At 45.4% G+C, this 144,179-nt stretch overlaps 5 protein-coding genes and 2 long non-coding RNA genes across 8 annotated transcripts in view; 5 read left to right on the top strand and 2 right to left on the bottom strand.

Moving 5' to 3' along the window:
* Nucleotides 1–5,605: 5,605 nt before the first annotated feature.
* LOC146041527 (uncharacterized) lies at nt 5,606–16,579 on the top strand. The gene is made up of 5 exons (XM_083161489.1): nt 5,606–5,782; nt 12,431–12,686; nt 13,918–13,996; nt 15,396–15,430; nt 15,900–16,579. The coding sequence occupies exons 1-5, from the start codon at nt 5,606–5,608 to the stop codon at nt 16,190–16,192; spliced, it is 840 nt and encodes a 279-aa protein (XP_083017615.1). The 3' UTR covers nt 16,193–16,579.
* Nucleotides 16,580–25,325: 8,746 nt separating this feature from the next.
* LOC146041526 (uncharacterized) lies at nt 25,326–32,193 on the top strand. The gene is made up of 5 exons (XM_083161488.1): nt 25,326–25,541; nt 28,075–28,327; nt 29,557–29,635; nt 31,059–31,093; nt 31,563–32,193. The coding sequence occupies exons 1-5, from the start codon at nt 25,326–25,328 to the stop codon at nt 31,853–31,855; spliced, it is 876 nt and encodes a 291-aa protein (XP_083017614.1). The 3' UTR covers nt 31,856–32,193.
* Nucleotides 32,194–34,568: 2,375 nt separating this feature from the next.
* On the bottom strand, nt 34,569–72,654 carry LOC146042428 (uncharacterized). The gene is made up of 3 exons (XR_014463871.1): nt 69,817–72,654; nt 51,448–51,558; nt 34,569–34,716 (listed from the first exon to the last, which is right to left on the bottom strand). It is a non-coding gene; the product is annotated as an uncharacterized LOC146042428 (long non-coding RNA).
* Nucleotides 72,655–72,865: 211 nt separating this feature from the next.
* Nucleotides 72,866–96,568, top strand: SCAF1 (SR-related CTD associated factor 1). Its single transcript, XM_083162412.1, has 11 exons — nt 72,866–73,118; nt 74,562–74,723; nt 75,663–75,717; nt 81,169–81,278; nt 81,771–81,904; nt 84,720–84,844; nt 85,862–89,425; nt 92,073–92,155; nt 92,918–93,196; nt 93,485–93,613; nt 95,912–96,568. Exons 2-11 carry the CDS (start codon nt 74,577–74,579, stop codon nt 96,095–96,097), a joined length of 4,812 nt encoding a protein of 1,603 aa, XP_083018538.1. The 5' UTR covers nt 72,866–73,118; nt 74,562–74,576; the 3' UTR covers nt 96,098–96,568.
* An 8,542-nt stretch (nt 96,569–105,110) lies between these two features.
* On the top strand, nt 105,111–131,208 carry LOC146042425 (interferon regulatory factor 3-like). Its single transcript, XM_083162411.1, has 10 exons — nt 105,111–105,248; nt 107,150–107,323; nt 113,919–114,099; nt 115,299–115,393; nt 115,516–115,576; nt 118,446–118,841; nt 120,867–120,950; nt 122,056–122,424; nt 124,670–124,788; nt 128,507–131,208. Exons 2-10 carry the CDS (start codon nt 107,159–107,161, stop codon nt 128,666–128,668), a joined length of 1,632 nt encoding a protein of 543 aa, XP_083018537.1. The 5' UTR covers nt 105,111–105,248; nt 107,150–107,158; the 3' UTR covers nt 128,669–131,208.
* Nucleotides 131,209–134,253: 3,045 nt separating this feature from the next.
* The window catches only part of IRF3 (interferon regulatory factor 3), a 34,823-nt gene continuing 24,897 nt past the window's right edge, over nt 134,254–144,179 (bottom strand). For both annotated transcript variants that reach the window (XM_083162409.1, XM_083162408.1), the window contains exons 8-10: nt 137,796–138,158; nt 135,923–136,041; nt 134,254–135,260 (exon numbers count right to left, since the gene is read on the bottom strand). In XM_083162409.1, the coding sequence (XP_083018535.1) occupies nt 135,081–135,260; nt 135,923–136,041; nt 137,796–138,158 (662 nt within the window). In that variant the 3' untranslated portion in view covers nt 134,254–135,080. The remainder of the gene's footprint in view (nt 135,261–135,922; nt 136,042–137,795; nt 138,159–144,179) is intronic.
* The window catches only part of LOC146042423 (uncharacterized), a 38,673-nt gene continuing 35,945 nt past the window's right edge, over nt 141,452–144,179 (top strand). Inside the window, exon 1 of the long non-coding RNA XR_014463870.1 lies at nt 141,452–141,612. This is a non-coding gene — a long non-coding RNA (uncharacterized LOC146042423). The remainder of the gene's footprint in view (nt 141,613–144,179) is intronic.

The following is a 144,179-nucleotide window of genomic DNA, read 5'->3' as shown; positions in this document are numbered from 1 at the left end:
ATACACTCCACGCAGACACCAATGTGCCAGCTTTCGGGTACTTTAATTCCCCTTCTTTAGGCAGCATACAAGAAACAAATACCATTGACACTAACAAAGTGCTCACCTTAAGTACCATACATGTGAGGCGGGCGTGCAGCTCGGAGCAGGCTCAACATCCGGACGCTGAACCGCAGAGAACTTCCAGAGTTACCCGTCAGTTACTTCCAGGCTTATACTGCCATAAAAGAACACATAAAAAAAAGACTAAAAGAACTATGATACAGATATGTACATAAATAACATCCATTATAAATATGCGGGATATATAATATTTGGTACTTATGTAATATCTGGGCTCCCGTTTTTCTTATGAGACCGCGTCCCCTCGCGGGGCTCGCTGCGCTCGCCACGCTTCGGGCACGGTGGCTCGCTGCGCTCGCCACACTATATAAAATCAACTCCATGCGTAGTTGGATAGTAGGGGTATGAAAAAATGGGGTTCATTTAACATGGGAGCCCAGATAATACATAAGTACCTAATATTTTGCATGTATTGCGGTGTCCTATATTATATAGCTATGAATGAAAGGGATGATCTCCATATTTCCATTTAGTTCCAACACATGCTACCCAGATCAATCTACATGTCAATATAACCACAATTATGAAGGAAATATATTTAAATTTAGGTGATCATTAAAGCTTTGTCCCCAGCCCACACACTGCTGCAGTGGCAGCTAGCTCTCGCCTTCCTCCACAGGCTCCAGGCTGCTCTGTCATTTATACATGACACTGCATATATACTGTAGCACAATGGGGCATTAAATGTGTATGTAACTACAGGGGGCATTAAGTATGTGGCACTACAGGGCCATTATATGTGTGGCACTATGGGGGCAGTATGATGTGTGGCACTATGGGGGCAGTATGTATGTGGCACTATTGGGGCATTGTGTGTGGCACTACAGGGGCATTATGCATGTGGCACTATGCGGGGCATAATGTATGTAGAACTAAGGGGGGCATTATATGTGGGTAACGAGCATGTAATCCCCCCCAGACAATGAGCATATATCCCCTTGCCCCTTGGGCAACAGGCATGTAGTTCCAATGGCAATGAGCATGCAACCCCCCCCCCAAGTGAAGGGGCATGTAACCCCCTGGCATGGAGCATGTAAACCCTGGCATCGAACATGTAACTCCTGACAACGAGCATGTAGGTAAGCGCACTTATATGGCATAATAAGTAATGGGCATTATGGTGTGTGGCATAATGTATAATGAGCAATATGGTGCATGGTATAATATGTAATGTATACACTTATACACCATATAAGTGTGGTGTAATGGGTAATTTGGTGTGTGGCATACTGTGTAATGGGCATTGCTGTGTGTGGAATAATGTGTAATGAGCATTACAGCATATGGTATAATGTGTAATAGGCAATTCGGTGTGGGCGTAATATGTCATGGGCATTATGGTGTGGGATGTAATAGGTAATTGGCATAACAGTGTGTGGCTTAATATGTAATTGGTATTATGGTACCTTTATGTGGCCTAATATGTAATTGGCATTATGGTGTGAAGCAAAATTGGCATAACAGTGTGAGTCGTAACATGTAATGGACATCACAGTGTGGGGCGCAACGTGTAATGGGTATTACAAAGTGTGGTATAATGTGTAAGGCATATGGTATACTATGTAATGGCTGTGTGATGTGCAATAGGTATTATGGTGTAAATTTTTGGCGCATGCCTTTGGCGCGCACTGTCGCTATTGTCAAGTCCTGGCATAATGTGTAATGGCATTATGGTGTGTGGCATTATATGTAATACTTTAAATTTTTGCAGCACTCCTTAGGTGCACACTGTCCCTGTTTATAGTATATGAGGGGGGGGGGATGATTCACTCTTAAGTGCATATACATAAATAAGTCACCTATTTATTTTGCATTTATGCCCATTAGGTCGTGATGGACACGCCCAGTAGGCGGCGATGGACACGCCCCTCCAATGGTGCACCCCCTAAAAAAATGGGCTGCGCACGCCTATGGAAGTATGGTGCATGGCCATCCTTTCTTTGAAGGCCCTGGCAGTCTTCCCTATTTAACATAACCCACATGGGCACTTCACCATATATACAACAAAGGAGCTATCACAGCCCAAAGGGTATCTAATTGGGAATCTTTCTCCTGTATAAGGATGAAAAAACCATCTGGATGTAATCATATGGCTACAGGTCGTACATCCCGTGCACTTATGCCACCCAGGACTCTTATGTTGTATCAATGGATCATATTGTGCTAGGGCAGTAATATCTGTTCGGACAAGCCAGTCCTTCAGATTCTTTCCCGTTTTATAGCTGGACATGATTTTAGTATGTTTAAATTTTGATAAATCCTTGTCTGTTGTAATCATACGCCAAAGGTGTTTCATTCGTTGTTGTATAATTTTATTGGCTACATTAAATTGTTGTACCCAATGGATAGTATTATCAGTGTTTTTTATTTACCAGAAGGCATTAAAGTTTGTTTCCTATCAATTTAATCTAATTTAGATCTAGCAGCTTTAAGAATCAGGGGTGAGTAACCACGTATCAGGAATTTTTCACACATTTCATCAAGAACTTGTTCAAGAACCACCGGGTTGCTAACAATTCTTTTAGCTCTAACAAAAACTGGGAATATGGCCGACTAGAGTACTGATTGGATGAAACTGTGTTGCGGTCAGATGGTTTTCTATCAATCTTAATTGTAACCACCATATTCATCAGCATCTGGTGTTGAAACTACAGCACTCACAGATGTCCTGCCGTTGCTGCTTGAGGAACCTGACCACCACATTGCAGCAGCAGTGCACAGTGTTCCTGTCTTTATGCTTAATGTGGTCATTTAAACATTGTGAATTTGGCTCATTCATCCTGGGGGTGGGCAAGAAAATGGAGGTGATAAAAGCCACTGACGCACTTCCCAAGGAAATAATGTTCAGGTGGTAGTAGGAGAAGTGGCCATACGTCACTATCAGCTGATAACTCAGAGCTCCTATGGTGTATCCCAGCAAGTTATATGTTCTACAAAAGATAAAGGCCTTGTCATGCTTGTCAGCTTTCGCCACATTGTATACATAAGAAAAGATGGCAACGTCACATGCAGTGACCATAGCTGAGGTAACCTGAAGGCACTGCATGGCCTGGAAACTGGACGCAAAGCACAGTAGTCCGTAGGTGATGACATGGCACAGGCCCTGATACATGATGACTGGTTTGTATCTGCAGAGGTCAATAAAGAGGAGAGCTGAAGAAGCAGCAGGCTGTATGTCCATATTTGGGGGAGCTGATCCTTGACCTCTTTCATACTAAAGTTCTTGATAGGCCCAGTCATGTACTCTGTGTAGAATGGTTTTACAGGTTTTTGTAAGTCCTGCGAGTGCCACCGTCTCCCCATCCTATTTGTTGTGTTAACCAGACACTGGAAGGTACCCCAGGCTCATACTGTTCTGTGTAACTTTTGGAGTGCCGATCTCTCCCTCGCTATATACAGTATATATATATGAAATAAGAACGCTGGTTGCTCTTGTATTTATTTATTATTTATTACCAGTTTCTTATATAGCGCACACAGATTCCGCAGCGCTTTACAGAGAATATTTTAACATTCACATCAGTCCCTGCCCCAGAGGAGCTTACAATCTATATTCCCTACCACATGTACACACGCACACAGACATTCTAGGGTTAATTTTGTTGGAAGTCAATTAACCTACCTGTATATTTTTGGATTGTGGGAGGAAACCGGAGTACCCGGAGGAAACCCACGCAAGCACGGGGAGACTATACAAACTCCACACAGTTAGAGCCATGGTGGGGATCAAACCCATGACCTCAGTGCTGTGAGGCAGTAATGCTAACCATTACACCATCCGTGCTGCCCTGTATGAATGGAATCTCTTCTAAACTTTTACTGTAAGTAAATTTAATCGGACAGTCCCACTCTTTAACTTCTGCAATGTGGTTACATAAGTCTGACGGGTCCCCCTTCCATATAATCAGTACATCATCGATGTATCGCTTGTAACAAAGGATCCTATCTCTCAGATCTCTGGTAAAGAATGCTTAATTTTCAATTTCGAACATATGTGTTGGCATAGGCCGGTGCCACGGGCGAACCCATCGCACAGCCACTGATGCTGCTTTGACACCGCAAAACTGGCTTTGACCAGGTATTTTAAAACGTTTCTAAAAACGGGTCTGCCAGCTAAAACCCCTTTCACACTGCATGTCTTTAAACAGTATTTCAGTGCAGTTTTTGTCCTTAAACGGTATTTCAATGCAGTTTTTGTTCCTTCACAACACTGAACCCGTTTTAACCCATAGAAAACAGTGGATGAAAAAAAAAAAACGGGTCTGAAATGGGTAGGACCCTGCTTTATTAACGTTTACAAATCAGACTGTACAAATTATCATTTTAAAACGGTAAAAAAACTGTAAAATAACGGGGTAAAAAGTGCGGTCTGAAAGGGGCATGAATTGCCTATAATAGGCACCATTGCAGTAAAAATAATTCTGTTTAAGGATCATGTTTAACAAAGCAGAAAACAAAGATACATTTGGACCTGTATATAAGGGGTTATCCTGTAAAAGTTTCTCCACTGCACATATACCACCGACATGAGGAATGCTAGAACACAAGCTAACAACGTAAAGTGTAAATAACCATCAATTGTTAGGTACATAACATAACCAAAATCATCAAGTATTAGTAGCAACTCAGTAGTGTCTTTCAAATAGGTAGGCCGATCCTGAACACACGGTTTAAGATAATCTAAAAATTCAGCTATGTTGGTAAATAGAGAACCCCACGCCAAAATGATTGGGTGTCCTGGGGGTGAAACCATATTTTTGTGAATTTTTGGAAGCTAACAGGAACGGCACCACAGGAAAATCAGCCATCAAATAATCACAGAGATCCTTGGAAATTAGCCCCTTATTCACAGAGTGTAATAATAAACCATCAAGTATTTTTTTATAATCATCAGTAGGATCACCCAACAATTTGTGATACACAGAATGGTCAGACAATTGTTTGGCTATCTCAGTGATGGCTAACCTTTTCGGCTTGGTGTGTCAAAAATCGTAAAAAAGTGTAGCCTTCCTTGAGTCGCCTGTCACTTCAAGAAATATCAATAATTTGGTGATATTTGCAGCCATTATACATATGCCACACACCGTGATGCCCATTATACATATGCCACATATTGTGATGCCCATTATACTTATGCCACACACCGTGATGCCCATTATACATATGCCACACACTGTGATGCCCATTATACATATGCCACACACCGTGATGCCCATTATACATATGCCACATATTGTGATGCCCATTATACTTATGCCACACACCGTGATGCCCATTATACATATGCCACACACCGTGATGCCCATTATACATATGCCACACACTGTGGCACACATTATAAAGATGAAAGTCAATGTGAAAGAGCAAGATATAATTTAGGAAGGCCGCACTAATACAGTGTCTATCAAAAGGCAGCTACCAGTGCCAATAGAAGCACTGAACAGTGTGGCGTTCTGAGCCTGCAAAGTTTTCAACAGAACCCATGTGTGGGAAAGGTGTCCCAGAAAGGGTAATCTGTGGGTCTCCTGGACAGAAACAGCAGGGTCTCACCTTTTCAAAATGGCTACTGCAGCAGCAGGACACCGGAGCCCAGTCCTCGCCCAAAGTTCCTCTGGTAGCCTCCATTGATCAGGTGCCAGGACTCAGCAGCAGGAGGCGGGTCAGTAGTCCCCAGCCGGCGCTTCTGCGGGCCCGACTACAGCAGCGGGGATCAACTATAAAGAGTGGGAGCTAGCTCTGCTCCCTCCAGCGGGCAGGCAACGCCCCCACTCTGTTCCCTTCCAGTTGGCAGCGCAGCTTGCGTGCTGGCTTAGCCGCTTCCCTTGCGCACTTCTGTGTTTTCACTCTCCACACACTGACTGGTTTAGACGTGTGTCTAAAGGTCGACCTGCATTTAGGTAGACATGCATTTAGGTCGACATGACTGAAGGTCGACATGACTTAGGTCGACAGGGTCATTAGGTCGACTTTTATAAGGTCGACATGGTCATTAGGTCGACATGGGGAAGGTTGACAGGCAAAAGGTCGACATGGGGTCATTTGACTGTTTTATGAGTCGACCTGTGCCGACAGGCGGTATTTCATGCCCTACCATCCACTAGGGCGTGGTGGGAGAATAAAATAGTGTGCACAGCGTCGCGAGGCACCGTGCCCGAAGCATGGCGAGCGGATGCGGTGCTATGTTGACTGTGTCGACGCTTGAACAAATGAAAAAAAAAATAATAATAATTGAACCTCCCCATGTCTACTTTTTTCAATGTCGACCTAATGACCCTGTCGACCTTATACCTGTCGACCTAATGACCATGTCGACATAACCCATGTCGACCTAATGACCCCGTCGACCTAACCCATGTCGACCTTCAGTTAGATCGACCTAAATGCAAGTCGACCTAATGGTGTAGACCTAATGCTTGTAGACCTAAATGCAGTCTGACGAATGATCCCATTCCGTTAGTAAATATCCCAAATAGAAATGATGAAGTAACATCACACAGACACATTATTTGTATTAATTCTCCATAACAGCCCAGCCAGGCCCAAGCTGTCATTATGACATCACAATAGAGCTAAGGCTGATGTGATGTCATAGGTTCCGAATGCCTCTTTAGAAAGGTAGTTTTGAAGGAGTAAGAAGCAAATTATTTCTGTGCTAGAAATTTTTTTCTGTGCTAGAAAATTAATTTGAAGCGTTTTCAATATCATTTCATGATATGGCATCGCCATTATATCCCGCAGTAGGTAAGTGGGCACAGCAGTTATTTCAATTATTTAGGCTTTACACGACAGAAATCATTTTATTTGCCAAATAGTGACTGACGCATTACACCACAGCTGATGTCAGGACACAAAGTCATATAATACACAATAACACGGATCACATAGCGCTACATCAGTCATAACTGGGCACACACTATGCGATATTACTAATCTATGTGCATTATAACTATATTATTAAAAATATTATCGTGCATATCATTAACAATGCACATTGCCATTGGTTCTCCCCTGTCATCAAATCTGACCTATATCATCAGTGACTGTGAGATAAATTTACTAAGATCTAATGGGTATGAATGCCCTCATTCGTACCCATTCTATATAAAATACGTCTGGGGCCCAATGCCCGGCTGATTTACATATGTATATTCGGCAAGGTCAGCCGAAATTGGCTGTTACGAATGCATACGCCATTGACAGAACACGGCCGTATGTGGCCATAGCGTTCTATGTGATCGGCAAATTTACAGTCATTCATACTGGTGAGTTTGGATACGAATTCACCAGTAAATACAAATGTTAAATAGACCAAGTTTTTGGTTGTATCTGGGTGAAGCCTGAACAGATCAGTCAGATCCGTGCAATGCTTCTCAGTGTAAAAAAATAGAATAAATCAGTGGTTCCCAAACTGTGTGCCGTGGCTCCCTGGGGTGCCTCGGGACAATTGCAGGGGTGCCCTCGGTTGGTGGTCCAGGACCAACTCAAATTATTAATGGTTTATTTTTTATGAGTAAAACCAGTGCTGGTGGCTGACAATCATAAAATGTGTACAAACAGAAGCAAATCCTGCCCTTTAACACATAACTGACCCTAAGAATCGCATATAAACCCAATCTAAGTAAAAAAAAAATTGGCCTAGGGGTGCCGTGAAAAAAATTCTGATACTCTAGGGTGCCGTGATTCAAAATAGATTGGGAACCCCTGGAATAAATCATTTAAAAAAAAACCATTGTGGCGTCCCCCCACCCGGCTATAACCAGCCACGGGGTGACCTCAGTGATTGCTACTACAACTACATCTGAATTAGCCCCAATGATTGTCCATCCAATCTGCTACTTAATAACACATTTGTAAAACTAGGACATTACTGTGCATCCTAATCTGCAGAGTACGAGCTCCTGTAGTAGACATCATATACATTAAGGGTGACACTGATAGTAAATATCCCAAATAGAAATAACAAAGTAACATCACACTGATACATTATTTGTATTGCTGCACAAATTCTCCATAACAGTCCCAGCCAGGCCCAAGCTGTCATTATGACACCACAATAGAGCTAAGGCTGATGTGATGTCATAGGTTCCGAATGCCTCTTTAGAAAGGTAGTTTTGAAGGAGTAAGAAGCAAATTATTTCTGTGCTAGAAATTTTTTTCTGTGCTAGAAAATTAATTTGAAGAGTTTTCAATATCATTTCATGATATGGCATCGCCATTATATCCCGCAGTAGGTAAGTGGGCACATCAGTTATTTCATTTATTTAGGCTTTACACGACAGAAATCATTTTATTTGCCAAATAGTGACTGACGCATTACACCACAGCTGATGTCAGGACACAAAGTCATATAATACACAATAACACAGATCACATAGCACTACATCAGTCATAACTGGGCACACACTATGCGATATTACTAATCTATGTGCATTATAACTATATTATTAAAATATTATCGTGCATATTAACAATGCACATTGCCATTGGTTCTCCCCTGTCATCAAATCTGACCTATATCATCAGTGACTGTGAGGTAAATTTACTAAGATCTAATGGGTATGAATGCCCTCATTTGTACCCATCTCTTATATATTTAGCCAGATCTGTCACTCAACCCCTGTGGAGAACGTTCCTGTGTAGAACAGTTTCACTTTCATGTGTCTAACGTTCCACCCCCTTGACATCACCTCCCCTCTGCCAGGACCCCCGCGACCCCCCTCCCGCGATTCGCGGGACCCTCCGCGACCCCCCCCTCCCGCGATTTGCGGGACCCCCCCGCGACCCCCCCTCCCGCGATTCGCGGGCCCCCCGCGACCCCCCCTTCCGCGAATCGCGGGACCCCCGCCCCCCCCCTCTCCCGCAAATCGCGGGCCCCCCGCGACCCCCCTCCCGCGATTCGCGGGACCCCCGCGACCCCCCCTCCCGCGATTCGCGGGACCCCCGCGACCCCCCCTCCCGCGATTTGCGGAACCCCCGTGACCCCCCCTCCCGCCATTCGCGGGACCCCGTACCCCCCCTCCCGCCATTCGCGGGACCCCCGCTTTCCACCCTCCCGCGAGTCGCGGGACCCCCACGACCCCCCCCTCCCGTGATTCGCGGGACCCCCGCGAACCCCCCCTCCCGCGATTCGCGGGACCCCCGCGACCCCCCTCCCGCGATTCGCGGGACCCCCGGTATCCGGACTATTGTTAGACAGCACTTACATCGACAGCCATTACATCGACACCATTAGTTCGACAGCTCAATAGGTCGACATGGTTTTAGGTCGACATACCATTAGGTCGACATGTCATTATGTCGACAGCTCATTAGGTCGACAGCTTATTAGGTCGACAGCTCATTAGGTCGACATGTTTTTAGGTCGACACTGCCATTAGGTCGACAGTGTCTATGTCGACAGTCAAAAGGTCGACATGGGTTTTTTCACTGTTTATTGAGCCGACATGTGCCGACAGGCGGTATTTCATGCCCTACTATCCACTAGGGCGTGGTGGGAGAATAAAATAGTGTGCGGAGCGCAGCGAGGCACCGTGCCCGAAGCATAGCGAGCGGCTGCGGTACACTTCAAACTGTGTCCATGTCGACTGTGTCGACATTTCGACCAAAAAAACAGTGAAAAAACCCATGTCGACCTTTTGACTGTCGACATAGACTCTGTCGACCTAATGGCAGTGTCGACCTAAAAACATGTCGACCTAATGAGCTGTCGACCTAATGAGCTGTCGACCTAATGAGCTGTCGACATAATGACATGTCGACCTAATGGTATGTCGACCTAAAACCATGTCGACCTATTGAGCTGTCGAACTAATGGTGTCGATGTAATGGCTGTCGATGTAAGTGCTGTCTAATATCCGTCCCAGACCCGACCACCCCCTCCCGCGATTCGCTGGACCTCCGCGACCACCCCCTCCCGCGAAACGCGGGACCCCCGCGACCCTCCCGCAAATCGCGGGACCCCAGCGACCCCTCCCTCCCGCGAGCCCCCTCCCGCGATTCGCAGGACCCCTGCATCCTCCCCTCCCGCGATTCGCGGGACCCCTGCGACCCCCCCTCCCGGCATTAAAAGGGCCCCCCGCGACCCCCCCTCCCGCGATTCACGGCACCCCCCCCCTACTGTGATTTGCGACCCCCCTCCCGCAATTCGCGCCGCCCCCTCCCGCGATTCACGAAACCCCCCGTAGCGCCCCCCTCCCGCGATTTGCAGGCCCCCTCGGCACCTCTCGCGATTTGCGACCGCCCCGTAATTCACACATTCGGGGACCCCCCCTCCCGCGATTCATGCCCCCCTCACGCAATTCACGGCACCCCCCATACCCCCCTTCCTGCGATTCGGAACCCCCCACGACCCCCCCTCCCGCGATTCATGCCCCCTCCCGCGATTCACGGACCCCCGCACCACCCCCCTGCGCCCACCCTCCCTTGATTCACGCCCCCCTCATGCAATTCACGGCAACCCCCCACACCCCCCTCCTGCGATTCGCAACCCCCCCACGACCCCCCCCTCCTGCGATTCATGACCCCTCCCGTGATTCACGGACCCCCGCACCACCCCCCCTTGACTCACGGCACCCCACGCGCCCCTCCCGCAATTCACGGACCTCCGCAACCCCCCCTCCCGCAATTCACTAACCCCGACAACCCCCCTCCCGCAATTTGCGGACCCCCCTTCCCACGATTCAAGCCCCCCCGCGCCCCCGCCCACAATTTGCGGACCCCCGCCCCCTCCCGCTAACCGCGGATCCCCACACACCACCCCCCCTCCCGCAATTTGCAGACCCCCTTCCGGCAATTCCACCCCCCCAGCGGACCACCGCGGCCCCCACTCCCGCATTTCACGTACCCCCGTGACAATGGGGGATCCTGTACCACCACAAGCAGGTACCGCCCCTAGGTGGGAAATCCGGCCCTGGCTGCCGCACTGCAGGTTTCCCCACTGCCCTCTGCACCAGCGCCACAACTTTTATCAATGTCTTGCCCACATACCACTATTATACAACCTCCTGCTCTCATGCACGCTCACTCCCTCCCAGTGGGAGGAGACGCTCACCCACTGCCGGGAGCTGCATACTGTCCCCCACCCTCCTCCAGTTCTAGGGATGCCCATCGACCATCAATGATTTTCAAATAATCGATGGTTTATGGCCGATGTTGAATACTTTTGCCATCAATGTGGGAGGACACTGCCCTGCCTCCTTGTTCTATATAAAATACGTCTGGGGCCCAATGCCCGGCTGATTTACATATGTATATAAGGCAAGGTCAGACGAATTTGGCTGTTACGAATGCATACGCCATTGACAGAACACGGCCGTATGTGGCCATAGCGTTCTATGTGATCGGCAAATTTACAGTCATTCATACTGGTGAGTTTGGATATGAATTCACCAGTAAATACGAATGTTAAATAGACCAAGTTGTTGGTGGTATCTGGCTGAAGCCTGCACAGATCAGTCAGATCCATGCAATGCTCCTCAGTGTAACAAAATAGAATAAATCAGTTAAAAAAAAAAACATTGTGGCGTCCCCCCACCCGGCTATAACCAGCCACGGGGTGACCTCAGTGATTGCTACTACAACTACATCTGAATTAGCCCCAATGATTGTCCATCCAATCTACTACTTAATAACACATTTGTAAAACTAGGACATTTCTGTGCATCCTAATCTGCAGAGTACGAGCCCCTGTAGTAGACATCATATAAATAAAGGGTGACACTGATAGTAAATATCCCAAATAAAAATAACAAAGTAACATCACAGTGATACATTATTTGTATTGCTGCACAAATTCTCCATTACAGTCCCAGCCAGGCCCAAGCTGTCATTATGACATCACAATAGAGCTAAGGCTGATGTGATGTCATAGGTTCCGAATGCCTCTTTAGAAAGGTAGTTTTGAAGGAGTAAGAAGCAAATTATTTCTGTGCTAGAAATTTTTTTCTGTGCTAGAGAATTAATTTGAAGCGTTTTCAATATCATTTCATGATATGGCATCGCCATTATATCCCGCAGTAGGTAAGTGGGCACATCAGTTATTTCATTTATTTAGGCTTTACACGACAGAAATCATTTTATTTGCCAAATAGTGACTGGCGCATTACACCACAGCTGATGTCAGGACACAAAGTCATATAATACACATAACACAGATCACATAGCGCTACATCAGTCATAACTGGGCACACACTATGCAATATTACTAATCTATGTGCATTATAACTATATTGTGATCGATTGATATTATCGTGCATATCATTAACAATGCACGTTCCCATTGGTTCTACCCTGTTGTCTGAACGCACAGTCAAATCTGACAATATCATCAGTGACTGTATATTCAGCTGGGAAGGGGGGGGGGGGGGGGGGGGGAGACAGCATCTCCTGGGATTTCTGTTTTCATGTCACTGCATATTTATATTTATCCGCTGACTCTGTTTGTCTTTCAGGTGCTGTAACATCAGGCCCCTCGGGAGTTACCCCCTCACTGGAGGAAGTCTGGTCCGCCCAGAATGTCATAGCCGAATTTGGCGAATCCACTGTACCACCGAATACTGCATATGGTGAGTATGACACGGCCATTCCCATGATTACAGTTCAGTTGCATGATATCACTAGTAGTTGATCTCAGGTTCCCCGGTTCACGGATCTGGTGACCAGGAACAGGTAGAAGCCTACACAGGGCCAGATGTATCAAGCTTCAAAAAGTGATAAAGTGGAGAGTGATAAACAACCAGCCAGTCAGCTCCTACTGTCATTTTTCAAACCCAGCCTGTGACATGGCAGAGAGGAGCTTATTCACTGGTTGTTTATCACTCTCCATTTTATCATTTTTGAAGCTTGATACATCTGGCCCATAGTGTGCGAGTCTATAGTGAGATGCATAGCGCAGCTTAGTCACAGAGTCCATGGCACTATAATGGGGCTGAGGTGTGAACACATCTATAGATGGCCCTGGCTTTCTAGTTTAGGCAATGCGTATAGAGACTTTGGGGTATATTCAATTAGTGTTGGATCCATTCCAACATTCTTTGGCAGAATGGATCCCACACTAGCAATTCAAGTCATTCACCTGCTTTTGTCAAAAACAGGGCCAAATCCCACAGGTTGGATTTGGCCCTGTTTCTGACAAAAGCAGGTGGATTGGCAGCTATTCTGCCAATTGAATTGGTTTCCGACAGTTCGGAGCATTCCAAGTCAGAACCTGACGTCTTTCCGACAAGAAGGCATTTCCCACAGGAATTGAATATACCCCTGTATATTTGCCCTGCTGACTAATTTTGCTATACACGTCTTCAGGGCCGGTGCAAGCCGTTTCAATGCCCCAGGTGACCCCCCCCCCAGCCCCCCTCCGCTCTGACCCGGTCTGGGGGGATGCGGCCACTGTCCACCTGCTGCACGGGGGGGGATGTGTCCACAGCCACCGCCTATCTGCTCCACGCCGCGGTAGGGAGGGATAGCGGCCGCCATCCACCAATGATTGCCGCTGATTGGGGGGGGGGGGGGGAGTAACACACACATGGGCAGGCTCCAGTCAGAGGGGGCGGAGGCATATGGCTCACTCACCTGAATAACTTGGCAGGTGCGTGCAGCTTTCCTCCTCCTGCTCTCCTCTGCGCTGGCGGGACCTTTCTGCAGCTCATTCCCGCCCTCCAGTGGCCGGCGCCCTAGGCAAATGCCCAAAGCTGCCTAGTGGTGGCGCCAGCCCTGCATGTCTTACACAATGAATTGCTATGTATAACATGGATGGAAATGACAGGCATTTATTGACCAAATGTGTTTTCTCTTTTATAGCTGACAGAATAATCTACACCGCTGTGTATGGAGGCTTTGCAGTTGCTATACTGATATTCGCAGTTTTCCTGTACTTATGGTAAGTTACTTCTACACATGATGTTACTGATTATATTCCCAGATGTTATTATTATATTATGTAATAGACACACATTGTGATTGGCAGGTCGGTGTATACAGTATGTGTATATGTCTACAGCCCTTTTCCAGGCTGGAGACATATACACTGTGTGCAATGTCTAGTGCCCATACTGAATCTCAAGGCCCCCATGCGATTTGGGCTTGATTTCACCTGATTCCGATGGATCGGGCTGTGAAATCGATGTATGACATTTGATCTGATGCGCAGTTCTGTGCACATCGGATCGGAGGTTGGAGGGGCTGCACATAAGATAAGATAAATCTCATGTGCAGCCATCAGCGGCACCCATGATGTCATATCCGGAGCCGGGGCGGGGGGATACTAGGAGTCGGGCGGGGGGACGCAGAGAGGCAGGTGAGGGTTTCCACGAGCTGGTGGGGATGCAGAGGGGGGCAGGGGGCACCGGGCGTAGTTAAGAAAAAAAACATACAAATATATGGTCAGCCACTGATTGGGTGAGAGCTCTCACCCAAACGGTGGCTTCCCATTCATTTGTATGGGTTTTGCAGCCAGGCTTCCGGCTCCCCCTGCCCGTCTCTCCGCGAACTCCCCCACCTGGCTCCCTCTGCCTGCAGCTCCCCGGGAGTTGCATGTGATAAATCAAATGCGATTTATCACATGCAAAACTTGGCACATCAAGTGCCTAATGGTATTTAAGCTCTCCCAGGGAGCTGCCAGGGAAACAGGTCCGATTTAGGTTGGCCTAATGTATGGGGGCCTTTAGGAATGGAACATTTTGGTTATATAAAAGTGACATTAGGGGGGTATGTGTTGACATATTAACCCTTTATGACCCATTGTATGTCTCTGATGTATCTCAGTGATGACAGTGGTCAAATAGACAAATGAGGCCCTAAGAACCCCCAAATATATATGGGTGGGTGGGTCTTTTTTGGCACATAAAGCATTGTAGCTCCTACACCAAAACATCAGCATTAATTCTAATACGATATTATGATAGAATCTGCCAGAAAATGTTCACAGGTTTTTTAAATGTACATTTAAATGGACATTGGGATTTGAATGGCAGCTGTCATCACAATACAGTATATGTAATACATTTACTAATCGTGTCCATTTAAATGGATAAGGGGTCATAAAGGATAAAGAGTAATGTTAGAATGCCAACTTATACCATAAGTCACTTGTCACTGTGTTGTGGTGATGGAGCGTGTGTGTGTGTGGGGGGTTCTACTTCTCCTTTATACAAGGGAGACAGCATGCTGATAAGTTTGGGTGGGATCTCTGGGATCTAGCATGAATATTGGACCTGAAGGGTCCGTTCCCAGGTACAGAGTTATGGTCTATAACTAAACAATTTTTCTTATTCTTGCAGCTACAGAAGATATAAGCAGAAGGGACAAGAGACAGGTAAGAATAACTATATACTGGTTCTACATAATTACACCACAGGACAGACTAAAGGCCCATACACACTGGGCGAATATGAGCTGAAAGCCACTGAAAACACCAAGTTTGAGCGGCTTTCAGCTCAAAGCCGCCCAGTGTATATGGCCCGCCGATGATCCCGCATCATCGCTGGGAAAGCCGCTCATCTGCTGGTGTTACCAGCAGATGAGCGTCTTTGAGAACGGCTTTGCATAGCGCTGACATTTCCCCCCAGCGATGATAGCAATCATCGCTTCACATTCACGCTAGGCATAATCGCCTGGTGAGTATGGACCTTGACAGGTCCAATTTTTACTATTGAGAGAAAACTTTTAGCTCCAGCGAAAATGGTGCAATCCCCATACATAACATGTCTATCCCTATGTAGTAAGTGTTACATATAAGACAATAATACTGAAATTACATCTACTTATTTATCTCATTCTCTTAGATGTCGAGAAAGCTGAGAGCTCTCTGAGCTCAACCGAATTAATCCCACCTGCATCACCGGTCATACCATACCATCAGTGTGATCACCCCCACCACCTTTATCCCACCCCTCAGCACCCCCACCACCTCATCGCTCAATTTGAGGTCAAAGTAAAATTCGATGAAGTCAACTCTGTGTACATCGACATCCCCAGCACCATAACCCCCCAATATCCTCCCACCCGCATGTCGATTACTGCTACCACCTCAACCGTCACTACGTCCTCCTGCAACCTTCTCCCACCAACAATATAAATCTGTCTCTTGTAAAGGGGAAGATTGGAAAAAATGCTATGGACAGACGGATCAAAGTTTGAGGTGTTTGGATCACCCAGAAGAACAGGTGTGAGACGCAGAACAAGTTAAAAGATGCTGGAAGATGCCTGACGCCATCTGTCAAGCATGGTGGAGGTAATGTGATGTTCTGGGGCTGCTTTGGTGCTGGAAACGTCAATCCAACTTGTGGGAGGTGCTTCAGGAAGCGTGGGGTGAAATTTCTTCAGACATATTAACTCAACAAATTAACAGCTAGAATGCCAAAGGTCTGCAATGCTGTAATTGCTGCAAAAGGAGCATTCTTTGACAAAAGCAAAGTCTGAAGAACAAAATTATTATTTGAAATAAAAAAAATCATTATTTCAAACCTTGGTAATGTCTTGACTATATGTTTTCTTCATTTTACAACTCATTTGATAAATATAAGTCAATTTTTTATGTAAAATATGAAATTGTCTGGGTGACCACAAAGCACTCACCCTTCCATAAACAGTCACTCCGGTGCCTTCTGGAAAAGTAAATGCAGCATGTGTGGAAAACAGCGGCACTCAGAGACTACAATAGAGTCAAAAGATGTATTTAGATGTATTTAGATGTAAGTGCATAATGCGTCCAAGTATCCTGGCGTTTTGGGGTTCACAGACCCTTTATTAAATTTTACCAATGTACCTTGATACCCACGAAACATTGAGATACTTGACCGTATTGTATTATGCACTTTATTTAAATATATATTTTGACTCTATTGTAGTCTCCGAGTGCACATGCTATATATACTGTGTGTATGTATATATGTGTATATATGTATATATATATATATATATATATAAATACTGTATATATCTAACAAATCAAATATTATTTGTCACATACAAGTCATACATAGTACAATATGTAGTGAAATGCTTATACAACTGTCCTATTTTACATTAGAATAAGTAGATCGGCTGAGGAAGAGTGTAGATAGAGAGATTGTGTGGGGTATATCTAGAAAGAAGGAAGGAAAGTCCCGGTATCAGGAGGTCTGGTTGAGGTCTCTAATGGCCTGCGGGAAGAAGCTCCTTCTCATTCGCTCTGTGTTTGCCTTCAATGAGCGGTAGCGTTTCCCTGATCGCAATAGGGAGAAGAGTCCATTGTTGGGATGGCTGAGGTCCTTCATTATCTTCCTGGCTTTGGTCCAGCATATATATTACCAATCCAGTAGGCGGCACCCATCAGTTTTGATAATATACACTCCACGCAGACACCAATGTGCCAGCTTTCGGGTACTTTAATTCCCCTTCTTTAGGCAGCATACAAGAAACAAATACCATTGACACGAACAAAGTGCTCACCTTAAGTACCATACATGTGAGGCGGGCGTGCAGCTCGGAGCAGGCTCAACATCTGGACGCTGAACCGCAGAGAACTTCTGGAGTTACCCGTCAGTTACTTCCAGGCTTATACTGCCATAAAAGAACACATAAAAAAAAGACTAAAAGAACTATGATACAGATATGTACATAAATAACATCCATTATAAATATGCGGGATATATAATATTTTGCATGTATTGCGGTGTCCTATATTATATAGCTATGAATGAAAGGGATGATCTCCATATTTCCATTTAGTTCCAACACATGCTACCCAGATCAATCTACATGTCAATATAACCACAATTATGAAGGAAATATATTTAAATTTAGGTGATCATTAAAGCCCTCTGGGTTTGACTGTATCTAAGGTAAAAATCCATTGGATTCAAGACGGAGGAGTTGCTTGTGTCTATCACCTCTTCTCTTACTAGCTGGCTGGTCAGATGGCTTTCCCTTTAATGCAGATCTAATGGAAGTACGCATAGGCGTGCGCACGGGTGGTGCCAGGGGTGCACAGGCACCTCCTAATGACCGGCACCCCCCCGCACGAACGCAGCACTGTCCTCCCCTGCCAGCAGCAGTGTGGAGCTGCCCGGCGGCTGCCTGTCGCCGGAAGCAGTTTCCGGCGCCAGGACCTGTATCTATGCGCTCCGGCCCCACAGCCAGCGGCTCCTTAAGCAGGGAGACGGGGTCACCTGCGGCAGCGCTCCTCACTACGAGTCCTCCTCCCCGCTTACTAACCAGGAGCACCATCTGACACGGGGGTCACCTGCAGGCTGCAGCAACGCTCCCTCCTCATCAGCCAAGTTCCTTCCCCCGGCGCCCCCTCCCCTCATCTGCCTGGCAGCAGCAGCTTTGTCCCCAGCCCACACACTGCTGCAGTGGCAGCTAGCTCTCGCCTTCCTCCACAGGCTCCAGGCTGCTCTGTCATTTATACATGACACTGCATATATACTGTAGCACAATGGGGCATTAAATGTGTATGTAACTACAGGGGGCATTAAGTATGTGGCACTACAGGGCCATTATATGTGTGGCACTATGGGGGCAGTATGATGTGTGGCACTATGGGGGCAGTATGTATGTGGCACTATTGGGGCATTGTGTGTGGCACTACAGGGGCATTATGCATGTGGCACTATGCGGGGCATAATGTATGTAGAACTAAGGGGGGCATTATATGTGGGTAACGAGCATGTAATCCCCCCCAGACAATGAGCATATATCCCCTTGCCCCTTGGGCAACAGGCATGTAGTTCCTATGGCAATGAGCATGCAACCCCCCCCCCCAAGTGAAGGGGCATGTAACCCCCTGGCATGGAGCATGTAAACCCTGGCATCGAACATGTAACTCCTGACAACGAGCATGTAGGTAAGCGCACTTATATGGCATAATAAGTAATGGGCATTATGGTGTGTGGCATAATGTATAATGAGCAATATGGTGCAAGGTATAATATGTAATGTATACACTTATACACCATATAAGTGTGGTGTAATGGGTAATTTGGTGTGTGGCATACTGTGTAATGGGCATTGCTGTGTGTGGAATAATGTGTAATGAGCATTACAGCATATGGTATAATGTGTAATAGGCAATTCGGTGTGGGCGTAATATGTCATGGGCATTATGGTGTGGGATGTAATAGGTAATTGGCATAACAGTGTGTGGCTTAATATGTAATTGGTATTATGGTACCTTTATGTGGCCTAATATGTAATTGGCATTATGGTGTGAAGCAAAATTGGCATAACAGTGTGAGTCGTAACATGTAATGGACATCACAGTGTGGGGCGCAACGTGTAATGGGTATTACAAAGTGTGGTATAATGTGTAAGGCATATGGTATACTATGTAATGGCTGTGTGATGTGCAATAGGTATTATGGTGTAAATTTTTGGCGCATGCCTTTGGCGCGCACTGTCGCTATTGTCAAGTCCTGGCATAATGTGTAATGGCATTATGGTGTGTGGCATTATATGTAATACTTTAAATTTTTGCAGCACTCCTTAGGTGCACACTGTCCCTGTTTATAGTATATGAGGGGGGGGATGATTCACTCTTAAGTGCATATACATAAATAAGTCACCTATTTATTTTGCATTTATGCCCATTAGGTCGTGATGGACACGCCCAGTAGGCGGCGATGGACACGCCCCTCCAATGGTGCACCCCCTAAAAAAATGGGCTTCGCACGCCTATGGAAGTATGGTGCATGGCCATCCTTTCTTTGAAGGCCCTGGCAGTCTTCCCTATTTACCATAACCCACATGGGCACTTCACCATATATACAACAAAGGAGCTATCACAGCCCAAAGGGTATCTAATTGGGAATCTTTCTCCTGTATAAGGATGAAAAAACCATCTGGATGTAATCATATGGCTACAGGTCGTACATCCCGTGCACTTATGCCACCCAGGACTCTTATGTTGTATCAATGGATCATATTGTGCTAGGGCAGTAATATCTGTTCGGACAAGCCAGTCCTTCAGATTCTTTCCCGTTTTATAGCTGGACATGATTTTAGTATGTTTAAATTTTGATAAATCCTTGTCTGTTGTAATCATACGCCAAAGGTGTTTCATTCGTTGTTGTATGATTTTATTGGCTACATTAAATTGTTGTACCCAATGGATAGTATTATCAGTGTTTTTTATTTACCAGAAGGCATTAAAGTTTGTTTCCTATCAATTTGATCTAATTTAGATCTAGCAGCTTTAAGAATCAGGGGTGAGTAACCACGTATCAGGAATTTTTCACACATTTCATCAAGAACTTGTTCAAGAACCACCGGGTTGCTAACAATTCTTTTAGCTCTAACAAAAACTGGGAATATGGCCGACTAGAGTACTGATTGGATGAAACTGTGTTGCGGTCAGATGGTTTTCTATCAATCTTAATTGTAACCACCATATTCATCAGCATCTGGTGTTGAAACTACAGCACTCACAGATGTCCTGCCGTTGCTGCTTGAGGAACCTGACCACCACATTGCAGCAGCAGTGCACAGTGTTCCTGTCTTTATGCTTAATGTGGTCATTTAAACATTGTGAATTTGGCTCATTCATCCTGGGGGTGGGCAAGAAAATGGAGGTGATAAAAGCCACTGACGCACTTCCCAAGGAAATAATGTTCAGGTGGTAGTAGGAGAAGTGGCCATACGTCACTATCAGCTGATAACTCAGAGCTCCTATGGTGTATCCCAGCAAGTTATATGTTCTACAAAAGATAAAGGCCTTGTCATGCTTGTCAGCTTTCGCCACATTGTATACATAAGAAAAGATGGCAACGTCACATGCAGTGACCATAGCTGAGGTAACCTGAAGGCACTGCATGGCCTGGAAACTGGACGCAAAGCACAGTAGTCCGTAGGTGATGACATGGCACAGGCCCTGATACATGATGACTGGTTTGTATCTGCAGAGGTCAATAAAGAGGAGAGCTGAGAGCTGGAGAAGCAGCAGGCTGTATGTCCATATTTGGGGGAGCTGATCCTTGACCTCTTTCATACTAAAGTTCTTGATAGGCCCAGTCATGTACTCTGTGTAGAATGGTTTTACAGGTTTTTGTAAGTCCTGCGAGTGCCACCGTCTCCCCATCCTATTTGTTGTGTTAACCAGACACTGGAAGGTACCCCAGGCTCATACTGTTCTGTGTAACTTTTGGAGTGCCGATCTCTCCCTCGCTATATACAGTATATATATATGAAATAAGAACGCTGGTTGCTCTTGTATTTATTTATTATTTATTACCAGTTTCTTATATAGCGCACACAGATTCCGCAGCGCTTTACAGAGAATATTTTAACATTCACATCAGTCCCTGCCCCAGAGGAGCTTACAATCTATATTCCCTACCACATGTACACACGCACACAGACATTCTAGGGTTAATTTTGTTGGAAGTCAATTAACCTACCTGTATATTTTTGGATTGTGGGAGGAAACCGGAGTACCCGGAGGAAACCCACGCAAGCACGGGGAGAAGATACAAACTCCACACAGTTAGAGCCATGGTGGGGATCAAACCCATGACCTCAGTGCTGTGAGGCAGTAATGCTAACCATTACACCATCCGTGCTGCCCTGTATGAATGGAATCTCTTCTAAACTTTTACTGTAAGTAAATTTAATCGGACAGTCCCACTCTTTAACTTCTGCAATGTGGTTACATAAGTCTGACGGGTCCCCCTTCCATATAATCAGTACATCATCGATGTATCGCTTGTAACAAAGGATCCTATCTCTCAGATCTCTGGTAAAGAATGCTTAATTTTCAATTTCGAACATATGTGTTGGCATAGGCCGGTGCCACGGGCGAACCCATCGCACAGCCACTGATGCTGCTTTGACACCGCAAAACTGGCTTTGACCAGGTATTTTAAAACGTTTCTAAAAACGGGTCTGCCAGCTAAAACCCCTTTCACACTGCATGTCTTTAAACAGTATTTCAGTGCAGTTTTTGTCCTTAAACGGTATTTCAATGCAGTTTTTGTTCCTTCACAACACTGAACCCGTTTTAACCCATAGAAAACAGTGGATGAAAAAAAAAAACGTGTCTGAAATGGGTAGGACCCTGCTTTATTAACGTTTACAAATCAGACTGTACAAATTATCATTTTAAAATGGTAAAAAAACTGTAAAATAACGGGGTAAAAAGTGCGGTCTGAAAGGGGCATGAATTGCCTATAATAGGCACCATTGCAGTAAAAATAATTCTGTTTAAGGATCATGTTTAACAAAGCAGAAAACAAAGATACATTTGGACCTGTATATAAGGGGTTATCCTGTAAAAGTTTCTCCACTGCACATATACCACCGACATGAGGAATGCTAGAACACAAGCTAACAACGTAAAGTGTAAATAACCATCAATTGTTAGGTACATAACAGGGCCGTAACTAGGGGGTGGCTGGGGGGTCACGCGCACCGGGCGCTGGAGGGGGGGGGGGGCGCTGTCAGGTCCGGGAGACAGCCAGCGGGGTTTCGGGGGCTGATGTAGCCCGAGTCCCCCTGCTGGCCCGCCGTATTGTAACTGTGTCTGTTAGCTAACCTGTCGCTTGCGAGCGACGGGTAGCTCGCCGGGTGCTCAGTGGCTCGGCGCTTACTTTACGGTAAAGTTTACCTCCTGCCGGGCTACCGCTGTGTAGCGGTTCCTCGCTTGGCTGCAGGAGGTCAAATAGTGACCTCCTGCCGCCAAGCGATGACGCGCTTCCCTACGGCAGAGAGGCAGGAGGTCACTATCTGACCTCCTGCCGCCAAATGAGGGAACAGCACACAGCACAGCAGCACTTGCCTTCCCATCCCCAGCGCTAGAAATCGCGCTTTATTCCTCCTCCTTCCCTCATGTCTCATGACATGCCGTCAACGCCGCTGCTCCTCCCAATCATCTCCCTGCATCTGGTAATCGATGTTTCATTTTTAAACTGTGTCTGACTCCAGCCTGCATACCTACTGATGTATAATGGATATCATGTGTGCACTGTGGCAAATGTTTAATGACTCATTAAAGTTTAATGAGTCATTAAACATGTCATATGCCACACACATGATGCCCATTATACATATGCCCCACACCTTGATGCTCATTAATAAGGAGCATCAAGGTGTGTGGCATATGTATAATGGGCATCATGTGTGTGACATATATGTTTAATGGAGCATCACGCTGTGGGGCATATGTATAATGGGCATCATGTGTGTGACAAGTTTAATGGAGCATCACGGTGTGTGTCATGTATAATGGGCATCACAGTGTGCGTCATATGTATAATGGGCATCACGGTGTGTGGCATATGTATAATGGAGCATCACGGTGTGTGTCATGTATAATGGGCATCACAGTGTGCGGCATATGTATAATGGGCATCACAGTGTGCGGCATATGTATAATGGGCATCACGGTGTGCGGCATATGTATAATGGGCATCACGGTGTGCGGCATATGTATAATGGAGCATCACGTTGTGGGGCATATGTACAATGGACATCATGTGTGTGGCATATGTATAATGAGCATCCAGGTGTGGGGCATATGTATAATGGAGCATCACGGTGCGGATCATATTTATAATGGGCATCACAGTATGCGGCATAGGTATATTGGGCATCACGGACTGCATTTTTGGGGTCATGTGTATCTGGCACTGCACTATTGTGGGCATATGTGTATCACACCTCCATTTTCCATGGCCGCACCCCATGTGGCTACAGCTCTTAGAGAGCTGACCATGCCCTCATAGCGGAAAAAATGGGGGATGTAGCCTCGCAGGAGTACCACGGTAGTAGGTGAACGCTCTAATTTTGGGCGCGTGCCTTCGGCACGCGCAGATGTCTCCTCTCCTCTGCCTCCTCTCCTCTGCCTCCAGTGCTGGGAGGTATGTTTGTAACATATTGGACATTGCAGTGTGTGGCACATTGTGTATCATTCAGGGACAGTGTTCTATCCAGTGGCAGCAGCAATTAACCATTGCTTATAATGTGTACTGGGGGGGCATTACGGTTTGTGGTGTAATGTGCTCTGGGCATTACGGTGTGTGCTGTAATGTGTACTGGGCATTACGGTGTGTGCTATAATGTGAATTGTTACCACTATGTGAACACACCACTTCTCTTCCCCCCCAAAAAAAAAACATGCCCTAAATTTTTAGCACTGTCCCTGTTTTCAGGTTCATATAGTTTCTAGAGGGATCATTTATAAATATATAATTCATTTCAGAATACAGTGTATATATAATATATGATATATTGTCTTGTTTGTTGGTTTAATATCACCCATCTGTTGTCTGTAAGCATATATATATGTATATATATATTATTTTTTTTTGGGGGGGGGGGGCGGGGGGGGGGGGCACTAAATGAATGTCTTGCCCCGGGCACCAGAAACCCTAGTTTCGGCCCTGTACATAACCAAAATCATCAAGTATTAGTAGCAACTCAGTAGTGTCTTTCAAATAGGTAGGCCGATCCTGAACACACGGTTTAAGATAATCTAAAAATTCAGCTATGTTGGTAAATAGAGAACCCCACGCCAAAATGATTGGGTGTCCTGGGGGTGAAACCATATTTTTGTGAATTTTTGGAAGCTAACAGGAACGGCACCACAGGAAAATCAGCCATCAAATAATCACAGAGATCCTTGGAAATTAGCCCCTTATTCACAGAGTGTAATAATAAACCATCAAGTATTTTTTTATAATCATCAGTAGGATCACCCAACAATTTGTGATACACAGAATGGTCAGACAATTGTTTGGCTATCTCAGTGATGGCTAACCTTTTCGGCTTGGTGTGTCAAAAATCGTAAAAAAGTGTAGCCTTCCTTGAGTCGCCTGTCACTTCAAGAAATATCAATAATTTGGTGATATTTGCAGCCATTATACATATGCCACACACCGTGATGCCCATTATACATATGCCACATATTGTGATGCCCATTATACTTATGCCACACACCGTGATGCCCATTATACATATGCCACACACTGTGATGCCCATTATACATATGCCACACACCGTGATGCCCATTATACATATGCCACATATTGTGATGCCCATTATACTTATGCCACACACCGTGATGCCCATTATACATATGCCACACACCGTGATGCCCATTATACATATGCCACACACTGTGGCACACATTATAAAGATGAAAGTCAATGTGAAAGAGCAAGATATAATTTAGGAAGGCCGCACTAATACAGTGTCTATCAAAAGGCAGCTACCAGTGCCAATAGAAGCACTGAATAATGTGGCATTCTGAGCCTGCAGAGTTTTCAACAGAGGCCATGTGTGGGAAAGGTGTCCCAGGAAGGGTAATCTGTGGGTCTCCTGGACAGAAACAGCAGGGTCTCACCTTTTCAAAATGGCTACTGCAGCAGCAGGACACCGGAGCCCAGTCCTCGCCCAAAGTTCCTCTGGTAGCCTCCATTGATCAGGTGCCAGGACTCAGCAGCAGGAGGCGGGTCAGTAGTCCCCAGCCGGCGCTTCCACAGGCCCGACTACAGCAGCGGGGATCAACTATAAAGAGTGGGAGCTAGCTCTGCTCCCTCCAGCGGGCAGGCAACGCCCCCACTCTGTTCCACTCTGTTCCCTTCCAGTTGGCAGCGCAGCTTGCGTGCTGGCTTAGCCGCTTCCCTTGCGCACTTCTGTGTTTTCACTCTCCACACACTGACTGGTTTAGACGTGTGTCTAAAGGTCGACCTGCATTTAGGTAGACATGCATTTAGGTCGACATGACTGAAGGTCGACATGACTTAGGTGGACAGGGTCATTAGGTCGACTTTTATAAGGTCGACATGGTCATTAGGTCGACATGGGGAAGGTTGACAGGCAAAAGGTCGACATGGGGTCATTTGACTGTTTTATGAGTCGACATGTGCCGACAGGCGGTATTTCATGCCCTACCATCCACTAGGGCGTGGTGGGAGAATAAAATAGTGTGCCGAGCGCAGTGTGGCACCGTGCCCGAAGCATGGCGAGCGGATGCGGTGCTATGTTGACTGTGTCGACGCTTGAACAAATGAAAAAAAAAATAATAATAATTGAACCTCCCCATGTCTACTTTTTTCAATGTCGACCTAATGACCCTGTCGACCTTATACCTGTCGACCTAATGACCCTGTCGACATAACCCATGTCGACCTAATGACCCCGTCGACCTAACCCATGTCGACCTTCAGTTAGATCGACCTAAATGCAAGTCGACCTAATGGTGAAGACCTAATGCTTGTAGACCTAAATGCAGTCTGACGAATGATCCCATTCCGTTAGTAAATATCCCAAATAGAAATTATGAAGTAACATCACACAGACACATTATTTGTATTAATTCTCCATAACAGCCCAGCAAGGCCCAAGCTGTCATTATGACATCACAATAGAGCTAAGGCTGATGTGATGTCATAGGTTCCGAATGCCTCTTTAGAAAGGTAGTTTTGAAGGAGTAAGAAGCAAATTATTTCTGTGCTAGAAAATTAATTTGAAGAGTTTTCAATATCATTTCATGATATGGCATCGCCATTATATCCCGCAGTAGGTAAGTGGGCACAGCAGTTATTTCATTTATTTAGGCTTTACACGACAGAAATCATTTTATTTGCCAAATAGTGACTGACGCATTACACCACAGCTGATATCAGGACACAAAGTCATATAATACACAATAACACGGATCACATAGCGCTACATCAGTCATAACTGGGCACACACTATGCGATATTACTAATCTATGTGCATTATAACTATATTATTAACAATATTATCGTGCATATCAACAATGCACGTTGCCATTGGTTCTCCCCTGTCATCAAATCTGACCTATATCATCAGTGACTGTGAGGTAAATTTAGTAAGATCTAATGGGTATGAATGCCCTCATTCGTACCCATTCGATATAAAATACGTCTGGGACCCAATGCCCGGCTGATTTACATATGTATATTCGGCAAGGTCAGACGAATTTGGCTGTTACGAATGCATACGCCATTGACAGAACACGGCCATATGTGGCCATAGCGTTCTATGTGATCGGCAAATTTACAGTCATTCATACTGGTGAGTTTGGATACGAATTCACCAGTAAATACGAATGTTAAATAGACCAAGTTGTTGGTGGTATCTGGCTGAAGCCTGCACAGATCAGTCAGATCCGTGCAATGCTCCTCAGTGTAACAAAATAGAATAAATCAGTTAAAAAAAAAACCATTGTGGCGTCCCCCCACCCGGCTATAACCAGCCACGGGGTGACCTCAGTGATTGCTACTACAACTACATCTGAATTAGCCCCAATGACTGTCCATCCAATCTGCTACTTAATAACACATTTGTAAAACTAGGACATTACTGTGCATCCTAATCTGCAGAGTACGAGCCCCTGTAGTAGACATCATATACATAAAGGGTGACACTGATAGTAAATATCCCAAATAAAAATAACAAAGTAACATCACACTGATACATTATTTGTATTGCTGCACAAATTCTCCATAACAGTCCCAGCCAGGCCCAAGCTGTCATTATGACATCACAATAGAGCTAAGGCTGATGTGATGTCATAGGTTCCGAATGCCTCTTTAGAAAGGTAGTTTTGAAGGAGTAAGAAGCAAATTATTTCTGTGCTAGAAATTTTTTTCTGTGCTAGAGAATTAATTTGAAGCGTTTTCAATATCATTTCATGATATGGCATTGCCATTATATCCCGCAGTAGGTAAGTGGGCACAGCAGTTATTTCATTTATTTAGGCTTTACACGACAGAAATCATTTTATTCGCCAAATAGTGACTGACGCATTACACCACAGCTGATATCAGGACACAAAGTCATATAATACACAATAACACAGATCACATAGCACTACATCAGTCATAACTGGGCACACACTATGCAATATTACTAATCTATGTGCATTATAACTATATTGTGATCAAATGATATTATCGTGCATATAATTAACAATGCACATTCCCATTGGTTCTACCCTGTTGTCTGAACGCACAGTCAAATCTGACAATATCATCAGTGACTGTATATTCAGCTGGGAAGGGGGGGGGGGGGGGGGGAGACAGCATCTCCTGGGATTTCTGTTTTCATGTCACTGCATATTTATATTTATCCGCTGACTCTGTTTGTCTTTCAGGTGCTGTAACATCAGGCCCCTCGGGAGTTACCCCCTCACTGGAGGAAGTCTGGTCCGCCCAGAATGTCATAGCCGAATTTGGCGAAGCGACTGTACCACCGAATACTGCATATGGTGAGTATGACCCGGCCATTCCCATGATTACAGTTCATTTGCATTATAACACTAGTAGTTGATCTCAGGTTCCCCGGTTCACGGATCTGGTGACCAGGAACAGGTAGAAGCCTACACAGGGCCAGATGTATCAAGCTTCAAAAAGTGATAAAGTGGAGAGTGATAAACAACCAGCCAGTCAGCTCCTACTGTCATTTTTCAAACCCAGCCTGTGACATGGCAGAGAGGAGCTTATTCACTGGTGGTTTATCCCTCTCCATTTTATCATTGTTGAAGCTTGATACATCTGGCCCATAGTGTGCGAGTCTATAGTGAGATGCATAGCGCAGCTTAGTCACAGAGTCCATGGCACTATAATGGGGCTGAGGTGTGAACACATCTATAGATGGCCCTGGCTTTCTAGTTTAGGCAATGCATATAGAGACTTTGGGGTATATTCAATTAGTGTTGGATCCATTCCAACATTCTTTGGCAGAATGGATCCCACACTAGCAATTCAAGTCATCCACCTGCTTTTGTCAGAAACAGGGCCAAATCCCACAGGTTGGATTTGGCCCTGTTTCTGACAAAAGCAGGTGGATTGGCAGCTATTCTGCCAATTGAATTGGTTTCCGACAGTTCGGAGCATTCCAAGTCAGAACCTGACGTCTTTCCGACAAGAAGGCATTTCCCACAGGAATTGAATATACCCCTGTATATTTGCCCTGCTGACTAATTTTGCTATACACGTCTTCAGGGCCGGTGCAAGCCGTTTCAATGCCCCAGGTGACCCCCCCCCCCAGCCCCCCTCCGCTCTGACCCGGTCTGGGGGGATGCGGCCACTGTCCACCTGCTGCACGGGGGGGGGATGTGTCCACAGCCACCGCCTATCTGCTCCACGCCGCGGTAGGGAGGGATAGCGGCCGCCATCCACCAATGATTGCCGCCGATTGGGGGGGGGGGAGTAACACACACATGGGCAGGCTCCAGTCAGAGGGGGCGGAGGCATATGGCTCACTCACCTGAATAACTTGGCAGGTGCGTGCAGCTTTCCTCCTCCTGCTCTCCTCTGCGCTGGCGGGACCTTTCTGCAGCTCATTCCCGCCCTCCAGTGGCCGGCGCCCTAGGCAAATGCTCAAAGCTGCCTAGTGGTGGCGCCAGCCCTGCATGTCTTACACAATGAATTGCTATGTATAACATGCATGGAAATGACAGGCATTTATTGACCAAATGTGTTTTCTCTTTCATAGCTGACAGAATAATCTACACCGCTGTGTATGGAGGCTTTGCAGTTGCTATACTGATATTCGCAGTTTTCCTGTACTTATGGTAAGTTACTTCTACACATGATGTTACTGATTATATTCCCAGATGTTATTATTATATTATGTAATAGACACACATTGTGATTGGCAGGTCGGTGTATACAGTATGTGTATATGTCTACAGCCCTTTTCCAGGCTGGAGACATATACACTGTGTGCAATGTCTAGTGCCCATACTGAATCTCAAGGCCCCCATGCGATTTGGGCTTGATTTCACCTGATTCCGATGGATCGGGCTGTGAAATCGATGTATGACATTTGATCTGATGCGCAGTTCCGTGCACATCGGATCGGAGGTTGGAGGGGCTGCACATAAGATAAGATAAATCTCATGTGCAGCCATCAGCGGCACCCATGATGTCATATCCGGAGCCGGGGCGGGGGGATACTAGGAGTCGGGCGGGGGGACGCAGAGAGGCAGGTGAGGGTTTCCACGAGCTGGTGGGGATGCAGAGGGGGGCAGGGGGCACCGGGCGTAGTTAAGAAAAAAAACATACAAATATATGGTCAGCCACTGATTGGGTGAGAGCTCTCACCCAAACGGTGGCTTCCCATTCATTTGTATGGGTTTTGCAGCCAGGCTTCCGGCTCCCCCTGCCCGTCTCTCCGCGAACTCCCCCACCTGGCTCCCTCTGCCTGCAGCTCCCCGGGAGTTGCATGTGATAAATCAAATGCGATTTATCACATGCAAAACTTGGCACATCAAGTGCCTAATGGTATTTAAGCTCTCCCAGGGAGCTGCCAGGGAAACAGGTCCGATTTAGGTTGGCCTAATGTATGGGGGCCTTTAGGAATGGAACATTTTGGTTATATAAAAGTGACATTAGGGGGGTATGTGTTGACATATTAACCCTTTATGACCCATTGTATGTCTCTGATGTATCTCAGTGATGACAGTGGTCAAATAGACAAATGAGGCCCTAAGAACCCCCAAATATATATGGGTGGGTGGGTCTTTTTTGGCACATAAAGCATTGTAGCTCCTACACCAAAACATCAGCATTAGTTCTAATACGATATTATGATAGAATCTGCCAGAAAATGTTCACAGGTTTTTTAAATGTACATTTAAATGGACATTGGGATTTGAATGGCAACTGTCATCACAATACAGTATATGTAATACATTTACTAATCGTGTCCATTTAAATGGATAAGGGGTCATAAAGGATAAAGAGTAATGTTAGAATGCCAACTTATACCATAAGTCACTTGTCACTGTGTTGTGGTGATGGAGCGTGTGTGTGTGTGTGTGTGTGTGTGTGTGTGTGTGTGTGGGGTTCTACTTCTCCTTTATACAAGGGAGACAGCATGCTGATAAGTTTGGGTGGGATCTCTGGGATCTAGCATGAATAATGGACCTGAAGGGTCCGTTCCCAGGTACAGAGTTATGGTCTATAACTAAACAATTTTTCTTATTCTTGCAGCTACAGAAGATATAAGCAGAAGGGACAAGAGACAGGTAAGAATAACTATATACTGGTTCTACATAATTACACCACAGGACAGACTAAAGGCCCATACACACTGGGCGAATATGAGCTGAAAGCCACTGAAAACACCAAGTTTGAGCGGCTTTCAGCTCAAAGCCGCCCAGTGTATATGGCCCGCCGATGATCCCGCATCATCGCTGGGAAAGCCGCTCATCTGCTGGTGTTACCAGCAGATGAGCGTCTTTGAGAACGGCTTTGCATAGCGCTGACATTTCCCCCCAGCGATGATAGCAATCATCGCTTCACATTCACGCTGGGCATAATCGCCTGGTGAGTATGGACCTTGACAGGTCCAATTTTTACTATTGAGAGAAAACTTTTAGCTCCAGCGAAAATGGTGCAATCCCCATACATAACATGTCTATCCCTATGTAGTAAGTGTTACATATAAGACAATAATACTGAAATTACATCTACTTATTTATCTCATTCTCTTAGATGTCGAGAAAGCTGAGAGCTCTCTGAGCTCAACCGAATTAATCCCACCTGCATCACCGGTCATACCATACCATCAGTGTGATCACCCCCACCACCTTTATCCCACCCCTCAGCACCCCCACCACCTCATCGCTCAATTTGAGGTCAAAGTAAAATTCGATGAAGTCAACTCTGTGTACATCGACATCCCCAGCACCATAACCCCCCAATATCCTCCCACCCGCATGTCGATTACTGCTACCACCTCAACCGTCACTACGTCCTCCTGCAACCTTCTCCCACCAACAATATAAATCTGTCTCTTGTAAAGGGGAAGATTGGAAAAAATGCTATGGACAGACGGATCAAAGTTTGAGGTGTTTGGATCACCCAGAAGAACAGGTGTGAGACGCAGAACAAGTTAAAAGATGCTGGAAGATGCCTGACGCCATCTGTCAAGCATGGTGGAGGTAATGTGATGTTCTGGGGCTGCTTTGGTGCTGGAAAAGTCAATCCAACTTGTGGGAGGTGCTTCAGGAAGCGTGGGGTGAAATTTCTTCAGACATATTAACTCAACAAATTAACAGCTAGAATGCCAAAGGTCTGCAATGCTGTAATTGCTGCAAAAGGAGCATTCTTTGACAAAAGCAAAGTCTGAAGAACAAAATTATTATTTGAAATAAAAAAAATCATTATTTCAAACCTTGGTAATGTCTTGACTATATGTTTTCTTCATTTTACAACTCATTTGATAAATATAAGTAAATTTTTTATGTAAAATATGAAATTGTCTGGGTGACCACAAAGCACTCACCCTTCCATAAACAGTCACTCCGGTGCCTTCTGGAAAAGTAAATGCAGCATGTGTAGAAAACAGCAGCACTCAGAGACTACAATAGTGTCAAAAGATGTATTTAGATGTATTTAGATGTAAGTGCATAATGCGTCCAAGCAGTGGCGGAACTACCGAGGGTGCAGGGGGTGCAGCTGCTATGGGGCCCGGCGGCTAGGGGGGGCCCCATGGAGAGCAAGCAATCCTCTGCACCCTCCGTAGTTTCAATATTTAGTTGGAGACTCAGAGAAGCCGCCGCGGCCACTGGCCGTCTGTGCTTCACCACGCCTCCGCCACTGCAGGGCAGGTAGGGGGTGGCACCATGTACAAGGAGCCGGGTGGGGGGGTGGTGCCATGAAGAAGGAGCCAGGCGGGCGGCGGCGCAATGCAGAAGGGGGTGGCGCCGTGATGAATAGTCGGGCGGGGAGTGTAGTGGCGTGCGGTGTAAGTCTAGCGGGAGGGGGGGCAGCCCCACACAGAAGGAGCCGTGCGTGGGGTGAGAGGTGGTGCACAGTGCGGAAGAAGACGGGGTGGGAGGTGGTGCCATGTGGGAGATGATGGGCGTGTAAAGAAGCAGGAGTGACACGCACGGAGCCTCCTGGTGCCCGCCCGCTTCCTGATTGACAGATGGGCCATCCACCCACGATGCCAGCTAAGTGCCTGCCTGCGACAGAAAGCATGAGAGAAGATGGTCCTGCTGGCTGCTGCTGGTGAGATGTACTACTGTACATAAGTGTCAAATGTTTTATTTAAAAAGTTTTTGTAAATGTGTTGAATCTGTCTTATTCAAATGTAATGTTTGCTGCGATGCGGCATGCTGCGCCGGGCTGTGACTATTCACAGGCGGTGATGGGTGATCGTTCCATTAGAAACGAATGGAGCGATCACCAGTTACAAATAGTCACAGGCAGTGTTCCCTCTAAGCTGTGCGCGCGTGCGCGCGCACACAACTCGACAAGCGTGCGCACAGACATTACAACAGAGCGCACAAAGCAGCAGTGGTCCGTTTTTGCAGTTGTGGACTCAATTAATGTGTGTTTCACCCATTAAATGCATTGTATGCTGTGTTTTGAATGTTCAAATGTTTAATATCATTTTGAAGTAAAGTTAACACAAATGCTGAACGTCATTTTCCAATTATATATAAGGGACGCACAAAAATTAAAATTTCCTTCCAAAGTTGCACAGCCAAAATCTTTTGCCGCACACAGCCTTCATAAAATTAGAGGGAACATTGGTCACAGGCCGGCGCAGCATGCCGCATCGCAGCAAACATTAACATGGCTACAGTACATTGTCCTGCAGACCACACAGAGGCTTGGGGGAGCCAGCAGGGTCTGCGGGAAGCGGCTTTGCTAGGATGATGTTGCGCCAGCTGCAGACACATGGGGCTCGCTGTGCCGTGAGACTCCGCCCGCCCCTCCTCCCATTTCTCTTTAAGTTCCAGCCCTGGTGTTCTGATATTGTGTAAGGGACACTACGGTGTGTTGTATGGGGCATTGCGGTGTGTCACATAATGTTCTAGGGGCATTACGGTGTGTCGCATAATTTGTAATGGGTGTGGTATGGGGTTCCGACAGTCGGGATCCTGACAGTCATTAGCCTGACGTCGGGATCCCGACTGCCCGGACTCAGACAGCATGGCGAGCGCAACAAAGCCCTTTGCGGGCTCGCTGCGCTTGCCACGCTGCGTCTATTCTCCCACGTCGGGTAAATGACTGTCAGGATCACGACTGTCGGGACCGCGTCCAGGACCCATGTGTAATGGGCATTGCCAGGGGGGGCCCCATTATAAATTTTGCTATGGGGCCCTTAAAGTTCTAGTTACGCCCCTGCGTCCAAGTATCCTGGCTTTTTGGGGTTCACAGACCCTTTATTAAATTTTACCAATGTACCTTGATAAAAGTCCCGGTATCAGGAGGTCTGGTTGAGGGCTCTAATGGCCTGCGGGAAGAAGCTCCTTCTCATTCGCTCTGTGTTTGCCTTCAATGAGCGGTAGCGTTTCCCTGATCGCAATAGGGAGAAAAGCCATTGTTGGGATGGCAGAGGTCCTTCATTATCTTCCTGGCTTTGGTCCAGCATATATATTACCAATCCAGTAGGTGGCACCCGTCGGTTTTGATAATATACACTCCACGCAGACACCAATGTGCCAGCTTTCGGGTACTTTAATTCCCCTTCTTTAGGCAGCATACAAGAAACAAATACCATTGACACTAACAAAGTGCTCACCTTAAGTACCATACATGTGAGGCGGGCGTGCAGCTCGGAGCAGGCTCAACATCCGGACGCTGAACCGCAGAGAACTTCCAGAGTTACCCGTCAGTTACTTCCAGGCTTATACTGCCATAAAAGAACACATAAAAAAAAGACTAAAAGAACTATGATACAGATATGTACATAAATAACATCCATTATAAATATGCGGGATATATAATATTTGGTACTTATGTAATATCTGGGCTCCCGTTTTTCTTATGAGACCGCGTCCCCTCGCGGGGCTCGCTGCGCTCGCCACGCTTCGGGCACGGTGGCTCGCTGCGCTCGCCACACTATATAAAATCAACTCCATGCGTAGTTGGATAGTAGGGGTATGAAAAAATGGGGTTCATTTAACATGGGAGCCCAGATAATACATAAGTACCTAATATTTTGCATGTATTGCGGTGTCCTATATTATATAGCTATGAATGAAAGGGATGATCTCCATATTTCCATTTAGTTCCAACACATGCTACCCAGATCAATCTACATGTCAATATAACCACAATTATGAAGGAAATATATTTAAATTTAGGTGATCATTAAAGCTTTGTCCCCAGCCCACACACTGCTGCAGTGGCAGCTAGCTCTCGCCTTCCTCCACAGGCTCCAGGCTGCTCTGTCATTTATACATGACACTGCATATATACTGTAGCACAATGGGGCATTAAATGTGTATGTAACTACAGGGGGCATTAAGTATGTGGCACTACAGGGCCATTATATGTGTGGCACTATGGGGGCAGTATGATGTGTGGCACTATGGGGGCAGTATGTATGTGGCACTATTGGGGCATTGTGTGTGGCACTACAGGGGCATTATGCATGTGGCACTATGCGGGGCATAATGTATGTAGAACTAAGGGGGGCATTATATGTGGGTAACGAGCATGTAATCCCCCCCAGACAATGAGCATATATCCCCTTGCCCCTTGGGCAACAGGCATGTAGTTCCAATGGCAATGAGCATGCAACCCCCCCCCCAAGTGAAGGGGCATGTAACCCCCTGGCATGGAGCATGTAAACCCTGGCATCGAACATGTAACTCCTGACAACGAGCATGTAGGTAAGCGCACTTATATGGCATAATAAGTAATGGGCATTATGGTGTGTGGCATAATGTATAATGAGCAATATGGTGCATGGTATAATATGTAATGTATACACTTATACACCATATAAGTGTGGTGTAATGGGTAATTTGGTGTGTGGCATACTGTGTAATGGGCATTGCTGTGTGTGGAATAATGTGTAATGAGCATTACAGCATATGGTATAATGTGTAATAGGCAATTCGGTGTGGGCGTAATATGTCATGGGCATTATGGTGTGGGATGTAATAGGTAATTGGCATAACAGTGTGTGGCTTAATATGTAATTGGTATTATGGTACCTTTATGTGGCCTAATATGTAATTGGCATTATGGTGTGAAGCAAAATTGGCATAACAGTGTGAGTCGTAACATGTAATGGACATCACAGTGTGGGGCGCAACGTGTAATGGGTATTACAAAGTGTGGTATAATGTGTAAGGCATATGGTATACTATGTAATGGCTGTGTGATGTGCAATAGGTATTATGGTGTAAATTTTTGGCGCATGCCTTTGGCGCGCACTGTCGCTATTGTCAAGTCCTGGCATAATGTGTAATGGCATTATGGTGTGTGGCATTATATGTAATACTTTAAATTTTTGCAGCACTCCTTAGGTGCACACTGTCCCTGTTTATAGTATATGAGGGGGGGGGGATGATTCACTCTTAAGTGCATATACATAAATAAGTCACCTATTTATTTTGCATTTATGCCCATTAGGTCGTGATGGACACGCCCAGTAGGCGGCGATGGACACGCCCCTCCAATGGTGCACCCCCTAAAAAAATGGGCTGCGCACGCCTATGGAAGTATGGTGCATGGCCATCCTTTCTTTGAAGGCCCTGGCAGTCTTCCCTATTTAACATAACCCACATGGGCACTTCACCATATATACAACAAAGGAGCTATCACAGCCCAAAGGGTATCTAATTGGGAATCTTTCTCCTGTATAAGGATGAAAAAACCATCTGGATGTAATCATATGGCTACAGGTCGTACATCCCGTGCACTTATGCCACCCAGGACTCTTATGTTGTATCAATGGATCATATTGTGCTAGGGCAGTAATATCTGTTCGGACAAGCCAGTCCTTCAGATTCTTTCCCGTTTTATAGCTGGACATGATTTTAGTATGTTTAAATTTTGATAAATCCTTGTCTGTTGTAATCATACGCCAAAGGTGTTTCATTCGTTGTTGTATAATTTTATTGGCTACATTAAATTGTTGTACCCAATGGATAGTATTATCAGTGTTTTTTATTTACCAGAAGGCATTAAAGTTTGTTTCCTATCAATTTAATCTAATTTAGATCTAGCAGCTTTAAGAATCAGGGGTGAGTAACCACGTATCAGGAATTTTTCACACATTTCATCAAGAACTTGTTCAAGAACCACCGGGTTGCTAACAATTCTTTTAGCTCTAACAAAAACTGGGAATATGGCCGACTAGAGTACTGATTGGATGAAACTGTGTTGCGGTCAGATGGTTTTCTATCAATCTTAATTGTAACCACCATATTCATCAGCATCTGGTGTTGAAACTACAGCACTCACAGATGTCCTGCCGTTGCTGCTTGAGGAACCTGACCACCACATTGCAGCAGCAGTGCACAGTGTTCCTGTCTTTATGCTTAATGTGGTCATTTAAACATTGTGAATTTGGCTCATTCATCCTGGGGGTGGGCAAGAAAATGGAGGTGATAAAAGCCACTGACGCACTTCCCAAGGAAATAATGTTCAGGTGGTAGTAGGAGAAGTGGCCATACGTCACTATCAGCTGATAACTCAGAGCTCCTATGGTGTATCCCAGCAAGTTATATGTTCTACAAAAGATAAAGGCCTTGTCATGCTTGTCAGCTTTCGCCACATTGTATACATAAGAAAAGATGGCAACGTCACATGCAGTGACCATAGCTGAGGTAACCTGAAGGCACTGCATGGCCTGGAAACTGGACGCAAAGCACAGTAGTCCGTAGGTGATGACATGGCACAGGCCCTGATACATGATGACTGGTTTGTATCTGCAGAGGTCAATAAAGAGGAGAGCTGAGAGCTGGAGAAGCAGCAGGCTGTATGTCCATATTTGGGGGAGCTGATCCTTGACCTCTTTCATACTAAAGTTCTTGATAGGCCCAGTCATGTACTCTGTGTAGAATGGTTTTACAGGTTTTTGTAAGTCCTGCGAGTGCCACCGTCTCCCCATCCTATTTGTTGTGTTAACCAGACACTGGAAGGTACCCCAGGCTCATACTGTTCTGTGTAACTTTTGGAGTGCCGATCTCTCCCTCGCTATATACAGTATATATATGAAATAAGAACGCTGGTTGCTCTTGTATTTATTTATTATTTATTACCAGTTTCTTATATAGCGCACACAGATTCCGCAGCGCTTTACAGAGAATATTTTAACATTCACATCAGTCCCTGCCCCAGAGGAGCTTACAATCTATATTCCCTACCACATGTACACACGCACACAGACATTCTAGGGTTAATTTTGTTGGAAGTCAATTAACCTACCTGTATATTTTTGGATTGTGGGAGGAAACCGGAGTACCCGGAGGAAACCCACGCAAGCACGGGGAGAATATACAAACTCCACACGGTTAGAGCCATGGTGGGGATCAAACCCATGACCTCAGTGCTGTGAGGCAGTAATGCTAACCATTACACCATCCGTGCTGCCCTGTATGAATGGAATCTCTTCTAAACTTTTACTGTAAGTAAATTTAATCGGACAGTCCCACTCTTTAACTTCTGCAATGTGGTTACATAAGTCTGACGGGTCCCCCTTCCATATAATCAGTACATCATCGATGTATCGCTTGTAACAAAGGATCCTATCTCTCAGATCTCTGGTAAAGAATGCTTAATTTTCAATTTCGAACATATGTGTTGGCATAGGAAGGTGCCACGGGCGAACCCATCGCACAGCCACTGATGCTGCTTTGACACCGCAAAACTGGCTTTGACCAGGTATTTTAAAACGTTTCTAAAAACGGGTCTGCCAGCTAAAACCCCTTTCACACTGCATGTCTTTAAACAGTATTTCAGTGCAGTTTTTGTCCTTAAACGGTATTTCAATGCAGTTTTTGTTCCTTCACAACACTGAACCCGTTTTAACCCATAGAAAACAGTGGATGAAAAAAAAAAAACGGGTCTGAAATGGGTAGGACCCTGCTTTATTAACGTTTACAAATCAGACTGTACAAATTATCATTTTAAAACGGTAAAAAAAACTGTAAAATAACGGGGTAAAAAGTGCGGTCTGAAAGGGGCATGAATTGCCTATAATAGGCACCATTGCAGTAAAAATAATTCTGTTTAAGGATCATGTTTAACAAAGCAGAAACAAAGATACATTTGGACCTGTATATAAGGGGTTATCCTGTAAAAGTTTCTCCACTGCACATATACCACCGACATGAGGAATGCTAGAACACAAGCTAACAACGTAAAGTGTAAATAACCATCAATTGTTAGGTACATAACAGGGCCGTAACTAGGGGGGGGGCTGGGGGGTCACGCGCACCGGGCGCTGGAGGGGGGGGGGGCGCTGTCAGGTCCGGGAGACAGCCAGCGGGGTTTCGGGGACTGATGTAGCCCGAGTCCCGCTGCTTGGCCCGCCGTATTGTAACTGTGTCTGTTAGCTAACCTGTCGCTTGCGAGCGACGGGTAGCTCGCCGGGTGCTCAGTGGCTCGGCGCTTTACCTCCTGCCGGGCTACCGCTGTGTAGCGGTTCCTCGCTTGGCGGCAGGAGGTCAAATAGTGACCTCCTGCCGCCAAGCGATGACGCGCTTCCCTACGGCAGAGAGGCAGGAGGTCACTATCTGACCTCCTGCCGCCAAATGAGGGAACAGCACACAGCACAGCATACCTCCCAACGTCACGATTCCGTCGGGACAGTCCCGATTTTCGGGTCCTGTCCCGACGTCCCACCCGCGGCAGGCATTGTCCCGCTGCGGGGGGTGGCAGTTGGGAGACCCCCCAATCTAGTAGAATAGACGCTGTGCGCATGCGCACAGCGTCTATTCTCGTATGAAAATGAGGTCGCGGCTAATTAGCATAAGCCGCGCCCTCATTTGCATACGTCCCGCCCCCTATTTCATCCGGACACAAGTTGGGAGGTATGGCACAGCAGCACTTGCCTTCCCATCCCCAGCGCTAGAAATCGCGCTTTATTCCTCCTCCTTCCCTCATGTCTCATGACATGCCGTCAACGCCGCTGCTCCTCCCAATCATCTCCCTGCATCTGATAATCGATGTTTCATTTTTAAACTGTGTCTGACTCCAGCCTGCATACCTACTGATGTATAATGGATATCATGTGTGCATTGTGGCAAATGTTTAATGACTCATTAAACATGTCATATGCCACACACATGATGCCCATTATACATATGCCCCACACCTTGATTCTCATTAATAAGGAGCATCAAGGTGTGTGGCATATGTATAATGGGCATCATGTGTGTGACATATATGTTTAATGGAGCATCACGCTGTGGGGCATATGTATAATGGGCATCATGTGTGTGACAAGTTTAATGGAGCATCACGGTGTGTGTCATGTATAATGGGCATCACAGTGTGCGTCATATGTATAATGGGCATCACGGCGTGTGGCATATGTATAATGGAGCATCACGGTGTGTGTCATGTATAATGGGCATCACAGTGTGCGGCATATGTATAATGGGCATCACAGTGTGCGGCATATGTATAATGGGCATCACGGTGTGCGGCATATGTATAATGGGCATCACGGTGTGCGGCATATGTATAATGGAGCATCACGTTGTGGGGCATATGTATAATGGACATCATGTGTGTGGCATATGTATAATGAGCATCCAGGTGTGGGGCATATGTATAATGGAGCATCACGGTGCGGATCATATTTATAATGGGCATCACAGTATGCGGCATAGGTATATTGGGCATCACGGACTGCATTTTTGGGGTCATGTATATCTGGCACTGCACTATTGTGGGCATATGTGTATCACACCTCCATTTTCCATGGCCGCACCCCATGTGGCTACAGCTCTTAGAGAGCTGACCATGCCCTCATAGCGGAAAAAATGGGGGATGTAGCCTCACAGGAGTACCACGGTAGTAGGTGAACGCTCTAATTTTGGGCGCGTACGTTCGGCACGCGCAGATGTCTCCTCTCCTCTGCCTCCTCTCCTCTGCCTCCAGTGCTGGGAGTTATGTTTGTAACATATTGGACATTGCAGTGTGTGGCACATTGTATATCATTCAGGGACAGTGTTCTATCCAGTGGCAGCAGCAATTAACCATTGCTTATAATGTGTACTGGGGGGGCATTACGGTTTGTGGTGTAATGTGCTCTGGGCATTACGGTGTGTGCTGTAATGTGTACTGGGCATTACGGTGTGTGCTATAATGTGAATTGATACCACTATGTGAACACACCACTTCTCCCCCCCCCCCCCCCCCCCCCCCCAAAAAAAAAACATGCCCTAAATTTTTAGCACTGTCCCTGTGTTCAGGTTCATATAGTTTCTAGAGGGATCATTTATAAATATATAATTCATTTCAGAATACAGTGTATATATAATATATGATATATTGTCTTGTTTGTTGGTTTAATATCACCCTTCTGTTGTCTGTAAGCATATATATATATATATATATATATATTATTATTTTTTTTTGGGGGGGGGGGGGGGGCACTAAATGAATGCCTTGCCCCGGGCACCAGAAACCCTAGTTTCGGCCCTGTACATAACCAAAATCATCAAGTATTAGTAGCAACTCAGTAGTGTCTTTCAAATAGGTAGGCCGATCCTGAACACACGGTTTAAGATAATCTAAAAATTCAGCTATGTTGGTAAATAGAGAACCCCACGCCAAAATGATTGGGTGTCCTGGGGGTGAAACCATATTTTTGTGAATTTTTGGAAGCTAATATCAATAATTTGGTGATATTTGCAGCCATTATACATATGCCACACACCGTGATGCCCATTATACATATGCCACATATTGTGATGCCCATTATACTTATGCCACACACCGTGATGCCCATTATACATATGCCACACACTGTGATGCCCATTATACATATGCCACACACCGTGATGCCCATTATACATATGCCACATATTGTGATGCCCATTATACTTATGCCACACACCGTGATGCCCATTATACATATGCCACACACCGTGATGCCCATTATACATATGCCACACACTGTGGCACACATTATAAAGATGAAAGTCAATGTGAAAGAGCAAGATATAATTTAGGAAGGCCGCACTAATACAGTGTCTATCAAAAGGCAGCTACCAGTGCCAATAGAAGCACTGAACAGTGTGGCGTTCTGAGCCTGCAAAGTTTTCAACAGAACCCATGTGTGGGAAAGGTGTCCCAGAAAGGGTAATCTGTGGGTCTCCTGGACAGAAACAGCAGGGTCTCACCTTTTCAAAATGGCTACTGCAGCAGCAGGACACCGGAGCCCAGTCCTCGCCCAAAGTTCCTCTGGTAGCCTCCATTGATCAGGTGCCAGGACTCAGCAGCAGGAGGCGGGTCAGTAGTCCCCAGCCGGCGCTTCTGCGGGCCCGACTACAGCAGCGGGGATCAACTATAAAGAGTGGGAGCTAGCTCTGCTCCCTCCAGCGGGCAGGCAACGCCCCCACTCTGTTCCACTCTGTTCCCTTCCAGTTGGCAGCGCAGCTTGCGTGCTGGCTTAGCGCTTCCCTTGCGCACTTCTGTGTTTTCACTCTCCACACACTGACTGGTTTAGACGTGTGTCTAAAGGTCGACCTGCATTTAGGTAGACATGCATTTAGGTCGACATGACTGAAGGTCGACATGACTTAGGTCGACAGGGTCATTAGGTTGACTTTTATAAGGTCGACATGGTCATTAGGTCGACATGGGGAAGGTTGACAGGCAAAATGTCGACATGGGGTCATTTGACTGTTTTATGAGTCGACATGTGCCGACAGGCGGTATTTCATGCCCTACCATCCACTAGGGCGTGGTGGGAGAATAAAATAGTGTGCACAGCGAGGCACCGTGCCCGAAGCATGGCGAGCGGATGCGGTGCTATGTTGACTGTGTCGACGCTTGAACAAATGAAAAAAAAATAATAATAATTCAACCTCCCCATGTCTACTTTTTTCAATGTCGACCTAATGACCCTGTCGACCTTATACCTGTCGACCTAATGACCCTGTCGACATAACCCATGTCGACCTAATGACCCCGTCGACCTAACCCATGTCCGACCTTCAGTTAGATCGACCTAAATGCAAGTCGACCTAATGGTGTAGACCTAATGCTTGTAGACCTAAATGCAGTCTGACGAATGATCCCATTCCGTTAGTAAATATCCCAAATAGAAATTATGAAGTAACATCACACAGACACATTATTTGTATTAATTCTCCATAACAGCCCAGCCAGGCCCAAGCTGTCATTATGACATCACAATAGAGCTAAGGCTGATGTGATGTCATAGGTTCCGAATGCCTCTTTAGAAAGGTAGTTTTGAAGGAGTAAGAAGCAAATTATTTCTGTGCTAGAAATTTTTTTCTGTGCTAGAAAATTAATTTGAAGAGTTTTCAATATCATTTCATGATATGGCATCGCCATTATATCCCGCAGTAGGTAAGTGGGCACAGCAGTTATTTCATTTATTTAGGCTTTACACGACAGAAATCATTTTATTTGTCAAATAGTGACTGACGCATTACACCACAGCTGATGTCAGGACACAAAGTCATATAATACACAATAACACAGATCACACAGCACTACATCAGTCATAACTGGGCACACACTATGCAATATTACTAATCTATGTGCATTATAACTATATTATTAAAATATTATCGTGCATATCATTAACAATGCACATTGCCATTGGTTCTCCCCTGTCATCAAATCTGACCAATATCATAAGTGACTGTGAGGTAAATTTATTAAGATCTAATGGGTATGAATGCCCTCATTCGTACCCATTCTATATAAAATACGTCTAGGGCCCAATGCCCGGCTGATTTACATATGTATATAAGGCAAGGTCAGACGAATTTGGCTGTTACGAATGCATACGCCATTGACAGAACACAGCCGTAAGTGGCCATAGCGTTCTATGTGATCGGCAAATTTACAGTCATTCATACTGGTGAGTTTGGATACGAATTCACCAGTAAATACGAATGTTAAATAGACCAAGTTTTTGGTGGTATTTGGCTGAAGCCTGCACAGATCAGTCAGATCTGTGCAATGCTTCTCAGTGTAAAAAAATAGAATAAATCAGTGGTTCCCAAACTGTGTGCCGTGGCTCCCTGGGGTGCCTCGGGACAATTGCAGGGGTGCCCTCGGTTGGTGGTCCAGGACCAACTCAAATTATTAATGGTTTATTTTTTATGAGTAAAACCAGTGCTGGTGGCTGACAATCATAAAATGTGTACAAACAGAAGCAAATCCTGCCCTTTAACACATAACTGACCCTAAGAATCGCATATAAACCCAATCTAAGTAAAAAAAAAATTGGCCTAGGGGTGCCGTGAAAAAAATTCTGATACTCTAGGGTGCCGTGATTCAAAATAGATTGGGAACCCCTGGAATAAATCATTTAAAAAAAAAACATTGTGGCGTCCCCCCACCCGGCTATAACCAGCCACGGGGTGACCTCAGTGATTGCTACTACAACTACATCTGAATTAGCCCCAATGATTGTCCATCCAATCTGCTACTTAATAACACATTTGTAAAACTAGGACATTACTGTGCATCCTAATCTGCAGAGTACGAGCCCCTGTAGTAGACATCATATACATTAAGGGTGACACTGATAGTAAATATCCAAAATAGAAATAACAAAGTAACATCACACTGATACATTATTTGTATTGCTGCACAAATTCTCCATAACAGTCCCAGCCACGCCTTAGCTGTCATTATGACATCACAATAGAGCTAAGGCTGATGTGATGTCATAGGTTCCAAATGCCTCTTTAGAAAGGTAGTTTTGAAGGAGTAAGAAGCAAATTATTTCTGTGCTAGAAATTTTTTTCTGTGCTAGAAAATAAATTTGAAGCGTTTTCAATATCATTTCATGATATGGCATCGCCATTATATCCCGCAGTAGGTAAGTGGGCACATCAGTTATTTCATTTATTTAGGCTTTACACGACAGAAATCATTTTATTTGCCAAATAGTGACTGACGCATTACACCACAGCTGATGTCAGGACACAAAGTCATATAATACACAATAACACAGATCACACAGCACTACATCAGTCATAACTGGGCACACACTATGCAATATTACTAATCTATGTGCATTATAACTATATTATTAAAAATATTATCGTGCATATCAACAATGCACATTGCCATTGGTTCTCCCCTGTCATCAAATCTGACCTATATCATCAGTGACTGTGAGGTAAATTTACTAAGATCTAATGGGTATGAATGCCCTCATTCGTACCCATTCTATATAAAATACGTCTGGGGCCCAATGCCCGGCTGATTTACATATGTATATAAGGCAAGGTCAGACGAATTTGGCTGTTACGAATGCATACGCCATTGACAGAACACGGCCGTATGTGGCCATAGCGTTCTATGTGATCGGCAAATTTACAGTCATTCATACTGGTGAGTTTGGATACGAATTCACCAGTAAATACGAATGTTAAATAGACCAAGTTGTTGGTGGTATCTGGCTGAAGCCTGAACAGATCAGTCAGATCCGTGCAATGCTCCTCAGTGTAACAAAATAGAATAAATCAGTTAAAAAAAAAACCATTGTGCCCCCCCCCCCCCCGGCTATAACCAGCCACGGGGTGACCTCAGTGATTGCTACTACAACTACATCTGAATTAGCCCCAATGATTGTCCATCCAATCTACTACTTAATAACACATTTGTAAAACTAGGACATTACTGTGCATCCTAATCTGCAGAGTACGAGCCCCTGTAGTAGACATCATATACATTAAGGGTGACACTGATAGTAAATATCCAAAATAAAAATAACAAAGTAACATCACACAGACACATTATTTGTATTGCTGCACAAATTCTCCATAACAGTCCCAGCCAGGCCCAAGCTGTCATTATGACATCACAATAGAGCTAAGGCTGATGTGATGTCATAGGTTCCGAATGCCTCTTTAGAAAGGTAGTTTTGAAGGAGTAAGAAGCAAATTATTTCTGTGCTAGAATTTTTTTTCTGTGCTAGAAAATTAATTTGAAGCGTTTTCAATATCATTTCATGATATGGCATCGCCATTATATCCCGCAGTAGGTAAGTGGGCACAGCAGTTATTTCATTTATTTAGGCTTTACACGACAGAAATCATTTTATTTGCCAAATAGTGACTGACGCATTACACCACAGCTGATATCAGGACACAAAGTCATATAATACAAAATAACACAGATCACATAGCGCTACATCAGTCATAACTGGGCACACACTATGCAATATTACTAATCTATGTGCATTATAACTATATTGTGATCGATTGATATTATCGTGCATATCATTAACAATGCACGTTCCCATTGGTTCTACCCTGTTGTCTGAACGCACAGTCAAATCTGACAATATCATCAGTGACTGTATATTCAGCTGGGAAGGGGGGGGGGGGGGGGGAGAGACAGCATCTCCTGGGATTTCTGTTTTCATGTCACTGCATATTTATATTTATCCGCTGACTCTGTTTGTCTTTCAGGTGCTGTAACATCAGGCCCCTCGGGAGTTACCCCCTCACTGGAGGAAGTCTGGTCCGCCCAGAATGTCATAGCCGAATTTGGCGAAGCGACTGTACCACCGAATACTGCATATGGTGAGTAATATGGTGAGTATGACCCGGCCATTCCCATAATTACAGTTCATTTGCATTATATCACTAGTAGCTGATCTCAGGTTGCCCGGTTCACGGATCTGGTGACCAGGAACAGGTAGAAGCCTACACAGGGCCAGATGTATCAAGCTTCAAAAAGTGATAAAGTGGAGAGTGATAAACAACCAGCCAGTCAGCTCCTACTGTCATTTTTCAAACCCAGCCTGTGACATGGCAGAGAGGAGCTTATTCACTGGTTGTTTATCACTCTCCATTTTATCATTTTTGAAGCTTGATACATCTGGCCCATAGTGTGCGAGACTATAGTGAGATGCATAGCGCAGCTTAGTCACAGAGTCCATGGCACTATAATGGGGCTGAGGTGTGAACACATCTATAGATGGCCCTGGCTTTCTAGTTTAGGCAATGCGTATAGAGACTTTGGGGTATATTCAATTAGTGTTGGATCCATTCCAACATTCTTTGGCACAATGGATCCCACACTAGCAATTCAAGTCATCCACCTGCTTTTGTCAGAAACAGGGCCAAATCCCACAGGTTGGATTTGGCCCTGTTTCTGACAAAAGCAGGTGGATTGGCAGCTATTCTGCCAATTGAATTGGTTTCCGACAGTTCGGAGCATTCCAAGTCAGAACCGTCTTTCCGACAAGAAGGCATTTCCCACAGGAATTGAATATACCCCTGTATATTTGCCCTGCTGACTAATTTTGCTATACACGTCTTCAGGGCCGGTGCAAGCCGTTTCAATGCCCCAGGTGACCCCCCCCCCCAGCCCCCCTCCGCTCTGACCCGGTCTGGGGGGATGCGTCCACTGTCCACCTGCTGCACGGGGGGGGGATGTGTCCACAGCCACCGCCTATCTGCTCCACGCCGCGGTAGGGAGGGATAGCGGCCGCCATCCACCAATGATTGCCGCTGATTGGGGGGGGGGGGAGTAACACACACATGGGCGGGCTCCAGTCAGAGGGGGCGGAGGCATATGGCTCACTCACCTGAATAACTTGGCAGGTGCGTGCAGCTTTCCTCCTCCTGCTCTCCTTGGCGCTGGCGGGACCTTTCCTGCAGCTCATTCCCGCCCTCCAGTGGCCGGCGCCCTAGGCAAATGCCCAAAGCTGCCTAGTGGTGGCGCCAGCCCTGCATGTCTTACACAATGAATTGCTATGTATAACATGGATGGAAATGACAGGCATTTATTGACCAAATGTGTTTTCTCTTTCATAGCTGACAGAATAATCTACACCGCTGTGTTTGGAGGCTTTGCAGTTGCTATACTGATATTCGCAGTTTTCCTGTACTTATGGTAAGTTACTTCTACACATGATGTTACTGATTATATTCCCAGATGTTATTATTATATTATGTAATAGACACACATTGTGATTGGCAGGTCGGTGTATACAGTATGTTTATATGTCTACAGCCCTTTTCCAGGCTGGAGACATATACACTGTGTGCAATGTCTAGTGCCCATACTGAATCTCAAGGCCCCTATGCGATTTGGGCTTGATTTCACCTGATTCCGATGGATCGGGCTGTGAAATCGATGTATGACATTTGATCTGATGCGCAGTTCTGTGCACATCGGATCGGAGGTTGGAGGGGCTGCACATAAGATAAGATAAATCTCATGTGCAGCCATCAGCGGCACCCATGATGTTATATCCGGAGCCGGGGCGGGGGGATACTAGGAGTCGGGCGGGGGGACGCAGAGAGGCAGGTGGGGGTTTCCATGAGCTGGTGGGGATGCAGAGGGGGGCAGGGGGCACCGGGCGTAGTTAAGAAAAAAACATACAAATATATGGTCAGCCACTGATTGGGTGAGAGCTCTCACCCAAACGGTGGCTTCCCATTCATTTGTATGGGTTTTGCAGCCAGGCTCCCGGCTCCCCCTACCCGGCTGTCCGCGAACTCCCCCCACCTGGCTCCCTCTGCCTGCAGCTCCCCGGGAGTTGCATGTGATAAATCAAATGCGATTTATCACATGCAAAACTTGGCACATCAAGTGCCTAATGGTATTTAAGCTCTCCCAGGGAGCTGCCAAGGAAACAGGTCCGATTTAGGTTGGCCTAATGTATGGGGGCCTTTAGGAATGGAACATTTTGGTTATATAAAAGTGACATTAGGGGGGTATGTGTTGACATATTAACCCTTTATGACCCATTGTATGTCTCTGATGTATCTCAGTGATGACAGTGGTCAAATAGACAAATGAGGCCCTAAGAACCCCCAAATATATATGGGTGGGTGGGTCTTTTTTGGCACATAAAGCATTGTAGCTCCTACACCAAAACATCAGCATTAGTTCTAATACGATATTATGATAGAATCTGCCAGAAAATGTTCACAGGTTTTTTTAAATGTACATTTAAATGGACATTGGGATTTGAATGGCAGCTGTCATCACAATACAGTATATGTAATACATTTACTAATCGTGTCCATTTAAATGGATAAGGGGTCATAAAGGGATAAAGAGTAATGTTAGAATGCCAACTTATACCATAAGTCACTTGTCACTGTGTTGTGGTGATGAAGCGTGTGTGGGTGTGTGTGTGTGTGTGTGGGGTTCTACTTCTCCTTTATACAAGGGAGACAGCATGCTGATAAGTTTGGGTGGGATCTCTGGGATCTAGCATGAATATTGGACCTGAAGGGTCCGTTCCCAGGTACAGAGTTATGGTCTATAACTAAACAATTTTTCTTATTCTTGCAGCTACAGAAGATATAAGCAGAAGGGACAAGAGACAGGTAAGAATAACTATATACTGGTTCTACATAATTACACCACAGGACAGACTAAAGGCCCATACACACTGGGCGAATATGAGCTGAAAGCCACTGAAAACACCAAGTTTGAGCGGCTTTCAGCTCAAAGCCGCCCAGTGTATATGGCCCGCCGATGATCCCGCATCATCGCTGGGAAAGCCGCTCATCTGCTGGTGTTACCAGCAGATGAGCGTCTTTGAGAACGGCTTTGCATAGCGCTGACATTTCCCCCCAGCGATGATAGCAATCATCGCTTCACATTCACGCTGGGCATAATCGCCTGGTGAGTATGGACCTTGACAGGTCCAATTTTTACTATTGAGAGAAAACTTTTAGCTCCAGCGAAAATGGTGCAATCCCCATACATAACATGTCTATCCCTATGTAGTAAGTGTTACATATAAGACAATAATACTGAAATTACATCTACTTATTTATCTCATTCTCTTAGATGTCGAGAAAGCTGAGAGCTCTCTGAGCTCAACCGAATTAATCCACCTGCATCACCGGTCATACCATACCATCAGTGTGATCACCCCCATCACCTTTATCCCACCCCTCAGCACCCCCACCACCTCATCGCTCAATTTGAGGTCAAAGTAAAATTCGATGAAGTCAACTCTGTGTACATCGAGATCCCCAGCACCATAACCCCCCAATATCCTCCCACCCGCATGTCGATTACTGCTACCACCTCAACCGTCACTACGTCCTCCTGCAACCTTCTCCCACCAACAATATAAATCTGTCTCTTGTAAAGGGGGAAGATTGGAAAAAATGCTATGGACAGACGGATCAAAGTTTGAGGTGTTTGAATCACCCAGAAGAACAGGTGTGAGACGCAGAACAAGTTAAAAGATGCTGGAAGATGCCTGACGCCATCTGTCAAGCATGGTGGAGGTAATGTGATGTTCTGGGGCTGCTTTGGTGCTGGAAAAGTCAATCCAACTTGTGGGAGGTGCTTCAGGAAGCGTGGGGTGAAATTTCTTCAGACATATTAACTTAACAAATTAACAGCTAGAATGCCAAAGGTCTGCAATGCAGTAATTGCTGCAAAAGGAGCATTCTTTGACAAAAGCAAAGTCTGAAGAACAAAATTATTATTTGAAATAAAAAAAATCATTATTTCAAACCTTGGTAATGTCTTGACTATATGTTTTCTTAAATTTAGAACTCATTTGATAAATATAAGTCAATTTTTTATGTAAAATATGAAATTGTCTGGGTGACCACAAAGCACTCACCCTTCCATAAACAGTCACTCCGGTGCCTTCTGGAAAAGTAAATGCAGCATGTGTGGAAAACGCGGCACTCAGAGACGACAATAGTGTCAAAAGATGTATTTAGATGTATTTAGATGTAAGTGCATAATGCGTCCAAGTATCCTGGCTTTTGGGGTTCACAGACCCTTTATTAAATTTTACCAATGTACCTTGATACCCACGAAACATTGAGATACTTGACCGTATTTGTATTATGCACTTTATTTAAATATATATTTTGACTCTATTGTAGTCTCCGAGTGCACATGCTATATATACTGTGTGTATGTATATATGTGTATATATGTATATATATATATAAATACTGTATATATCTAATAAATCAAATATTATTTGTCACATACAAGTCATACATAGTACAATATGTAGTGAAATGCTTATACAACTGTCCTACTTTACGTTACAATAAGTAGATCAGCTGAGGAAGAGTGTAGATAGAGAGATTGTGTGGGGTATGTCTAGAAAGAAGGAAGGAAAGTCCCGGTATCAGGAGGTCTGGTTGAGGGCTCTAATGGCCTGCGGAAGAAGCTCCTTCTCATTTGCTCTGTGTTTGCCTTCAATGAGCGGTAGCGTTTCCCTGATCGCAATAGGGAGAAGAGTCCATTGTTGGGATGGCTGAGGTCCTTCATTATCTTCCTGGCTTTGGTCCAGCATATATATTACCAATCCAGTAGGTGGCACCCGTCGGTTTTGATAATATACACTCCACGCAGACACCAATGTGCCAGCTTTCGGGTACTTTAATTCCCCTTCTTTAGGCAGCATACAAGAAACAAATACAATTGACACGAACAAAGTGCTCACCTTAAGTACCATACATGTGAGGCGGGCGTGCAGCTCGGAGCAGGCTCAACATCCGGACGCTGAACCGCAGAGAACTTCTGGAGTTACCCGTCAGTTACTTCCAGGCTTATACTGCCATAAAGAACACATAAAAAAAAGACTAAAAGAACTATGATACAGATATGTACATAAATAACATCCATTATAAATATGCGGGATATATAATATTTTGCATGTATTGCGGTGTCCTATATTATATAGCTATGAATGAAAGGGATGATCTCCATATTTCCATTTAGTTCCAACACATGCTACCCAGATCAATCTACATGTCAATATAACCACAATTATGAAGGAAATATATTTAAATTTAGGTGATCATTAAAGCCCTCTGGGTTTGACTGTATCTAAGGTAAAAATCCATTGGATTCAAGACGGAGGAGTTGCTTGTGTCTATCACCTCTCCTCTTACTAGCTGGCTGGTCAGATGGCTTTCCCTTTAATGCAGATCTAATGGAAGTACGCATAGGCGTGCGCACGGGGGGTGCCAGGGGTGCACAGGCACCTCCTAATGACCGGCACCCCCCGCACGAACGCAGCACTGTCCTCCCCTGCCAGCAGCAGTGTGGAGCTGCCCGGCGGCTGCCTGTCGCCGGAAGCAGTTTCCGGCGCCAGGACCTGTATCTATGCGCTCCGGCCCCACAGCCAGCGGCTCCTTAAGCAGGGAGACGGGGTCACCTGCGGCAGCGCTCCTCACTACGAGTCCTCCTCCCCGCTTACTAACCAGGAGCACCATCTGACACGGGGGTCACCTGCAGGCTGCAGCAACGCTCCCTCCTCATCAGCCAAGTTCCTTCCCCCGGCGCCCCCTCCCCTCATCTGCCTGGCAGCAGCAGCTTTGTCCCCAGCCCACACACTGCTGCAGTGGCAGCTAGCTCTCGCCTTCCTCCACAGGCTCCAGGCTGCTCTGTCATTTATACATGACACTGCATATATACTGTAGCACTAAGTATGTGGCACTACAGGGCCATTATATGTGTGGCACTATGGGGGCAGTATGATGTGTGGCACTATGGGGGCAGTATGTATGTGGCACTATTGGGGCATTGTGTGTGGCACTACAGGGGCATTATGCATGTGGCACTATGCGGGGCATAATGTATGTAGAACTAAGGGGGGGCATTATATGTGGGTAACGAGCATGTAATCCCCCCAGACAATGAGCATATATCCCCTTGCCCCTTGGGCAACAGGCATGTAGTTCCTATGGCAATGAGCATGCAACCCCCCCCCCCAAGTGAAGGGGCATGTAACCCCCTGGCATGGAGCATGTAAACCCTGGCATCGAACATGTAACTCCTGACAACGAGCATGTAGGTAAGCGCACTTATATGGCATAATAAGTAATGGGCATTATGGTGTGTGGCATAATGTATAATGAGCAATATGGTGCATGGTATAATATGTAATGTATACACTTATACACCATATAAGTGTGGTGTAATGGGTAATTTGGTGTGTGGCATACTGTGTAATGGGCATTGCTGTGTGTGGAATAATGTGTAATGAGCATTACAGCATATGGTATAATGTGTAATAGGCAATTCGGTGTGGGCGTAATATGTCATGGGCATTATGGTGTGGGATGTAATAGGTAATTGGCATAACAGTGTGTGGCTTAATATGTAATTGGTATTATGGTACCTTTATGTGGCCTAATATGTAATTGGCATTATGGTGTGAAGCAAAATTGGCATAACAGTGTGAGTCGTAACATGTAATGGACATCACAGTGTGGGGCGCAACGTGTAATGGGTATTACAAAGTGTGGTATAATGTGTAAGGCATATGGTATACTATGTAATCGCTGTGTGATGTGCAATAGGTATTATGGTGTAAATTTTTGGCGCATGCCTTTGGCGCGCACTGTCGCTATTGTCAAGTCCTGGCATAATGTGTAATGGCATTATGGTGTGTGGCATTATATGTAATACTTTAAATTTTTGCAGCACTCCTTAGGTGCACACTGTCCCTGTTTATAGTATATGAGGGGGGGGGGATGATTCACTCTTAAGTGCATATACATAAATAAGTCACCTATTTATTTTGCATTTATGCCCATTAGGTCGTGATGGACACGCCCAGTAGGCGGCGATGGACACGCCCCTCCAATGGTGCACCCCCTAAAAAAATGGGCTGCGCACGCCTATGGAAGTATGGTGCATGGCCATCCTTTCTTTGAAGGCCCTGGCAGTCTTCCCTATTTAACATAACCCACATGGGCACTTCACCATATATACAACAAAGGAGCTATCACAGCCCAAAGGGTATCTAATTGGGAATCTTTCTCCTGTATAAGGATGAAAAAACCATCTGGATGTAATCATATGGCTACAGGTCGTACATCCCGTGCACTTATGCCACTCAGGACTCTTATGTTGTATCAATGGATCATATTGTGCTAGGGCAGTAATATCTGTTCGGACAAGCCAGTCCTTCAGATTCTTTCCCGTTTTATAGCTGGACATGATTTTAGTATGTTTAAATTTTGATAAATCCTTGTCTGTTGTAATCATACGCCAAAGGTGTTTCATTCGTTGTTGTATAATTTTATTGGCTACATTAAATTGTTGTACCCAATGGATAGTATTATCAGTGTTTTTTATTTACCAGAAGGCATTAAAGTTTGTTTCCTATCAATTTGATCTAATTTAGATCTAGCAGCTTTAAGAATCAGGGGTGAGTAACCACGTATCAGGAATTTTTCACACATTTCATCAAGAACTTGTTCAAGAACCACCGGGTTGCTAACAATTCTTTTAGCTCTAACAAAAACTGGGAATATGGCCGACTAGAGTACTGATTGGATGAAACTGTGTTGCGGTCAGATGGTTTTCTATCAATCTTAATTGTAACCACCATATTCATCAGCATCTGGTGTTGAAACTACAGCACTCACAGATGTCCTGCCGTTGCTGCTTGAGGAACCTGACCACCACATTGCAGCAGCAGTGCACAGTGTTCCTGTCTTTATGCTTAATGTGGTCATTTAAACATTGTGAATTTGGCTCATTCATCCTGGGGGTGGGCAAGAAAATGGAGGTGATAAAAGCCACTGACGCACTTCCCAAGGAAATAATGTTCAGGTGGTAGTAGGAGAAGTGGCCATACGTCACTATCAGCTGATAACTCAGAGCTCCTATGGTGTATCCCAGCAAGTTATATGTTCTACAAAAGATAAAGGCCTTGTCATGCTTGTCAGCTTTCGCCACATTGTATACTTAAGAAAAGATGGCAACGTCACATGCAGTGACCATAGCTGAGGTAACCTGAAGGCACTGCATGGCCTGGAAACTGGACGCAAAGCACAGTAGTCCGTAGGTGATGACATGGCACAGGCCCTGATACATGATGACTGGTTTGTATCTGCAGAGGTCAATAAAGAGGAGAGCTGAGAGCTGGAGAAGCAGCAGGCTGTATGTCCATATTTGGGGGAGCTGATCCTTGACCTCTTTCATACTAAAGTTCTTGATAGGCCCAGTCATGTACTCTGTGTAGAATGGTTTTACAGGTTTTTGTAAGTCCTGCGAGTGCCACCGTCTCCCCATCCTATTTGTTGTGTTAACCAGACACTGGAAGGTACCCCAGGCTCATACTGTTCTGTGTAACTTTTGGAGTGCCGATCTCTCCCTCGCTATATACAGTATATATATATATATATATATATATATATATATATATATATATATATATATGAAATAAGAACACTGGTTGCTCTTGTATTTATTTATTATTTATTTATTACCAGTTTCTTGTATAGCGCACACAGATTCCGCAGCGCTTTACAGAGAATATTTTAACATTCACATCAGTCCCTGCCCCAGAGGAGCTTACAATCTATATTCCCTACCACATGTACACGCGCACACAGACATTCTAGGGTTAATTTTGTTGGAAGTCAATTAACCTACCTGTATATTTTTGGATTGTGGGAGGAAACCGGAGTACCCGGAGGAAACCCACACAAGCACAGGGAGAATATACAAACTCCACACAGTTAGAGCCATGGTGGGGATCAAACCCATGACCTCAGTGCTGTGAGGCAGTAATGCTAACCATTACACCATCCATGCTGCCTGTATGAATGGAATCTCTTCTAAACTTTTACTGTAAGTAAATTTAATTGGACAGTCCCACTCTTTAACTTCTGCAATGTGGGTACATAAGTCTGACGGGTCCCCCTTCCATATAATCAGTACATCATTGATGTATCGCTTGTAACAAAGGATCCTATCTCTCAGATCTCTGGTAAAGAATGCTTAATTTTCAATTTCGAACATATGTGTTGGCATAGGCCGGTGCCACGGGCGAACCAATCGCACAGCCACTGATGCTGCTTTGACACCGCAAAACTGGCTTTGACCAGGTATTTTAAATTGTTTCTAAAAACGAGTCTGCCAGCTAAGACCCCTTTCACACCGCATGTCTTTAAACGGTATTTCAGTGCAGTTTTTGTCCTTAAACGGTATTTCAATGCAGTTTTTGTTCCTTCACAACACTGAACCGTTTTAACCCATAGAAAACAGTGGATGAAAGAAAAAAAAACGGGTCATTTTAAAACGGTAAAAAAACGGCAAAATAACGGGTAAAAAGTGCGGTCTGAAAGGGGCATGAATTGCCTATAATAGGCATCATTGCAGTAAAAATAATTCTGTTTAAGGATCATGTTTAACAAAGCAGAAAACAAAGATACATTTGGACCTGTATATAAGGGGTTATCCTGTAAAAGTTTCTCCACTGCACATATACCACCTACATGAGGAATGCTAGAACACAAGCTAACAACGTAAAGTGTAAATAACCATCAATTGTTAGGTATATGACCAAAATCATCAAGTATTAGTAGCAACCCAGTAGTGTCTTTCAAATAGGTAGGCCGATCCTGAACACACGGTTTAAGATAATCTAAAAATTCAGCTATGTTGGTAAATAGAGAACCCCACGCCAAAATGATCGGGCGTCCTGGGGGTGAAACCATATTTTTGTGAATTTTTGGAAGTGGGTACAGGAACGGCACCACAGGAAAATCAGCCATCAAATAATCACAGAGATCCTTGGAAATTAGCCCCTTATTCACAGAGTGTAATAATAAACCATCAAGTATTTTTTTATAATCATCAATAGGATCACCCAACAATTTGTGATACACAGAATGGTCAGACAATTGTTTGGCTACCTCAGTGATGGCTAACCTTTTCGGCTTGGTGTGTCAAAAATCGTAAAAAAGTGTAGCCTTCCTTGAGTCGCGTGTCACTTCAAGAATTATCAATAATTTGGTGATATTTGCAGCCATTATATATATGCCACACACCGTGATGCCCATTATACATATGCCACACACCGTGATGCCCATTATACATATGCCACATATTGTGATGCCCATTATACTTATGCCACATATTGTGATGCCCATTATACATATGCCACACACCATGATGCCCATTATACATATGCCACACACCGTGATGCCCATTATACATATGCCACACACCGTGATGCCCATTATACATATGCCACACACCATGATTCCCATTATACATATGCCACACACCGTGATGCCCATTATACACATGCCACACACCGTGATGCCCATTATACATATGCCACACACCATGATTCCCATTATACATATGCCACACACCGTGATGCCCATTATACATATGCCACACACCGTGATGCCCATTATACATATGCCACACACCATGATGCCCATTATACATATGCCACACACTGTGATGCCCATTATACATATGCCACATATTGTGATGCCCATTATACTTATGCCACACACCGTGATGCCCATTATACATATGCTACACACCATGATGCTCCATTATACATATGCCACACACTGTGATGCCCATTATACATATGCCACATATTGTGATGCCCATTATACTTATGCCGCACACTGTGATGCCCATTATACATATGCCACACACCGTGATGCCCATTATACATATGCCACACACTGTGATGCCCATTATACATATGCCACACACTGTGATGCCCATTATACATATGCCACATATTGTGATGCCCATTATACATATGCCACATATTGTGATGCCCATTATACATATGCCGCACACTGTGATGCCCATTATACATATGCCACACACCGTGATGCCCATTATACATATGCCACACACTGTGGCACACATTATAAAGATGAAAGTCAATGTGAAAGAGCAAGATATAATTTAGGAAGGCCGCACTAATACAGTGTCTGTAAAAAGGCAGCTACCAGTGCCAATAGAAGCACTGAACAGTGTGGCGTTCTGAGCCTGCAGAGTGTTCAACAGAGGCCATGTGTGGGAAAGGTGTCCCAGGAAGGGTAATCTGTGGGTCTCCTGGACAGAAACAGCAGGGTCTCACCTTTTCAAAATGGCTACTGCAGCAGCAGGACGCCGGAGCCCAGTCCTCGCCCAAAGTTCCTCTGGTAGCCTCCATTGATCAGGTGCCAGGACTCAGCAGCAGGAGGCGGGTCAGTAGTCCCCAGCCGACGCTTCCACAGGCCCGACTACAGCAGCGGGGGTGGCCTATAGAGAGTGGGAGCTAGCTCTGCTCCCTCCAGCGGGCAGGCGACACCCCCACTCTGTTCCCTTCCAGTTGGCAGCGCAGCTTGCGAGCTGGCTTAGCCGCTTCCCTTGCGCACTTCTGTGTTTTCACTCTCCACACACCAGCTGGTTTAGACGTGTGTCAAAGTGCCTTGGCGTGTCACGAGTGACACACGTGTCATAGGTCCATCACGGGTCTATCTCTAGACAATATTGTTTCACACCACCCACCTTATCCGCTGGCCGAATCACTATATCATTATAGCTACTAAAATTGATAAGGCTTGCCATTTGTTTTTGCTAAAATTATTACGATCTGCTCGCCAACAACTTGTACATCTAAAGATAGAGGGGTTACGGGTGGTCGATTCAAAGTTGGATTTTTTACGCAAACATCTTGGTTCTATGGGACGTTCACAGCTAACATCATCATGCATTGAAAAAAATTATTTTGTACTTATATGTTAGTTGGGCGCCCACTAAGCTATTTGCTTAGTTTTCCGCTACGCTCGCCACGCTTCGGGCTCGCTGCGCTCCCCTCACTATGTAAAATCAACTCCATGCCGACATGGATAGTGGAGGTATGAGCATACTAACTATAGTGGGCGCCCAACTAACATATAAGTACCAATTATTTTAATTTTAATTGACGGTTCAAATACTGTACATCAATTTTCCATCTTAGACTATCAAAGGAATTAGTAGGGACAAAACTTTATCCTTTACTCAGAACAGTGATTTCATCCTCAGTCAGTTGTCTGTTAGACGGATTGTATACAAGGTTCCATCTGCATGTGGACAGAAACTCTGCACCCCTGCGGCGCAGCCCCGTAAATTTCCCAGTGCCCGCCAGCCCTGTCTCCTGATCCCTGCCGCCGCAGCAGCCCCCCGTGCTGATAATGTGCTGCCGCGTTAACACGATATTAAAGCGTTAACGTGCCCAGCACTAATATATATAGATATATATCTAGATCAGTGGTCAGGGAACTCGGTCCTCATTACCCCACACAGTGCATGTTTTGCTGGTAACCCAGCAGGTGCACAGGTGTACTAATTACTCACAGACACATTTTATAAGGTCCGCAGGTGGAGTTAATTATTTCACTTGTGATTCTGTGAGGAGACCTGCAAAACATGCACTGCGTGGGGTAATGAGGACGGAGTTCCCTGACCACTGATCTAGATGAATAGCCGGCACTCCCTTGCTTGCTGGAGTGTTATATGCGTCCAGTGCCTTCCCAAGCTCAGACCCTAACCAGGGTTGGCAAATACATATTTGTGGAACAGCGGCACTGAGACCAGTGTGTGGTCTTCAATTATTCAACAGCCGTCTGAGTGCCGCCATTCCACAAATATATATATATATCAATAGATATGGACAGGCTGGCGGCACTCATGGTAAGTAGATGAATAAACAAAGGACACACTCGGTGTACTCATCTACTTACCGTGAGTGCCGCCAGCCTGTCCATATCTGTTTATCTATTGTGGAAGGCACCCGGGACCCATATAGAGAGTACCGAGTGACATTTGTACCTATATATATATATATATATATATATATATATATCTCTATCTATATATATAGTGGATCCAAGAAAAGAGCACTCTGGAGACTTTGCATTCAAATCAACCAATCTGTATTGCAGTATATATATAGTATAGTTTAACATCAATTGTGGGTAAACTATTTGAAGGATTTTTAAGGGATGGTATCCAGAAATATTTAGATCATCACCGTCTACTCAGTGCTAACCAACATGGGTTCGTGAAAAATCGTTCATGCCAAACTAATCTACTAGGGTTCTATGAAGAGGTTAGTAAAAACCTCGATAATGGAAATGCTGTAGATGTGATTTTCCTAGATTTCGCTAAAGCATTTGATACTGTCCCACACAAGAGATTGATTAATAAAATGGAGAACCTAGGATTGGGTGAAAATATCTGCAGATGGGTAGGGAATTGGCTATGTAATAGAGAACAAAGGGCCTTATTTTGGTTCATTCTTTCTGACAAAATCCTTCTTAGATGGGCAAAACCATGTGCACTGCAGGTGGGGCAGGTGTTACTTGTGCAGAGAGAATTAGATTTGGGTGGGGTTTTACTTCAAAGTGAGATCTATATTGCAGTGTAAAAATAAAGCAGTCAGTATTTTCCCTGCACAGAAACAAAATTACTCACCAAAATCTAATTCTCTCTGCACATGTTACATCTGCCCCCCCTGCAGTGCACATGGTTTTGTCCATCTAAGAAGGATTTTGTCAGAAAGAATGAACCAAAATAAGGCCCAAAGAGTGGTTGTGAATGGTGCCGTATCAGATATGATACCGGTACTAAGTGGAGTGCCCCAGGGCTCGGTTTTGGGGCCCATTTTGTTTAACATTTTTATTAACGATATTGGGATAGGGTTACTCAGCAATGTATCCATCTTTGCGGACGATACAAAACTTAGCAAAGTCATCAAATCATCAGAAGATGTCACCATGCTGCAAAATGATCTTGCAATTCTAGATGAGTGGGCAAAAAAATGGAAGATGAGGTTCAATGTAGATAAATGTAAGGTTATGCACCTTGGGAGACACAACCAGTGTGCAAGTTACAACCTTAGCGGAGAGGAACTGGGTAATTCCATACTTGAAAAGGATCTAGGAGTCCAAATAGACAGCAAACTAGGATGTAGTGCCCATTGTAATGTAGCTACAAAAAAGGCCAACAAAATTCTGGCATGTATTAAGAGGGGAATGGAAACTAGGGACTTGAGGGTAATTATGCCACTATATAAAGCATTGGTGAGACCTCACCTAGAGTACGGAGTACAGTTCTGGGCCCCACACTATAAAAAGGACATCATAGAATTAGAAAAAGTCCAAAGGCGAGCAACAAAGCTTATTAGGGGAATGGAGAATTTAAGCTACGGGGAGAGATTAAGCAATTTGGGACTATTTACATTAGAAAAGAGACGTTTAAGGGGGGACATGCTCAACATGTACAAGTATATCAAGGGCCAATATAAGGAACTGTCATGTACCCTCTTTTCTACTAGAAAGGAATCTAGGACGCGAGGGCATGAGTATAGATTAGAAGAAAAAAGATTTCATTCAGCTAGTAGAAAGAATTTCTTTACGGTCAGAACAGTCAAACTCTGGAACTCTCTTCCCAGAGAGGTGGTAACGGCTGGCTCATTAAATGCATTCAAGGCAAAGTTGGACAAACATTTACTGGAGAAAAACATCCATGGGTACAAATAAGAAATATAATTTGTCTGTAAAATACCAGAACCTACCAAATCAGCAATGGATATCTGTCACACGTAGCCGCGACGGAGCGCGGCGGGTACAGTACTCACCCGTCCGCGCCCGCCGCCGGCTAGCGTGTGCAGGTCCCAGGCTGCGGCGTGCGAGTAGGGGCAGCTCCAGGTAGGGATGGCAGCAGGGGAGGCCGGCGTCGCCATCTTGGTTGAGGGCAGGAGACAGATTGGCCCAGAGTGGAGGTTCCCTCCTCTTCCTGCGCTGACAGCCAATGGCAGCCGCCCCCTGGGGATATAGGGGATCTGCCTAGGCTGTTCAGTGTCAGTGCAATGAGTCTTTGGAGTCATTCACAACTCCTAGCTGTTTCCTGGATCCTGGCTCTTTCTCTCCTGACTCTGGTGCCTTGCTCCCTGCATCTTTCTACAAGGAAGTTTTCTCCTGACACCAATGCTGCAAGTCCTACCTAGTGCTTGTTCCTGCTTGTGTCCCAGAATTACCCTGCTCAGCTTTCCGCTGTCCTTCTTCATTCAACTCATTCATTCCATCATCTTTCAGTCATCCGGATCCATTTCTTCTATCATCAAATCAACCTCTTTCCGGATCTTCCTCTATGTACTCTGGCTCATCAAGTATACGTTTCCAGATTTACCTGCCCGTTATTAGTATTGTGCTGGACTCTATTTAAGTTATCCAACTGTCACTTAAAGAAGTATTTGAGTGAAGTTTATCATTTATGAAATCCGTTATTAAACCGGCACGTTTCAATCCTACTCCTCCTGGTCCGTCTCCAGTTCCTGTGCACCACACGACTCCATCCAGCCCTTTAGCCGTGACAGTTTGCACTGACCCGATGGAATCGGGTGAAGCACAGGCCTCCATGACGGATGTTCTTCAAGGCATCATGGCTCGCTTGGAACAAGTAGAGGCTACCCAGCGTCAAGTGGCTCAATTCCTCCAGACCTTGTCACCACCTCAGGTGGCTCCCTCAGTTTCGGCAGCACCTACCTCCGGAGCTTCGGCCTCTGCTGCTTCTCCGGGGCCAGCTGCTCCTCACCATCTGCAGCTGTCAACCCCCAGTAAATATGACGGGTCCCCAAGGGGGTGTCGAGGATTCCTGAATCAATGTGACGTCCATTTTACCCTCCAGCCTTCCAATTTCCCCTCTCCCAAGACTCGAGTGGCTTACATCGTGTCCCTACTGGCGGGCCCAGCCCTGGAGTGGGTGTCCCCCCTCTGGGAGCGTGCGGATCCCATCCTCAACAACTATGAAGAATTTGTGGCTTCCTTCCGTCGCATCTTCGACGAGCCTGGCAGAGTGTCCTCCGCAGCCACGGAGATCCTAAGAATTCGTCAGGGCAGTCGCCCAGTGGGACAATATGTTGTGCAATTTCAAACCCTGGCTTCCGAACTCAGATGGAACGAAGAGGCTCTCGTCTCTGCCTTCTGGAACGGCCTAGCCGGCCGCATCAAGGACGAGTTAGCAACTCGCGATTCTCCTTCCACCCTGGCTGAACTCATTTCATTATGTAACAAGGTCGATCTGCGACTCCAAGAACGCCAACTTGAGAGGAATCGCTCTGATTGCCTTCGCCCTCGATTCCCTTCCAATGTCGCACCCGCTTCCAGACCAACCCCGCCTCCTGCGGTGTCAACAGATGAGCCCATGCAAATCAACCGCTCTCGTCTTTCTCTCGAAGAGAAGTCCCGAAGACGGCGAGAGAATCTGTGCATGTACTGTGGCTCCTCAGCTCACCTGTTGGCTTCCTGCCCGCTGCGGCCGGGAAACGACCGCTCCTAATCTCCACGAGGGAGGTCCGATTAGGAGTCTTGCTTCCATCTCCCTCTTCTTCTGATTCCACCATTCCGGTTACCCTTGTGTGTCCCCAAGGGAGAAAAAGAGTTCAGGCCCTATTGGACTCTGGGGCAGCGGGAAATTTCCTTTCGTCTTCTTTTGTCACCCAACATGCCCTGCCGGTGCAACCCCTGGATCATTCGCTGGTCCTCACTGCAGTGGATGGGAGTCGAATTCGTAGTGGACAAATCACCCATCAGACCACCCCGGTGACACTGCTCATAGGAGCTCTACATCAAGAGACCCTCGAATTCTTCATTCTTCCACAGTCCTCACATCCAATGGTCCTGGGCCTTCCCTGGCTCTCTAAACATAACCCACACATCGATTGGACCAATATGGAGGTCAAGGCCTGGGGAACAGATTGCCAGTCTACCTGCATTCCTCAGATCCTTCCGGTCTACCAGACCCATCCACAACATGAGGATAACTGTCCTTCATCCTCTTCAGCTCCACCCTTGCCTATACCCGCACCATACCGTTCATTTACAGATGTCTTCAGTAAAGGAGGTGCCGACACCCTGCCTCCTCACCGTCCTTGGGACTGCCCGATAGAACTGGTGGCCGGGAAATTCCCTCCTCGTGGCCGCATCTATCCTCTGTCGCTACCCGAGACTGAGGCCATGTCCTCGTACATTCAAGAGAACTTAAACAAAGGTTTCATTCGACCATCTACTTCTCCGGCCGGGGCCGGGTTTTTCTTTGTGAAAAAGAAGGATGGCGGTCTTCGGCCATGTATCGACTATAGGGGCCTGAACGACATCACCATTAAAAACCGCTATCCCTTACCCCTTATCGCAGAACTATTCGACAAGATCAGAGGGGCGGCAATCTTTACTAAATTGGACCTGCGAGGGGCCTACAATTTGATCCGGATCCGTCCAGGTGACGAGTGGAAGACGGCTTTTAATACGCGCGACGGTCACTATGAATACCTGGTGATGCCCTTCGGCCTTTGTAACGCCCCCGCCGTCTTCCAACAGTTTGTAAATGATATCTTTCGGGACTTGCTGTACCACTCCATCGTAGTCTATCTAGACGATATACTCATCTTCTCTCCAAATCTTCAACTTCACAGACAGACAGTGTCCGAAGTCCTACGACGTCTTCGCCAAAATCAACTGTTCTGTAAGTTGGAGAAGTGCGTTTTTGAGGTCACGTCCATTCCATTCTTGGGTCACATTCTCTCCGCCACTGGGATAGAGATGGACCCAGAGAAGGTGAGAGCCATCCAAGACTGGGCAGCCCCCACAACGCTCAAAGGAATTCAGAGATTCCTAGGGTTCTCAAACTATTACCGGCGATTTATCCGGAACTTCTCTACTATCGCTGCTCCCCTCACTGCTCTCACTTGCAAAGGAGCTGATCCAAGCCGATGGTCGCCCGAAGCATCCTCTGCCTTCCAGCAGTTAAAAAGAGCATTCGTGACGGCACCAATCCTCCTCCAACCAGACCTCGACAGGCCCTTCATTCTCGAGGTGAACGCATCCTCGGAAGGGATCGGGGCCATCTTGTCACAAAAAGGTGAGGATCAAGAATTACACCCTTGTGCCTTCCTCTCCAAAAAATTCCTTCCGGCAGAGAGGAATTACCCCATCGGGGAACAGGAGTTGCTTGCAGTCAAGGCTGCGTTAGAGGAGTGGCGATACCTTCTGGAGGGGGCACGGCATAAGATCACCGTGTATTCAGACCACAAAAATCTGTCCTTTCTTAAACAGGCTCAGTGCCTTACTGCCCGCCAAGCCCGTTGGGCGATGTTTTTTGAACGCTTTGATTTCCAAATTAAATTCCGACCTGGAACCACGAATACTAAGGCGGACGCTCTATCCCGCTCCTTTGAGACGACTTCTGACCTAGAGACACCTCCTCGTCCAATCCTCGATCCGGTGGTCTTCGCCCAAGTAACCATACAGCCATCTCCTCCTCCAGGTAAAACGTTTGTTCCCCCCGAACTCCGCAAGAAAATATTGACATGGGCACATTCTTCCCGCTTCGCAGGGCACGCAGGAGCACAAAAGACCTTGATGTTCCTGTCACGTTCTTATTGGTGGCCAACCATCCGCCACGACGTAACCAACTTCGTCGCCTCTTGTGTGAGATGTGCTCAGCATAAGGTGCCCAGAACAACTCCCGCTGGTCCTCTCCGCCCTCTAACCATTCCCACAGAACCATGGACCCATCTGTCAATGGACTTCATTTGTGAACTACCTCCCTCAAAAGGTCATACTGCAATCTGGGTAGTGGTTGACCGATTCTCTAAAATGGTCCATTTTTTCCCACTAAAAGGTCTCCCCTCTGCTCCAGTACTGGCCCAGCTGTTTATCTCAACCATTTTTAAACTCCACGGACTGCCCAAAGAGATTGTATCCGACCGCGGAGTACAGTTCGTTGCAAAGTTCTGGAGAGCTCTCTGTGCCGCGGTACAGGTCAAACTCAAGTTTTCCACTGCCTTTCACCCCCAGACCAACGGCCAGACAGAACGGGTGAATCAAGACTTGGAGGCCTTTATCCGACTGTTTGTCTCGTCTTCCCAAGATGACTGGGTGGATCTTCTCCCGTGGGCAGAATATATGCATAACAACTCCTATCACTCTTCCTCCGGAACCACTCCCTTCTTTACAGTATTCGGCAAACATCCACGGTCTCCGGATTTCTCAGAATTATCCTCTTCCGAAGTTCCTGCAGCAACCACTTCATTACAACGCTTTGCTAAAATCTGGTCAGAAGTCCACACCGCTCTTCTTAAATCTTCCGCCCGATACAAGAGGATGGCAGACAGAAAAAGAAGGGCAGCGCCCCGATTGAAAGTCGGAGACCGGGTATGGCTGTCTACCCGCCATATACGCCTCCGTCTGCCCTCTATGAAGCTGGCTCCTCGGTTCATTGGGCCATACCCTATCATCCAAGTCATTAATCCGGTCGCTTATAGACTTCAACTTCCTCCTTCCCTAAGGATTTCGAATTCCTTCCATGTGTCCCTCCTCAAGCCTTTAAGGTTGAACTCTTATCAAAATAGGATTCCCAAACCGCCCAAGATTAACTCCGAGAGTGGGGCTGAATTCGAGGTAAGACGCATTATAGACTCTCGCTGCCGCAAATCTCGTACCCAGTATCTGGTGGAATGGGTTGGGTTTGGTCCCGAAGAGAACTCTTGGGTGGATTCCATTGATCTTCACGCTCCGAAGCTGATAAAGCAATTTCTTCAGAGAAATCCTCACAAGGCCCATAGGTGCCCTGGGGTCACCCTGAAAAGGGGGGGTACTGTCACACGTAGCCGCGACGGAGCGCGGCGGGTACAGTACTCACCCGTCCGCGCCCGCCGCCGGCTAGCGTGTGCAGGTCCCAGGCTGCGGCGTGCGAGTAGGGGCAGCTCCAGGTAGGGATGGCAGCAGGGGAGGCCGGCGTCGCCATCTTGGTTGAGGGCAGGAGACAGATTGGCCCAGAGTGGAGGTTCCCTCCTCTTCCTGCGCTGACAGCCAATGGCAGCCGCCCCCTGGGGATATAGGGGATCTGCCTAGGCTGTTCAGTGTCAGTGCAATGAGTCTTTGGAGTCATTCACAACTCCTAGCTGTTTCCTGGATCCTGGCTCTTTCTCTCCTGACTCTGGTGCCTTGCTCCCTGCATCTTTCTACAAGGAAGTTTTCTCCTGACACCAATGCTGCAAGTCCTACCTAGTGCTTGTTCCTGCTTGTGTCCCAGAATTACCCTGCTCAGCTTTCCGCTGTCCTTCTTCATTCAACTCATTCATTCCATCATCTTTCAGTCATCCGGATCCATTTCTTCTATCATCAAATCAACCTCTTTCCGGATCTTCCTCTATGTACTCTGGCTCATCAAGTATACGTTTCCAGATTTACCTGCCCGTTATTAGTATTGTGCTGGACTCTATTTAAGTTATCCAACTGTCACTTAAAGAAGTATTTGAGTGAAGTTTATCATTTATGAAATCCGTTATTAAACCGGCACGTTTCAATCCTACTCCTCCTGGTCCGTCTCCAGTTCCTGTGCACCACACGACTCCATCCAGCCCTTTAGCCGTGACAGATATCTATACCAGGTTGAACTAGATGGACGCAAGTCTTTTTTCAGCCTTACCCACTATGTAACTATGTAACTATATCGGTATTAACGTTTTCAGGACCTGAGTCCCTTCCTCAGATACCTAGGAAGGGACTCAGGTCCTGAAAACGTTTATACCGATATACTGCAATACAGATTGGTTGATTTGAATGCAAAGTCTCCAGAGTGCTCTTTTCTTGGATCCACTATTCGTACTAACAGTGGCACCGGAGCAGCTGACTTTTTGGAGTGCCGGCATAGGTGGATATCTCTCTCTCTCTCTCTCTCTCTCTCTCTCTCTATATCTATATATATATATAAAAGTGCAGTTCTATACTATATATTTTCCATCAGACCATCCAACATCTCTCCCATCTGCACAGTGTCTGCCTATTTCTGTAGGTTTTGAATAATAATAAAAAAAATGAAAACACTTTTTCATGTTTATTTATTTCAATAAAACTAGGATACTTCTTTATATATTTTTATATAGTGAGATACAGGTCCAGGGCCGGACTGGCCTTCTGGCAGTTCTGGCAAATGGCTGAAAGGCTGCTGGCCAGATAGACCAGTCCAGCCACTGCCTACCTCCTCCCCTGGCCCGTGACCTCCTCTCCTCTGCCCCTTGGTCTGTCCTGCAGCTCCATCTTCCTCCCTGAATCCATTCATGTAGCAGCTGCTGTCTGCATCTCCACAGCTCCGCCAAGTCCCTGGTCCATCCTGTGGCTCCGCCTCCACTTCTGGTCTATGCAACTGCTCAGCTGCCCCCTCTCTGCACCGACCCACCACTTTTTTTTTTTTGTGCTGCCTCCCCCTGCTACTCAGTGTCTGATTCAGGGATTGTCGGGACATTACTCCATACTTGCCTACCTTCCCAAAAATCGAGTCCACCTGGAAATTTACCGGTATTTGTGGCTCTTCTGGGAGTGGGCTGGGACAAAATGATGCAAATCGCATCACGTTAGCCCCCTTCCCGATGATCCGCGAATCACTGCATTTAATGTACTGGGGGGCGGGGCTTGATGATTTCAAGTTGTGGCCCTGCCCATGGAAATGCTACAGATAGTCTCCTCTCTAGGCTTCTCCCAGAGATGAGACATTTAAAGTAGGCAAGTATGCAGAGCCAGATTAAGGTCTAAATGGGCCTGGAGCTGAAAATGATCAAGGGCCTATTATGCGCAATAATAGTGGTTGCGTCTAGCACCTAATAATGTGGGAAGCGTGACCAGTGTTCTGTTTGGGTGGTCTGCTCATGGGTGTGTCTCTATTTGTGTAAATACTTTCAACTAATTATATATGCCTGGAAAAGGCAGGGGGCTGGCATAAGAAAAATGCAGGGAGATATATTGGCGGGTGCACTCCAAAGGTGCACCCGCAGGACGCTGATGTCCTAAGATACTTACGGGGTGAGGCAGCACTCCAGTCATAAAAAAATACTGAAAACCGAAACTTGGTAGACAATATGTCAGCACCTTTTATGTGGTAACCTAAGTTTACCACACCATATACTCCTTCTTCAAATCATGCAACACAATAGTAACCCCTTATACTATACTTGCTTCTTACACATTATGCCACATGGAATGAAACAAAATTCACACCGATTGAGCAAAAATTCACACTATGGCACACAGATTGAGTCAAAATTCACATTATGCCACACAGATTAAGGCAAAATTCACATTTTGCCACATGGATTGAGCCAAAATACACACTATACCAGGCATGTCCAAACAGTGGCCCTCCAGCTGTTGTGAAACTACACGTCCCAGCATGCCTTGACATAGTTTTAGCATTCCCTAATTGCAAAACTGTGGCAATGCATGATGGGACTTGTAGTTTCACAGCTGGAGGGCCATAGTTTGGACATGCCTGCACTATACCAAACAGATTGAGCAATAATGCACAATATGCTTAATAAATAGGGGCATTGCGCGCCAAAGGCGCACATTAAAAATTTACACCATAATGCCCATTACATGTTAAGCCTCACACCATAATCTCCATTACGTATTATGCCTAACACCATAAAGCCTATTAAAAATTATGCTACATAAGTGTTGCTTACCTACATGTTCATTGCCAGGGGTTCCATGTTCATTGCCAGGGGTTCCATGCTCATTGCCAGGGGTTCCATGTCGTTGCTATGTGGGATTACATGCTCATTGCCAAGGGGGAATACAAGCTCGCGGTAACTGGGGGACAGTCACCACCGGGCAGAAATGACAGCCATTAACAGCCGGGTAGAGAGCAGGGGGCTGCCCGGCTGTATTCAGAGCACTGCATGTCCCGGCTATTTGAAATAATACCCCTTTCATACCAGAAAATGCAGGGAATATGGTCCCAGGATCATGCAGGGACATTCTCGGACTGGCCCCTTTTACACCAGCCTAGTCCCTGCATTTTCTGGTGTGAGGGGGAGAGAAAACCACCCCCGCCCCCCTTTAAACAACCAGCTATATCTTCGGAACCAACTGTCCCATTTACATGTAGCCTTCGAATGATTTTGGTCCTGTGAAACTGGGCCATTTGGTTCCAAAGAAATCTGTCCTCAAACAACATGAACAGCCATGAAATTACATTTCAGAGATTAAAAAAAAAATAGTTTTACCTGCAATATCTCTAGAACCAATGAACCCATATGGACCAGCCTGGTATCAGATTGAAGGCCCAGCGAGTTGGGCTTGACTAAGATCAACCTCGAGCTTCTGTGATGCTGTAGGGGGAACTGGCAGCTGTTGGAACCGGGTGGAGGTCGGAATTAGCGGGTCCTATGTTATCCTATGGGGAAACCGTTCCAGGTTTGCCTGGCGGTATCTCCGGTTCCCTGGGGGGCTAGCGACGCAGGGCTGGTCTCGTTGGAAAGCCCTGACCCTCAGCTACAAAATGGGCCTATTTGGAGAGTGGCCTATTGCCGACACCACGTGGATATTTCTTCAAGCAGGAATCACGGTTGGTCACCACAGACTGAGATCTTTGACCAGGTGGTCTTAAAATTTCCAACCCTGAGGACACCTGCTATTTGATCCTATCCCCCTATTGGAGCCTCTAAGCGATGTGGGAAATTGCGGCCTAAACAGTTTACAACCCTACAACATCCACTGGGCCTCCAACTTACTGTGGCCCCCACTCTCGCACCCATTTGAGGACCATTGGAAATCTATTTATGGGACTGGATCCTAATCACCAACAGTGGTAACTATTGGGCAACCCCCCCCTTATTACCCCAGCTACCACCCATTTCCATTTTTCTTGGGTCCAATCCATTCAGCTTCTGGTCCAGTTATTGACCCACCTTATTTTTATTATTGTATGTGAATGTCTAATGATATGTTATTTTAAATTGTTATTAAATATTTGTATGATTATTTCATCAATACCAGCGCCACTTCTTTTTCTTGTTTATATTGGGGATTGTGTCAGAATTACACTGCCAAAACAGAACAAGAATGCTGGTGAGAGCCCCGTTGGGCCCTTCAGCCGCTGTTAGGGTTGCCACCTCATCCCTTTTATCCTGGAGACATATTAATTACACAGGTTCTGTGGCTGATTAAAAAAACACAGTTGGAATGAAGTCTGATGGCTGTTTAAAAAAAAAAACAGTTGAAATTGAGTCTTGAAGTGAGCCAGCCACAGAACCTGTGTAATTAATATGTCTCCAGGATAAAATGGATGAGGTGGCAACCCTAGCTGCTGCTCAATAGGAGCAGGAAACATATAACCACTGACTGCAGTACAATGACAGCAATGAGGTCACCGACTTCCTGCACCTCTAAAGCAGGGTTGCCGACTTTCTTATTCTCCTCTCCGGCAGAAGCCCGGAGAGGAGAGATACAGTAGCCGCTCAGGGGCGGGGCTTAAGCCTGACATCACTAAGCCCCGCCCCATGCTGTTAAACCAGCGAATTCGGGTGTCATTTTAGCCCCGCCCCCTCCTCTGAGACCCAAGGATTGCGGCATTTTAATGCCGTGATCCGGGGGTCAGTGGGGGTCCCCCCTGAATCCGGGAGGGTTGCCCACCCTTCCGGGGGGCCGGGAGGGGGCCCCGATTTTCAGGAGATTCCCGGAAATTCCGGGAGGGTCGGCAACCCTGCTCTAAAGGTCAGCTGATGCGCTGTCTATAATTATTATAGATCAGGGGTCCTCAAACTATTTTGCTCTGGGACCCCATCAGACAATAAAAATAAATACAGCAAGTTACTGCAGAAGGTCATCACATGTGTGGTCAGCAGACAGCACATACATGGCAGCATTGTGAAGGCAGAAAATGATGTGACAAGTCTGAAGTAACAGACAATTCAACAGATTTTTCAGACTCTTTGAATGACTGAAATTAGAAAAGTCATCCACCTGATGGTCACATACCTCCCAACTGTCCCGCTTACCGTGGGAACGTCCCGATATTCGGGGACATTCCCCCGTCCCGCCCGGGGCTGCCATTGTCCCGCGGTGGGGGGGGGGACAGTTGGGAGTCCCCCCAACCTGCCAAGAATAGACGCTGTGCGCATGCGGAAAACGGGGCGCAGCCGGAGGACGCGTCATCCCACGAGGCCATGCCCCCTTTTCGCGAGAGTCCCGACCTCCCAACTGCAGAAGTTGGGAGGTATGTGGTCAGCAGCATGGAGTCGCGACCCCATGCTGAGAAGGCCGGGACCCACTTTGGGGTCAGGACCCAGTTTGAGAACCTCTGTTTTAGGACATGGTAGAGAGACGTACGCTAATGCCGCCACAGCTGCAAATGGTGTATTGCAGTGAACATGGAAAGATAGGAAAATGCTGGTCACCTGGATTTGTACTGCTACACCCACCTGCGGCTCGGCATGTCCCAGCGGCTGTGTACAAAGACACAGTGTTGGCCATTGCTCAGCCAATGATTAAACGTCTGAGTAGCCCTATGTCATGCAGCATGGCCTCAGGCAAAAATAAGGGGGAGTCATTTCAACTATGGTCTAAGACAGTGGTTCCCAAACTGTTTGCCGCGGCTCCCTGGGGTGCCTCGGGACACTTGCAGGGGTGCCTCGGGTTGGTCATCCAGGACCATTCAAATTATTTATGATTAATTATTTATGGACAAAACCAGTGCTGGTGGCTGCCAATCATAAATATGTGTACAATCAGAAGCAAATCCAGCCCTTTACCACATAACTGAACCTTAGAAGCACATATAAACACAATTTTATATATATTTTTTTGGGCCTAGGGGTGCCGTGGAAAAATTGTGGTACTCTAGGGTGCCGTGATTCTAAAAAGATTGGGAACCCCTGGTCTAAGACACACCCCAAAAACATTCACTGCCCCCCATATCCAATCCTGAATTGTCCCTAAGAGTAAAACACCTAATAAAAAGCCCAACTCCATCATCAAGGTTATGCTGTTTGTAAAGGGAACATCAGCATAGTCTCTCCAGCTGCTGTATAACTAGTACTACAAGTACCAGAATGACAGGGAGATTACAGTACTATACACTACACATCCCAGATGGCCTATCGCACTTTGGCTGTGGCCTGACTCCTGTCCTATCCGCTTGACGCGTTGCACGCTGGGAATAGTAGTACGTCCGCCCCCTAATATTTCCTGTCGGCGCCCTGATCCCCTTGCAAACCAGAACTACGTCTCCCATCATGCACTTTGCCACGCAGTGAAACGCCGGCTGGCGCCGCGACCTCTGGGATTTGTAGTCTAAATTCCTGCCGCGTTCCCCCAATCTGCGCGTCGGCCATCTACGCAGCAGGACTACAACGCCCAGCATGCCGTGCATCTGCTAGGAGCCGCTGGAGCAACGGAGTAAGATGGCGGCCGCTGGAGGGATGGGGAAGCTCCTTTTGTTGTAGAGCCGGGGAATTCCTCTAACTCGCCCCTCGCCGACCCAGGCCGCCCCCCGGAGAGGCCGACATCTAGTGGCCGGCGCGACTCGGTAGGTGCCGGTAGTGGGCGTAGGTGCAGGGGAGAAGGCCGGGGGCTGGGAGGGGTCTTCCTGCCGGGGGCTGGCGGATGGGGCACTGGCTGCACCGTCAGGGGGTATTTCTGGGACTGGGGACCTTGTATTTGTCCTCGTCGTCATTGTAGCCTGTGCTTGCTGGCCTGTGGGGAGGCTTTGGCCTACACGTCTACACATGCAATCTGCATTTCTCCTGGTTTATTAGTACATGACACCCACCCTCCTCCCCAAACACACACATCTCACTATGTATAGCATTCATCCTATGTGTAACGTGTGTCATTTGCAGCCTGTGCGTGGTCTGCTATTGCCCTGTACGTGTATATCTCTGTTACACAGTTGTGACTGATGTGTGATCGCATTGCTTCTGTGACATGGGGTCATGCAAGCTGTTGTCCCCCCTCCACCCACCAGAACCAAGTCAGACAATGACTCCCATAGCTGTGCATAGGTTGCTTTAGTGTGACCCCCTCCGTCATGTCACCTACCTGGTGTCACAGCACCCAGGCTGAATAAGGAATATTGATTTTTTTGCTGTCCTGTCCGCAGCTGATGGTGTGACAGTGGGGGGCGGCGATACGGATATGTCCTTGGATTACTGCATTTTAATGATAATACAATACTGTATGTAGTGTTGTATACCGTGACACATGGCAGCCAGATAGATACTAGAACTAGAACAAGATAAGTCCCTTTGCTTGGTACTCACTATGTGATAGGTCAGTGACCGGGGTTGGCCCAGCAGCACAGCGGATACATCTTGCAGAGTTGTTGGTACATCTGGATGTGTCCCATATGCTGCCACAGCAACATCGCAACCGGGTGTGCAGAGTTAAATGGCTGCCCTTTTATGATGAATGGCCAGGCATATAAAACCTGATTGCTGGGCTGCAAAAAATCTTTGGAGCCCAGCGATCAGATAAATGCAGCCCTGCACACAGGGGTAAAACCGTTCCCAAACACTCACCAGCGAATAGTTTTCCCACAGTTCGCAGCTGCCGAGTAAGTGTAGACTTACTCTGCACTGTGATGGGCATGGGGAGATGAAGGCCCTCCCAATGGCCGGGCACCGCCACCCATAAAACATCTGCAGCTGTCATTCACATTGTGAACAGCCAGATATGGCAAGCCATCGCTGGTTTCGTTCACAGGGGGACCCCGCGCATACATACATACATACATACATACATACATACATACATACACTCAGGCTTCAAATTCATAGCCCAGCAATCGGGTCTGAATCGGGCTCATAGAGCGACTGATTGATCCCTACAAGAATCAGCTGCTTGGTTGGTAAAGTGTGTACCCGGTCTTAAGCAGATAAAGGTTGTAATTTCACTGCCAGGGACTGCAGTTGGCGTCTGGCATAATATAGTTTTAGTGTCTCCTTGTCATCCTGAGATTGATTTCCACTAGGCACAGGTTGCAGTAATGGCAGAAGACCACCAGAAACCTAACCCCACCAAGCAAGATGGTGACGAGGAGGTAATGCCTACGTCGGAGGATGAAAGTGAGGTCGGCACCAGCGTCTCCGAACATGATCCATCAGAAGCGTTGTGCCCAGGACACATCATTCTGGTAATTTTACTAAAGTCTTAGGAGGGTATTTTGGTTGATTCACTCGGATGCAAATTCGCATTCTTGCAAATGGTGGAACTCTGGCTCAACATTTGCAAGGCGCGTTCCTTCGCACAGTATGCAAATGTATGTTTCATATTAACATCCATTCGCGCCTGCGGGGGGAACACCCACATTCGATGGTTGCCGACCATCGAATGATGTTGAACGTGCACGCAGGTCTAAGGTTGCTCAGAGCAGCCTTAGATCTTCTTACACATTCTGATGGAATAGTGCGGGCAGCTGACATCCGGTGATTTCAGCTCCCCCCCCCCCCCACACACACACACACACACACACACCTGCGTCATCTGTCCATTAGCATAAGAATGGCTGCACACACCCAGCGCATGTGCAAAGAAGAAATATCGGCCCCGTGTGAATGAAGGCGGCCGTGCAAATGGACCAGTGTGGGGATATATTTGGGGAAACTGGCCAACAAAAATATCCTGTAACTATGGAGTCCTTATAATGTTGAGGCGCCAGAAGTATAATGTTTTGTTATGTTTTAGAGATCAGCGCAATATGTCTATTCCAGTGGTTCCCAAACATGGTTCTCTGGGCACCCCAACAGTCCAGATGGTAGGCACTGGTGACTTAATTAGCACCGCAGTGAGTTTGATTATACCATCGGTGCACAAGCAGGGATATTCCAAAAACCTGAACTGTTTCGGTGTCTTGAAGACCGCGTTTGGGAACCTCTGAGTTATTCATTGCACCAGTAGATATGACTAACAATTGTGGCAATTTTTTTTTTTTTTTTACATTAGTCACATTGGCTGCTGGACTCCTGGGATTTTCCTTTTGTAACCGATAGCAACCCATCTGATTGCAGCTGTCCCTTTTCTCGGTGTGCAATGCATGACCTGACCTAATTGTGTGTGCTTTATTTCATTCTAGAAAGCTTTGCAGCAAGTGGTGAGCGAAAGCAAGAAAACTCTGTACAGAGTTACAGGTACTCAGCTCTGCAGAAACCCTTATATTCCTTCTATTGCATTTATGGTGACTTTCTTACCTGATGAGTGTTAGGGTAGCTTTGTCTGTTTGCTAGTTGCTGACAGTGGGCATTTAAATCTGTGCAGTGGTCTATTTCATACTACAGGTGGCAGATTGGGAAGTGTAAACAGCATTGCACCCAACATCTCTGTGGTTTCTATGTATTGATTTTATCCGTTCAAAGAACAAACAGGATAAAGGGAAAATAAAAACAACAAGTCTGCGGTTATATTACCGCTTGGTACTGACGGGGAACTAATTAACTACCACCTGCGCCCCACATTGTTAGTAAACATGTTGCGTCATCCTCTGGAACAGTAGTTCCGCTCTATCAGTGTGATGGACTTGTCAAGGTCCTAGTTCATCAATGGAATGTTGGAGTGGCGCTATGCTCGTTTGGCTTATTATAGTAACTGTGGCGTAAATAGTTTAGCAACCTTGAATACTATGAGCCACTTTGCATGTCTATGTTTTTGTTCCACAAAATAATATTTGGTGGGGCATGTTGCCACCATCGTGGATACCTTTGTACTGAGAAATATCTGGTCAGTACCGCGGACTGCGATAGAGGTGACAGTAACTGAGGTCAGTACATGGCACACATTTCTCAAATTAAGAGACGGGAAAGACCATATTTTTTTCATTGAGGTTTAGTACACTAGTAGCTACATTTGTGAATCAGTCCCATAATATTATGGATGAGGCATATTTTTAGAACATAAATCACTAGCAGTCTGTTAGAACCAGCTTGGTCTTTTAATTTGTCCATTGGTTTGCGCCTTCAAGCTGCTGTTAATGATTTACAGTGATGCGGTTTGTCCATAATGTTATATGATATAGTGAGCAGAGAGTTTATGAAAAATCCGTCAGAGCTCCTTTTTCACTCCTACAATCTTCTGCCTTCACACAGTGGGCGTGATTCAGACCTGCTCTCTGGGCTGCCGCTCGCAGCTGCCATGGGATTTAATCAGTTCGGTGCGGGAGCCGATGTCTTGCACGTGCCCCTAGCAGGCACTCGAAGCATTAAATGGATAAAAAGTGTCTCAGGCGCTGTGGACACTTGCTGGGTGTATTATATGCCAGCAGCCTATACGGTAGAGGGATGCCACCCTCTAAATACAAAGCAACACAAGAAACAATACCGTTGGCGCTTTGGCATATAAATAATGAAACTATTTGAACAGTTAAAGCACACAATATTTAATTAAAACAAATCACATCCAAAAACAAATCACAATATATGCATCATGCATGCTAGGAGCAAATAAACGAAAATGATATGTAGCTTGACTGATCCTAGTGATTTCTAATAGACCGTAAAATAGGGATGCTCTAATTAAACGGGTTTTGACTCTATAAGTTTGGAGCATTAATATGGGTGCACCCACCATTTTTGTGGGGATACATCCCAAATCCCCCTAAACCCCCCCCTGTGCAAAACTTACATCTGTGCATGGCAGCCACATTATTTATTGTGTATCTCCTCTACACAATGACATCCTTCCCATCCTCACCAATCTTCCACCACATGATATGATGAGAGCCTGTGGCAGCCATTTTTATTTTCCCTCCAGTGATATATTTAAAAGGAGATAATGTTCTGTTACAGCTAATGCTACCCAGACACTTATGCGATCGGTTTCGATGCAACATCGTGTCCATCACATCCGATCGCATCTCATGCTGCAGAAAGTGACCCCTTCCAGCACATTGGCTGGAAGAGGGTGGGCAGCGGAGTAGCATAGCGCTATGAAGCGAGCGGCGGGGGTCAGCACGGCAGCAGAATTAGAATTTTTCTTTAAAACACTGGATTGCCCTCTGATTGGCTGAGCTCTGAGGGCTGCCTAGTGTGTTAAACAATTCTGCCACCACCGCTGACCTTCGCCGCTCGCTAATGTTCCTTCACAGCGCTGACATACCCAGACGGACACTGGCAGCGATCCCTCCACCCACGGATTGCATTTGAGCAATCGCATGTGGTTAAAAACCACATGCGATCGCCCCTGCAATTCGGGAGATATTATGTGGTGCACATAATATCTATCAACGCGACATTCGATGGTGGGCCTGCGTATCCCGTTGAATGGGTCCCTACAATATGCATACAATCATTTGATTTATTGAACAGATATGGTCGAAATTGAATGATTGCGTGAAATATCTGACAAGTGTATGGGTAGTATAAGAGCTAAGGCAATCATGTTCTCTAAAGGTACTTTACAGGATATTAAAAAACAAAAAGCCTATAATTATGTTTTCAAAATCTATGGCCCTACTGTTGCTGTTATATAAACATAGTGTTTGTCCCTTTCTTTTTTTTTCTGCCAAAAGAATATTGGCTGCATACACGACCTTGTTTGTTAGAGCCTAGAACTAATTTGATTGGACCTACATGTCTATAAACATGTGTAACAGTATTGCAGTGTGTTTGAATATGTATATTCTTATTGATCCATGCAATGAGCTGGTTCTGGAATGTGTATCATTTTGTGTGTTCCCAATCTCTGTCTAGTCAATACATTACCAGAGGTATCGGTGACACACAGCAGGTGACAGGTACAGCTTTGAATTTAAGACCATGACACTTGTTAATAGCCTTGTACCCTTTGTCAGGTAAATGGATACAAGACCCCTCACAGTGCTGTAGGTATTCACAGTGGCACAAGGTATACCTTTATGGCTTCCCTAAATCAGAAACAACTCTGCAGTACAGTGTATGCAGATTACGAGCTCAATTATATGCAGAACTGTGCAGGGGAACACTCAAAGGCCAAATCAATCTCAAAGTTAGATTTCTGTTTAGGCAGTCTCTGCACACTTATACCCCTTTCACACCAGCCTAAATTCCCGGGTTTGTAAGGTTCCCGGGCCAAAATCCTGGGAAAATTTCCCTGGATTTCAACCCTGCTATGGAGCGGGGTTGTTCCCGGGGTCCTGGCTGGTGTGAAAGGGGTAGGGGTACTCACCCAGGTTGCCAATCCTCGGTGCATGCGGTCAGGCCGGGGACAGATGACAGAACAGGCGGTGGATGAAGATGACGCAGCTCTCCGGCACACTCACAGCAGCCGGAGAGCAGCGCCACCATTGGCCTCCAGCCTTCCCACACCAGAAAATGCAGGGACTTTTCTGGTGTGAATGGGGCCAACTCGGGAATGCCCCGGCATGATTTCTGGGCCAAATTCCTGGGTGGGTCCCTGCATTTTCTGGTGTGAAAGGGATATTATTAATTTGTTTCTTTGTCGCCTAACCTTAACAGGTGTCCCTGGCTTTATCTGCAAGTGTTCAGCACTAACCTCTGTCGCCAGAGGAGAAGTGGCCCATGGCAACCAATCAGCACTGAAGTAACATCTATAAGTTGCATAATATAAAATTATAAAGAGCAACTGATTGGTTGCCATGGGCCACTCCTCCTCTAGCTCACTTATCCTCCCTTATTAACATAGAAACATAGAATTTGACGGCAGATGAGAACCATTTGGCCCATCTAGTCTGCCCCTTTTTTATACTTCAGGTAATCTCAACCCGTTTTGATCCTTATTTCTTTGTAAGGATATTCATATGCCTATCCCAAGCATGTTTAAATTGTTCTACTGTCTTAGCCTTTACCACCTCTGATGGGAGGCTATTCCACTTATCCACTACCCATTCTGTGAAATAATTTATTGCTTCATACATCTACCCCTCAGTACAGAGGAAAATGTATCAGGGTGTCCATCTTTGGATCCACATCCTTCCCTATCTCCTCAAATCAGGGGAAAGAGGAATCTTCAGGTCCCTCTTTGTGAAATTCAGAGGAGATAGTTTGATGTATCCCAAGCCGCCAGAGATAAGTAAGGGTCTTCAGGTTTCCATCCACTGCAAGGTTTGAGGTAGCCCCTTTCTTCTCAGTGACTTATTATTCAGCTGTCCCCAGGAGGAGAGAGACTCGGATGACTTGGGAAGGGCAGCCATTAGGGTGTACACTAGTGGTGCCTTGGGGGACTTGCAGGGGTGCCCTGGCATGGTGGTCCATGACCAATTCAAATATTTATGACCAATGTAATTTCCAAATTGTGGACAAATAGAAGTGAATCTGGTCCATTACCACATACATGTAAAAAAAGATCCTATATAAACAAAGTTTATGTAATTTAATATTTTGGGGGAATTTTCTCAATGAGAAACACTTGGTCTATTGGTGCCATGAAACAAAATTTTGATACGCAGGGGCGCTGTGATTAAACTTCAGGAACCGCTGGCCTAGACACACAAAACCCCTCTAAAAATTGGGAGCCATGCACACAAATACTTTATACCATTACTGGCTCCCTGTAGTATATGTAGCAGAGACCAGCGCTTTGCTGTGCAGCATTATGAGGTCCCCTATTGATGATTGTTCAATTAACCCTCAGTGGTGTCCATTCCGCATCATTTGGTGCATATTACGTTTGTCCAACCCCCCTTGAGCCGCCTGGGACCTTCCTGGGCAGCAGGATTACATGGTGTCCTTTCACATGGGTTGTTTAGCTTGTGACCCTGTTCCCTGCAGCCGGTAGGGGGGTCCAGGTCGGAGCTCAAACCTGCTTGCAGACCTCCCATCAAATGCGCATGGAACAGCGCATCGGATTGGGTCTGATGTCAAACACATCTGATTTGGGCCGATGAATCAGGTCATATCGGACTAGTGGATGGAGGCCTTTAGAGAAGTGTAACTAATGATGTATCAACTTGGCGTTAATGAGTGTCAGCTGTGCTGTATCATTAGCCACTTCCTGCAGGATTAAAGGAATGAATCTGAGTAAAATTATTATTTTATAGTATTGTTCTTCTGGCTTATGAATATACGTTTGCACTGTAATCCTTAATGGTTATATTTACTAATTATCTGCTCTTAGGCCCAATAATTAGAATTTATTATCACCACTACTCCCTGTAAGAAGAAATTCTTCCCCTGAAACTACTAAAAATCACATACAGGAACAGGTGCCCCGAAAGCACAATTTCTATAACTGTATTATTTTTGCGGAGTTTCTGAATAAGAATCTCTTGGCCTAGTTCTGCGAGACAGAGATGATGACCTGCGGCTCCGTAATGCGCGAGAGTTATGAAACCAGTCTTTTACATTTGCCATACAAGCATATTTATAGAGGCAGCTGACCACATTTAAGTCCTCAACCACCAGTACTGGGTGCGCATGAATGAGAAACTTGTTCAAGTTTGTATTTTTCAACTTAAGAAAATGAAATCTCAAAGCCAAACATGGCGTAAAGAGCAGAGCAGCCCCCTTCTAAATCGGAGGGAGCGTGTGAAGGCGACGTTTGTTTTCTACGATTGCCTCGGGAATCTCCCAGCTACTATAGGCTGTTTGTATACATGTGGACGTTTTGACGTTCGCTCCCTAAGCGCGCATTTCCCTATTTGTGTTTTGCAGACCTAAAATCTAAGTGTCCTAAGCCAAAAAAGACCTGCAAGAAGAAAGCTGGGAAGAGGCCTGCAGACCTAGAGGAGCCGAGATTTCTCTGTGTGGAAAATGAGAATTCTGTATGTATTGTGCCCGCTTACAGATAGCCGCCGTTGTTAGATGGCCATCGACCATCAATGATTCACAATCATCGATGGTTTATGACCGATTTCAAATACTTTTGCCATTGATGGGATGGGGGAGAACCAGATCGTTTCCCTACATCGATGGCACAGCTAAACCAATGTTTTGCTGTTTTTTTTTTTTTTTTCAAAGTGCCGGGAAACGGAGCATAGCTCCGCCCGCGACACCTGTGAAGCCCGCCCACATGTTTTGATTGGCCCATAGGCCAATCACTCAAACGTAATAGATGACCATCGATATGTAAAACTATCAATGGTCACCCATTGCATAGTTTTACACTATCGATGGCCATTTGCACTCTTGCCATCAATGGCAAAGGCACCGATGGCCATCCCTAGGCCACTGTAGTAATTGCTCCTATGACAATACATAATGTATTTCTTTAGAGTGTGTGGCTTGTAACACTGACCTAGGAGTTCCTTTTGTAGATTCCTGAAACAACACCAAGCCTGTCGTCTGGTCTGGAGGGTGCACTGGAATATATGGAAAAGACATATAGTACAGTCACACAATGGTCTCGCCTCCGCTCCTTTGTGGAAGATCATTTAGATTTTGGAGACATGTGAGTATTAAAGCCTTTTTTTTTTTTTGTATAGGAAACCCTATTTTACACCCTGGGGCAGGGGTGGGGAACCTTTGGCCCTGCAGCTGTTGAACTACACATCCCAGCATGTGCTACTATAGCCTTGCTATTTGGCCATGCTAAAACTGTTGCAGGGCATGCTGGGATGCATAGTTCAACAACAGCTGAAGGGTAAAAGGTTCCCCCATCCCTGCCCTATGGCATTATAGTTGACTCCTAACTATTGCTGTCCTTGGATACATTTTCATGTCTGTGTATGGCAAAGTGTAAGCATGCAACACAAACAGTCCTGTGCCTGCAGGTATTACTGGGCCATTTTAGCAGGTTAGGCTGTAGCTACCTTTATGGGACAAATAACAGCTGAACCACATCCTCATCCAGCAATAGGGGGCACAGACTGGATTCTTTTACCCAAGGAAAGCAAGAACTGACTTTCTACACAATATACCTACCCTGATACTTTTCAGTTGATGCAGCAAGGACATCAGAAAGGGGAATAGCCCTGTAAACTGCAGTCTACATGTATTTTGGGCGGGTTGGTCTTTCCCCCTACTGATCACACAATGCAATGTAATTAGTCGCTACTCCACAATGTTTGTCTGACAACTGTCTATGGAATTCTGCCCAAAAACACAGGACTGCCATGAATGAGTGCGCTGCCACTCCAGATGGCTGCTACTTTCTCGTTGACGAGAGAACCTTAAATGAGCTTAGGTAGGAAAGAGTGAGCCATACTCAGGATGATCAGCTAGTCCTGAAAGGCCGAGACCTGAAAGTTAAGGAAACAGAGCTGGATTGTTTTCTAGATTTCCCTTTGTACCCAGAGAAATATTACTTATGTGTATGCAGCATGATCTGTAGCACAGGTTCTCAAACTCGGTCCCCACACAGTGCATGTTTGCAAGTCTCTTTACAGAATCACAAGTTAAATAATTAGCTCCACCTGTGGTTCTTTTAAAATGTCACTGAGTAATGAATGCACCTGTGCAGTGGCTGGGTGAGCTGGAAAACGTGGACTGTGTGGGCTCCTGAGGACCGAAATTGAGAACCCCATATCATTTGTATCCGGATTGGCATGGCCTTTATGCTAAGGGGATGCAGTTACAATCTCGGCAGTCAAAATCCCGATGCTGGAATCTCAATCGCCGAAATCCGGACACTCTCCCTCTATGGGTGTCCATAGATGGAGAATAAATTAGTGTGACGAGCGCAGCAGCGATCCACGCCCCCCCACGCGTGGCGATCCACGCCCCTTGTCGGGATTCCGACCGCCGGGATTTACTACCAATCCCATGCTAATGGTGAGGGAGTCAGTGCTGTGAATGCCATTTCTTAGACCGAGTAAGAGGATTGCTGGATAGGGAAGAGGAAGATACCGTTCTCTGCTGTGTTTCTCTGTACACTAGCTGATAAGCAACCGCCATGAAAAGCAGAGAATGTACCAGGATTAACCTGCACAGTGTTGGAATGCGTTGGGCCACCTTCAGTCTCTCACTGAAGATGAGATTCAGTGCTCTGTACTTCATAGCATTTCCTGTGTTTGCCAGTGGTGCGTCTGCTTGCATACTCTCTGTACAAGAAGTGGCTGGAGTTTAGCGCATCTGTGGGGCAGGATGTACTTGATATATAGGGGTAAATGTATTAACCAGCGTTAGGTGCATATGCTTCACATCAGGGCAGGGACAATGCTAGCCCTGCTGCTGGCTCTGGGATGCACTCGAGATCTTGCAATAATAGCGAGATCTCCCATAGGTTTTTTTTTAAATGTGCATGCACATTAATCACAGAGGCGTTGATAAGGAGAGCGGTGGACTGAGAACAGAACTGCTGTGCTTATCGGCAAGGGGATACTTAATACATTGGGGTATAGTCAATGCCCTGATGGCAAGCTATTGACGGCGAGAAGTGCTGGTAGCTCACGTCAAGTTTTCAACTCCCTCCCCTTCACTCACTGTTTCCGCCTAGCCTATTCCCTGATTCGAGGTGGAAACGGCGAGTGCGGCCATTAAAATGGCTTGGCTCCCCACAAAAAAACGGGTTACTGCATTTGCTGCGAACCTTGCCATGCTAGGGGGATCCTTGCTGTCCTCTCACGGCAAAGATTTGGGGCATACATTGAATATGGCGAGCGGATTTGATGGCGAGGATTGCTTGTTTTCGATGAGGAAAAGCCATCCTCGCATACAAACCCCCCTCGTCAAATTCATTGAATACTGCCCGTTAAGAAGATACGGGTGCCCGCTTCTCCACCTTATTGCAGGGACTTTCATACATCTACCCCATAGTGACTGGATCAGTCTTGCCCAAAGGTGGCAGCAGCTCTGTGTACAGCTTTAGTAATTTTATCTTTAGTAATATTGGAAGGCGAAGCCCATAGTGACTGGATCAGTCTTGCCCAAAGGTGGCAGCAGCTCTGTGTACAGCTTTAGTAATTTTATCTTTAGTAATATTGGAAGGCGAAGCCCATAGTGACTGGATCAGTCTTGCCCAAAGGTGGCAGCAGCTCTGTGTACAGCTTTAGTAATTTTATCTTTAGTAATATTGGAAGGCGAAGAGGTTGAACATGTCTCATAACCACCATTTTTTTTAATTTTGCGAAATTTCAAACTAACTCAGAGAAGAAAAAAAAAAACCTGGTACCCGCCTCTAGTAGAACCTGACGGAGTAGAAAGTGCTTACTCTAGTCTTGGATTAAAAGTGCAGGAACTGACGGTTTCATCCATCTTTGATTATTTTTGTTTAACTATCTAAGTAATTCCTTTTTTGTTTTGTTTCCTCCTCTTTTGTCTCTCAGGTCTATGGAGTATATGGATGAACTTGAGCTTGTGGCAGAGGTTCAGGTTGGGGATGTTGGAGAGGTTTGCAGTGTGCAGTCAGGAACGTACAGAAGAGACAGACACTCCAGGTTACAGAAATCAGGTGAGCAGCGCAGAGTACAGCGGAGTGTTATGTTAGGCGAGGCTTATAATCCCTTCCTCTGTCTGTGCTTCCAAGGGCAGGGATATGGCTGGCTAACCTAGTTCGGTAGCTCTAGTGAATCCGTGTATCAGAGCTGAGCAGAGATATAGTAAATAACACACATGCCGCAGGTCTGTAACAGAGAGGGCTGTTGCTGTGCAAAAGCTGCAAAAGGCTATGGTCCTTGCTTTGATCCAGTTTAGGCCAGAATGCATTGGGTCGACTAAGGTGTTTAATATGTTATATTAAACTTGCACACTTGTTGGAACACTCAGAATGTGGAAGAAATTCACAATTTGAAGATTTTTGCTATTATATTTTGGGTGACTAATATGATGTGAAAACCAAACTTTGATACAACTCCCACAGAGCAGTATATAAGGATAAAAATGTCATTGGAATTTGTTGGCTGTTGACAATTTAACTTTGTGAAACAAATGAAGTCATCTGCCAAAACATCAAGCTCTAGAAATAGCGCAGGGACATCCTGTATTGATCATGATATTTTTGTAATCTTTTTTTAATTTATGATTGCTTAACTCATCTCATTGTGATATGTAGCCTCCAGCCTAGGACAATCTTTTAAAGATCATAGGTTTTCCTATGATTTCAAGATGTGAACTATTTGAACTAGTGCAAGTGATGTGTAATTATTGCTTTATGTGTATAGAATTTTCTTGAATTGGCCATACATTAGAACGTCCGTGCTAAAAAAACAAACGATCTGCTTACTGCCACAACCCATCCCGACTTATCATATGTGATACACATCAGATCATAGGAGCAACCTCATGACCCGCAGTACCACGCATTGTCATCGTACCGAAATTCCTAACGTGCACACACAATCCATCACACAATCAGTCAAAATCGTGTGTTCGGTCCTAGAATCGTTCTGATGTATGACCAGCTTTGCAGCTTAGATCTTGGTTGCCTTTTCACTTATTGCTTTCCTCTTTCTCTCTTTTTTTTTTATAGTGTGCCTAAGTACCTCAGGGTTCCAGCTCACAGGAGGACAATCAGTAGTTCATAAAGACACAGTGTTAAGACCCTCGAGACCCGAGCGATACCTGGGATCCGCTTGTCCTTTGGACATGAAACCACACACACCCAAGACACTGCACAGAACTCAACTGAGCACGAAGTGTAGTGCAGTCCAGAAGCCACATGTTCACCACAAAGCTTCAGACAAACTTTTACTTCAGGCAAGTCCATCAACAGCTACTGTAGTACCTGGACTTCCCTGGACTGCTAAAGGACCGATGGGTGCTTTCTCTATCTCTAGGGTACAAGATGCCCTCTGCTTAGGCAGGACTAGCCTTATAAATGGCAGTACTCATTCTTTTATTAAAAATAAACCTGATGCTTTAGTGTCCTGTGGACTGGCTTTGGGGAATGGAACTGGGGTATCGGATGGACAGCAAAGACCTCTTGGTGGAGAAGGGTCCACATCAAATAACCAGCATTCGCAGCCTCCGGGTTCTTTGGAAAAAACAGATTCAAGTTCCTCCTCTTCTTCCTATTCCTCACAGAACCCTGTGCTTTCCACTGGTGGCAGTGGTGCACAGTCCAATCGATCACAGGACTTAGATATTTATGACCCCTTTCACCCAACAGATGAGGAGAATGTGAATGGAGATTATATTTATTCAGACTCCCCAGAGAAGGAAGCAGATGAACAGGAAGATCAAAAGTATGATCCGTTTGACCCCACCGGCTCAAATCCCAGTTCTTCAGAGCGCAGCCCTTCTCCTTATGAGGATGATGACGATGATGAAATAGGGAGCGAAACTCACCCCGAGGGTCGGATCTCCGAAGTTTTGGCTGGTATCTATGATGAAAATAGCTTGAGCCAAGATTTCCCGGGCACTGACAAAGCAAATGAAGGCTGTGAATCTGATCAAATTAAAAGGATTGAAGAGCTTGATAGCAATACTGAATTTGACAGTAATAAAACAGAACCAAGAACTTCCAAAGATCTTTCAGATTCTGCTTCTAAGGACATTTCAAAGCTGGATTTTGAACCTTATAGTCCTAGTTCCAGCATAGATCTGGACACAACAGATGATGTTGAGGTAGAAGAAGTTTCTAGAGAAGTTTCTGAAGAAAAGAGTGTTAAAGAAGCACCGGTGGCTGACTCAACACTAAATGAAGCTAGTACGTCAGACGTATCACCGGAGCCTATAAGACGTGTCTTCACAGTTGACGTTGGCAAGGACTATAGTCGGAAATCAGACTTTTCATCTGAAGCTGATTCTAAGTCTAAAATTGAGATAAAAGTTTCTTTAGAGTCTTTATCAAAACCAGACATGAAATCCTATTTACGGTTAGAAAAAATTGCCAAACTCGGAAGTGAGTCGAGATCACGGCACAAGCGCAAACATTCCTCTGAAAGGAGGGATCGCGGTGATGACTCAGATCGCAAATATGATTCTGAAATTGAAGAAGGTGAGATTGTCCAGCCCGATGAAGATTGTTTTAGCCCTATGCCTTTGTTCCGGAGCCGGTGTCGTGTTATGGAGAGGCCTCTAAGAATAGTTGAAGGAGATGACTTTCTTTCTTTGCATGCAGATTCGGATGAGGAAGGAGCTTTACAAATTGATTTTGGAGAAAATCAGATGGAAAGCAGATGGAAAGGACTTGACTTGAGACGGAAGATCACAAACCAACGTAGAGAGAGGTATCGTAAAAAATCTGATTCCCCTGCAAAATCAAAAAAACATTCAAAATCTCGTTCTCCCTCCAGTTCACATAGTCGTAAAAAATCTAAAAGGGAACGAAAGAGGTCCAGGGAGAGAAAGAAATCAAAGGAACCGCAGACCTCAACCACTACATGGTCCAGTGCAAAAAAATTTAAGGATTATAAGGATGACTACAAACGATCTAGGTCTCGCTCTTACAATAAGGATAGTAAGATTTCGCGTTCCCATTCTAGAGACCATAGGAAATCACGCTCTTGGTCTCCTTCTATAAGTACTAGCTTATCTGCTGTAGAGTCTTCTCGTACATCAGCTGAAAGGAGGAAAATCCACAGATCAAAATCAAAGGAGAAGAGACCTCGCTGGTCACATTCTGTCAGTACGGACCGGTCTCGAAAAGACAAGCACAAGGAGAAACACCGGACAGAAGGAAAGAAAAAAAAGAAAAGATCACGTTCTAAATCCAGGGAAAGAGAGCGAGACAGGAGGTCTTCACGGCACTCCAGTGATAGAAGAGAGAAAGAGAAAACTAGGCCAAGGCACTATTTAGATGAACCGAAGATCGAAAACCCATCATTGTTAGAGAGGAAGCGGCGAGACAGTAGGTCAGTAGTGCCTCCATCAATACAAGATCTTAATAATTCAGATCTTTTTACTATTAAGAGAACTATTACTGTGAATCCAGAAGAGAAACTGGATCGGGACGAATTGCTTCGCAGTCCTGAGCTTTCTGGCAAAAGAGAAGTTCTTTATGATTCAGAAGGGTTAAGCTTTGAAACCTACTCTGATCGTGAAACTTTTGATGACCGCGACGGAAAATGTAACAGGGTATTTGACCGGCATATCGGGAAGTCTGATTCTAGCAAGAGAAGGATACCCGTTGAATTTGATACAAAGCGGCTAGAGGAAGATCGAGAGAGTCGTCAAAAAATCTCTAAAGATCGCGATAGAAAGAGAACTTACACAGATGACTGCCGTGAGAGGTATAAAAAGCGTTTTAAAGATCCACCTGATCCTGATCCAGAGTCCATGAAATTAGACAGAGATAAAATTCGCTTAGAAAAAGATAAGACTCCCAAAAAACTTAAGGCGAGTCATAAAGATGGCAAAGGAAGTTCAACGAGGAAGGTTAAACTTCAGTCTAAAGTGGCTGTTTTGATTCGTGAAGGGGTTAGTAGTACCACATCTGTTAAAGAAGCCGGTTCAATTGGGGTAAAATTTAGCCGAGACCGAGAGAGCCGTTCCCCGTTCCTTAAATCTGAAGAAAAGCTATCGGAGCCCAAGATTATTAGACCTAAACTTGAAATTGATGACCTAAAAGAGCCTCTTCTAAGGCCTAAGAAAATTAAAGGTTTAAAAACAAAGACTGGTGTTAAGAAAATAAAGCCTGCTGGAGCTACAGGGGTTCTTATGAAACCCAAGGGGACACTGGAGAAGAAAAAGAAGAAACTAAAAACAAAGGCCTCACTAAAGAAGTCTAAAGCAGATAGCTGCAGTCAGGAAATACTAAGCCCAATTGAAGCCAAAGAAGAGCCGATATGGTCCGACACGGAGAAAACGGAGATTAAAGTGAAACCGCCCAGCCCGCCCAAACTGGCCAATGAGCAGGAACTTACTCCTGATTCCCAAACTGTAGACAGTAGCTGCAAGACTCCAGATGTCTCGTTCTTGCCCGAGGAACTTCCTCAAGACCCTGAAAGGATTACTGACTTGGAGGTGGACAGCATTTCTGAGCCTAAAGAAGAAACACCCTGTTCTCTTCTTCCACCGCCACCGCCCCCTGCACCAATGTCATGGAATCTTCAGTCTGGAGTCGACTGTGCCACAAGTGGCGTGTTAGCATGTAAGTCTCTCTTGTCCATCCACTTGTTTGTTTTCTCTTCTAAACGGTAGTAGCCCTTCCCTATATGTGATACATTTCACTTTTATTAAGGTGCTAACACCTGATTTTTACATGGATAGATCCTGTGTCCTATGTACCACTTTTGTATTCTATATGGGGCATAATCTCACATTATGGAAAGCATTTATTGACTGGTTGTGTGACTCTTCTCAACTATCTTATATTGGATAAATCCCGCTAATACAGTAATAATGCAGTACAAGTTTGTCACTTCATAATTTAGCCACTAGTTGGTGCAATGTAAGCGTATTGCTGGTTACACAACACAAGCAGTAATTGCACTGAAGCAGATTCCAAAAAGCAATACCTAAACTATTAGATGTCAATTGCAATCTAAAAAGTTATCATTGCGCATCAAATGTTAAAGCCTATGATTTATGGGAGATGACGCTTCCACCTTGATGGTCACTATGGCCCTTATTCAGATCTGATCGTAGTACAAATTTGTTCTCAAAATGGGCAAAACGATGTGCACTGCAGGTGGGGCAGATGTAACATGTGCAGAGCGAGTTAGATTTGGGTGGGGTGTGTTGAAACTGAAATCTAAATTGCAGTGTAAAAATAATGCAGCCAGTATTTACCCTGCACAGAAACAAAATAACTCGCACAAATCTAACTCTTTCTGCACATGTTACATCAAACAAATTTGTACTGCGATCAGATCTGAATAAAGGCCTATATGTAAAGCAGCAATCCGTTTAAACAAAAAGGTTGGTTTAGTCTTTTAAACTATTTTTAAAACTTTATATTTTTTTACGTGAATAAAATGATGTGGTGTGTACCTAGCATAAGTCTGGTGAGTGCACCTGTTTCTTCAGACTGGAGGAATATCTATCTAATGGGGCCGTCTAGCCCCCCGCAATGTCACTGATTTGGTAGTGCTCAGCACCTTTAGAGGTGCCAGGCTTACCCCAAGCTCATCCTTTAAGGTGAGTAGATGCTGGGCATACACACTTCATGTGGCAGTTGGCAGGCTGCTGTAGCAGGGAGCTGCTGAAGGGGCATGGTGCATTTTTCCCTTTAAAAATAGTGTAGAGTCGGGCGCAGCGCCATGCTCACCACAGCCTGCTGTGAATACTGATCTGCATGTGAATGTGGTTATGGGATAGATAGCTGGGTCTTACAGCTCTCTGGGGTCTTCGTGTTTATACACAGCAACTCCAATATGGAAGATATCTGGGTGCGCTCTGGGATCGGGTGTTGATATATCAGTCTGTAATGTCCAGATATGTATAGGAAAGTCCCAGAAATAAGTCCATCTATAAATACTGTTCTGTGGGATGGGTGTTCTTTATGGTATCCCATGGTGATGGAGTCTGTAGTCTGTTCAGGATGTCATCAGTGAATTGACCTCTTGGTAGAGAGGTGTGATCCAGATCCAGTCCCAATGTTAGAATATCTTAGGTCGGGGTGAAGTGGATGCACTTAGCGGTCTTCTTAAGATCCAAGGGGTCGACAGTTGTTCCATTTCTGGATGATATCGTGGTCAAACAAATTGTTTGGAAACGGTAATTGTACACCGGCTGTTATTCAAGAGAACTTGGCCTCATCATTGATAGACAACCCTTTTTTGGTATACCAGATCATATGTCTTCCCAAGACTAGACCCTCGCTGCTAGTGGCTGAAAGTCCAAAATATTAAGAGGACATCTGGGATTGGACCGTGGGGTTACCTCACGCTGTTCTGACATTACTGGATCAATCCTATTAGGTCCGAAGGGTGCGAGGTGCCACTCGGGTGTCCTTTTCATGCCTTTAAACGCCGGCAACGGCATTCAGGCCGATCTCACAACCTTTGCTGGGCCGAATTCACTTAAAATTGGTCGCACTCTTATGGAGGCACCAGTGCTTTTAAGTGAATTCAGCCCACCGTAAAGTGCGCACAGTGCTGTGGTGATTCGCACTCTGGAATCGCCCGCACCAAATAGGATTGACCCCTGTGATAGAGGTTGCTAACAGCAATCATTGAAGGGGTCATTCAATAGGGCAGAACATGAATTCTCCCAGCCATATAGCTGCCATTCAGGAGGGGACATTTGTATAGCAGCCATGTTTTTAGCTATACGTTTTAAGTAAGCCGGAGCTGGACTCGATGGCTTCTCGGAAACGCCATAAGTTGCATTGTGCAAAAACACAATATGAAAATATGCCCCGCTGGTCACTGGGAACCACATGCTAGTTTTAATGGATGCTACTACTCCAAAATGGCCTGTTGTATTAGGGTCCATTCTTCCATTGGTATTTGTTCTACCTATATTGGGTGATGAATAGTGTTCATTCTAGCACCCGCTATCTTTGAAAACCCATGCAGTTCCTCTTCCCTGCCTGGGGTGTCGCTGTCTGCTGTAGTGCTTCTAGCACAGTGTGGTCTGTATATGAACACTGATATGCAAACCAGACCTGTGCTAGAAACACCACAGCAGTTTGTGCTTGCAGTGTGTAATGTTAGTAGCCTCTATTCCGGGCCCTAAAAGTTTGTAGTGTTCTCTTTGTTGGTCTGTGCAATTCGTTAGCCTTAATGCTAAGGTTCTGTTCCTGCAAAAACCTGGTTACAGCAACACTAACACTTATGTGACTTGTGTTCCAGTGACTGCCCTGCTCTTCAAGATGGAAGAAGCAAACCTAGCGAGCCGAGCCAAGGCACAGGAGCTAATCCAAGCTACTAACCAGGTATGGGAGTGTTCCCTGTCTAATAAAGGACATTGGGACCAAGGTGTTTCAGTGCCAGGCTTCTCTTTCAGCACCAATAAACATGGTTTCATTACGCAGGTATAGTTTACACCGTCCGTCCTGGGGCAGCACAGACGGTGTAATGGTTAGCATTACTGCCTGAGGTCATGGGTTTGATTCCCACCATGGCCCTAACTGTGCGGAGTTTGTATATTCTCCCCGTACTTGCGTGGGTTTCCTCCGGGTACTCCGGTTTCCTCCTTCAATCCAAAAATATACTGGTAGGCTAATTGGCTCCCAACAATACATAACCCTAGAATTATTGTGTGTGTACATGTGGGAGGGAATATAGAGTGTAAGCTCCACTGGGGCAGGGACTGATGTGAGTGTTCAACTATTCTCTGAAAAGCGCTGCGGAATCTGTGTGCGCTATATAAATAACTGGTAATAAATAATTGTGTCCACTATGACCCTGATAAAGGGTAATGCTTATTTTCCTGGTAACCCAATGGGCTGGTTTAGGTGGAATGATTATTATTTATTAACCATTTCTCTTATATATCGCAGCAAATTCCGTTGCGCTTTACAATTGGATCAAACAAGCTGGATAGTTACAGACAGTCAGATTGGTAGGAGGACCCTGCTCGTACAGTTGAAATATTTAGTCTAAGGAAATGGTTGTTGTTTTTTTTTAAGTAGGGACATACTCATTACAGAACTCATAGTGTTAGGAATTTACATTGTTCTCTTCCCCCCCAACAGATCCTCAGTCACAGCCAGCCTTCTACCTCATTGGTTAGCCAACCTTCATCATCTAGCGTCTTGTCATCTCTCGGCCATTCACTTCCCTCGTATCACCTTCATGGTAGTCTACCCCTCAGCAGCAACTCAAGCCCCCCTACCCCGACTGGACTTGGAAGCTTAAACACACAGTCACTTCCTGGTCCCACCTCCAGCTCCTTCTTCAACACTACATCTATGGCTGATCTGGGTAAACGCGACGGCAGCACAAGTTCTGAGGGCAGAGGAGACACTGACAAGGTATCCGATTGCTCAGAAATGTGAAGTTCTTTTCATTTACTAATATTACATGCTGGTGCATAATATGCTCCGAACTTTCATTGTCTAATTGACACTGGTCCCATAAAAGTTCATTGCTTTTTGGTTGCTGTAACTTAGAATTTAGTAAATCAACCTTATTGGTTGAAAGACTGCAAGTGCTATTGGGTGCTTTATTTTCACACCCATGGCAGCATGAAGAACTTAATTGGTTCCAATTGTTCCCCAGAGTTCTCTAAGGTTTTATTAACATTAAGCCTTTTCTTTTAGTACCTGAAGAAGCTGCACACGCAGGAGAGAGCCGTAGAGGAGGTGAAACTGGCGATTAAACCTTATTATCAGAGGAAAGAGATCACCAAGGAAGATTATAAAGATATTCTGCGGAAGGCTGTACATAAGGTGAGTTTGCCTATATATAGTCTCATGTACTCCTAACATGGATCAACTGGTCCCTTTTTAAACCCAGCCTGTAAACAGTCAGGAGCTGATTGGCCGGTGATAAAATACCAGGCACTTTATCACTCCTCCATTATCACCACTTCATACATCTACCCCACAGTTCTGCGTAATATACAGTAACTAGTACTGTGTTGTGTGCGAACCATCCCTCACTCCAGTACAGGTCTCGTATTGGTCCTTAATAGGAACCATTCACTTTATAATAAGGGTTCCTCATACACCTCAGGCCATTGGGAAAGCCAGATGAGTTGTAATGGGCATTGCCTTCTTATCGTGTAGGCATACTGGGCAGATGTACAGGGACACAAGATATTATGGGCCTTCAAACAGGACCAGGGGGCATCTGCCTCCTGGGCTGGTGCCTCCAAAACCTATTGGCGAGGCAGATGGAGAATGCTGAATTAGACACAATCAGAGCGGCCGGGGAGTATTTTCTACCTTTCTACATCCAGATAGTGAATGGCTGTCAGCATGCTGATTTGCGAAATGGCTGAAGCTATCCAACCAGTCAGAGTGCTGACAGAACACCCTGTGTGGAGGCCCCATTAGTAATTGCTGTATGCTAATAAAGAAATAAATAAATGCATCTGCCCCTGTCTCCTTACCAGCCTGTTAACATGACTGAACACCATTATAGTAATGTATCAACCAGCAACACTTTGATTATACTGTCTGGTGCCATCTAGTGGCCGCTGGTGCGCAAAACACTTGTTTTAGCCTTTTTCATTGTTTTTTTTTTTTTTTTATAAAGCAGGACTTACATAGAAACATAGAATTTGACGGCAGATAAGAACCACTTGGCCCATCTAGTCTGCCCCTTTTTTAAACATGTTACCTCAAACCATATTTGATCCTTATTTTTTTGTAAGGATATCAATATGCCTATCCCAAGCATGTTTAAATTGTACTACTGTATTTGCCTCGGTACTTGTTTCCTAGCACGGCCACACCGATTTACATCGGGGTGGTCGTGTCGGAAAAATCGCGTCGATCGCATCGCATGCGATTTGGTCGCATGCGATGCGACCGACCCGATTTTTTGATTGAATGAAATGTAAATCGGGTCCCTGGGACCCGATTTTACATTGGATTCAATGTGAAATATTCCCTAGACCCCCAAATTTTACGACGTAAACCCCACCCCACGATAGACGCCAACCCGAAGCGTGGCTGCGCTCGCCACACTATTCTATTCTCAACTCCACGCCGACGTGGATAGTAGGGGAATGAAAAGGTCGGAGGACGCGCACCGCCGTCCCTCGCGGGCTCGCTGCGCTCGCCACGCTTCGGGTTGGCGTCTATCGTGGGCCGACGACGGGGACATCTATAATGTGAAATGGGTCATATTGGCCCATTTCACATTTCTCACATTTTTTAAAGGTGAGATGGACTTAATCAAGTCCATCTCATCTTGTGCCATTATAATGGCACAAGACCGACGCGATCCTCACGATTTCAATGTTAAAAAATATTTTAACATTGAAGCCTATGGCAAAATCGGGGGCATCGCGTCGGTCGCGTCGGGACCAATGTTAATGGTCCCGACCGACGCGATGCCCCCGATTTTGTACCTTTGCCGGCAAAATGGACCTGATTTCAAAGGAAATCGGGTCCATCGTGTGGATCGTGTACCTTAACTTAAAGGTACACGATCCACACGATTGTGGCCGTGCTAGGAAACAAGTACCTTTGCCTCTACCACCTCTGATGGGAGGCTATTCTACTTATCTACTACTCTTTCTGTGAAGTAATTCTTCCTCGCATTTCCCCTGAATCTTCCTCCCTCTAGTTTCAGTGCATGTCCTCGTGTTCTGTTGCTCCTCTTCCTGTGAATAATGTCTCCCACCTGTACCTTGTTAAAACCCTTGATATATTTGAAAGTTTCTATCATGTCCCCCCTTTCCCTTCTCTGCTCTAAAGTATACATATTAAGATCTTTTAGTCTTTCCTGGTACGTTTTGTGATGTAGGCCATGCACCATTTTAGTTGCCCTTCTTTGTACAGTCTCTAATGTATTTATATGCTTTCTATTTCATCTTTATAATTTCTATGTGCATCTGTCCCAAAGTCATGTTGTCATTTCTGCCCAATTAGCCTTTGTACTGTTTGTACCCTCTAGAAAGGACAAACCATCTGCACCCCTCCATGCATTAACGTGTGACTGTATAAGTCGAGTCCGATCTCTTCTAGGCAGAAAATAATATAATTGGTTCCTTTCCATTCGTGTATATCACACAGATCTGCCACAGCAAGAGCGGAGAAATCAACCCAGTTAAAGTGAATAATCTGGTGAAAGCCTACGTCCAGCGCTACAAGTACTTCCGGAAACACGGCAAAAAAATGGAGGACGACGAGAGCAGTTACCGCAGCGGGAAGGATTCGGGGTCTATGGATAAAGGAATCCCCCCTTTGCCGTTAATCTGAGCAGAATTGGACTAAATAGACCCGTTCAAATAATTGGGTCAATTCGAATAAAAAAAAAAAAAGAAATGCTAGTGACGAGAAGGCGGGGCTTTTATGCTAATTATATTGAACTTTAGAGAAACCTATCTTTAGAAATGACATATATGTGACTCCTAACAGTCCCCTTGCTCTGCGTGTGCCGTTGTCAGAGAGAGCTGGGAGCTGCTAGAGGGAGACACACACAGGTCTTCGGTGTCCTGTGCGGTCTCATTTTAAATAGTTGTCTCTTGTAAATATATTTTTGCTTCACAAATTTGCAGCTTTATTACCCATAACTTTTACCATATTTTAATTCTTATGTGAACATTATCCCCTCCCCCATTATTTTATTTTGCATGATTTGACACCACCACAGTAATCCTTCCCAGGGTCGCAGGTTCTTGTTATAAATGCCTACTGTTAGCTGTATTAAATTGCCATCCTGTAATCTTCTTTCGGTTTGGTTTGTCTTTGTCAAAAGATGCTTGTGTGCCCTGTGCATTGTCTGTAGTGGGGCATAGACGTGGTGCGATGTGAACACATATAGGCTCTCATTCTGATTGACCCGGGCCCCAGCGTGTTCACACTGTAAACAGGTGTTTTAGCACTGTGCATGCACTTGCATAGTAGCCATGGCGATCATATGGAGGAAAGGGGATGGAGGCAGGCAGGGGGCGTTCACATGCCAACACCCAGCATTTCCTGGGCGTATCCACGAAAACGCTGGGTGTCCCCATGCAAACTCAGGCAGGTGTCCGACATCACAGTACGTCAGCCGCCCGCCCCTTTCTCTGACCCGGACGCCGCAAGTCTAAGTCAGCCCAGACTGACTAAGACCGACGACCATTGAATGATTTTTCCCCCGTACGCTTCCCTATGAGTGGATGTTTATGCAAAACATCCATTTGCGGTGCAGTGGGGATTTGTGGATGTGGCAATACCAACCAGAATCACCCCCCATATGCCGCCCGAGTTCAGCAGCAGTAAGAGATCCTGTCCCTTTTTTTTTTAAGGGACAATGATTTACAGGCAAAACAGCTGGCGATGTGTGGCTATTTAGTCAGTATTGCAAGAAAAAAATCGTATGTAGTCAAAATTGCACCGTGTATATGCACCTTTACTAGGCCTGACACTTACTGTATAGCATATTTTTAGTTCTTTTTAAATATAGCTTTTATATAAATGCTAATGTTAGCTTTCAGCAATTACAATCACAATGCAGAAAGCGCCCCATCACCAGTGTTTGTTGCCCTCCGATATTGGCGGCTGAGTATCGCACCATGTGTACACACCATAAGAGCCATTGAAGTAGACCAAATAAAAATAAAGGGTGACGCTTTTTTTTTTTGTATTCAGTAATTTTGTATTGATTTTTAACAATAGCAATAACACAACCCACAGTAAAAGGACATAGCGATTTATAGCAATATATCAATTAAAGGTGAAATAATGTATGGGCAGTGTAACGGTTAGCATTACTGCCTCACAGCACTGAGGTCATGGGTTCGATCCCCACCATGGCTCTAACTGTGCGGAGTTTGAATATTCTCCCCATGCTTTCCTCCGGGTACTCCGGTTTCCTCCCACAATCCAAAAATATACTGGTAAGTTATTTGGCTCACAACAAATATTAACCCTAGAATGTCTGTGTGTGCGTGTATATGTGGTAGGGAATATAGATTGTAAGCTCCATAGGGGCAGGGACTGATGTGACTGTTCAACTATTCTCTGTACAGCGCTGTGGAATATGTATGTGCTATATAAATAACTTAATAAAAATTAATCAGTTACATATGGAGGTGCATACGAAATAAGTATACATGACTAAGCCCTAGACCAAACAATACCCCGTGTACAGGATTAGAATAACAAAAATACAGGAAGGTACCATTGGAGTTAATGGAGTTAAAAATAAAGGAGTATATTTGCAAAGAGATGCCTCACTTTAGGTACCTACTACCATACCGTCCTAGATCAACAATGAAAATATAAAATGATGTGTCCAAATAGCAGAAATCCCCAAAGTAAACCGACTCAGAATCTCACCCTAGACCTATTTAGATCTCTAACCCCACCCTCCAACTTAACAGACAGGGTGGCATAGTCTCATCAGAGATCAGCAAGTTACCTCAGGTCACCACATATGTGTGGTCATGCTCAACAGCATTGCGGAGTCACAAACAAATGCAAACACTGGGATGTACTCTCTATTTAATCCTGATTCAGTCCGGATTGAATCGCAAGGCACTGTGTACACATTAGTTTTAGATCATACAGTGTAGTACAGATCTGTACTATATAGTCTTGCATGCACATTCTATTTTTCAATTCGATTTTATTGTCTTGCATCGAGATCGAATCCAAATTGAATGAGGTCTATTTCCAATTGAATTTATTTCTATTTGATTTTGCTTCTGTAAGTGAAATCAAATAAAAAAATTAGTTTAAATCAAACCGCTTATGCGCCCTATTAATTTCTTACGCAGTTGCAGAGATTAACTCCTTTGTGGAGTCCCTGCCCCGCATGTGTTTTTTAATATGGTCATGCAAATGCTAAAGCTTATACCTGCCATGTAGTTTTGGGGATGACTGGGAGGCAGAGGATAGCAGGAAGCCTTTGTGATGATTTCTCAGGTCTCAAAGCCAGTGATGTGAGGAGTCTGAAAAATCAGTTGATTTACCTGTTACTTCAGACTCCTCATATCACTGACTGAAAGATCAGAGAAGTCATCAGCCTGACGGTCAGCAACATGGAGTCGTGACCCCCATACTGAGATGGTTGATACTCACTTTGGGGTCAAGATAACTGTTTGATAACTGTTGCAATAGAGCAGTGGTTTCTTACCTGGGGAATGCTGCAGACCGGTTACTTGAAAATAATTTTGGTAATGACGTAAGAAGAGAAAGGAGTTCTGGAGTACCGATGGAGGAAGAAGTCTCCCATTGCGGTAGAGATCAACCACGTCACTCCGGTTTTGTCTGCAGCGTACTTTTGCCCGACCAGCAATCCACTGGGAGCTATCTATGTTGCCCTCAGACATCTGCCCCACGGTATGGATCTGATGGGACCAGTGGAAAAATCTGCTCAAGGCCATCAATGCGTACTTGTGGAAGTGGATTACCACCCGCAAGCAGATAGCCTGATAGGTTTAATCAAACCCTTAAACAGATGACAAAGGGGGCGGTGTCTCAAAAAAAAACCAAGATTGGGACTTACTCCTATCTTATTTGATGTTCGGGGTTAGAAGGTTTTGTCCTCTATGGGAGAAAGCCCAGACGGATTCTTGATCTAGTAAAAGAAAGATGGGAAGAACAACCTTGTCAGGACCAGTACATCGTTCAGTTTGTTTCCCAATTTTATGGCCATCTAAGGCAGGTTGCACCACTCCCAAACGAACATATGGAGAGGGCTCAACAGCATCAAAAACAGTTATGACCTCACCACAGTCAACCGGTCATTTAAACCGGGAGACAGGGTGCTAGTGCTTGTGCCCACTACTGAAAGCAGGATGTATGGTGGGGCCTATGTGAGATCATAGAGGCAGGGGGGACCGGTCATTTATACAGGTCAACGGGAGGGCAGAAGGAAAAAGGTACAAATCTACCATTTAAATCTGTTAAAACCTTGGAAGGAAAGTGCCAGTCAGCCTCTTTAGTGGCAAAAAGGGTCCCAGAATGTCATTTACCCATTGAAGTCACCCTTACTCCTGGTCAGAAACAGGAAGTGGTGAACTTAGTAGCAAAGTACCAAGATGTGTGTTCTGCCAGTTCAGGGAAGACACAGATCATCCAACATTATGATGTTACTCCTTGCCGAGGCAAAATGGGCAGTGGTAAAACGAGAGGTAGAGGAGATGTGGCCCTACAGGGAATATGCAGCTGCATATTTAGATGACATTGTCATATTTAGCTCTGACTGGGAGTCAAACCTAGCAAAAGTAGAGGCTGTATTAAGATCTCTACGGGCACACAGGCTTACCGCCAACCCAAAGAACTGTGCCATTGGTATGGTGGAAGCAAAATTTTTGGGGTACATTTTAGGCAGAGGACAAGTTAAACCTCAGCCTTGTACTGTAGAAGTAATTCTCATTTGGCCTAAACCCAAAAATAAGCAGCTTGGAATGTTTCTTGGTGGGATATTACCGCAGGTTCAAACAGGATTTTGCCACTAGAGCGGCTCCACTAACTACATGTCTTTAAAGACAGTCCCCAGACACGATAACGCGGTCTAGACCAGTGGAAACCGCTTGGCAGGATTTAAGATGAGCTATATGTTCCGAGCCTGTCTTGCAAGCTCCTGATTTTAAGATATAGTTTGTGTTACAGACGGATGCCTCTGGGACAGGATTAGGAGCAGCCCTTTCCCAAGAGGTAGATGGAGACGAGAAGCCCATCCTCTACCTTAGCCGTAAATTACTGCCCAGAGAGAGCAAGTACTCAATTGTAGAGCAGGAGTGTTTGGTAATAAAGTGAGCAGTGGAGGCGTTGAATTATTTGTTTGGACAAAAGTTTTTGTTGGTCACAGACCATGCTCACTTGCAATAGGTGCACACGAACAAAGAGGTGAATGTTCGTGTGACCCATTGGTTTTTAGCCTTACAGCCATTTAAGTCTGAGGGTGCGGCATCATCCAGGGAAACAGCACCTCAATGCAGAAGCCCTTTCAAGAAGATTTGTAGGTCCCAAGCAACCCTATGGTGAAGCTAGGGGAGGAGGAAGAGGGTGATGAAGTCGACCTCTAGAAAGTGGTTGGAGGGTTGTACAATCGGGCAGATGACACAACCAGAGGTGGGTGAGGCCTGACAATTTCTTAGCTTCACCAGGGTGGTTGAAGCTAAGAGAGGAGGCATGTGGCAGGGGCAACAAAGTTCCACATGAAGTACATGTGGAACAACAGAATCAGAACTTCGAGCAGGAATAGTAGCAGGACTGATTAGGTTTGGCTAATTAACATCCTGTTAGAAATCTGTTCAGAGCAGAGGAGCAGGGTTCCCAATGCCATTTAGTGGCTGGGCAATAGGCTCATTCAGGTATAGCAGGCATTCCCAACCACGGTCCTCAAGGCACACCAACAGTGCAGGTTTTGTAGATATCCAGGCTTGAGCACAGGTGACTTAATTAGTATCTGAGGGATTCTGATTAAACCATCTGTGCTGAAGCCTGGATATCACTAAAACCTGCGCTGTTGGTGTGCCTTGAGGACCGGGGTTGGGAATGCCTGAGGTATAGCAACAAGCAATGGTGAGGAGGGGAGTGGGGGACGTCATCCTTCATTTAAAGACAAAGGAGGACATTGCTAACAATCTGCGCGAGTGCCCATTATTAATATATATAGGGCCTCATTCAGAGTGGCAATAGGCTAAAGGTGGGCCTCCAGCACAGGGCAAGTCCCCCCTCAAGCCGGGTCCTACATATCGATTTCTGCACTTCTACAATCGGGTTGAATCAGGCCCATAGTGCGTACACAATAGACGATATACACAAAAATGTCGATAACGATTGTTGTTGTCGTGCATATTGTTTACGTTATCGTCTAATGTGTACACTAATCTTTACACAATGGTGTATGGGATGTACTCTGTACCTGCAATGATTATCTCCACATTCAGACCTCCGCTTTCTAAACGTCAGCATTTTGTGCCACTCCCAGGTCTCTGATGTAATCTGGCAAGTGACTAATAATATTTCCTATAGTTGTAACCACTTCTGTGTTAATGAAGAGTTCATTTCATATTGTATCTATTGTAACAGCTCACTTATTATTACACATTGGCCACATGTAAGAAAGCTGTTTCACAGTATGGCTGTGTGTGGTTGGAATAATATTAGCATATAAAGGGGCTTATAGTAGGACGATCAACAGATCTATGAATCAACCAGTATGGGTTTGTACATACTGAGGAGGCTTGCTGCAGGATAAAGCCTTACGGTATGCTATACAGGAGTTAGCTCTGCACCAGTGCAGCACTACATTAGTTATTGGATCTATTGTACACAGTACTTCTGTTATATGGTGATTGGACACAAGAGGGAACTGAGGGCCTTATTCTGATTGACTCGGACGGACGTGTATTTTCGGACAGGAACTGAGTGTTCTTAGCCCCGCCTTCCGTACGGATCGCTCACACCGTCCGAATGCGGTAAGACGCCGAGCGAACGGTCCGCGAGTGGATGTTTTGTGTGAACACCTCCTCCATCTGTGGGAACCTCCCCCATCCTCCGATGGTCGCCGACCATCGAATGATAGACCGAGTGGTCAGGCAGCTCCGAGTGCTCCAGACCACTTGGACATGTTTCCGTATAAAAGCAGGGATATGGGCGGACAGCTGACATCCGGCTATGTCAGCTGTCCGCCCCCCACACGTGCGTCACAGCTGCATCACCATATGTACGCCCACCGTTTTCATAGGAACGCCCATGAAACGCGGGGTGTATGCATATGGTAATGAGCCCAAACAGCCCTTCACGCCCCTCTCCACCCCCTGCTCGGACGGTTCTGACCGATCATTTTCTGCACGGAACTCACTCCGTGTTTGCACATGCGCAGATACGCCTCTGCACATGCGCAAATACCAAACATCGGCCGTGCGACCGAACACGGAGCCGTCCGAGTCAATCAGAATAAGGCCCTGAGTGTAACTGGCCACAATACAGGAGATACAGGTGTAACTGATGATGAACCCCTGGCTATACAACCATGTATGAGCCGGTCCATTTATAACACCAAACCTACTGCCTGCCTGTGCCAGTCTGTCACCCCCAAACCCAAATAATTATCAAGTAGTACCAAATAAGCAAATCAGTTATGTGATAATATTTTTTGGTGTATGAAATACATACTCCAGATTTTTTTTTAAATAATTTATTCAGTGTACAGCAAACAAGCTCAGTGGTTCCCAAACTGTGTGCTGTGGCACCACTGAGTGCCCAGAGGAGTAGCGTGGTGACATTGTGCCTGGAGCAAGGGCATGTTTCAGACACTTCCCCCCCCCCCCCCCAGCCATTTTTCCTTCTTAGAGTAATACCCCTTATACATTATGCCATGCACCGCAATGCCCACTACACATTATTTCACACAAACCGTAATGCCTATTACACATTATGCCACACAAACTGTAATGCCCATTACACATTATGGGCCTTATTCGAGTTCACTCTTTCAGACAAAATCCTTCTTAGATGGACAAAACCATGTGCACTGCAGGGGGGCAGATGTAACTTGTGCAGATCTAATTAGATTTGGGTGGGGTTTTACTTCAAAGTGAGATCTATATTGCAGTGTTAAAATAAAGCAGCCAGTATTTACCCTGCAAAGAATCACCAAACAATCACCAAATCTATTTCTATCTGCACATGTTACATCTGCCCCCCTGCAGTGCACATGGTTTTGTCCATCTAAGAAGGATATTGTCAGAAAGAGTGAACTCGAATAAGGCCCATGCCACAAATCGTAATATCTATATCATATTAAGCCACTTATTTTTTAATGCCCACACACAAAAATTGCCAGGGGTTACATGCTCCTTGTCGGGGATTTCTTGCTGATTGCCAGTGGTTCCATATTTGTTTCCAGGAGGAGTTTCATAATCGTAGTGGTGAGCTGGGGGGGGGGCTAGTGATATGCTTGTCGACATAGGGTGGTTACCTGTGCTAGTTGCCAGGAGGAAGTTCCATGCCCGTTGCCAAGGGGGAGTTACATGCTTGTTGCCAGGGGGGAGTTATGTGCTTGCTGCCAGGGGTGATTGCATGCTCGTTGCATCAGAGAGTTACATGCTAGTTGCCAGGGGGAGTTACATACTCTTTGCAGGCGGGGGGGTTACATGCTTGTTGACATGGGGGGTTTGCATGCACGTTGCCAGGGGGAGTCATAAGCAGAGCCGAATTTCTCATTAGGCACGTGAGGCACCGGCCTAGGGGCGGCACATGTTTGGGGGCGGCACTTGGATGCCTGTGATAGTACTGTCAGCCCAAAATGTACCAATAACTGCAAAATATCCACTGTACTGTACTATATTCCATCTTAAATAGAGTGTAAATGGATAGGACATGCAGATACTGCCCCTATAAACTGTCCTACTTAGTAAACATTATTGTTGTGCCTAGGGGCACCCTCATCCCTAAATCCGCCCCTGGTCATAAGCTTATTGCAAGGGGTTTGCATGATCTTTACCTGGAGAAGTTACATGCTTATTGCCAAGAGTAGCAATATGCTTGTTGCTAAGGGCACTCACATGCCTGTTGCCAGCGAAGGGAAATTTACATGCTTTTTGCCCGGGGTTCCCTACTAACAGTACACCAGCTCTCCCAGAATCTGCATTTAACGGTAACGCTGGGCACGCAGCACTGCTCCAACAGACACTAGTAGGACCTCTAGTGCGTGTCTCCTCCAAGTCTGTGACCATTTTGGATTTAGGAAGGGCCACCGCGGACAGGCAGTATCAGTGCAGCGGAGGAGGGAGGAGGCCACCAGCGCACACTGTCTCCCCTCTAGCTCCTGGAGCTTGAGCTCCACCAAAGCCACTCCCACTATGCCTCTAGCAGCGCCATGTGCCTCTGGACACTTGCAGGAGTGATCTGCGTCCAAGACCAATTCAAGTTATTTTTGGTCAATGTAATAGCAAAAAAACAGTTCTAATGGCTTTCAGTCATCTGCACACACAGAAGTGAATCCTGTCCCTCACCACATAACTGACCCTAAGGATGACAGTATAAACACAATATACATAATTAAATTTTTTTTTCTAAATGTCACAAAAAGAAACTTTGGACCTAGGGGGTGACATTAACATAATTCTGATACTCTATGGCGCTCTGATTCCAAAAACATTACTAAACTAACTACTTACCTCTTACCCATTCAGTATATTGTATACAAACAAAAGGCTTTACTGCCATTTATGAGTGTCCTGAGTGTACAGTGTGAAATGTAAAAAAATTCCCAAGCCGTCAGCTAGGGGGAGGGACAACCAGGAAATAATGGAGCAACCTGATAAATGAAACTAAAGTCTGCTATAAAAGCAGCTACTGACAGTCCACTTTTCAGTCAGCTTAAAGCCTCCACTTGGACCATTCTCCTGTCCAGCAAGCTTTGGATCAGGACAGATTGGAGATCTTGAACTTTACATTACTTTAGGTCAGTGGTTTGTCTATATGTTTCTATAGGTATGATGCAGTAACAGATGTTGTACATGGTCTCCAGTGCTCCACAAACAATGGGGCAGATGTATTAAGCCTTAAGAGACAAATGCAAGCGTCCAGCCAATCACCTGCTAACTGCCATGTTACAGGCTGTGTTTGAAAAAAGTCAGTAAGGAGCTGATTGGCTGGACATTTATCTCTCCTTATCACCCTTGCATTTATCTCTTGTTAAGGCTTAATACATCTGCCCCAATGTGTGGGCACGAGTAGGGGCTGCAGCCATTGGTGGATGACCAATGAGCCATATGCCTGGGGCTGCCACTTTGCTTTGCTTCTGGTCAGAAGAGACCACGGTGATATATATATTTTTGGTCATTATGTCTTAAAGTATTTCTCTACTTTGCATCTTGTGGAGGGTTGGAAATGGGGAGTAAATTGTGGTGATGGCAGGGATGTGATGGCAAGAGTGGAGTTGGCATGGTGGATAAGAGGCATCTGGACCAGCCACAACATGATGGGGGAGGGGATCTATAATTTTGTACCTGGGCAAAATTCGAATAGGGGTGTCACACCACCTGCCACCCCAATCACTGGCAGTTATTGCGGATCCTATATTTGAATTTTGGGGCAAAGTCAGAGGTGGACGCTATGTGGTTAGGATCACAATTGACCAATATTTTTTAATTGTGCATGTGCCGCAGACACAGTGCGCATAGGCAATAATGATATTGCGGCACCTGGTGCACTGTGAACTCTCTCAACTTGTGATTGATGGAGCCAGTTGAGGGTGGGAATGGGCAGCATTTTAGTAAATGGGGAGTGTGGTCCCCGTTTTTAAGGCAGTTAGATGCAGAGGACATTCTGAGTAACCCTTGCATCTTCAGATGCATGCAGTTAATACCAGTTAGAATCCCATTTGTGGCTGCTTCACCTACTTCCTCCCCACAGCGCCTCTCCCCCTGCTTCTCGGGCCCTCTGACCACTGCACCTAATTCTGGTCTGTTTGTGGCTAGTTCCTGACCTGTTTGTGGCTAGTTCCTGTGGGTCGGACCTTCCTCCTGGGACCACCTCTGTGCCCTTCTCACCTCCCTCTTCATATCACACATTCCTCCCCCAGATCCCCGCACTTTGTCCTCCTCCCTTGCATACCTCCCACCTTTGTTATTTTCCAGTGGTGCAGCCTGCTCGAAAAGGGGCGGAGCTATGGTGCAGGACCTTGGGTAAGGGGGGAGTGGGCTTAGCACCATGACCTCCATTTTAATAATTTTCAGGTGCTTGCCCAGTGCTCCCCTAGCGAATTGGCAGCCCCCCAGCTCCCTCAGTACCCTCCCTCCCTGCACTGAAGAGATGCCATGCACTTGCACACAGCATCTCTTCAGTAGGCATGGCCATCGTTGCCTTTGCCATCGATGGCAAAAGTGCAACTGGCCATCGATAGTGCATTACTATTCAATGGATGACCATCAATGTTTTTATATATCGATGGTTATCCATTTTTCTATAAATGATTAGCCTGTGGGCCATTTAAAATATGGGGGTGGGGCTTCATGGGTGTTGGGGGCGGAGCTATGCTCTGTGTCCCAGTCCCTTGGGGAAAAAGCAAAAATGAAACTATTTGTTTAAACTTGACATCGATGGTGGGAAATCATCATTCTAATCATCGAAGGTCGATGGCCATCCCTTCTCTTCAGCGATGACCACTACTCTGCAGTAAGTGGCAGGATATACTGCATAGCTGAAGCAATGCTTAGTACATCCTGCCATATACGTTTTAAAATATAATAATAATAATAATAATAATAATAATAATAATAATAATAATTATAGCCTAGTACATTTTGATAAATGTATATTTTTATTGCATGCACTTTAGTGATTCCTTTCCATTCCCTGTAGGCTTCAAACATGACCTCCCAAAAGCCTCGTATTCTCTCTTGGCTCCTCAGCCAGATTGGCAGGCCAGACTATCCAGGTTTGGAATGGGTTAACAGCGAGCGAACACAGTTTCAGGTCCCTTGGAAGCATGGGAGTCGGCACGACCTTTCTGAGAATGAGATTAAAATTTTTAAGGTAAAACTATTGTGTTCTAGATGAATATATTTTGTATTTTTGTGTTTATACGATACATCCAGAAGTTTAGTTTTAATTAACACTATTTTATTAATGCCATTTCCACTTTTACAATTTTTAGGGCGGCATGTACTAATTTTGTGTACATCCTGTCACACAATGTATTGGTATCAATTGCATATGTACTAAGCTATGTCACTAGTATCGCAAAGGACAGGTCTTTTGTTATGCGCTCCAGTCCCTGGACTTCCAGGTGTACGTCCCGGGAGTCTGTATGCACATGTGGAGAAGGCTGTTGCCACCGCCGCCGGGAATGCTGGGAGGAATCCGATCGGATGCTTCACACAGCGCGATGCGGTAAGAAGCCCAAAGGCTTCTATACCCTCGTCATTGGGGCTTTAGTACATTTGGAAATGTGGTAAATATGGCAGATTTTTACCGTATTTCTGCTTTAGTACTTAATTAACCCATATAAATATATATTTCAAGTTAAGCAATAAAGGCATCCACACACAGTTCAATTATCAACCAATATTCTTTTTCAAAAAATGTTTATTGTCAGAAATAAATCTGTATACAAATGTACCCATTACAATATATAATACAATGTAAATATGCCAATAACTACAAAGTAGAAAGAGTAAAACTATAAGAAGTATGACATCCTTTTTAAATCTTCGTTGACTTATATCTTGTCATTAGTCAATACATTTTCTTCAGTTGTATAACTCAAAGCTTATCATTATAAAAATTATACTTGGGAGAATACAATCAATATCATTGATTACTTCAACAGATCTATTGACCATTATGGATGAAGAAATAAAAATAGAACTTAATGAAATATTATTACTTATAAGCGATACAAATCTATAAACTGTATAAAACTAACAAACAATCAATTTATATAAAACAGAGGGGATAAGGAAAGAACAATTGGGAATAATAAGGGAGATGTGTATCAAATGGTAGACAAGAGACATATGGGGGGTAGTCAATCCCAGGCAAATTTGACTCACCCTATTCAATCCCAGTGCTGATTTTTCACCTGGACAGTATTGTCGATGCTATCCAGCAAGGTAAAAAAACGCGTGAATTGGTAAAATCGCAGCAAATTCACATACTTCGCTGCCATTTTGCCCATTTTTGCAGCCGTTTTTGCCCATCCCTATTTGCCCCAAAAAACGAGAAATAGCTTCTGTGAAAATAGAATCAATAGCAGGGAAAACAGGGGAATACACCCGTTATTGAATACTAATCGGCAAGTTAATGCCGGTTTTTCATCTGGCCAAGAAATTTTGCCAGGACTTGTAAGGATTATAGCACACAATAAACAGTCCAATTCAGAAGAAAACTAAACCATAGCATGTTGAAATACCATGGATGATAATAAGGTGACCTACAGTTGTCTTATTAGGAACCAAGTAGTGTATTCAAAAATGTTGTTGATAAGAGACTGAGTGGTCTCATCTAGACTAATAGGGGTGCAGCATAGATGCATCTGTACAATTTTTGGGGTAGCTGCATAACGTCACATGCAGCCGCTTTGAGACAAAAATTTAAGAAATGTGTCTGCCTTCACAGCCAGGCTGCGAATGCAGGAGGCTACCCTTAATGCCTGGATCTGCAATGCGATCAACATTGCTGGGCATTACGGAGTGTTATATAGTATGTAATGGGCATCACGGTGTGTTATATAGTATGTAATGGGCATCACGGTGTGTTATATAGTATGTAATGGGCATTATGGTTTGTTATATAGTATGTAATGGGCATTATGGTTTGTTATATAGTATGTAATGGGCATTACTGTGTGTTATCTAGTATGTAATGGGCATTACTGTGTGTTATATAGTATGTAATGGGCATCACGGTGTGTTATATAGTATGTAATGGGCATTATGGTTTGTTATATAGTATGTAATGGGCATTACGGTTTGTTATGTGGTATGTAATGGGCATTATGTGTGGCCTTATGTGTAAGTGGCATTACCGCATGTGACTTTATGTGTAATGGGTATTACAAAGTTGGCTAATATGTGCAATGGGCATTACGGTGTGTGGTATAATGTTATGCCGTACCCCCTTTTCGCCACGCAAGAGCCCCGCCTACTACAAATGGGGGGCGAAACGTGCCTTTGCTCCGGGCACTGTGGCACCTAGCTACACCACTGATCTTACCAGATGTTTATCATTATCAGGCGTGCGTTATCATTTTTTGGAATTCCGAGATGGAGAACCAGGGTTTCAAAATAAATAGGATAAAGTCTGCAAACAGACTCAATTTGGCTTCTATGATGCGAATCTTAAGACCAGAAAACAGAGCGGATGAACGTAGGGTAATTGCCAATGGTTCTTCTAACGCCAATGCTTATAAGAGGAGGAACCTGTCTCGTTCCCCTATAAATATTAACTGGACTGGATAGATAATTGTTTGACAATATTTGTGAGAAAGATCCATTATATAACTGTTTAAAGATATGGAGGAAGTCCCCCAGAACCCCAAATTTATTTAATGTTACAAAGGGATGATCAAAAGCTTTTTTAGCGTTGAGTGATAAAATAGCCAGTGGCTCTGAGGATCCAGAGGACTCCACCCACTGCATAACAGTCAAGACCTTGGGTACATTGACTACCGAATGTCTGCCCCAAATAAATCTTGTTTGATCATCCTATATCAATGAGGGGAGTAAAACTTTTGGGTGCCGGATGATGCTCCGACAGTGGGTATCCCGACAGTCGGGATCCTGACTGCCGGTGCACCGACGGGGGGGATACCAACACACCGGGGCTATTCTCCCTTGTCGGGGTCCACGACCCCCATAGAGGGAGAATAGAACCTGTGGGGAGCGTATCGAGTGACCGGGCCCGCAAAGGGCCTCCTTGCGCTCATCCTCCTGTCAGAGCACCGGCAGTAGGGATACTGACTGTCGGGTTCCCGACTGTCGGAGGCGCATACCGCGCCCAAACTTTCTATCGGCTAGCAATTTGGTATAATGTTATGCCGTACCCCCTTTTCGCCACGCAAGAGCCCCGCCTACTACAAATGGGGGGCGAAACGTGCCTTTGCTCCGGGCACTGTGGCACCTAGCTACACCACTGATCTTACCAGATGTTTATCATTATCAGGCGTGCGTTATCATTTTTTGGAATTCCGAGATGGAGAACCAGGGTTTCAAAATAAATAGGATAAAGTCTGCAAACAGACTCAATTTGGCTTCTATGATGCGAATCTTAAGACCAGAAAACAGAGCGGATGAACGTAGGGTAATTGCCAATGGTTCTTCTAACGCCAATGCTTATAAGAGGAGGAACCTGTCTCGTTCCCCTATAAATATTAACTGGACTGGATAGATAATTGTTTGACAATATTTGTGAGAAAGATCCATTATATAACTGTTTAAAGATATGGAGGAAGTCCCCCAGAACCCCAAATTTATTTAATGTTACAAAGGGATGATCAAAAGCTTTTTTAGCGTTGAGTGATAAAATAGCCAGTGGCTCTGAGGATCCAGAGGACTCCACCCACTGCATAACAGTCAAGACCTTGGGTACATTGACTACCGAATGTCTGCCCCAAATAAATCTTGTTTGATCATCCTATATCAATGAGGGGAGTAAAACTTTTGGGTGCCGGATGATGCTCCGACAGTGGGTATCCCGACAGTCGGGATCCTGACTGCCGGTGCACCGACGGGGGGGATACCAACACACCGGGGCTATTCTCCCTTGTCGGGGTCCACGACCCCCATAGAGGGAGAATAGAACCTGTGGGGAGCGTATCGAGTGACCGGGCCCGCAAAGGGCCTCCTTGCGCTCATCCTCCTGTCAGAGCACCGGCAGTAGGGATACTGACTGTCGGGTTCCCGACTGTCGGAGGCGCATACCGCGCCCAAACTTTCTATCGGCTAGCAATTTGGTAAATATTTTATAGTCCGTATCCAGTAATGAAATTGGCCTGTAAGAACTCAGAAGGGAGCGGTTTCTATCAGTTTTATGTAATACGTGTAATGTGTCAGTATTAGAATAAAGTGAGGGTGGGGAGCCGGACAAAACATAGTAAATATAGTACATAAAGGTTTGGATAATTTAGGGGCTTATATTTTATAAAAATCATTAGAAAGACCATCAGGTCCAGGAGCTTTTTCAGATGTCAAAGTTTTTATAGTCGTTAAAACTTCCTCTTCAGAGAAAGCATAACTAATGATTGGGAAATTTCAGAGAGAAGTTGAGGGATGGTAATAGAGGGGTAGATGTATGAAGCAGTGATAAGGGAGGAGAAGTGAGCCAGAGGAGAAGTGGCCCATGGCAACCAATAAGCTGCTCTGTACAATTTTATATATTATGCAAATTCTAAATGTAACTTCAGTGCTGATTGGTTGCCACGGGCCACTTCTCCGGTTCACTTCTCATCCCTCATCACTGCTCCATTCTTTTGCCCCAGAGTCCCAAAAAGAGTTTTTTTTTTTTTTCATTGATACTTGGTTTATTAAAGGTGAAGTAAAAAGAATGTAAAACTTCTGATATTGACCTGAGCTAGTCAAAGAATCAACAGCTTTTTTCCAAACCTTACTAGTTGCTGTAGGGTGTTGGCCCTGTCAAATGATTCGGAAGAAGCTTGCTCGACTTGTTTCCATGTTTATGAAACCTAGCCTGTGCTGCAAAAAAATCACTCTAGATTCTATTTGAGAGTTAAGTAGTGATGGCCATCGATGATTAGAAAAAATTGATGGTTTATGGCCGAATAGTTTTGACAAACCAGATGGTTTCCCACCATCGATGTCAGGCTTAACTGATTAGTTTCGTTTTTCTTTTTTCAACTAGAGGCCAGGACACGGAGCATAGCTCCGCCCCCGACACCCGTGAAGTCCCGCCTCCATTTTTTGATTGGCACAGAGGCCAATATTTTAAAGCAAATGGATGACCATCGATATGTAAAAACATTGATTGTCATCCATTGCATACTTATACGCCATCGATGGCAGCCATAGATGGCCAAGGCAACAATGGCCAGCCCTAGAGTTAAGGTTATCAAAAATACCATTTGATGTTTGTACTCATTTTTATTCTCTAGATTAGGCGAGCATTTACATTTTTGGTATGCCTCAGTGAATTTAGGGGTGATGGGGCGGACACCGGGTCGGAGCAGGGGAACGCCGGGCATTTTATGGACGTCTCCATGAAACCGCTGGGTGTTCCCCTGTGAACACAGGCGGGCCGATGCCTGCTCGGGGTGGGCGACTGATGTCACAGGACATCAAGGCCCACCCCCTTTACAGCAGGGGGGCAGGCGTGTTTTTCTTTGTTGTCAGAAGGCAATTAACCTAGTAGCATTTTTTTTTCTGTGTGTGTGTGTGTGTGTGTGTGTGGGGGGGGGGGGGGATTCTGGAGGTCCCGGAGAAAATCCATGCAAACACAGAGAGAACATACAAACATCACATAGATACAGGGTTTGAATAAAAAGTAATGAGATCAAGTAAAATAAGACCCTTGTGCGTTGGCTTCTGCCAACTAGTTGTCTGTGCTTGGAAGGTGCCCTGGAAGCCTTTTTCCAGATCGTCTTTCAAGCAGCGTGTCAAAGCCACATTGACCTCTGCTACGGTCCCATGGCGGTGTCCTTTGAGGGCTGTCTTCACTCGGGGGAACAGGAAAAAGTCAGCCGGGGCTAGATCAGGACTATAGGGGGGCTGGTGAAGTGTTGCAATGCCGTTCTGTTCCAGATAGTCATTGACTATGAAGCTGGTGTGGCTTGGTGTGCATTGTCATGAAACAGCAGCTTTTGATAGGCTTTCACTCCTGACCACTTTCTGGATCATGGCTAATGTCTCCATAGCCGATTTTCCAAGTCCAATAGAGAATTTAATGGTGTAGCGCTGTTCGATACACGTTACATTTTTAAGCTTCAACCAAACCTAGGGACAAGGTTCCACTAAAACCACGATAAGAACTGCACAGAAGCTTGTAGGCGACTGATGTTCGGTGAGTGTTGAAGCTGATATTCCCCTTCATCGAACCCACCTGGAGCATGCACGCTGCGACGTACAGTCACTTAAAAAAAATAGATCTCATTACTTTTTATACAAACCGTGTAGGCCTTGGTTGGACATGACATGCCTCACCTTTCTTTGTGTCCTACTTCTGGGTGGCAGGTGCTGAGTGGCAGCGGGTGGTGAGGAGCAGTGGGGCGGGTGGTAATCAGCTAGACGGGCATGCTGGGCAGAGGCGGGTATTCGCATTTTAAAAAATGAATAGGGGGCTTCTGATTGGCTGAGAACTCTCTCAGCCAATCAGTGGCCCCCCAGAAGGGAAGCAGCTGATTGGCTGAGAGTGACATCAAGTGCCAAATCATATGTGAGCCTTGCGGGGAGCTATCGGACATCTCTTTTTCTCTCACACATGCACAAACACAGAGGCAATCACAAGGTAGCAGACTTGCTTTTGAAGAATTTGCTTCAAACGGGCTTACTAGTACCATATATATTGTTAGAAAACACCAAACTTTTGTAGAACCATTGTATAGGTGGATGTGACTGTGTCGGTGGAAGAGAGGAAATTCAAATGCAGTGCTAATTGTACTGTCTTATCATTCTAACAGGCCTGGGCTGAAGCCAGTGGGCGTTACGACCCCTTGAAGGATAATCCTGAGCCAGCAAAGTGGAAGAGGAATTTTCGTTCCGCTTTGTTACAGAAGGACGGCATCTGTATGATCCAGGACAACAGCTCAAACTCGGTCAATCCCCACAAAATATACGAGATCACTGGAGGTTCCAATGCAGGTATGATCAGGTGCCTTCAGAAATTATAGAGCCCAGGACTGACAAAATAGGCAGGTCCCTGGTTCCCTTTCTCGTATATTCAGCACGCCAGGTGAGACCTCCGGTGTCCTCAGCACTGGCTGCACTACTTAACCTCTACATTGCTTCAAGGGAAATGTGATCTTTGTTTATGACAAATAAAATTTAAAAATTCCAGTCCTGGGCCCCCTTTCTGTCTGGGCCGGGGCTGGAGTCCCCGCAGGTCCCCCCCCCCCCCCCCCCTGATGGCTGCCCTTGTGAGGTCACAGATGGATCTGTTTAGATTCGGAATGATAAAAACTAGGTTTATTTAATTCTCAAGATAATTTTATTAGAGACAGGTCACATTTTTTACTGACAACAATGTTTAAGTCTCACCCTGGACTGAAAGTTGAAGCAGCATTAAAATAAATAGGGAACAAGGTGCTTTAATAAAGGATGCATGTTATATAATGTGAGGAGATTATTCTACAGGTCACTGTGCATAGTGGTAGTGCCTGTCTATTTATTGCCCACCGTTTGAAAAAGTAGGAGCTGGGGTGAAGCCTGTGTATAAGAACCTCGCTCCAGTCCCGCTGGCCAATTGGCAACTTACAGTGACGGTCTGTATGTTACTAGCCCTTGAGTGTGTGCAAGTGAAGCCAGACTGGGAAGCATTTGTATAGTGGCCTCTTAGAGCCAAGACTGATAGGCAGAATGGGAGACTGTGATCAAGTATGAACATCGATGATGGGGAAAATCGCTGGCCGCCCAGTTCTCGGCGCGGAAGTCGCAGATCTAAGTCAGGAGAGACTGACATAGATTTGAAATGGTGAAAGATATTGTACCAGTAAAGGGGGGGGGGGGGGTGCTCAGACACTGCAAACAGGCCCCACCCCTCATGAGACGCCCCTCCCACCTTTACATAATAAAGCTAGATAATAAAAATCCAATCTGTTACACAGAGTTGCAAATAAAAATGGCAGTGATTTACTTTACAGAGATTACCTCAGGCACTTTATAGTTACATAAGGTCACAGAGCTGGTATTGGCCATATTTTTAACCAGAACAATCCTGAAAGGAGAAAGCTGAAAATGGCTTGTAATAATAATCCCTTATATAAAGATTCTTTCGGTATTGATGCCCTTTGGTTCTGCCTACAGGGATAAGACATATATATCCATTTGTCCTTTTTCCTCAGGTCCATCAGCCCCTGTAGAACAGTACCCCAGCAGGGGTCTCACCTCAACCTTCCCGCCGACTGATTGCTGCAGCCAACAAGTTTCCAGGACAATGGTGAGTTTGTCTTGTGAATGATTGTTCCAGCAGACAATGAACGTTGCTTTGTGAATCCAGTTGTATGGCTTTTGCATACGTAGTAACATATATATATATATATGTGCTGTCTCTTTGCTCAGCATCAACAAGCAGCCGCCTCAGAGGATCTGGACCTGGTGGCATTGAGCCTTGATGAAAATGGTAAACACTTGTTATAGCTGGGGGAAGGCTGGGTGTGTGTGTGTGTGTGTGTGTGTGTGTGTGTGTGTGTCCCTGCCAATAAAATTCTCATAATGATGTACTGATTCATGTTATACCACAAAAAGCCAGAGTTCACATGATGCCACAGTGCCCCCCCCCCCCCCCACACACACACACACACACTAATGACATACCCTCCAACATGACCCATTCCATTAGGTACAAAATGCTCTGTTCCTGGACTTTCCTACCAGTGGCAGTTACAGATGTGAGCCTGCAGCACAGTCCAATATTCAAAAAGGGGAGCCACACCTAATGCCACTCCAAACATCACTGTACTTATCTCACTGGCAGTTGATGTGACCCCCCTCTTTGAATTCTGGACTGTGCTGGAGTCCAACCTCTGTAACTGCCACTGGCAGGGAAGTCCAGGAACAGAGCATTTTGTACCTAATGGAATGGGTCATGTTGGAGGGTATGTAATGATGTAGCTTTAGCATAGGCTCCCTGTGTGCGGAGGCTCCTAGATGACTGTCAGTCAATCCAGCATTGTCTAAGGCTTTATTTGTGCCTCTGCTGGGACTAGGAGCTCAGTGGTCTGGACTTCCTTTGTGCTGTGTAATTTAATAACTATGATTTCCCAATGGGTTACTTATGTATAACATTTCAGGTTTGTTCCGAAATACAATAATGGGCCTGATTCAGTGTGCATGCACAAGGTCCCAGTACGAACGAAGCCAGCGTTGGCTATCCATTTGCAAGTTGATTGACAGGTTCCGGGTATTTGGGGGTGGAACGTCAGCGTTTTCTGGGAGTACCACAGAAAATGCAGGCATTCCCCGGCCGTTGTTCTGGTTTAATTTTAACCAGTCATCAGGATAAACTCAAAAGAAATATAGAAGTTACATAAGAAAAACCTCTGACCCCAATCATCTCTGTCAGTGGCAGTAGCGGGAGTTCCGGTAAGATCCGGCCCAGTGCATTCTGGGAGCCGCCTCTGTTACCACGGCAACCTGGTGTGTATCACAAAAGTCCCCTCACACACAAAAAAAAATGGAAAACCAATAAAATGCAAGCACAGCCAGAGAGAAGTGCTGCAAAATACATAAATTAATGTTGCTAGAGCATTAGATTTGCAATTTAAAGCGATATAGTACTGATAATACAATTAAACCAAAGAAATCCATAAAACATGTTAAAGTTCCACATTACTGAAAGACAAACCAAAAAATATCTAGCTGCTCAGTATTATATCTCAAAGAACCAGTGCTATTTTTCAGCAGGAACCAGTAGGAACTCAGTTCCTGAACCTCTAATTAAGTATGACATCATCAGGAACTGAAAATGTACTTTTCATAAGATAAGTTTTCTTTTAAAGTCACCTGTGAGTCCCTTTGTTTCTAAATACAATATATACATCTATTTCTCCCTCCCTCTCTCTATTATATATCGTTGTTTTTTTTTTAATTAATTGACCCACTCCCAGACCTGCAGTTCCTGAAACTATTTTTCCAGAAAAATAGTACTGCAAAGAACAATATAGTTTTTAAAATGAGACATTGTTGGCATACAGTATACTATTAATGGTCATTTAGACCCCTGGGCTTGACCGTATCTAAAAGATAGATCAATTTAGTCCCAGCCTGCAACAGGCTGGGGCTAATAGGCTCTGGATTCACCCTCTTTAGGGCTTTCTGATATGTGATCAATAATAATGTGCTTACAGTTCGCCAGGCTCAGCAAAGTGCCTCGCAATCGGTTGTTCCGATGTTTTAACACTCAAAGCTGCCCTAACGGCATATCTGTGAAGAACCATTCGCATTCTAAAAGATTTTCCTCCAAAATAGGATGATATCGTCAATATACCTGGAATAGAACAGAACAGTGGCAGCTCCAGACAGGGCCAGCAACAGAAATCTTGGGGCCCTGTAAACTGATATTTATGGAGCCCCCATCCCACCACCTAATCCCAAACCCACCCAACCCTCCTCTGTATGAGCTTCACCTAAACTTTCACAGCTCCAGATCCTGCTTTCAGGTGCGGACTTCTCTCATTCTCCATCCTGCTGGCCTTGCTCCTGGCTGCTGCTTCCTGTTGGCTCCTAGCTGCTGCTGGCCTTCTGCTGCCTGCCTTGACTTGTCACTTACACAAAAGAACGCAAAGCACTGTGAGCAGGCAGGGCAGGCCATTCCAGAGCGCAGAATAGACGACTCGCACATGCGCATTAAAAGTACAGGAGCCGGAGACTGGGTATGGCCGTGCACCTGTGCACAGTACAGAATACGGTCGCCAAGCGGACGCAGCCCCAGGCTCTGAGCACACACAGAGTAGACTGCTCCGAGTGCCGACCGGCCGCAGGCGGCAGGGAGCACACACAGTAGACAGCCAGGTGCGGGAGTCACTGACAGGCAAGCTAGTACAGGAGGCGGCGGGGCTGGGCACATAAGCCCTGGGGCCCTTTACATGGCTGGGCCTGTCACACTTGTCCCCCTTGACCTCCCCTGTCACTGGCCCTGGCTCCAGGGGTGGGTCTGCAGCACATTTCTCCATGTCAAGCATAAATGGCTTTTGCATATGTTGGCGCAACATGTGAACCCATCGCAAATCCTGAATCTTGTAGATAGTATTTGCTCAAAATAAAAATAGTTCTTGAATGACACAAATTCAAAAAGTTTAAATTCCTATGGCAGATAACAATGTTATATACCCGTTACAGTGGTTTCCATGACTAACTCTCAGTTCTATTCCAACGAGGTCGTTATCTGTGCAGGTTTTGCATGTTTTCCCCATGTTTATGTGGCTTTTCTCTCTGTCCATGTCCAAAATGTTAAATTTTTTGAGCCATTTTTTTTTTACATTGTTTTTCAGATTTATACCTTGCTCCTGGGGACTCGGACGCCAATATAGATGAAATTGATCTAAATAAAATGTCATTTTCTGATGATATTTGTAGCAATGCAATTTCATCTGCACAAGTAAATGTGCATAGTGCAGCCGCTGACCCCAACCTTGTCTACTGTAAAGGGATATACCTTGTGTACACTGACGTTTCCCCTCCAGCAGAACAAGTAAATGTGCATAGTGCAGCCGCTGCCCCTATCTCTGTCTACTATGATGGTAACTACCCGATGTGTAGTGAGGTACCCCCTCCAGCAGAAAAAGCAAATGTGTATAGTGCAGCTGCTGCCCCCACCACTGCCTGCTATGATGGTAACTACCCGATGTACAGTGAGGTTCCCCTTCCTGCAGATCAAGTACAAGTAGGTAAGTAGTAATGTAGTTAAAAGCAATTGATCATTCAAACATTGTATTCGGTCATTTCACAATGTATGTGATTCTGGACTTCACTTGGTATCTGGTGGATGGGTCGACGGTGTGTCAGTCGACAGTCATTCGATTGACAGTATATGGGTGTTGACATGTACAAAATCTATGAAAGGTCTACACAAGCAAAATTGTGAGTCCTTGTGCTCAGTTGTCGACAGGACAGCAAAAATCTACAAAGCTCATGTTGACCCTTTGGTGCCTATGTTGACCTTTTTGTGTTGACCTAATGACTGTTGATTTTTAATACCATAACCCTTCACTCAATGTAAAAGTAGGAATAACATGACAAAAATAAACCTGCGCCCCTCTGTGTTTCCTTTAGGGTACCCATATGTCATGATTGTTCTCTAAACATTCCCCTTTGTATTCCATCCAGAACCTGTAAAGGTCCATACACACTGGGTGATTTTGAGCTCAAAGTAGCTCACTTTTTCCATGTTGACCTCAAAATCTCGTAGCGTGCATGGGCGGGCAATTAGCGTTGAGTGCTGATGCACGCTCCTGCATCATCGCCGGCCATTGCCTGGTATCATCGCCGGCCATTGCTTACATTTGTTATATAAATTCAAAAAAGGGCCAGATGCACTAAGCTTCAAAATAGTGGAGAGTGATAAACACCCAACCAATCAGCTCTTACCTCACATTTTTCAAACACAGTCTGTGGCATGGCAGGTAGGAGTTGATTGGCTGGCTGTTTATTACTCTCCATTTTATCACTTTTGAAGCTTAGTGCAAAAACTATAGCATAAAAAAAATAAAAGATTATATTTTCTATATAAGGTAAATATTCACACCTATTTTGACAAATTCACTTGGCACTCGAAGGGTTAATTTATCGCTGGAAAGATGGCTTCACGGAGAAACTTATACTGCCTTCATATCGCAAAATTCAGGGTCGCACTTTGAAACGGTTCAGTCCCGGCGTGACCCTGAATTTTGGGATGTTCACATCCCCTCAGCGAACCAGTATTATTGTCGGTTCGCTGACGTCAATCGGGAGCGCGACGGGGAGTCGTGCATCATCGGGTGCTGGGAGGAGGGAGCGCTTAGAGCTGGCGCTGCTCCAAGCACTGCCTCCGAGTCCTCCGTAGTATGAGCAGGAAACGGGTCGCTCGACCCGTTTAACCGGTTCACACTGCACAGCAACGAACCAGTAAGAACTCTGTTTTTTTACCGGTTCTTATTGCCGTGTTGCTACCCGTTTGCGGGACCCAGTAACCCCTTTCACACCGCACTAATTACCAGGTCGAGCTGGCAAGAAACCGGCTTGTACCCGGCAATTAGTTGCAATGTGAAAGGGGTATTATATAGCTGGCAGTGGATGCAGTGGAGGGAGCCGCTGCGCTGGTCCCGCTCGTGCATATGTAATGAGTGGGACCAGTGCGCAGTGAATATGTAATGAGCGGCTCCCCGTCCCCTGCTGGTGAATGTGTAAAAAAAAAAATGACAAATGAAATATATATTCATGTGCTGCATGCACATGAATAAAAATAGCATGCCCTTCACAGAATAAAATTACTGATTTTTTTTACAACAAAAAAAAACCCTTTATTTTAAAAGATCACATTCCAGTTCACCTTAAAAAGATGTCGAATTGAAATACACCAGAGAGTTGCAGTGAGCATGAAACGGAGAACTGGCCGGCATTCACTCTTCGCTTTCGGCGACCAGTGAACATTGAATAGGGTGAATCACATTTTCAGTGAAAAAGATTCACAGCAGGAAGTGAAAAAGCCAGATTCACTGAAAAAAAAACAACCGGTGGATCGTGAGCATTGAATACTGGCCAATGACTGGGGAGATGTGATGGTGCTCTGTATAATATTTATGAAAGCAACTCTCATTGCTGCCTGTTCTAAACAGCCATCACAGACACAGGCTGAGGTACATTACACTAGAATGTTTTCCATGTTTCCAAATTATTCTAATTAACACTTTTGTTTATATATATATATATTACAGGAGAACACGTTCAAGCACAACCTGCTCAGGATGCCGCAAATCTTAAACAGAAAATACTTAAACATTTCACTGAGAACACATTTGGTGAGAATCTATAAAATTGGGAAACAGCTTCCAATAAATGTATTTATAAAAAATCAGATAAGATAAGGTGCCAAAGACACGAAAGGTACGTTCCTTTAAGTTGTCTGCTGTTATTCTGTGAATCTTTTGTTAACAAAGTATATAGATCAGTGGTTGTCATCCATAGTTGACTACCCTCCTGCAGGGTGCCGGATGGCTCCCCGACAGTCGGGATTCTGACAGTCAGTACTCCGACATCGGAATCCCGACTGCTTCCTCGTGGGGGTCCACGACCCCCATAGAGGGAGAATAAAATAGGTGGCGAGCGCAGCGTGCCCGCAGTGTGGCGAGTGCAGCGAGCCCGCAAGGGGCTTCATTGCGTTCCCTCCCGCTGTGCAGTCGGGATTCCAACGTTGGAGAAATGACTGTCGGAATCCCGACTGTGGGTGTGTCATACCACACCCCCTCCTGCATTCTGCAGGAGACTCCCTGAAATAGGAGCAACCTCCCTCTCTCCCTGAAAGATCTAACAATCTCCCTGATTTCTCTAACCCACCTTACGCAGTTGTGTCCTTTTTGGGGGGAAAAATAAATTAGAGATATATACAATCAGATGGGATTTGGACTTGGAATTTATTACATAGCGATCACATTTATTATCACATATGTTCTGGTGAGAGAGAAAAAACTAAATATCACAGCAAATAATTGCAAACAAATAAACCAATATTGCAGGCAGCAAATGTTATTAATAATAATATATTTACTACATTTCCCAAAGTATAAATTTACTATATAAAGCATTTAAGCACATATACACCCATATATATGGAACTGGCCACGCCCCTTGGGTGGAGCCTGACACGCCCTCTTAATGGAGTGCTGTGCAAAATTCTACTGCCAACTATAATCTCTCTGAAACTAGTTTTCAAAAGTAGGCAAGTATGTTGTCATCCCTCAAGTTATCCCAAAAGCTCATGCTTTGAGGATTTCTATCTATGGAAGTAGGTGGTATAATTACTCAGCCTCGTCTTCTACGGGTATCCACTGTATCTCTCTGGAATATATATGACTTAATTACATATATGATTACAGCAGAAATGTTGGGTGTCTCTATTTGCTACAGAAACTCAATTTGAAGTCAACATTTATTACCGCGAGATCCTGGTTCAACAGACATTGGTGCAAAACCCACGTGGGTTCTACATAACCTCCGGGAAACAGCCCATTCCAGACACTGCTTTAGACCAGGTGGTTTTACCACCACCGGCAGCATTTGTGATCGATCCGAAGAAGGTTGAGGCCATTGACAATCTTCTGACAAATCTGGAACAAGGAACCCTGGTAGAAGTGCAAGGTGGCTCAATCTGTGCGCATAGGTCGGGCAAATGTCGCAGCTACTGGAGTATGAGCGAAACGCCTGAAACGGAAAGTCCCAACGAAATAGACAAAACCGGCTACTCTGTTTTGTATAGTGTGCAGCAGTTTATTGCAGGTACTGTATTCACTTAGAATTTTTCCCTTTTTCAACTACTTTACAAGTATCCATAATGACTAGAGAAGCTAATCAATACCACAATATAGTAATAACAAACAAGGCTTAGCAGTGCCCCACTGAAAGGCTCGGACTGGCCCGGCAGTGAATTGGGGGATTCATCGGTAGGCCACAGTGATTTTGGACCAGCCCTCTTCTTAGGTGGGCGGGGCCTGACACAAACCTTTAAGGCCCCTTTCACACACACTGGCAGCCGCTGGGCGGCGAAACCCCACATGGACAAAAGCCGCGCCGAACACAGTAGTTCATAATGGACATGATTGTGTCCATTCACACGGGACAGTCATCCGGATGCAGCCGGATGCCACCACTGGAAGGGACGGCTGCCGGGCTGTAGCCATCCACACCATTGTAAACTTCTGTGTGCGGCACAGCTTCTCGGCTGTGCAGGGTTTCGCCCCCGGCGTCATCCGGAGTGTGTGGAACTGCTGTAAGGCCTCCTTCACACACACCGGCAGCCGCCAGTAGGCAATACGCCTCATGGCCAAGAAGCCGTGCCGTACACAGGAGTTTACAATGGTCGGGATGGCCGGGCCGTGGCCGTCCTGTGTGAATGGATTCACTCCTGTCCATTGTTAACTCCTGTGTACGGCACGGCTTCTTGGCCATGCTGGGTTTTGCCGAGAGATTGGTGGAAGCCCGTCACCTCTGTACATGTGCTGGGCACGCCCCCAAGAGTTATAAACTCTCCTCTCCCATGACAGCAACGTCCCCTTTTCGGAAGCATGCATGAGTTTGGTGCGCGCAAGGAACACCTGCCGGCATGTCAGCGCCCTGCCCATGTTATGCCAAGAACACTACCAGAGGTGGCTATATTAGTGGTATATTCAAGTAACATCAGCAGTATATGGTGTCACCTCTGCACAGCCATACAGCTGAGAGGGGTGTGGATCGTATTGTCGACCCTACTTAGGTCAACAGTCGTTAGGTCGACACCGTTGGGTCAACAGGCAGCAAGGTCAACTGGGTTCTAGGTTAACATGGGTGATGGTCAACTGGTGTCTAGGTCGACATGGGGTTAGGTCGACAAATGCGTTAGGTCGACATGGGTTTTTTAACCGAATGTCGACACAGTCGACATGGACACAGTTGGAAGTCATCCGCAGCCCCTCGCATCGCTCACTTTGCTCGCGATGCTTCGGGCACGGTGCCTCGCTGTGCTCGGCACACTATTTTATTCGCACACCACGCCCTAGTGGATGGTAGGGCATGAAATACAGCCTGTCGGCACATGACGGCTCAAAAAACAGTGAGAAAACCCATGTCGACCTTGCGACTTGTCGACCTAACCCATGTCGACCTAACGAATTTGTTGACCTAAAACCATGTCGACCTTGTCCCATGTCGACCTAGACACCTGTCGACCTTCATCCATGTCGACATAGAACCTTGTTGCCTGTCAAGCCAACGGTGTCGACCTAATGACTGTCGACCTAAACCGGGTCGACAATACTACCGTATCCCCCTGAGAAAATGTGACCATGCAATTTGCTGGATCTAGAAAGCTGGCTAATTCCCGGGACTCGGCTACATGGCCCTGGTCATGAGCAGAGTAGTGGACCCAGGACTTAGTTATGGGGTGTTTTCTGTCACGCATCCAGGAATCCCAGGTTGATGAGAATTCTTGTGCGAAAACCCAATATACAGTATAGCTGCAAGTGTGAAAGGGGTATAACAATACATACAGTAGAGTTTCCCTAGACGTCTGTTGGGGAGGATCTTATTTAAATGTCTGGTTTTTTTTATCTTGGCACCAGTGAGTTATTTTCTATATATTAATTACAGAAAGTAAAGTGTAGACTAGCCCCAGACATAGGGATTGCACCCATTCCCCCATCTCTCAGCATCTTCCGCCCACTGACACTGGGCAGCGTACGGCAGGTATACAGTGCTAAAGGGTTATCTTCTGGGCAGCATGTAGTTCTCCTGTATTCACCTGCTGGGATATGCAATGTAACTGGGCAGACTGGCGTAGCGTATTGCAGCGCTGAACCCAGGATTTCTGTCACCCGGGGCAAGGGGGTAATTTGGCTCCTCTCCGCCTCCCCCCCTGCATGCCCATATGGGTATCATATCTAGCACTGGGGCATGCAACCCCCTAGCACCCCCCCTCCCCCCTCGTCCCCTTGTTGCGGCCCTGTGTATAGCTCATGGATGTGACATTTGTCATCTCGCTTCCTGCCAGAACTGATTGCATTTATGGAACACAGGAGGAAAGAATCACCACAATATAAGATATGGATTTGTATTGGAGAGAAGTGGCCAGACAGCATTCCAAGGAAGAAGAAATACATCATGGTGCAGGTAGGCCGTCACTGAGGGGGGAATGTACCAAGCAGGCAGGATTACGAGTTGCCAATTATTCTGCCTGTGCAATCAGGGCCGGCAACAGAAATCTTGGGGCCCTGTACACTGATATTTCTGGGGCCCCCCCCCACGTAATCCCAAACCCACACAACCCTCTTCTGCATGTACCAATAAATGTATTGCCAAATATAAGACACTGGAATACTAAAAAAGAGCCGGGGATGTCAGGGATTCTCGCCATCTGTTCATGTGTTGCGGCTGGGCTCACTAGCAGTCAGGGCGCTAAGCCTGCAGCCATAGGCCTGCACAGCACATTTTATTAGCGGGTGCACCGTCAAAGAGTTATGTCCAACACCACATATTGGGCAGGTCTAACACCGCCCAATGGGTTTGTTTAACACCGCCAATCAGGCGTGTCTACCATCATCTATTGGCAGTCGCTACAATATAAAACATCTCTCAGCCACACCATTATATCCTGCCTATTTTGGTTTTAATCTTCTAATTACTCTGTGTAACAGTACATGCAAATACAGTCACAAAAATATATGGATCATGCAGGTATGTAGTGATGTGGATGACGCAGGTATGTAGTTTTATGGGTGACGCAGGTATGTAGTGATATGTGTGACGCAGGTGTGTAGTGATATGGGTGACGCAGGTATGTAGTGATATGGATGACGCAGGTATGTAGCGATATGGGTGACGCAGGTATGTAGTGATATGGATGACGCAGGTATGTAGTGATATGGGTGACGCAGGTATGTAGTGATGTGGGTGACGCAGGTATGTAGTGATATGGGTGACGCAGGTATGTAGTGATATGGATGACGCAGGTGTGTAGGGATATGGATGACGCAGGTGTGTAGTGATATGGGTGACGCAGGTGTGTAGTGATATGGGTGACGCAGGTATGTAGTGATATGGATGATGCAGGTATGTAGTGATGTGGATGACGCAGGTGTGTAGTGATATGGATGACGCAGGTGTGTAGTGATATGGATGACGCAGGTGGGTAGTGATATGGATGACGCAGGTGATGTAGTGATATGGGTGACGCAGGTGTGTAGTGATGTGGATGACGCAGGTGTGTAGTGATGTGGATGACGCAGATGTGTAGTGATGTGGGTGACGCAGGTGTGTAGTGATGTGGGTGACGCAGGTGTGTAGTGATGTGGGTGACGCAGGTGGGTAGTGATATGGATGACGCAGGTGATGTAGTGATATGGGTGACGCAGGTGTGTAGTGATGTGGATGACGCAGGTGTGTAGTGATGTGGATGACGCAGATGTGTAGTGATGTGGGTGACGCAGGTGTGTAGTGATGTGGGTGACGCAGGTGTGTAGTGATGTGGGTGACGCAGGTGTGTAGTGATGTGGGTGACGCAGGTGTGTAGTGATGTGGGTGACGCAGGTGTGTAGTGATGTGGGTGACGCAGGTGTGTAGTGATGTGGGTGACGCAGGTATGTAGTGATGTGGGTGACGCAGGTGATGTAGTGATATGGGTGACGCAGGTGTGTAGTGATGTGGATGACGCAGGTGTGTAGTGATGTGGATGACGCAGATGTGTAGTGATGTGGGTGACGCAGGTGTGTAGTGATATGGATGACGCAGGTGTGTAGTGATGTGGGTGACGCAGGTATGTAGTGATGTGGGTGACGCAGGTGTGTAGTGATGTGGGTGACGCAGGTGTGTAGTGATGTGGGTGACGCAGGTGTGTAGTGATGTGGGTGACGCAGGTGTGTAGTGATGTGGGTGACGCAGGTATGTAGTGATGTGGGTGACGCAGGTGATGTAGTGATATGGGTGACGCAGGTGTGTAGTGATGTGGATGACGCAGGTGTGTAGTGATGTGGATGACGCAGATGTGTAGTGATGTGGGTGACGCAGGTGTGTAGTGATATGGATGACGCAGGTGTGTAGTGATGTGGGTGACGCAGGTATGTAGTGATGTGGGTGACGCAGGTGTGTAGTGATATGACAATGGTCTAGTACAATTAACAATGCAAAACACACATACTGTAATTGCTTGATGGGCGCTTCTTTTAATGGAAAACTGTTCTAAAAAGCAAAAGTTTTTGGTAAGATGTATTGCTAGCGGCAGGGAGGTGTTCATAAGGGACAGCCCCCCATCACCTCTGCTCCAGCGATCATACGCCGGAGCTCCCCTGACCACGCTGCTTCCCCAGCCGCCAATTATTTTACTGCAATGACGTAGGCAGCAGGCTCAGGGATGTTCGGGCGGCTTGGGGTCACTGCTGTGACTGGCGGCAATGGAAGTTAGCGCACCCCTCCCCCAAACCAACCTGTGTGTTTGTTTTTGATATTTAAGGCACTTGTATTATTACTAAAAGATTTGGGTATAAGGACATGTAAAAAAATGTAATGAAACAACATGCTTGCCTGCAAAGAAAAGGGGTTAGTGGTTAAAATGTTTACAGCTCCTTTTAGGAGTAAGTTATATTGGTGTTTGCGGTGGTTCCGGGGATCACGCATATGACTGCAAAGTGCAAACCTACACTGTCCCTACAATACCATACCACTGTCCATACAAAATGGAGGAAATGTATTGTAGGGACAGTGTAGGTTTGCAGTCTTAAATATCAAAAATTACTGTCCATATCTAACTAAGGCTGCTGAAAACGCAATCGCAGTGACATAACCCATCCAACCTGTGTGTATGTAGTCTTGGATGGCCTGCTCCCTCCATGCGGAGACCATGGCAGGTGGGCGGGCTGAAGACACGGCGCAGCGGGCATGTGGGCTGGAGACAGGGCACTGCAGGCTGCTTGACACAGCGGGGGTGAGTTGGAGGCTTGGTGTTCGGGCAGGAAGTTCAGTGCGGCAGGCGGCTCAGTCAGTGCGACAGGCAGGCAGGAGGCTCGGGGGCAGATGCTGCAGCGTGACCTCAGACGTCACACTGTGCACAGCTGGGGATGGGGGCGGCTGCACACACAGTCGGACCGAGCGGCGAGCCAGGCAGCACACAGGCGGGGGGCACGCACCGACTGCAGTGCACAGTACTAGACGGCTGTGGGGGGTAACAGCTTACAGGTGGGCCCCGGCTGTGGCCAGGCTCTGGGGCCCTTCGGATCGCCGGGGCCCGTCACACATGTCCCCCTTGACCCCCCCTGTCGCCGGCCCTGTGTGCAATTCACAACACTTGAGAAAACTTGACACTTCGCCCTAAAAAGAGTGGATTTTGGAGCACATGGTTTCCGAAATACTGGGAGACCCCCACTCCTTTTGTCCCTCCGTATTTTTGAAACCAGGACCGGGTCAAGAGCCTGATGCTGATTATAGAAATACAGGGGGACCCCTATGTAATCCTGCAACCAGGAATGGTTCAATGAGCCTGGGGCTAATTATACTCGGGAGGGGGGACCCCATGCCATTTAAAAAAAAAATCTTTTTATTTTTTTACTCAGGGAAGCACGTATTTGCCTGCTGTAAATTTGGCAGCCAAATACGAATAGCTTTACCAGCAGTAAATACAAATCTGTTGAATATGGCAGCTTAGTAAATGAGCCGTATTCTCCACTCGTATTTTCGGCCGATTATGGACGATCCCGGTCATACCCGTTCGTACACGGGATCGGCCGTAATCGGCCTTCTTAGTAAATCTCCCCCTGTGTGTTTTATTTCATCTCCCACCTTGTCTGACTCATCCGCAGCCTGTATGCAATGCATCTGACAGATCTGTTCCCCCCTGTAGGTCATACCTGTAGTGATGCGACTGCTGCATGAGATAAGTTACAGCACCGGAGCCTCCTCTCTGGCCGGCAGCGACGTGAATCTGGAGATCTCTGACTCTTTGTCCAGCGCAAATGACGTGTTGTCACTTCTGAGAGAGATTGACATGATGGACTGGACCTAGGCAATTAGTGCCTGCTAGATAACCTGACACCAAATATACTGATACTGGCCAGACATAGGCGCCTGATTCTGAGCCAGCGCATCTGTGAGAATGAGAACAAACGCATCTTGTTTAGTGAATCAGAAAATATGGGGCCAGATGTAATAGTAGGCACTAGGGCGAATGTTAGGCAGTGGGGGGAATGTGGTAAGAGTTAGGCACTAGGCGGGGATCGTTAGGCTGTGAGGGAGGTTAAGGTTAGGCTGCAGGAGGGTTAGTGATCGGCTCGGTTGGGGACAGTTTGGGTTAGGCTTCAGTAGGTGAAGGGGTGATTTAGGGCTAAATTACTTAGCGTGTTCCGTCATGATTTTACCGTTGGGATGCTGCTAGGGATAGCCATCGACCATCGACTATTTAAAATCATCGATGGTTCATGGCCGATGTTGAATATTTTTTCCATCGATGGGGGAGAACCAGATGGTTTCCCTCCATCGATGGAACAGCAAAACTATGTTTTTTTTTTTTCAATGTGCCAGGACACGGAGCATAGCCCCACCCCTGACACCCATGAAGCCCCACCCCTGGATTTTGATTGGCCCACAGGCCCAATCAATCAAACACAATAGATGACCATTGATATGTAAAAATATATATGGTCATCCATTGCATAGTTTAGCACTATCGATGGCCAGTTGCAGAATTGCCATCGATGGCAACCATCGATAACAATGGCCATCTCTAGATGCTGCTGTCACCCCCTGACCGTCAGGCGCACAGATGGTGCTGGGCGGCTTCATGTACACTCCCTCCGTGTGAGGGTTCAGATCTTTAATTGTGACATTCGGCGTCTGTGATAGAAATGCTCTTGTTAGAGCAATGATCTCATGCCTCGAGTTATACCACTGTTAACATGTGTATGTGAATTAGTGGCCTTGTATGATATTGTAGCCCTCAGTCCTCAGAGAAAGGCTGACTGCATGTCACGCCGTGGGAACACGGGGTGACACGCACACGCTGTAAGCTCAGCGGAACACACAGCACATGAGCACCAGCGTGTTGACTGAGATAAACTGGCCAGTGGATAGAATGAATACAAAACCACGCTGTATTCTTTTTCATAGGAATCAGTCAGCATTTATATGTCCCATTAACCCATTATATGCACATGGTTGCTATAATGTTTTGGGAATGAACTTATGGTACAGTACACACTGATCTTATTTGTATAATAAATATCGGTACTTGTGTATTTGCATTGTGTATATGTGATGCGACCTCACTAGTTAATTGATTCACTGCACCATGACCGCCGATCGCATCGATCGATTTAGCAAAACACCCTCAGTGTACATGTCTATGCGATGCAATGGGATTTAGCACACCCCACTATCCACGTCACCCCCCGAAGCGTGGCGAGCGGACGCGGTTACGTCGGCGTGGAGTTGACTTTATAAAGTGTGGCCCACGAGGGGACGCGGATAACTTTACTGTATTCCGTGTGCGTTTGCCACGCTTTGGGCTCGGTGGCTCGCTGCGCTCACCACACTTTTTAAAATCAACTCCACGCCGACGTAGATACTGGGGGTATGAAAAGTTTGGGAGGACGTGTTACCGCTTCGGGGTGACGTGGATAGTGGGGGTAACATCACATCTCATTGCATGGGTGCTTATACAATGAAAAATCGCATCGCACGGCAAATGGCATGCGATACGATCCGCGGGCAGGGGTGCACTAAAAATTAACTAAGGAAAATCGCATCGCACGGCAAATGGCATGCAATGCGATACGATCCGCAGGCAGGGGTGCACTCAAATTTAACGAAGGAAAATCGCATCACATCGCATTGCACAGCAAAATTGCATGCAATGCGATTTTCCAACGGTGCCGTACGTATGTAAATTGGGCGCCCTGCAAATACACAAGTACCTAAATATCATTTGGATAACTGTGATTAAGACACTTGGAACCCTAACAGACTAAACAAATAGATTTAGTGCACAGAAGTACCCACAGTCTTTTTAACATTATATGTTGTTTGTCACACTTATTCGTATGTATGTGTGTTCTTTTATTTTTCGCATTTTATCATTATTACCAGTAAAGGTTATATTTTAGGACTTATATTTTTTGTGGTGCACCACACCGTGACAAGCTTTTCTTTCGTTTATTTTGATGATCTTGTGTCAATCTATCCTGCGTCCCTGTGATACATCTGCAGGCGGTTACCTCACCTGCCTGGTTACAGATTCCTGGTATGTTGTTTTCCTGTGTCTTGGTTTAATACAGATTTTATGTTCATCTCATTACTGTCAGCAACCTGGACTACCTGTATCCAAGAACTACACTACTCACCTCCAATAACCATCCATTGCAATATCGTGTATCCATTTGCTTCCATTCCATGCCAAGCAATAATCTGTTTTCTGCAACTGCTGTTATTTCTGTAAAATATTTGCATCATATTCTGTGTCAGTTTTCTGCATTTTATCTAAATCATCCTGTATTCCTGCATCAAACCGTTTTTTGTTTTTGTTTCGTGAATAAACTTTATTTTAATTTCGCCTGGCTTCTGTTTTACCTCATTCAAAGTCCCTCCTGCATGATCACAATTATGCCAGAGAGTATTGTTCCCTATACTACAATCTCTAGGCCTTTAAAGGTGGCCATACATCAGAAAGACCTGTCTAGTGTCCAACTTTTCCTTCAACTCCCGAGCAGTCCTTGGTGGTTTTTGGACACACAATGTACTCACAATCCGTCATACAATATGACGTACAATCCAGGTGCTGCATACGACCGGTCGTCTCACCATCGATTGTATGCACCTAAACTGTCTCAAAATTGCTACTCAAATGATGCCGGTTGTATGACCAGTGAAACGACCGATTGCATGTGCTTAAAAGCACATTTAATCGGTTCCCATTCCCAACTGATTAACTGATGCAGCACGTCTGATCAGAGGACCAATCCTGCAACCCGCGGGGCCGCGCATTGCATGGTTGTGTGCACACAATCTGCATACAATCCGTCATACAACCAGTCGAGATTGTACAATATCATTCTGGTGTATGGGGGATTTAAGACACTACCCTCTTTTGGTTCCTATTGTACCTATCACTCCTTCAGTGTCCCCTTCTATGAATCCACCTCTACTTCACTACCTCTTAGTAGTTCCCTAGTTATTATTTCAGTCCTATGTTGTATTTTTGTTTAAGATTATTGTTGATTTAAGTCTAGGAGGTACATTTTTCTAACTACTGATTTCGGTTCTCAACAAAAACCAACAGTCATCAGCCGCCATCAACTTTGTTTAGCTGTGAAAAAAATTACTAGTTATCATCCTTCGCGTCTCAGTTTCAATTAAAACACAACATCGATGTTAGTTGGATTTTGGTTAACCTTTAGCACAGAACGGAAGGTTTCAGTTGGGAGATACATAGAAACAAATGAAGTGTTGTATGTTGATGAAGTTTTGTTGGTGGGTTTGTATGTTAGAACGGGATGGGATCAGCATCCTAGAATCATCTCGATTGCCATCAGAAGACTGACTTTGGAAACATCAAAATGGATCAGGATGCCAATGCTGAATCTTGGCAGCCAGGATCCAAATCGGTAATAATGCGGGAGTGATAGCATGCGGCCAAGGGCACGAGTGGGGGGGGATTTTGTGTGTAAGGATAGTTAGTGAAGGGCCTAAAGGTGGCCATACACACGCAGATTTATCTTCAGATCTGGCTGGTTGGAACAAAAACATGGTTATGGATGAGAACAAATGACAGTTGACCATTTGCTTGGAAATGCTGGAAAACTGACACTGTCATTCATCCATATCCATGTTTTTGTTCCAACCAGCCAGATCTGAAGATAAATCTTACTAGTGTATGGGCACCTTAAGCCTAACTCCCCCCCCCCCCCCCCCCGCATACTTACAAGATGACGTTAGGTAACGGAATTTGGAGATTAGGTTTAGGCACTAGCAGGATGGGTTAGGGTCGGGGGTGGGGGTTAGATTGTGGGAAGGGTGGGTTAGGGGGGGCAGGGGGAGGGTAAGTATACTTATCTGACCCCTGCCAATATTCCCTTTTTCAGGATGCCAGCATTGGTATTCTGAGCACCGGCATTCTGAGCTCTGGTCATCTGTATGTATCCCGTTAGAAGAAATATTTCTAGTCAGTTGGGTAAAGTACATAAAAATGTAAAGACTGTAGAAGCCAGCTTGTCTGGATGAAAACAGCATAAACTCACCTGGCTATTGGCAGGAATCCTTAGCTTGCACACTGGATCTGGGCTCGGGGGTTCGGCTTGTTTTGATTGACGGGTGGCTGATTGATGGGGTGATGATCCTGCTTCCAGAAGATTCTGCCTCTTGCTTCAGGAATCGTTGCCCTCCCTCCCGCCCCAATTGTTAGTTGGAATTTGCTTTAAGATTTGCTTGCAGGTATCTGTTTAGTTGTTGTCGGCTTATTTGGTACGGCGGAAAGAACGGTAGTTTAAATTAGAGCCGTATTTACATTTAGCTGGTGGTTGATGTCGAGATGTGGGCATCACCGATCCAGGTGGGCCCACATCTGGACCTTAACAATCATTTACTTCGGATAGGGTAAATTGTTGCGGACATTTGTAGGTTAGGGCAGGTGGCCCAATTTTTTCTGGCTCGGGCAGAGTGGTGAGCTCTGCCTTAGTGATATGCGAGGTCAGGGGCAGAGGCAGAAGGTCAACCCCCTGACCTTAAGGGCAAGTGGCCCCTTGGAAAAGTACGCATAGAAATTGTGCCGTTGTCATGGACGCTGGCAGGTGGCCGGTCCTAGGCAAAAAAGGGCAGGAGGCCCTTGGATCCGGAGTTTATTATTTTTATTACTTTGTTATTTTTACCAGCGATGTGATTTATTGCATACCGTTCTTTGCCCGCCACCTTAGTTAGAGCAGGGACGTAAATTTCAGTTAGATTCAAATAGGCCGCCCCTGCTCAAAATAAATAAGCCGTCCCCTTTAAGCCCAATTCAGTTGTACGCGTCTTTATTTCTTAGATAAGTGGTGTGAGTGTGGATGAATGCCTATGTCTGTGTGGAGTTTATAGACTGGCAGTGGTAGTAATTCATCTAGGTGAAGACAAGGAAAGATTTAAGATTAGACTTGGGGGTGAATGGGAGGAGGTGGTTAGCAGAAAGAGGGAGGGAGGGGAGTTGTTGGAGTTATACAGAGCACATAGGAGAAAAAGGAGTAATCACAGTTATGAAAACAGAAGGAGGTCCATTGTAAGAGGCAGTAGCAAAAATTCATGGAGATTATCAGTACAGATTAAAGTATTCCAGGATGAGGGATGGGAGATCTGAGGAGATGATATGGGGTAGCCAGGAGGAGAAGCTACACAGAACTTGGTGGACTCAGACATGTAGGAAAGTAAAGAAGAAGTAGGAATAACTTTGACTGTACAGAAGGAGGAGTGGGCGGCCTGATTTTGCCATCAAGATGACCAATTAGGTCTACAGACAGAAGCCTCCAATGGAGAGGGCTGTTAGAGATGGTGGCAATTAGAGAATCACATATGGTGTATTGAGGTCAGGCTGTTGCATTGTTGCCATTCAAGATTAAAACGATTTCCAGGTTAAATCATTTAATAAACCATTTATTGACATTTATTCAGTAGACCATTTGATCGTAGCCTGTCCCAGTTCATTAAAGTGCACTTGTCATCTGTTCTGAGTATGTACAGCCACTTTATCTACCAGAGCCAGCCTATCAGTTTCCTATGAACTAGAGACACCAGTGAGGTATGAGGTAAAACCTAGCATGGTCAGGAAATTGCTGCATAGAACTATCATTACTGGTGATTGGCGAGAAAATATAAACATAACACATAATTACGCTATACAGAACAAATGTCTAACGACCAAAATGTTCAAAACTGTTCCGACATTTCCTAACATAACCCCACCCTCATACAAGCAGCATTATAGACTATAAAGATGTATTAAGCCTTGTGAAGTGGAAGGTGATAATGCACCAGCCAATCAGCTCATAGCTGTCATTTTCAAACACAGCTGATTGGCTGGTGCGTTATCATCTGCCCCATTGCTTGGAATATCAATCCAGCCAATGGTAAAGCAGAATTTGAAGATTATGCTGCAGGGATTTTGCACCTGGGTGAAATGGAACATTACTGCAATTTGAGCATAAATAAGGCCCTAAGTACCTATTTAAATTCATATGAAGCATGTACATAAGTGTAGTACAAGTGACGTGTCTCGGCCCAGATTCCTGCAGCAGCTTATCTGTAATCACAGCACAAATTAACACCAGGGATGCCGGGACTGTAGCACCCAAATTATCAGTCGTACATTTATCAGTCTATCATTTAAAATAATTTTTTTTGCTTCCGTATCATTAAAAATTCCCTTTGTGGGGTTTAAAAATGGCAGTTAGCAGAGATTATCAGGCATTGTAATCCCAGTCCATTCTTTCCTCAAAGTCCTTAAGAAAAGTCAGCAGATCACTTGAGCTGCGGAAGGAGAGAGAGTCAGAGATTTGCAGGTTGATGTCGCTGCTGCGTAGGGAGGACGCTCCAGTGCTGTAACTCAGCTGATGTAGCATTTCCATCGATACTGGTGTGATCTAGAAGCAACAAAAGCCGTTATGTACTCACGTTAAATACGCATAATCTGAATGTTAGAGCAAAAAAAAAGAAGAAAGAAACGGATAAAAAAAATAAAATAAAAATGAGTGCATACAGTATGGCCCTTATTCAGATTCACAGGCTTAGCAAGCGATGTTCTGCGACTGCGCATAGTCAGTTATGCGATGTTTAACTGCTGTGTTCAAGCAGCCACGCTGAATAGATAACTCGCTGACGCTGGCACACATCAGTGTGGGCAGGGGGATTCGCATACACAGACCCTGGCCTTGTCCAGAAGGGGGTGGAGGGAGGGTTACGTCCCCATTTCCTGGGTACGTAGCACCGATACAGCCCCACTGCCTCTGCACCCCCAACACTTCTGGAACCCGAGTTCTGTGTCCAAAGACACAGCATCGGATCACCATCGCAACCATCTGTCTCGATGTTTGCACTTCCTGTGCCAGGGTCAGGACCCTGAGGTATGGTGACATTTGTGATAGGCAGTAAGTAGCACCAGGCATGCCCACATTGGGGGTGGGGAGCAGAGACACGACAAGAAGAATTGCTGCCCCGTTCAAACTGTCACTAAAGGGCCAACCAAGTTCTAGTTAGTCCCTTGCTTGAGAGTACAGGTATCTATGATGCATATTGTGAGACTCACTTTCACCATGATAAATTTCTTCTTCCAGGATCTACCATCCGGCCAGAGTTCTCCCAAACACATATACATGGAATACTGCGGAGACTCCGTTCTCTTTTGTTCTATAAATTCAACCAGTTCTGAATAGAAGGAAATAATGAGAAACAAATTTACTAAGCAAAATACAGTAGGAATTGGCGTATTGGTATTCGGGCACGTATTTTTATTTTTTAATTTAGTATTTTGCGACCGTAACAACCTGTTGTATTCGTATTTTTACAAGAATATGAATTAATGCGCCATCGAAAGAATACGCCTTGAATTTTACATTACTCCAATGTCATTTTGAAATTTACTATCAAAACGTATACTAGTATATTCTAGTACAAGATGTAAAAAAAAGGACTCCACACGACATCGGAAAATACGAATCTCAACAATAAGACACCTTTGTAAATTATACTCCAGAATACGAATGTGTAAATGAAATACTCCACCAATAACAGTCGTATACAAAATACGAATACGAGATGTAGTCGTATTCTTAGTAAATTTTGCCCTGTGTGCACCTTTATATACACACCTCCTCTATATCTCGAAAAGGCTCTTTATCCTTTTGACCACAGAATCCCATATTTGCAGCTGCTGTCAACTTACACACAATTTACCAGGAAAGCTCAAGCTCCTCCCCCCTCTGCTGCCAGAAGTTTCCATTTTTTTGTGCCGTGTAAATGGCTTCTACTGTCTAAAGCTGGCCGTACATGAGAACAATTTCAGGCCATAATGCACCATTTTGACGGGTCATGTGTGTGTTTTTTTTTTTTTTAGGTGCACATCGTGAGGTGTTTATGTAAGATGTGCAGTCCTTTGGGTCGTGAGGTAGATTCTGTGATCCTATGTGCTGCACTTATGATCAGTCGTGATTTGGTGCAGATCGTGAGTGGGATTTTGCACATGCGATTGGTCGTTTAATGGATAATACAACCCGCTTCATTTGACTGGCATTGTCCTAAACACTCCCACCCCACCTCCTGTGGCGCAGAATCGTGATTTAAGAGGAGAGGGACACATTCTTGGAGCCAGTGGTGTAGCTAGGTGCCACAGAGCCCGGAGCACAGGCTCGTTTCGCGCCCCCTCCCCTCGATTTGTAGTAGGCGGGGCTCTTGCGCGGCAAAAATGGGGCGTGGCCTAACATTATACCACACACCGTAATGTCCGCTGCACATTTTAGCGAACGTTGTAATACCCGTTACACATAAAGCCACATACGGTTTGCCAATGCCACTGTTGGGATGCTGAACGCATTCCCCCATACACATATTTGACCCTTCACCCCCCACAGAATGTGTGAATAAATATGAACCATCAACATGGAAGATTTCCACCCTCATACTGGGAGGGTGTAGTCCGACTTCTGCATGTCGCATTTCTGCAGGTAAGCATAGACAACATATCCTATGAATGCTGCCTGACAGGTCGGGGAGGGAGCTACACATGAGGTGACCTGTGGGACAAATTTACTAAAATCCGGCCGCACCGTCTCAGCGAGCAGGGTATCGCCACCTTTGCCCAGCGTCCGCAACCGCCTCCCCTGTTCTCCATGCTGCTCCTCTGCCCCCAGCAGCATGTTGCAGCCGGGGATGTCCTTCCGGCTGCGGGGGGCGGAGGAGATGCCGAGGACGCCGCAGAGCCCAGGACGTGACGGAGGCCCCCCCGCAAGACAAAATACAGGTATCGCGGGGGTTCTCCTTCACCGCACAGCCAGCCGCATATGTTAGTACATATGCGCTGGCATCGCGGCGGCCGAGCGGAAATGTATATTAATACAGCCCACCCTAAATGACTACATTGTGTATACAAATATAATATGGAAGACTATGATTTTTGACCATACCGTTGACAAACTGATGAAAGTTGCACAGAATGGAATAGCCTCTTTTGTCTATCGGATTAGGTTCGTGTGTTGTTGGGGTGTCCGTCATACTCCAAAAGCTGTGGCACTTGCCCAGGCGCTTTGCACAGATGGATCCGTGTTGCACCTCCACCAGTGTCCCTTTCTCCAAGCTTTGTAGAATTGTTTTAATCGAAGCAGCCACCTTCTGGTCATTGATCATAGAAGGAGACGGCAGTATTACAGACTCTAAATGTTCTGGATTGCTTTGTGGTCTCGAAGTGATATGGAATCCATTCCGGTTTTTCACCAAAGTGTTCTTAACCAGGGTTCCACGGTAAAAAATCTCGACTTGAAATTGTGTTTCTGCAATGGAGAAGAAAAGGAAATGAATGAGCAACCAGATAGTGTTACTATGCAATTTCCAGTAATATTTGCTACCATATTACATTTAGGGCCAGATATACAGCTCAAGCTTCAAAAGTGATAAAATGGAGAGTGATAAACAACCAACCAATCAGCACCTGTCTGACATTTTTGAAACCCAGCCTGTGACATGGCGGGTAGGAGCTGATTGGGTGGCTGTTTATCACTCTCCATTTTATCACTTTTTGAAGCATAGAGCATCTGGTCCTCTGTCTCTTTCAGTATTTTTCATTTTCAGCTCAAGTTGTGTTTTTTTTCCCCTCTGTATTTTCACCCTCACCTCTGGCAATCTCTATGTTAAAAGACCACGACTCAAAATGCCTCAACACAATTAACCTTCATTTAGTTCTTTTTTATTTTTATTTTGTTTGTCAATTGCATGTAACGATTTTCTTCAAACATGTATATTTCAGTTGGTTTTTATCTTGTTGATTTATTTGGCATTTCGAGATTCAGGAAAAATTTCAAAAATAAAATGTTTTAGAAAAAAAAAAAAGACCACGATTCAACAACTTTATTTATGACAGCATTCCCATAAACAAATCAGTTTTTTTCCCCTGGATTCTTTTTTCTTTTAAAAAGTAGATTTTATTGAAGTTTGCAAATATAGCCAGAAACAGATCAGCGTATTAAACAGTAAAACACAAATTGCCAAGGAGAACGCAATGAATACCTGTGAAACTAAATATGATATAGAAAAAAAAAATATGTATATATAGATATAAGTGATATACTCCTCACCTCTGAGGTGAAGTACCGCCAGTGACCACTAGGTGCCACTTGATGAACCAAAATACTCCTAAACAGAAAGTGAATGCAAAATGATCTGTTTCAAGCTTGCTGGATATAGAGAGGGAACTGTGAAGACAGAGATTGGAGGTAGGTGCAGAAGGAAAGGAGTGGGGGGTGTTAGTAAGGACAATGTAAGGAATAAGGTGGAGAAGAGAAACATTGAGTAACTGTCCGATAGAGTGTATTTAAGAAAGAATGAAGCAGCATCAATTATGGGCCTCACGGTAGGAAGTCCAAGTGGACCAGACCCCAGCAAATTTATGTGCCTGTCCATTGAGACAGCTAGTGATGGAGTCCAAGTGATAGGCAAGCAAAGTTGGCCTCTTCGCCATAGACCCTCCACTATTTATCAGAAGCCTGAGGAAATATAAAAAAGGTGTATGTGGGGATAATGTATCACCACGAGGTGGCGCTGCTCCACTCAATAATAAGTAACAATGAGGCACTGTTTTATGAAGATATAAAGACTCTCACTTTTAATAAAAAATCATATAATACATCAATTAAAATGCGCATTTACATATAAAAAATATGTACACTCAAACAAAGACACACAAGACATACACCATATAACATATAAGGCATGGGCTGGCTATGAGGCTTATGGCTGTAATATTATTATAATGATGAGGCAATATCAACTTCTACATGAGCAATAGTTACCAGTTACCAGGAGATTGGCTCCAGGTGCTGGTCTCACCCCAAACAAGATGTCCAAGTCCACAGTGGGGTATTTGTAATCCAAGGTGCTGGCAACTGGTGTATAGTAGGGCTAGAGCGGGCTCCAATACGCGATTCTCCGCCTCCTTTCACTCGGCGGCTTCCTCAGCTTAGGACCAGCACCTGGAGCCAATCTCCCAGAGCAGGAAGTGAATACTATACTGCAATTCAACAGCAGATTGTGCTCGGATATATATATAAGACCCATATGGGACTGGTAACTATTGCTCATGTAGAAGTTGATATTGCCTCATCATAATAATAATATTACAGCCATAAGCCTCATAGCCAGCCCATGCCTTATATGTTATATGCGCATTTTAATTGATGTATTATATGATTTTTTATTAAAAGTGAGAGTCTTTATATCTTCATAAAACAGTGTCTCATTGTTACTTATTATTGAGTGGAGCAGCGCCACCTCGTGGTGATACGTTATCCCCACATACACCTTTTTTCTTTCTGTCCACAGAGGTGCACAATCTCTCTGTTTAGGTGGCAGCAGCCCCACTCAATTGTCCACTTATTCAGAATAGAGTCTGATCCCCTGGTCTAACAGCCAGCGCTACTGAGTGGTTTATCCACTCTCTTCTTTTGAGGAAATATAACATGTATATAAGTAGGGACTAAAGATCTGAATCAGACATAATGGCTGATCTGCAATCTTGCTGTTCTGTACGAGTAGACAGCGGCCGCCCAGATAGAAAGAAAGCCCGCCCCATGCAAATCTGTGAATTGTGAAAATATCCCTATTCGCCGTTCACCTGCAAATCCATATACAATTCACAAACCATCAAATGAGAGTTCCAGTCTATCGAAAAGTGAGTAAGTCTGACCCTTCCACAACTCTGCGACAAAGACAGGCTGACATCACAGACCCTCCCTTAAAATGTGTGGGCACGCCTGGTTTTATCTGACACTCTCAGAAACCAGTCGGTTATCAGCCCCAAACACCAAATCTATCCCGAAGATCAGAACTCTGGAAACACAAGACGTGTAACGTAGAGAAATTTAATGTAGCCCCCTACATACTAGCCAATCCCCACAGATATCGATTCCGGGTGTGAAAGGGAGCGCAAGTCATGCTGCGGCGTGACCGTCATTAACAAGGTCCTCCCTCATCTGAATATGCAGGATGAGAGAGGGGGTCGTTAACGAAGCATCGTTAACAATATCACTCAGAAAGCCAATTTACAATTTTACCTAGTGTGTATGGGACTTTAGTATAGATTGTCCCGGTTGTCCCACAAAGGAGTCATCAGTAGCCGGTTTACGATCAGCAAAAAGGTTCAGTTATAATAGTCCCAGATTAACTAAGAGGAATGGGGCAAGATGGGAGGGAGGGGCCTATATATGGGCTACATCCAGGACTTCCTGATTTGTTTCTTCAGGCTGCTACTAATGATTTATAAATCTGCACAGCGTGTGTCACATGCATTATAAATAGAAACTGAGAATAAAAATAAACCTTCTATTTTTAAACCTGCCAGATAAATCTCCAGACATGTATCATTTTTATAGTCAACATTATCAGAGATCTGGGTTTTCTCTGATACTTCACTGTTGGGAAATACTGTTGTCTTAGCACCGAAAAACATAAACATTCAGAGATCTGCAGCTCAGTTTCATGTATAAGCCAAGTTCTTATCTGCAAACAAGGCTAAATTAGATTTTCTCAGTGCTTTGGAGCACTTTTCCTAACACGGTCACATCCAATGGGACGACACTATGCTGGGATTTCCCTGACATGGTCACATCCAATTGGACCACATCACGCTGGGATATTCCTGACATGGTCACATCTGATGAGAACATACTAGCTTGGACTTTCCCAGACATGGTCACATTCGATGGGACCACATCATCCTGGACTTTCCCTAAGGTAACATCTGATAGGACCACACCAGCCTAGACTTTCTCTGACACAGTCACATCCGGTGCGACCACACCAGGCTGGGCTTTCCCTGACACGCTCACATCCAATGGGACCAATAGGACCACACCAGGCTGGGCTTTCCCTGACACGCTCGCATCCATTGGGACCACACTGTTCACGGCTTTCCCTGGCAGGGTCACATCTGATGCAACCACTCAAATGCCCACTGAGCCAGGGCCGGATTAACAATGGGCCTGATGGAGCTGTAGCTCCAGGACCACTCTCCAAATAGGCCCATTTTGTAGATGAGGGCCTGGGCTTTCCAACGAGCCTGGCCCCACGTCGCAACCCCCCCGGAAACCTGAGATACCGCCGGGCAAATCTGGAACATTTTCCCCATAGGATAACAGGGGACCCACTAATTCTGACCCCCACCCGTTTCCAACAGCTGCCAGTTCCCCCTCCTGCATCACAGAAGCTCAAGGTTGATCTCATTCAATCGCTGGGCCTTCAATCATCTGATACCAGGCTGGTCCATATGGGTTAATTGGTTCCGGAGATATTGCGGGTAAACCAATTTGTTCATTTCGGAAATATAATTTCATGGCTGTTCATGTTGATTGAGGGCAGATTTTGCTGGCCCAGATTCACGGGACCAAAATCATTCAAAGCCCACTCAAAAGTTCATTCAATATGATACTGGTCTCATGTAAATGGTTCAGTTGGTTCCAAAGATATAGCCAGTTGATGAAAGGGGGGGGGGGGGGTTCTCTCCCCCTCACACCAGAAAATGTAGAGACTAGGCTGGTGTAAAAGGGGCCAGCCCAGGAATGTCCTTGCATTAACCTGGGACCATATTCCTGGGTAAGTCTCTGCATGTTCTGGTGTAAAAAGGGTATTATTTCAAATAGCAACCCCCTGCTCTATGCCCGGCTGTCAATGGATGTCACTTCTGCCCAGCGGCTGTCCTCCAGTTACCGCGAGCATGTATTCCCCCTTGACAGTGAGTATGTAATCCCACATGGCAACGAGCATGGAGCCCCTGGCAATGAGCATGGAACCACCAGGCAATGAGCATGTAGGTAAGCAGCACTTATGTAGCATAATTTTTTATATGGATTATGGTTTTTGGCATAATACGTAATGAACATTATGGTGTGTGGCTTAACATGTAATGGGCATTTTTGGTGTCAATTTTTAATGCGCGCCTTTGGCACGCAATGCCCCTGTTTATGAAGCATATTGTGAATTTTTGCTCAATCCGTTTGGTAAAGTGTGTATTTTGGCTCAATCCATGTGGCAAAATGTGAATTTTGCCTTAATCTGTGTGGCATAAGGTGAATTTTGACTCAATCTGTGTGCCATAGTGTGTATTTTGGCTCATTCCATGCGGCATTATGTGTAAGAGGCAAGTACAGTATAAGGGGGTTACTACTGTGTTGCATGATTTGTATAAGGGGTATACAGTATGGTGCGGTAAACTTAGGTGACCACATAAAAGGTGCTGAAATGTTGTCTACCAAGTTTCGGCTTTTAGTATTTTTTTTTTATGACTGGAGTGCTGCCGCCTCACCCCGCAAGTATTTTAGGACATCAGCGTCCTGCGGGTGCACCTTTGGGGGGCACCTGGCAATATATGGTGCTGTGTGCCCTCCGGTATATCTGCAGCTTCTATTTTCCCTCTTTTCTGTGCCAGGCCCTTGCATATGCAAGCCTCTTTGCCATTTTCCACCCTATACTAAACCCTCTGCATTTTTCCTATGCCAGCCCCCTGCCTTTTCCAGGTATATATAATTATTTGAAAGTATTTACACAAATAGAGACACACCCATGAGCACACCACCCAAACAGAGGTCACGCCCCCCACATTATTAGGTGCTGGCCACAACCCCTATTATTGCTCATAAGAGCCCCTTGATAATTTTCAGCGCCAGGCCCATTTAGACCTTAATCTGGCTCTGCACTGAGCAGCTGCTGGAAGGTAATCTTACATCAGCTGTCACTCTCGGTGGAACCACCTGGCCCATCTACCTGCTTTATCACTCCACCAGTGCCTGCCGTGCATCCAGTCACTGCTGATTGGGCAGCCCGGCTGCACCCTCCTCCCACAGCAGCAGAGATTAGCAGCCACTGTGGAAATGTAATCAAGCAGCCCCGACCTTCCCTGTTCACACCTGGCTGCTGCAGAGAGGAGCAGCTGCTGGCAAAATGTAAAGTCATTTTGTTCGCATGTTATGATCATCGATTGTCATATATATATAGATCATCGATTTAAAAAAAAAAATCCAATGTGTAACTTTTTTTTTATCTGTAAATAATGGTTATGTATTCAAAAGTGTTCTTTACTTAAAAATAAAATTAAAAACATTAAAGAAAATTAATGTCCCCTGGCTCCAAATCTATGAGAAACTGCTAGCAAGGTAACAGAAACAAGAAAATGTAAGGGTGCATACACACTGTACAATTTTTTTGACCAATTTGGTTGAAAGACATTTCCATTGAACCCCGTGTCCTGGACTAAAGATGTTGACGAAAAATATTGACGACAGACGAAAGAAGAAAGATCTAGCTAC

Source organism: Crinia signifera, chromosome 19, assembly GCF_055691185.1.
Source record: "Crinia signifera chromosome 19, ASM5569118v1, whole genome shotgun sequence".
NCBI lineage: Eukaryota > Metazoa > Chordata > Amphibia > Anura > Myobatrachidae > Crinia > Crinia signifera.
The sequence above is the reverse complement of the archived record's forward strand: the minus strand, read 5'-3'. Positions and strand labels throughout refer to the sequence as shown.

What these genes read in the sequence shown, in the direction of transcription:
- LOC146041527 (XM_083161489.1), top strand. Translation starts at nt 5,606, where the DNA reads ATGTGTGGGAAAGGTGTCCCAGAAAGGGTAATCTGTGGGTCTCCTGGA. An exon ending in ACCACCGAATACTGCATATG is followed by an intron (nt 12,687 to 13,917) that starts GTGAGTATGACA and finishes TCTCTTTTATAG; the next exon opens with CTGACAGAATAATCTACACC. An exon ending in GCAGTTTTCCTGTACTTATG is followed by an intron (nt 13,997 to 15,395) that starts GTAAGTTACTTC and finishes TTATTCTTGCAG; the next exon opens with CTACAGAAGATATAAGCAGA.
- LOC146041526 (XM_083161488.1), top strand. Translation starts at nt 25,326, where the DNA reads ATGTGGCATTCTGAGCCTGCAGAGTTTTCAACAGAGGCCATGTGTGGG. An exon ending in ACCACCGAATACTGCATATG is followed by an intron (nt 28,328 to 29,556) that starts GTGAGTATGACC and finishes TCTCTTTCATAG; the next exon opens with CTGACAGAATAATCTACACC. An exon ending in GCAGAAGGGACAAGAGACAG is followed by an intron (nt 31,094 to 31,562) that starts GTAAGAATAACT and finishes TCATTCTCTTAG; the next exon opens with ATGTCGAGAAAGCTGAGAGC.
- SCAF1 (XM_083162412.1), top strand. Translation starts at nt 74,577, where the DNA reads ATGGCAGAAGACCACCAGAAACCTAACCCCACCAAGCAAGATGGTGAC. An exon ending in AACTCTGTACAGAGTTACAG is followed by an intron (nt 75,718 to 81,168) that starts GTACTCAGCTCT and finishes TGTGTTTTGCAG; the next exon opens with ACCTAAAATCTAAGTGTCCT. An exon ending in CATTTAGATTTTGGAGACAT is followed by an intron (nt 81,905 to 84,719) that starts GTGAGTATTAAA and finishes TTTGTCTCTCAG; the next exon opens with GTCTATGGAGTATATGGATG.
- LOC146042425 (XM_083162411.1), top strand. Translation starts at nt 107,159, where the DNA reads ATGACCTCCCAAAAGCCTCGTATTCTCTCTTGGCTCCTCAGCCAGATT. An exon ending in ATGAGATTAAAATTTTTAAG is followed by an intron (nt 107,324 to 113,918) that starts GTAAAACTATTG and finishes TCATTCTAACAG; the next exon opens with GCCTGGGCTGAAGCCAGTGG. An exon ending in AGAAATACATCATGGTGCAG is followed by an intron (nt 124,789 to 128,506) that starts GTAGGCCGTCAC and finishes TCCCCCCTGTAG; the next exon opens with GTCATACCTGTAGTGATGCG.